Source organism: Curcuma longa, chromosome 5, assembly GCF_044706935.1.
Source record: "Curcuma longa cultivar G26 ecotype Majalengka, Jawa Barat chromosome 5, ITB_CL_G26_1.1, whole genome shotgun sequence".
Lineage (NCBI taxonomy): Eukaryota > Viridiplantae > Streptophyta > Magnoliopsida > Zingiberales > Zingiberaceae > Curcuma > Curcuma longa.
In genome coordinates, this window is record NC_133865.1 from 4,408,349 (window position 1) to 4,530,244 (window position 121,896).

The following is a 121,896-nucleotide window of genomic DNA, read 5'->3' on the forward strand; positions in this document are numbered from 1 at the left end:
CATTTATTAAGTTGAGAAGACACAAAAGTGATCGACGAGCTTATCACCCTCTTCTATTCTAACCCACTTCACATTACATCTCCTAACAGAAAGAAGAAAGCAACAAAACAGAAGTCATTACCGAAGCAGCCATCACCCATCCATCTTTCTCTGGAATGGTCCATCAGCAAGCAACCATGGCAAGAGAACAGACACCGTATTCGTAGCACCCTACTAGGCCAGACTTCAACTAAAAACAAAACAAAAAACAAACTGCTTGAGAGAATAATAAAGCTACTTGGTGAGTAGAAGTCAGCAATCCTAATCGATTTCCGCATTGTCATCATCTTCAAGGTGGTTGTCACAATTGGCATCCATGTCAGTGCCATGCGAGGAACCAGGCTTTGTGACTGCAAACATTGGGAGTTTCCTCTTGGGAGAGAGTCGCTTGGCCTCCTCGCTCGTGTAGATATATATCTTCTTCACCATCCTGCGGAACTCACTGCAAATAGATGTTGTTGATCCAAATTACAATGGCACAAGATGTTGAAATTTGCATAATGACTTGTTAAGATATTGTCAGGGAGGGATAGTTGCAGAGCCTTACAGCCAAGGGTCATCGCCGGCCATCATCATGTCATCCTCATCGTCTGTGTAGACAACCACCCACTTCTTGGTTGCATTAGTAAGCTCTCCTTTGATATTAAACAAATCTTCCAGCTTCTGCAGAAGTTCATCATACCCACATAATCTGGTCAAGTCCACTGCCCTCCCAACTGCCATTCCGTGCATGTGAACCTGCACAAAGAAAAAGGGAACGATTTAGAGTCAGTTAATATTTTTAAGCCCTCAACTTCCACCACTGTATGAGTTAAAGTTTTGTTAATAAATGAGCATGCCAACACCAGAAAAATATTAAATCAAACGTAAAAATGTGATTGATCTAAAGAAATTGATTAGAAAGGCGCAGCATTCCATAACCTTAGTGCAGCTCCTCAGTTGCCGGTTTTGTGTCTCCCCAGATGACCTTATACAGGACTTTTCTGCCTCACTGGTGACTGCAGCTGTATCTGATCTGTCGACATTTGATGGCTGTGATTGTTGCTCTGAATCCACTTCCAAAGATTTCACTGGTTGGTCCACCTCAATTCCTCTAATTGTAGGAATGGATGGTGTTTCCTCTATTCGGCGACAACCTTCAATTAGCTGAATACCAAATAGCCTGCAGCCTTTGCTAGTTTCATGTTTTTTATCGCATGATTCTTTGTTAACGCTTGCTGATAAGGCTTCTTTTGGGGTTTCTGATGTGACTGGCCAGCCCATTTGGTTGTCAGCAACAGGCAAAGGAGAATATTTTGTTGCAAATCCAATAGAACAGGTATTGGATGCTGATGAGAGCACAGAAAGTGGTTTAGATGGTGTGTAGAGCTCAGGAACTCTTTGCGATGCAGAGAAAGAGAACATTTGAGTAGTATGCGATGGGGATTTCCAAGCACCTGCATGTAACCATGGGTGTAAGAGAAAAGTAAAAGATCTGAAAGGAAAACAACTACCTCATTAATTTAACAGGGAATCAAACAAATATGACATTGTCCAGATTATGTGATACCTACTGAATGCAGGAATTTGTTTCGTCCAGTAGAGTGTTGGTAAGTGCAAAAGAGGATAATCCCATTTTTACTGTCACATTATCAACTATAAAACTTAAAAAATACTCTAATCACTAGCAGTCCTTAATCCAAAAAGACTCCAACCCTTTAGTCAAAACAAATACATATCAAGTGTCATCACCAAAGCAACACACCATCTAGCATAAATAATATGATATCGTTTTCAAGATGACGGAACATTGTTATAGCCTAGTTGAATTTCAAAGCACTCATAACAAATAGATGACTCAATTAGGTAGAGGTAAAAATGGATAATATAAAATCTTTCTCAACACGGCAGAATGGGTACCTCTAAGAATAAATAATAAACTTTTTCTCAAGTAACAAAATTGTACTCCAAAGCATTGAGAGATATCACAAATCTATTACTGATAATTGATATAAAATAAAGCAACAAAGGATATATTTGACTCAGTTAAACAAAGGGACTAGGATATAGATAATCATACCAGATGCTGAAGAAAGGTCTGGGGAGATAACAGGTGAAGATGGTGGTCGTGCTCGTTTTGTTCTTTGGATTGGTTGGGAGGATGGGGGAGTAGGCGCTACAAGTGGCTCCAATTCCCAAGGAGAAACTTTGTCAGGAAGTACAGCAGATGAAGGTTCATCCCATTGGACCTAGTCAGAGAAATCAAACATCATATTAGGTTCCTGAATTTTTAACTGTTAAAGAGGATAAGATGTTTTGCACAGAAAAAGTCAAAAAAAAAAAAAAATTCAATTAGCATCGTGCTTCTACCATTCAGACTCAGCAGGAAAGTTTACCTTTAATGATCTCCACTCTGAATCTTCCCATTGAGAAGCTTTCTCAGTTACACCGACAATTGTTCCGCTAACTCTGCATCAACATCTAGCCGCAATTAGTTTTAAGGGAAAACCCCTGATATTTCAGTTACAAATCCTCCTAAAATACCTTCTTTCCGGAGCATCATCACCTTCAAATCTCATCTTGAATCTCATCCCGACAGCTAACTTGTGCTTCTTAGCCTCAAGATACTTGTCCAGGCTTATAATAAATTCAGAACGGCTCGCTCTGAAGTATTATACTCATCTTTATTAGTCATTTTGAGTAAGAAAATAACAATGGACATCTATGATAAATTGGCCAACTCAGAGACATTGGAAATTAGAGAAAAAAACATAGCAAGCTAGAAACTGATGAATATTACAGAAAAAGACTTCACATTATAAGTTCAAAATTAACAAGAATGATCGATTGTCAATTGCAGACATTTATTACACTAGCATATTGCAGTTGAGTGTTCACTCCAAGGTAGTGAGATATGGCATGACAACAGCATCAAACTAGCAAAACCATTTCAAAAAAAAAAAAAAAAAAAACAAGTAGTTTACCTTGGCTTGTAAAAAACAGAAAAAAGAGTTCCAGTAGTAATAGCATGAGAGGCAGTAGCAAGAACTCCAAGATGCATGCTATGACTAGATATGACAGATGATGGCATGTTGTTTAGATGTCTCATGAGCCTTCTGACGCCTACACGCAGTTCCTTATTTTCCCCTCTGCCATGAATGTGTAAAAATGATAATTCATCTATAAATATCAAATACTAAATGTTATCAAAAAGATATGAATATAACTAATTGAACTCATAATTATCAACCTTAAAAATATAAAAGCATCACCAGCTACCAAACGCTTTGAGCTGACAAATACACTCCAACCTGTTGTAAGCAAGTGCCGCCTAGGCTGACCTGGAAAAGAAGGAAATACATGCTAGTAGCTTCAGGGCACAAATTAGTAAATCAGAACCTCATTGCAAAATGTTTATGCATGACTTTGATTTCACATAACTGTAATATTAGTATAAGTGACAAATGGCTTACGAACAATTAATCATATTCTGAAATTTCATTAAGTAAACTTAGTTCAATCATCTGATTTTTCTTCATAGGGAAAGTGGTCTGATTTATTAAAAATTAACCAATAAACATGAAAATCATAATACATGAGTGTTTTTATAAGAAAAGAAAGATTAGCAATGAACAGAAAGAAAAAGCAAAACAGTCTTACAAGAGTAGAATTAAAAGCAAAAAAAGTAGACCTCGAAAGATGTGACGAAATCGCCACTCATTTCCATGAAGATCTTTGGCAACTAGCTCTTGCCATGGTGGATCCTGAGACATATCCTATGAAATGGTAGAATGATTTAGCAAGAAAGTTAAAATTATATGACGATAAGCTTGCTAGTCAAATGATCTGCATGAAAGTTAAATTTCTATCCTATTTGACTTGATGAATGGCATATGAGCTAGGTGTGACAGTGACCAACCAGTGGAGGAAGGCATTCATCTGCATGCCTTCTGAGAACTGAGAAACCTCCATGGGTGCTTGTGTCGGAGGCAGTTAATGTCTTACAGAAGGAGTGAACTTTGCAGTTTTCAGGCTCAGGTAAAGGAGGATCTGGGGTAGTGACCTCACCAGGCTGAAAAATAAACAGGAGTTGGGCAATTAGCAAAATAAATACCATAAGGAATATTGATATTCTAACAATGAAGAGGCAACTTGCAAGAAGAAAAGCTTTCAGGACATATATTATGTTGTTGCTCAAGATAGAAACATGAGAATAAGGGGGAAAAGTTAGTTAAGAACTATCAAAATCTTGCACTGGATTGCGCAATGCTCATGGATTCACCACAAAGCAACTAAACCTTTAGTTATAGCTTCAAAACCTCTTACTCTGTATACAAAAGAGCAGTGTTTCATGCTAATTGAATGGATGATCCATAGAAATTAAATTCAATTGAGAAAGACTCACATTTGACTCAGGTAACAGGGTAATCTGTGCAAAGACTTCATCTGTATCTTGTTCAGCCTATGTTGTGAAATTGTACAATGAAATTAGAATCACTAACTTTTATTAAAAGCATCAACATGATCATGGACAAGTAGATAGTACACAAGCGAAAACTTACTTGAAGAACAACATTGACCACCTTACACAGGATCTTTGAGGGTAGATTGAACACAGGCACATGCTGGTCTAGCCCTTGATTTGTTGATGCCTCCAGCTATAACAAAGGAAACAATCACTTGAGGCTGAAATGGTGATCAACAACCATTTTACTTAGTGTCATATCACTAGCAGCAAGAAATTTGAAATTCAAAAGCCAACTACAACAGAAGAATTAATGAACCTGTTCCATATGACCTTGAGGAAAGTAATAAACACGCTCCCCTTGACGAGGTAAGGTAACCAAGGGGCCAGCACATGCATGCCATAATTCCTTGTATAACATATCACCAGAAATCCCTGAAGAACCAAAAGAAATAATGAACATCATCACGGCAGCCCATAAATCATTAGATTTGTAAAACTACTGCATGACTCAAATACAACTAATTATAGGTTTATTTATAAAGAACGCAACATATACAAGGAAAAAAAATACATACCAAGGCTAAAGTACATGAAAAAGGCAAGTTTGATCAATGTCTATAGAGAACTGCATGAATTGTGGAACCTTGGTAATATGTTATCAAAGAAATGAAACTGGGAACAAGCAAACACCCTACCCTAAGAAGGGAAAATAAGCTAGAACAAAATGTAAATTTAAAAGACTATCAGATCCAGCTCAAGTATCAACATCAAATCATACCCAAGAAACCAGTAATATTTTCTACAAAAACAAAATCAATCGTAACAGGTGGTTTCTTCAACCAAAAATTGGAGGAAAAGAAGGGGAAAATGTAACAGGTTAGCAGAAGTATAAGAACTAAAAAACTAGCTCAGTAAACTATAGTTTTAGTTTTTGGAGAATAATTGTTGCACTTTAATAGCGTATTTATGTTTACAACAGACAAAATTTTCAACTACACTGTTTTTCCATTTCCTTTAATGAAAAAAATGGTGGAAAATTTTCCCAATTTTTTGACTTTAAACAGAAAACTCAATTTCAGATAGAATTGAGCTTAAATCCGATTTCTTCAAGAAAAAAATTATTGCGACAAATGAAATTTTTAGATTTTTTTTTCCTCTATCTTTTCCAAAAGTTCCATCCAAAAGACCATCGAGAAAAATATTTCACAATTTTCTAAAATCTCTTGGCCATGTTTCTTAGAAAGAAGGAAGCCGCCAAAGAGAAAAGAGGGGGAAAATTATAGAGAAAAAAAATCACAGTAGAAAGATAAACTGACCGAAGACTGATGATCTATTTGCATCCACCACCGCCATGAGAACACGCCGAACCCTCTCCCCAACAGCACTACCAGAAAAGAGTTGAACTTTAAATAAATGCGCAAAAAAAGACTGCTCCCGGTTTTACTACCCCATCAGTTTTCCCCATCAAGGAAAGGATTTTAATCGAAGAGAAACCAAGGAAACTAGGATCTATTTTTCTGTCAAGTCTTCACCCTTCAAGACCGCATAAATACCCATAAAAGCTCATTCATCAGCATATTAATTCCAGCTCCACGTATAGCCTATCTAAAAATCCCAAGCAAAGCAGCCTCAACCAGGATCACTTCGGGAGAGGTGCAACACCTACTTCGAGATTTGAAGCTTATCTCGGGCACTGGCTTTGAATCTTTTACTCCAGTAAAAGGGAACGGTAAAAAGTTCCTTTGTGAATCTGCTTCCCTCTTTCGCCTTCAGAAAGTAATAGGAAACGTTTTTTTTTCTTCGGACGGATTTCAAAGTGCGTGTTATCCTCTTCCGGGCATCCCGAACGCTCTGGACCAGAAAAGCAACGCCTTTTGGTGCGAGTACCTCCTGAATATTATAGATCTGAAGCGTCTTTGACCAACAAGTCTGTAATTCTTCCAACCACCAAATCCACGATTCTCAACCGAGATTCAGGCTTCAAGTTTCACCCAAAATCCTTTAAAAAAGATAAAAAGACGAAACGATTGAAACAGAAGCAAATTCAACAGCCAAAAAAGGGAAAATTCTGAAGATCAGCAGACAAAACAAGTCGATGAATTCTACCTCAACAATCCGTCGTAATCACCAAACAAGATAATTCCGTCTCCACACGCGCGAAATACTGGAACAAGTACGAGCTCCACGACACGCGAGGAAGATGCCTAAGCTCTTCTAACACGGCCCTCAGAAACAAATCCTTGATCTCCAGCCAAATCGGCCCCCGATCCGCTCTTCCCCCTGCAGCAGCAGCAGCAGCAGAAGTCCGATCTTGGAGCCCGCAAACACGAGAGCGAAATCGATTTGATCCCTAAACCGAAACCAGAGAAGGAAAACGAAGAATAAGTGGTTGAAAAGGGCGGCTTTAAGGAAGAAAGATAATAGGGTTTTTTTTTTAATTACTTCCTCATGTGTATGGCTTCTGCCTCTGCGAGACCCTACACGGACCCTCCGGCGACGCTGTCTCCTACTGCATTAAACTTCCGTGCTCGAGGCAGCACATAGTCCACCATAACATTCGCTTCAGCGCTCGCCACGAGTCCACGCATACAAACTCCAACAAGTCAATCCCCCTACGCTTCCGAGGTGGCAGTAACCTGATCCCATTGTAAGATACAACGCCGCACTCTACCAGTGGAGCTGAGCACGAGCCGCTGTCCATTCCTCCTGTCTCAAGTATCTTGATCAGCCGGCACAAATCCGCTAACCGGAGCCGACACGATGCAGGTTTCGTTATGATACGCCGACGGCACATCACACCGAGGAAGCGGATCCGGGCCAAGGAATCAGACGAAAGCACGTAAACGCCTCCGACACGTGTGTGACGCATAGTCCGCCGGGTGGCAAACGGTAACGTGTGGAAGTGTGCTTGGACCGCGTGGAACACGTGACCATGGTCCCCGATCCACACCCGCTTCCTGCACTACGACGGACAGGAAGCACCTAGTAATTTCCAGATAAAAAAAGATCAATGCTCAACTCGCTGCCTTCAGATTATATAGTATTTTCCGCCTTTTTCAGGAAAGAAGATTCGCCAAGCATATTCGTTTTCGTCATTCTAATCCACTCTCCTATTTGACTTTGACTTTTATTTGTCCCCAAGTATTGCATCAATTCTTGATTAAAAAAAAATCTTTAAAACTTTAAAATTGAAAAAATATATATAATTAATCGAATCCGATAAGATTTGATTGTGTCTGTTATTATATAAATAAATTTATAATTCTAGGGGTTCAAACGGACTAACTCATGACGGGACATATTAATCTATTAAAAATCCATCATATTAGAGGGCAAGGTAGGTCAACCCATCAATTTGATGGTTTAGAAATCTCCAATCCAATCCAATTTAAAACGGATTACGAGTTAAGCGGGTCAATCAATGGATCTATTAAAAAATTAAAAAATATTTAAAATATTAAAAATTTTAAGTTTGATTATAGTTTAAATTGATTAAGTTGACATTCGTAAATTTGAATTATGATTTAGACGGATTAAACCTACTAATCTATTGAGTTTTCTATTTTAATTTTAAAATTTAAAATAAATAAATAAACTTTCTCAACCTGGGGCCAAAGCAACTAATTGAAAAGTATCAGGGGCAAAAGCAAGATCTGCATATGATATTTGTTAATTTAGAAAAAACTTATGATAGAGTCCCAAGGGAAATTATATGGAGGATTCTAGAAAAGAGGGGTGTTAGCGTAGTATATATTGACCTAATTAAGGATATGTATGAGGAAGTAACGATTAGAGTGAAGACTTCAGGCGGATTAACTGAAGCATTTCCAATAAAGATAGGGTTACATCAAGGGTCAGCTCTAAGTCCTTATCTTTTTACACTAATCATGGATGAACTTACTGGACACATTCAAGATACCGTACCATGGTGCATGTTGTTTGCAGATGATATTGTATTGGTAGATGAGACACGTGAGTGAGTAAATGCTAAATTAGAATCTTGGCGAGAAACACTAGAAGAGAAAGGTTTTAGGCTTAGTAGAGTAAAGACATAATATATGGAATTTAAGTTTAGCAATATTGAACGTAATGAAACAAGTATTAAAATAGGAGATGATAAGTTGTCTGGAACTGAGAGTTTTAAATATTTAGGATCATTTTTGCAAGCCGATGGAGGGATTGAGAGAGATGTCTTACATAGAATACAAACAGGATGGTTGAAGTGGAGGAGAGCCTCAGGTGTTTTATGTGATCATAAAGTGTCTCTAAAACTTAAAGGAAAGTTCTATAAAACGGCAGTTAGATCTGCCATGTTATATGACGCTGAATGTTGGGCTATGACTCGAGCACATGAGCAAAAGATGAGAGTTGCGGAGATGAGGATGTTAAGATGGATGTGTGGACAAACGAAGATGGACAGAATAAGAAATGAGAGCATTAGAGAGAAAGTTGGAGTTGCATCTATTGAGAAAAAACTCCGTGAGACACGTTTAAGGTGGTACGGACATGTACTTAGACGACCGATAAATGCTCCAGTTAGGCGGTGTGAAACTATGACAAATACGCATATCAAACGAGGGCGAGGTAGACCAAAAAAGACTTGGTTAGCAACAATAAAACAAGATAAAATTTATTTAAATATAAATGATGATATAATAGGAGATAGAGCTCAATGGCGTAAAAGGATCCATATAGCCGACCCCACTTAGTGGGATAAGGCTTGGTTGTTGTTGTTGTTGTTGTCTCAACCTGGGGCCAACCCAAGTGAATCGTGGGGCAATCCATGCTGATCGCGGGCCTAAGCGGGTCAACCCATTTGAATCCATCTTGATTGATAAAATTTTAACTCAATCTACTTAAATTACTTGATGGGACATGGTGGATCAATCCAATGGATTCAATCCAAATGGACGGCTATATCTAAGAGAAAGGTACGGATCATAATCAGTAAGATTCTAAAATTAATGAACAATTTTTAAAATCTGATGACACTTTTTAAATTTTTTAAAATTATATTTATTTTTAAAATCCTCATTTCATGTTTAATTTAATTAAAGGGACGTAGTGAATTGTATATCGACACTTCATCAATCGTACACGTATCCACAATCAAAATTTATTATTATTTTAAATATTTAATTTTGACCATCTGATTAGACCGATTGTATTTTATAAAAAAAAATTATTAACCATAAATCTGAAAATAAATATTATTTCATGTCCGACAGTCAACATTCTAAATTTAAATTTCTCATTTCATTAAAAAAACCATTGTGCGTCTCGTTTATTATTGATTATAGATGCATTGCACCCGACCGAAATAATGGAGACTTTTGTCAAAGTTTATATATTTTTATGTTATAAAATTCATGTTCATATAATGAATATTATTTTAAAATTTTATTCGCAATTAAAACACGTTTCAGAATCTATTTTTATTTAACAATTTTTAAAAACATTTTAATCATTTTTAAAAAATCAACAATACTGAGGTACACCTACCAAAAATTTTAAAACTCAAGTAAATTAATTATAATAAAAGCTCCACCTGAATTTAACAAAGATCAATTACAACTATGTATACATTTCAAATTATTCAAACAATATTTATTCATTAATCATTCGACTAAACAAATATACTTCCCAATAAAATAATTATGAATAAAGCAATCAATTATTGGAAATAAAAATGTTTAAATATTTAATAAATTATTCTTATAAAAACAAAGAATGATCTCAACGTTGAGACTTGGATCGAATTAAGTAATGCAAACTTATGGATTACAAGTTGATTTAAATTATTATTTTTTCCAAAGTTATCTGATACGCACCTTAATTAATTCCAACATACACAAATAAACAAATTCAATAATTATCCAATATTAAGGAAAATAAAATATATAATTTGAATACAATTTCAATCAATAAAGACAACTCTATAATTCTTATTTCATAACAAAAGTTTGAATTATATGACTAATAAAAATGCAGATAAAAAATCAAATATTTTTGAAGAAAATAAATTGAGAATCAGACCTAACTAACCATTAGTTCAATTTTTTTTCTCCATAATAAAATATTATAAATCTCGATTTGATAAATTACTAACATATTTTCAGTAAAAAAAAGTATGATCAAAGATACAATAAATTCAATCGATATAATGCATCAAAATAAATTAAATTAGAGAGAATGACAACTTGATTAATTATTCTCCTCTCTTTAATTCCTTCCATTTTCTCCTTCAGAATTTACTACACTTGCCTTAATTTCTGGTCCTAAACTTTATTTAATGGATTAATTAATTATTTCATTCAAGAATAAAGATAGTAAAGCACGTAACTAATGATTTTTTAATCTCGATTTACTTATTTTATTTTAATTCACACTCTTTCCATGACTACCATCATACTAATTACTAAACGTATGAAGTATTAATTGATTAGATTGTGCAATTCTATATTTTATTCTCGTTCCATTTCTACTTTTTTTTTCTGCGGCAAGAAATCAATTTTCATTACGATCTCCATAAACTAAATTTATCATTCATGCTCTGTATATATAGTCACAATTTTTATCGATCGATCGAAGAACCAATTAAACGAAATGGCCGGATACTGTGTGCTCTCCTCATATCGTTGCTATCTGCTTGTGTTCTTGGCCATAGCCGGCGCCGGATTGACGACTCCGGCGACTGCGTTCGTGGAGAGAAAGGGAAACCAGCTGGTGGCGGACGGCTCGGTGTTCCTTTTCAACGGCTTCAACGCTTACTGGCTGATGATCGAAGCGGCGACGCCGCCGTCTCCGGAGGCCAGCAGGGTCGCTACGGCGTTCCGGGAGGCGGCCGCCGCGGGGCTCTCCGTCTGCCGGACCATGGCCTTCAAAGACGGCGGCGAAGGAGCGCTTCAGGTGTCGCCGGGTGTTTACGACGAACACGTCTTCAAAGTATATACGATCGATCATTAATTCTAAAATATTAAAAGAATAATAATTACCACATAATTAAGATCGATCGATCGAATGCATGCAGGCTCTCGACTTCGTTGTATCGGAGGCTCAAAAACAAGGGTTTCGTCTGATCATGACGCTGGTGAACAACTACAAGGAACTCGGCGGCAGAGCACAGTACGTGGAATGGGCTCGCACTGCAGGTGCAAATGTATCGACTGACGATGATTTCTACACCAATCCCACCATCAAGGAATACTTCAAGAATCATGTACAGGTATTGATTAATTACTTAATTTGCAGAAAACAATAAAGTTAATTAGTTTTAATCAATTTGCAGAAAATGCTAACGAGGGTGAATACTTACACCAACATAGCCTACAAAGATGATCCTACGATCATGGCTTGGGAGCTCATGAACGAGCCCCGTTGCGAAGTCGACGTCTCCGGTCGAACAGTTACCGTGCGTACCTCCTCCTCGATTAATCCAAACACTGTATTAATGATAATGGATGTATATGATCTTCGATGGTAGGCTTGGATCCAAGAGATGGCGACATACACCAAGTCCATAGACAACAAGCACCTCCTCGGGACAGGGATGGAGGGCTTCTATGGAAGTTCCACCCCGGACAAGATCCAACGATACAACCCTAATGCAAATCAGTTGGGCACTGACTTCATCACTGCTCACCAAGTCGACGAGATAGACTTTTCCAGCATCCATGTCTACCCAGATTCATGGTATATATGAAATGCTTCATGCTTGGTTAACTATATAATTAATGCTCGGAGTGCAGGCTGCCAGGACTGAGCGAGGAAAACCAAACAGAGTTCCTGAGGCAGTATCTGTGGAGCCATTCCGACGACTCGATGAAAGTGTTGCAGAAGCCGCTGGTGCTGGGGGAGTTCGGGAAGTCGAGAAAGGACGCGGACTTCTCCGAGCAGATGCGGAACGCCTTCTACTCTGCGGTGTACGACACCGTTTACAGGATCGCCAATGTTAGCTACTCTTTGGGGGGTGGACTGTTTTGGCAACTCTTCCCGGAGGGCATGGAGAACTACGATGACGGTTTTGGGATTGTGCTGCCGCAGGATCCCTCGGTGGGCGCGGTCGTCAAGAAGCATTCGGACGATATGAGAGCGCTCGCCGGCCGCCGAGTGTGACCACGAACAGCTAGCGATCGGCATCGGAGGAGAGTCTGCTGCATGTGCTGACTTTTGGTGATGAAGAACCATCGATCAGAGGAGAGTTTGGAATATTAGTGTACCTTTGATCGTTAACAGTTGCTAATTAATTTCTTTATGATCGCAAATTGAATCATAAAAGGTCTATTCCGTTGCTTCATTTCTTTCTGATTGCAATAATAAAACCATGAACAAATATAATCGATCGTATTGTCAGAAGTATTATGAATTTGTAAGACCATTATTTGGGATGGAAATTATAATCTACCTGACCTAATTAATAGATGATAAAAGTTATATATATTATTTCTGTCTAAGAGATTGCTAAGGAGACAATATTGTTGACTTTGACTACAAATAGAATGAGTGGTTGAGAACAAAGAAGGTACTAGAAGATCTGTAACACTTAAATAGAGATTAGAATCGATATTAAGAAAGTTCAATAGAGTCATTCCAATGCTTAAGTTAGCACACAAGGTCAGGGGAAGATGAAAGTAGCGAAAATAGGAAAGAAAAAGGAGATCAATAATCCTCTTGATACGTGTCTTTTTAGGAATATTTATATAGTCGTCGAAAGAGCATCTCCATATCAACATTAATGAAAGATTAGATATCCGACAGTAATTATAGGTTTCTCCGCTCGTTGAATGTTACGCGTACATAGGAAAACATCTAGGGGATCAAGTTTGATACTCATATAATTATTGCTCCATTCACATGTGGTGTTGTGTTTATGAATATTCATAATAACCATCAATGGACTCCTAACGCTCTGTTTGGATGGGGTGAGGGAAGGTTCATTAACGGAAGGGGAAGGAAGGGGAAGGAAGGGAAAGGAATGGGAAGAGAAGTATTTATATTTTTCTTGTTTGAGAGGAAGAGAAGGTTCATTAACGTAACATGTGTTACCTTGTTTGGGAGGAAGAGAAAGGGAATGAAGGTTAAATATATAAAATTATAAAAATATCCTTACTCTACAATAATTTGGAAACAACTATTCGTTAGACATTTTATTTTGTCTAATGCCTTGATAACTATTCGTTCAATGAGTTCGTCAATCAAAATTACAAACTAAATCCACCCTTTATCTTTCAATAATTTGGAAATTGATAAATGATTTTTTTTCTTTCTATAGGATGAACAAATCATGTACTAACCCGCATGAGCTACCTCCCAATGGAACAACTCATTCATGTCATTTACTTCCTAAATGCATTAAGTTTTTGCACCACAAATTTTAAATAATTGGAGAAGTATTCACTTCCCCATCAGATTTAGATGCTAGCCAAGCGATCGTCATGGTGTAGGAGCTACACGATGTGTGATCCATTCCTCATTCTTAGCCAACAGTCATTAGTAAACAATATAAGCTAATCTTTAGAAGAGTATCTTTGTTTTAACAATCGAGGAATTCATTCCAAAATCTATGTTCTGTCTTGTAGGAGGTTGGCAACGTCCCTTACATCGTTGAAAATGGAATCGGGGTATTCTCCAAAAGCTCAAAGCAAACAGCAACTCTCGTAGCTCGCTGGTTTAGCTTCGACTCTGAGAAGCTCAAGAAAATGTCAGAAAATGCCCTGAAACTGGCCAACCTGATGCAGTTTTTGACATTGTAAGGGACATCCACGAGCTCGCCCAACAGCAAGGGCCATTATCCCAAATCTCCGAATCCCTGACGTCTTCCTCCTTGCAACCGGTGTGATACGGATACATGCCGATCGACTTGTGTTCAAATTGCTGCTGTTGCTGCTTGTATAGTTGTTGTCAAATATTTTGGCCTTCAAAGCAGGTTTGCTTGCCATATGCTAAATCTGCTTTAAGTTTCTAGATTGTTTATCCTTTAGTTGTTTAGGACAGACTCTCTCTTCTTTTATCTGAATTGCTTGCTGTTTTTTTTTCTTAAATGTATCGACAAATATGTTCATGTAAATGTATCATTGGGTTTCATGTTGTTAATTTGATTATTTCATTCATGGTTACTTGAAACATTAGGTTTCATGTTGTTCATCTAATCATTTCATTATATTATTTCATTCAAGGCTAGTTGTTAAACTTTTTTAGGCAAAATTATAATTGAGGTACTAACCAGCATGAGCTACCTCTTAATGGAACATCTCATTCATTCTGGAATAAAAAAATCACAATGAGATTTTTGCCCTCAACATCATCAACCACATACTAATCTATTACAACATCCCTCCAAGAACTGGATAGTGGAAATAATAAGGTAACGTTAAGGAATTATTATATACACATTTATAAATCAATATTTTTACATATATTTTTATAAAAATTTACGATGTAAAATCTAAAACTAATAAACATTCAAAATCNTATTAAAAATCCATCATATTAGAGGGCAAGGTAGGTCAACCCATCAATTTGATGGTTTAGAAATCTCCAATCCAATCCAATTTAAAACGGATTACGAGTTAAGCGGGTCAATCAATGGATCTATTAAAAAATTAAAAAATATTTAAAATATTAAAAATTTTAAGTTTGATTATAGTTTAAATTGATTAAGTTGACATTCGTAAATTTGAATTATGATTTAGACGGATTAAACCTACTAATCTATTGAGTTTTCTATTTTAATTTTAAAATTTAAAATAAATAAATAAACTTTCTCAACCTGGGGCCAAAGCAACTAATTGAAAAGTATCAGGGGCAAAAGCAAGATCTGCATATGATATTTGTTAATTTAGAAAAAACTTATGATAGAGTCCCAAGGGAAATTATATGGAGGATTCTAGAAAAGAGGGGTGTTAGCGTAGTATATATTGACCTAATTAAGGATATGTATGAGGAAGTAACGATTAGAGTGAAGACTTCAGGCGGATTAACTGAAGCATTTCCAATAAAGATAAGGTTACATCAAATGCTTAGCTCTAAGTCCTTATCTTTTTACACTAATCATGGATGAACTTACTGGACACATTCAAGATACCGTACCATGGTGCATGTTGTTTGCAGATGATATTGTATTGGTAGATGAGACACGTGAGTGAGTAAATGCTAAATTAGAATCTTGGGCGAGAAACACTAGAAGAGAAAGGTTTTAGGCTTAGTAGAGTAAAGACATAATATATGGAATTTAAGTTTAGCAATATTGAACGTAATGAAACAAGTATTAAAATAGGAGATGATAAGTTGTCTGGGAATCTGAAAATTTTAAATATTTAGGATCATTTTTGCAAGCCGATGGAGGGATTGAGAGAGATGTCTTACATAGAATGCAAACAGGATGGTTGAAGTGAGGAGAACATCAGGTGTTTTATGTGATCGTAAAGTGCCTCTAAAACTTAAAGGAAAGTTCTATAAAACGGCAATTAGACCTGCCATGTTATATGACGCTGAATGTTGGGCTATGACTCGAGCACATGAGCAAAAGATGAGAGTGTGGGAGATGAGGATGTTAAGATGGATGTGTGGACATACGAAGATGGACAGAATAAGAAATGAGAGCATTAAGAATAAAGTTGGAGTTGCATCTATTGAGGGAAAACTCCGTGAGACACGTTTAAGGTGGTACGGACATGTACTTAGACGACCGATAAATGCTCCAGTTAGGCGGTGTGAAACTATGACAAATACGCATATCAACGCAGTGCTTAGGGAGACCAAAAAAGACTTGCTTAGTAACAATAAAACAAGATAAAATTTATTTAAATATAAATGATGATATAATAGGAGATAGAGCTCAATGGCGTAAAAGGATCCATATAGCCGACCCCACTTAGTGGGATAAGGCTTGGTTGTTGTTGTTGTTGTTGTCTCAACCTGGGGCCAACCCAAGTGAATCGTGGGGCAATCCATGCTGATCGCGGGCCTAAGCGGGTCAACCCATTTGAATCCATCTTGATTGATAAAATTTTAACTCAATCTACTTAAATTACTTGATGGGACATGGTGGATCAATCCAATGGATTCAATCCAAATGGACGGCTATATTTAGGAGAAAGATTTGATCATAATTAGTAAGATTCTAAAATTAATGAACAATTTTTAAAATCTGATGACACTTTTTAAATTTTTTTAAATTATATTTTATTTTTAAAATCTTCATTTCATGTTTAATTTAATTAAAGGGACGTAGTGAATTGTATATCGACACTTCATCAATCGTACACGTATCCACAATCAAAATTTATTATTATTTTAAATATTTAATTTTGACCATCTGATTAGACCGATTGTATTTTATAAAAAAAAATTATTAACCATAAATCTGAAAATAAATATTATTTCATGTCCGACAGTCAACATTCTAATATTTTTTAAATTTCTCATTTCATTAAAAAAACCATTGTGCGTCTCGTTTATTATTGATTATAGATGCATTGCACCCGACCGAAAATGGAGACTTTTGTCAAAGTTTATATATTTTTATGTTATAAAATTCATGTTCATATAATGAATATTATTTTAAAATTTTATTCGCAATTAAAACACGTTTCAGAATCTATTTTTATTTAACAATTTTTAAAAACATTTTAATCATTTTTAAAAAATCAACAATACTGAGGTACACCTACCAAAAATTTTAAAACTCAAGTAAATTAATTATAATAAAAGCTCCACCTGAATTTAACAAAGATCAATTACAACTATGTATACATTTCAAATTATTCAAACAATATTTATTCATTAATCATTCGACTAAACAAATATACTTCCCAATAAAATAATTATGAATAAAGCAATCAATTATTGCAAATAAAAATGTTTAAATATTTAATAAATTGTTCTTATAAAAACAAAGAATGATCTCAACGTTGAGACTTGGATCGAATTAAGTAATGCAAACTTATGGATTACAAGTTGATTTAAATTATTATTTTTTCCAAAGTTATCTGATACGCACCTTAATTAATTCCAACATACACAAATAAACAAATTCAATAATTATCCAATATTAAGGAAAATAAAATATATAATTTGAATACAATTTCAATCAATACAAAACTCTTGAATTCTTATTTCATAACAAAAGTTTGAATTATATGACTAATAATTAAATAGATAAAAAAAAATAATTTTGAAGAAAATAAATTGAGAATCAGACCTAACTAACCAATAGTTCAACTTTTTTTTCTCCATAATAAAATATTATAAATTTCTATTTGATAAATTACTAACATATTTTCAGTAAAAAAAAGTATGATCAAAGATACAATAAATTCAATCGATATAATGCATCAAAATAAATGAAATTAGAGAGAATGACAACTTGATTAATTATTCTCCTCTCTTTAATTCCTTCCATTTTCTCCTTCAGAATTTACTACACTTGCCTTAATTTCTGGTCCTAAACTTTATTTAATGGATTGATTAATTATTCCATTCAAGAATAAAGATAGTAAAGCACGTAATTAATGATTTTTTAATCTCGATTTACTTATTTCATTTTAATTCACACTTTTCTTTCCATGACTACCATCATACTAATTACTAAACGTATGATGTATTAATTGATTGATTAGATTGTGCAATTCTATATTTTATTCTCGTTCCATTTCTACTTTTTTTTTTCTGCGGCAAGAAATCAATTTTCATTACGATCTCCTTAAACTAAATTTATCATTCTCTGTATATATAGTCACAATTTTTATCGATCGATCGAACCCATTAAACGAAATGGCCTCATATCGTTACTATCTGCTTGTGTTCTTGGCCATAGCCGGCGCCGGATTTACGACTCCGGCGACTGCGTTCGTGGAGAGAAAGGGCAACCAGTTGGTGGCGGACGGGTCGGTGTTCCTCTTCAACGGCTTCAACGCTTACTGGCTGATGATCGAAGCGGCGACGCCGCCGTCTCCGGAGGCCAGCAGGGTCGCTACGGCGTTCCGGGAGGCGGCCGCCGCGGGGCTCTCCGTCTGCCGGACCATGGCCTTCAAAGACGGCGGCGAGGGGGCGCTTCAGGTGTCGCCGGGTGTTTACGACGAACACGTCTTCAAAGTATATACGATCGATCATTAATTCTAAAATATTAAAAGAATAATAATTACCACATAATTAAGATCGATCGATCGAATGCATGGAATTTCATGCAGGCTCTCGACTTCGTCGTATCGGAGGCTCAAAAACAAGGGTTTCGTCTGATCATGACCCTGGTGAACAACTACAAGGAACTCGGAGGCAGAGCACAGTACCTGGAATGGGCTCGCAATGCAGGTGCAAATGTATCGACTGACGATGATTTCTACACCAATCCCACCATCAAGGAATACTTCAAGAATCATGTACAGGTATTGATTAATTACTTAATTTGCAGAAAATTATAAAGTTAATTAGTTTTAATCAATTTGCAGAAAATGCTAACGAGAGTGAATACTTACACCAGCATAGCCTACAAAGATGATCCTACGATCATGGCTTGGGAGCTCATGAACGAGCCCCGTTGCGAAGTCGACGTCTCCGGTCGAACAGTCACTGTGCGTACCTCCTCCTCCATTGATCCAAACACTGTATTAATGATAATGGATGTATATGATCTTCGATCGTAGGCTTGGATCGAAGAGATGGCGACGTACACCAAGTCCATAGACGACAAGCACCTCCTTGGGACAGGGATGGAGGGCTTCTATGGAAGTTCCACCCCCGACAAGATCCAACGATACAACCCTAATGCAAATCAGTTGGGCACTGACTTCATCACTGCTCACCAAGTCAACGAGATAGACTTTTCCAGCATCCATGTCTACCCAGATTCATGGTATATATATATGAAATGCTTCATGCTTGGTTAACTATATAATTAATGCTCGATCGGAGTGCAGGCTGCCAGGACTGAGCGAGGAAAACCAAACAGAGTTCCTGAGGCAGTATCTGTGGAGCCATTCCGACGACTCGATGAAAGTGTTGCAGAAGCCGCTGGTGCTGGGGGAGTTCGGGAAGTCGAGAAAGGACGCGGACTTCTCCGAGCAGATGCGGAACGCCTTCTACTCTGCGGTGTACGACACCGTTTACAGGATCGCCAATGTTAGCTACTCTTTGGGGGGTGGACTGTTTTGGCAACTCTTCCCGGAGGGCATGGAGAATTACGATGACGGTTTTGGGATTGTGCTGCCGCAGGATCCCTCGGTGGGTGCGGTCGTCAAGAAGCATTCGGACGATATGAGAGCGCTCGCCGGCCGCCGAGTGTGACCACGAACAGCTAGCGATCGGCATCGGAGGAGAGTCTGCTGCATGTGCTGACTTTTGGTGATGAAGAACCATCGATCAGAGGAGAGTTTGGAATATTAGTGTACCTTTGATCGTTAACAGTTGCTAATTAATTTCTTTATGATCGCAAATTGAATCATAAAAGGTCTATTATATTCCGTTGCTTCATTTCTTTCTGATTGCAATAATAAAACCATGAACAAATCGATCGTATTGTGAAGTATTATGAATTTGTAAGACCATTATTTGGGATGGAAATTATAACCTACCTGACCTAATTAATAGATGATAAAAGTTATATATATTATTTCTATCTAAAAGATTGCTAAGGAGGCAATATTGTTGACTTTGACTACAAATAGAATGAGTGGTTGAGAACAAAGAAGGTACTAGAAGATCTGCAATACTTAAATAGAGATTAGAATGGGTATTAAGGAAGTTCAATGGAGTCATTCCAATGCATAAGTTAGCACAAAAGGTCAGGGGAAGATGAAAGTAGCGAAGATAGGAAAGAAAAAGGAGATCAATAATCCTCTTGATACGTGTCTTTTTAGGAATATTTATATAGTCGTCGAAAGAGCATCTCCATATCAACATTAATGAAATATTAGATATTCGACAGTAATTATAGGTTTCTTCGCTCGTTGAATGTTACGCGTATATAGAAGAACATCTAGGGGATCAAGTTTGATACTCATATAATTGTTGCTCCATTCACATGTGGTGTTGTGTTTATGAATATTCATAATAACTATCAATGGACTCCTAACGCTCTGTTTGGATGAGGTGAGGGAAAGTTCATTAACGGAAGGGGAAGGGAGGGAAAGGAATGGAAAGAGAAGTATTTATATTTTTCTTGTTTGAGAGGAAGGGAAGGTTCAACGTAACATGTGTTACATTGTTTGGGAGGAAGAGAAAGGGAATGAAGGTTAAATATATAAAATTATAAAAATATCCTTACTCTACAATAATTTGGAAATAACTATTCGTTAGGCATTTTATTTTGTCTAATGCCTTGATAACTATTCGTTCAATGAGTTCGTCAATCAAAATTACAAACTAAATCCACCCTTTATCTTTCAATAATTTGGAAATTGATAAATATTTTTTTTTTCTTTCTATAGGATGAACAAATCATGTACTAACTAGCATGAGCTACCTCCCAATGAAACAACTCATTCATGCCATTTACTTCCTAAATGCATTAAGTTTTTGCACCACAAATTTTAAATAATTGGAGAAGTATTCACTTCCCCATCAGATTTAGATGCTAGCCAAGCGATCGTCACGGTGTAGGAGCTACACGATGTGTGATCTATTCCTTATTCTTAGCCAACAGTCATTAGTAAACAATATAAGCTAATCTTTAGAAAAGTATCTTTGTTTTAACAATCGAGGAATTCATTCCAAAATCTATGTTCTGTCTTGTAGGAGGTTGGCAACGTCCCTTACGTCGTCGTTGAAAATGGAGTCGGGGTATTCTCCAAAAGCTCAAAGCAAACAGCTACTCTCGTAGCTCGTTGGTTTAGCTCCGACTCTGAGGAGCTCAAGAAAATGTTAGAAAATGCCCTGAAACTGACTCAACCTGATGCAGTTTTTGACATTGTAAGGGACATCCACGAGCTTGCCCAACAGCAAGGGCCATTATCCCAAATCTCCGAATCCCTGACGTCTTCCTCCTTACAACCGGTGTGATACGGATACATGCCGATCGACTTGTGTTCAAATTGCTGCTGCTGCTGCTGCTGCTTGTACAGTTGTTGTCAAATATTTTGGCCTTCAAAGCAGGTTTGCTTGCCATGTGCTAAATCTACTTTAAGTTTCCAGATTGTTTATCCTTTAGTTGTTTAGGATAGACTCTCTCTTCTTTTATCTGAATTGCTTGCTGTTTTTTTCTTAAATGTATCGACAAATATGTTCATGTAAATGTATCATTGGGTTTCATGTTGTTAATTTGATTATTTCATTCATGGTTACTTGAAACATTAGGTTTCATGTTGTTCATCTAATCATTTCATTATATTATTTCATTCAAGGCTAGTTGTTAAACTTTTTTAGGCAAAATTCTAGTTGAGGTACTAACCAGCATGAGCTACCTCTTAATGGAACAGCTCATTCATTCTGGAATAAAAAAATCACAATGAGATTTTTGCCCTCAACATCATCAACCACATACCAATCTATTACAACATCCCTCCAAGAACTTGATAGTGGAAATAATAAGGTAACGTTAAGGAATTATTATATACACATTTATAAATCAATATTTTTACATATATTTTTATAAAAATTTACTCATGTAAAAATCTAAAACTAATAAACATTCAAAATCATCAAGTAACAAGTCTTACATTAAATAATAATACTTTACCAAACATCCAAAATCATCCAAGTATATAGCATCCAAATGCATATTACATAATATCTAAATATATATCATCTAACAAGTAACAAACTAATCATGCAGTAGATTCTCTCCATCCATCATTTGAAATAATAAATTTTTGCTATATTCCAAAGGGCATCCAAGTAAAGCTCTCAACATCTTCGAACGTTGAATAAGATACAAATAGCATTTAGAAATTCTATATTGCTCAACACCTAATTGAGTCAACAAACTCCACACTTCATTCTCAAGAATGGGAAGTTCATTTGACTTAACCATTTCATGTGTTGAACTCATAATGGCTTGAGCTACATGGTCAATTGCTTTGCTTATACTGTCATCATCAACTTTACCTTTCTTTGCACTCTTGTTCTTTAATGATACTTCAGCAAAAGAGTTAGCTTGAGATTTAGTTGGTTCAAAACTAGGAGTTGGAATTTGAACATCCTCATTAATTGCATTTGAATTATCCAAATGGATTTTTTATTGAGATATCATAAATTCAACTTCATCAATGGTTTCGAATTGATTTTCACCAATATTATTCTCCACTTTCATACTAGTTCTTCTCTTTCACATTTCTGACGCAGTGTTGGCATGTTGTCCTGTATCCCTATCTTTCCCATATAATTAAACTAACTTTTCATAATTTCGAATAGGCTTGCTCTTCCATTCGGCAGCTGCTGGTTTGATCTACAAATTACAATATAATTGTATCAAACATTCATTCATAGATAGTATCACAAAAGAAAATCAAATATATTTTTTAAATGCATACATACCTCAATTAGTTGTTGCCAAACTTCAGGTTCAACACTGAAGAATTCTATGATGGATCCCATGCAAAACCACTCATAACATTTTTGAATATATCATAACATGGAAACCAGCCTCTTTTAATATGTTCATGCGATTTTGAACCTTATCCTTATCGATAAATTTGTCAGAAAATTTTTCTTTCAATTCATTCACAATATTTTCAAATGCATGTGTAGTAAAGGTTCCGCCAACCCTGTTGCCTATATTATGTTGGTTCAAATATACATCAATAAGAGCATCATCCATTACTTTATTCCAAACACACTGATTATTCACCTTGCTTGCATTTGCATTTTCACTTTGCCGGTCCTTCTTTTTTGGCATCCTTAAAAATTAAAATAGAGTAACAATCAAACATAGAATCACATAAATAGTCATATGACATAACATTCAAGTAACATAATAAATTAAAATGTCAACATTCACAATCATCCAATTACAAGAAAATTTGTCCAAAACCACAAGATAAACAAATTAACATAAATATCACATATTATAATCTAACCACATAGTCGCAACTATGGAATCCCTAATCAATTCTTCCCTTCTTGCATCTTTATTGTCATCTCTATTACTATGATTTTCTTCTTGATGATCACTATTATTATTAAGTTCAGCATCAACCTCGGCAAGCAATCCCTCATCTGGATCAACATTAATCAAATAATTGTGCAAAATACAACAACAGAGAATAATTTCTTTTTGAGTTTTAATTCCATAATTTGACTCTGTTGAACTTCCTATAATAGCAAATCTCTTCTTAAGAACTCCAAAAGCTCTTTCAATTGCATTGCGCAAGGAAGAATGTCAAAGATTAAATAACTCCCGAGCATTTCGTGGTGGATTGCGGCTATATTCTTTCAAATGATAATGTTCTTCTCGATATGGTGTAATAAGACCACTTTTCAACATGAATCCAGCGTCAACAAGATAGTATTTTCCTAAAAAAATATGTTATTAAATTGTAAAAGCAAGGAAAGTCTAATCACAATATATTTCATTTGATTTACCTTCTAGGATTTTAAGACACTCTTGTCTGGTTAATGTATTTTTTATTATTCTTGAGTCGAATGTTGTCCCTTCCCACCCGGCTGAAACATAAGTGAATTTCAGATCAAATGTGCATGCTGCTAAAACATTTTGTGTTGGAAAATCCTTTCTACCATGAAACTTTGGGGCATCAAAGGGAGAAACTTTAACATGAATATGTGTTCCATCTATTGCTCCAACACAATCCTGATATACCATATTTAAATTATTGATAATTATGAATATATAGACATTAATCTGTACTAGTCAAAATATAAGAATAATACTTTTACCTTAAAAAATGAGTAGAAACGATTGCTAGTAAAGATTTTTGAATGAACTTGTGACCTATCTAGCTGTTTGAGAAATTTATCCTCCAACTCCATTATAGCTCTTAAAATATTATGGAAATGACGACTCACTGTTTCTCCCGATCGATAGAAAAAGAAAAGTTCATGATTTGTAACATTGTGACCTAGCAAATAGAGTGATTTTGCTACTTGTTCTTCTACAGTAATTCTTGTGGTAGGTCATAAACCACCTTTTTTTACTAAAAGATTACACAATCCCACAAATGCAGAAGGACTCATTCTAATTATACTATGACATTGATCATTAGTTAGCAATTTTGTCATTAATTCATTTCGTACATGTTCCCCTTCTAATAGTACAAGACGAGGAATTTGATTATTTTGTTTGTCCCTATTTCGCGCATACCAAGCCACAACTAAACAAACAACTTGTGTCGATGCGAGTTGATGCATACGATGCAACTTAATGAAATCATTATGTTTATCATTTTGATCACTTATCTATAATCAAATAAATGAAAAAAATAAATTAATATCATACAAGATATTCATATTGTTAAATAAAAAGTAAAAAAATTCAAGAAAATATTTTGTGAGACAGTTCATACCCATTTATTTTTAGAAAGACAAAACCAATGGAGACCTACTTTCATAATCTAAAACCAAGTCATTGCAGAAGCATCAAACAATATATGTTGAGTATGATCATAAAAGTTATTGAGCATTCACGCCCGCATGGTAATCGCTGTGTTGGATGACCACTGTAGGTATGGAATCACACAGAAATATTTTAGAGCAAAATGGTGACTCCATATCTAAAAGAGAACCTTTTTTTTTACAAATCCAACCTAGAGGAAATTTGGAAACAGTAGGTTCAGTTGTTACACAGTCATGATGCTCCATGAACAATTACAAGATATAATCACAAATGAGCTACTTTAGAAGAAACAAGAGAAAGAACAATACTTAAGTCCTTCACATCAATTTAAAGACTTCTTGTATGCTGAAGATGAGGAAAATAGTCATAGAAAGCAAATCATTAATCCATGTTTAAGAAAGTGAGTGGAGAAAATAGATAAATTTGATTATTTGTATCTTTATGCCAAGGACTAACCAACGTAAAATGTACAAATTATTACTTGATTCAATCTCCACATTTGTAGACAACATAAAACTACCAAACATGAATAATCTTCAATATTCAAGAGCAATAACCATGAAGAAGAAGACGCAAATATTATTGGTTAAACATTTTCTCCCTAAGGGTGCGTTTGGTTGGGGGTTATCCGTGATTACCTTGGTTATGTGATAAATAAGTATAATCACATAAACAAGGTTATAGAGAATAAAACATAACCTAATGTTGTTTGGTTTAATCCTAGGTAATGAGACAAAACCTTGTTTGTTTGAAGGTTTTAATGCATTACTTGAACATTTACTATATTACCCATAGTTCAATTATGATTAAAATATTAAGATTAAAATTACTCAAATATTAATTAAAATTATTAAAATTTAATCAAAATGAGTCGAATTTAATTACATTGATCAAAAATTTTGATGAGAGTCATTAACTGTTTTGATTAAATTATTATAATACTAAAGCTATTTTTTGATTTCTTTTTTTTTTAAATAAAATATAATAAAAATAAAGACACTAGCCCTATTTCGTCTCCTTCATCTCCCGTCGCCTCCTCCAAATACGCCGCCGCTCCCGGGCCTCATTCATCTCTCGTCACCGCCTCTAAATACGCCATCGCCGCCTCCAAATACGCCGCCATCCCGCCGCCTCCAAATACGCCGTCGCTCCCGGGCCTCTGCTTCTCCTCCCTCTCCCCCTACGCTGCCTCCGTCCGCAGCAGCCCCCTCCCTCTCCCCCTACGCTGCCTCCGTCCACCGCAGCCCCCTCCTCCTCGCCCTCACCGCCTCCAACGTTACCATCGCCCGCCTCCGCCACCTTCACGACCGCTTCGCGGAGAACAGAAACGAAGAAGGATGAGACCGGTTCGGGAGTTAGGTTAAAATGGTTTTAGGGCAGTAATTTGATACATGTATAAAGGATATTTTAGGGATAAATTTATTATTAACCCCGGAATTGAGAAAAACCTTACCCTACTAAGGTTATCAGATTCCGGGTTTATAACCCATTTTGCTGATGTGGCATGACGTGGCAGTAATACTATATTACTTAGGAATCCTTGATACTCTGAACCAAACAAGGTTATCATTGATAACCTTGGACAGATAACCAAGGTTATCAAAGATAACCCTCAACCAAACACCCCCTAAGAGTTATTTCTCAATAAGAATGGCTAACATGGAAGTTATGTTTTGCATAAATCAATAAGGATACTTCTGTTAGAATTTTGGTACCTTAGACAAAAATTCATCAAATGCAAGTTTATAGTTGCTATCTTCGTGATCCTTTGGGACCACTCTCTCATCCACCCAGAAAGTGTGGCATTTTGCCCACTCTACTGTTTCCAAATTTCCTACAGTGGTCATCCATATCTAAAAAAAAGGTTCTCTTTCGTAAGAAATTCACGTCTCGGCCTGCACATCTACATATCTAAATTTTAGACATTACTTATCTAAATTTTACACTAATAAGAAGTTTTCAGGAAGACTACTAGCCTCAACATCTACGCAACTTTGCATACTGAAATAAACAGTAACCAGGCAAAAAGGAAAAAATGCAGATGAAGGCTTGAGGAAGAAAAAGACCTAAAGCATAAAGAGCGATAATGCAAAAGGAAGAGGAGGAGAAGGAGATTATGATTACCTATCTCTATTCTCTTGAGTTTTATCTTCCAATAAATTTGCGACGAAGGTTAGGGCACGAAGCTTCTATGTGACGGCTGCATTGTGACGGAGGAGCGATGATGCAAAACCTAATAGATGAATTATTTTAATAATTAATATTTTAATATAAAGATAAAATTGAAATAAATGATTTTTAAATTTTCCTTCCACTTCCTTACACCCCAAATCGGGGTGTAAGGAATTATGTCGATTCATGGGCATGCAAGGGGAAAGCTTACCCTTCTCTCCCCTTCCCCTCCTTAACTCACTCCATCTCAAACAAGGGCCAATATTCTTTTTCCCCTTCCTTACCCTTCTCTCCCTTTCCCTCACCTCCTCCCAAACAGAGCGTAAGTGGGGACGGATATGATGAGGTCGAGGATGGTCATATGCATACCTATAAAGGATGATTGGTAGCTAAAGGATTCAAGCATGTTTATGGTATAGACTATGTTAAAATCTTTTCACTAGTTGCGATACTTAAGTCTATTTGGATCATACTTGTTATTGCAGTTTACCATGATTATGAGATCTAGCAGATGAATGTCAAAATTGTATTTGTAAATAGAAATCTACTTGAGAATGTGTACATGATACAACTTGAGAGTTTTGTAGATCCAAAGAATGTTGAAAAGATATATAAATTGCAAATGTCCATTTGTGAATTAAAGCAAACTTCTAAAAGTTGGAATCTTCAATTCGATGATGCAATCAAAGCTTTTGATTTTATCAAGAATGAAAATAAACTTTTGTGTCTACAAAAGGGTTAGTAGGAGCATAATCATCTTTCTCATCTTGTATATAGATGATATACTTCTCATTAGAAATGATATCCCTATATTGCAGTCTGTAAAGACATGATTTGGAAATTATTTCTCAATGAAAAACTTAGGTAAAGCAGCCTACATTTTAGGCATCAAGATCTATAGAGATAGATATAACATATTGCTTGACCTAAGTCAAAGTACATATATTGATAAGGTATTTAATTGTTTTACCATGCAAAATTTTAAAAAGATATTACTGCCGATGTCACATAGTGTGAGCCTTTCGAAAGCTCAATGCCCCTCTTCTAAGGAAGAAAGTGTCACGACCCGGGAGACCGTCCGAAAAATTTTGACAACATCTCCCCAGTAACCATGATAATTTTCCTGAATACAAACAAAAATACACGGCCACATGCGGCCGAAATAAAGACAACACGTCCAATGAACACACATACATATACACGACATAGAAGGTATAAGGCCTACACGGCCACAACAGCTAACCACTAACACATGCATACTCTATTAACTTACCACGAGAAAACCAAAATCGTATAAGCGAAATTCCATATGAATTGTAAAATCCGTGCAGCGGAACAATACGATAAGAACCACATCTACGCAAGTACCAACGTCAGTGTATAAAAATCTATATATACAACACATATCGAATTACGAGTAAAAATGAATAAGCCAACACATACTAAATCTTCGGATGTGAGATGTAAGCAGCCGACCAATCTCCAAGCTCCAAGTAAACCTATCTGCCACCTGGGGAGACAGAAAACCCCAGGGTCTGGGTGGTGAGTATAAAAATACTCAGTGGGTATTAGAATGAAAGTGCACAATATGTCAAGGTATTAAAGGAGTATAAGCATAGATATCAACAGGTATACAGTTCAACATAACACTACAAGAGCAAATCAGTATACAATATGTTAATCATGTATGCCATGTCACACGAATGCAGCAATCATATAACAACAATTTCATAATCATATAGCAACAAATGCAACAATCATGGTAGATAAGTGCAACAATCATAAACATATGAATAAAGTAAACTTTATAATAACCTACCAACAAATGCATGTAAAAACGCAGTAAACATCACAAACAAAAACAACAAGTCACTGTCTGCACTTTACATCCTCAGTCACCCCCGTAGGGCAGTAACGTGGGGCGCACAACAGGACATAAATGCAAGTCACTGTACGCACTCTACATTCTCCAGTCACTCTCCCAGAGCACAGTGAACTGAGGAGTCAAACAAGACATACTCAAAAACAGGTCACTATCTGCACTCTACATCCCCAGTCACCCCCCTCGGAGCAGTGAACTGGGGCGCACAATAGGACATTATTGAATACAAGTCCCTGTCCGCACTCTACACTCCCCAGTTACCCCCTCGAAGCAGTGAACTGAGGGGCCAAACAGGACATTGGCATCCGATTAAGTTTCAAGTCTAAGTATCAACAACTAATAATCAAGCAACGATATGAGATCAAGGTATCAACTGTAAGTATCAAAAACTAGGTATCAAGTATCAGACATCCAACTAACTAAGGTCAAAGTATCAGATTAAGGTCAACGATAAGCATCAAGTAATGAATCAAGGCTAACCTAGTATACTAAAATTTTTTGGACATATGATATACAGGTCAACGGTACCAAAATTAGTAGACTAATTTTTCGAAAGAACCATATGAATCAAGGATAACCTTGATTCACATATGATAGGTCGTCCGGGTGATAATAAAATTGTCACGACCCCGGAGGCCGTCCGAAAAATTTCGGCAGCATCTCCCCTGTAACAATGACCTTTCCTGCATACAAACAGAAATACACGACCACATGCGGCCAGAATAAGGACTACACGTCCTGTAAACACAAGCATACACACCGCAGATACAATGGCCTAAAACTAACCAACCAACATATGTCTACTATATTAATTTTTACCACGAGAAAACCAAAATTAGATATACAAAATTTCATACGAAATGCAAAATCCACGCAGTGGAAAACACGATAAGCGTATAAAAAGATATGTGCAACCATATTGAATAGGACCAAATTTATTACAACCATATCGAACTACGACTAAGAAACCAATACATACTAGATCTTCTGGTGTGAGATGGGGGCAGTCCGGCAGAACTCCAAGCTCTGATGTCCTTATCTACTATCGTCTAAATAAGAACAAGGTGCACTAACCTATGCCTGTAACTAGAAGCCATAGAATGTAGATAGTTAGCCAAAGGTTAAGTGGGTAATCAGAAAGATGTGCATGAATTTAATCTTATTTAAGAAGCTAATTAAGGAAATAGAGTAGATCATAATTCTCAATGTCATTTTAAGCTCTTTTTAAAGTTCTCCATTTATACATGATAGGTGTATATATCTATATATATATCAATGATTGAAATCAAGTAACAGTTCATATGTTAATTTTATATCTCAACTTAATTATCATCGTTTATCATCCGTTATGATAGCTTCTCAATCATGGTTATTTAATCATGCTATATCAAATTATCATCAATATAATCTCATCATGAATAATTAATATCATCGGTGTTAACAGGTGCATAAGCAATATAACGGGAGCCAATATCATCAGAGTAGAAAATAAAAATCTCATAATCTAGGCTAACAGCGCCTCTTCAGAATATATTATCGCATACGTTATCTAACGTACGAGCTCTCTCTCTAGCCCTCACCGGTGGAAGACAAATAAACACTGACCGCGGCCTCTGCCCTACCACAACGATATGTGGCTGGTCAAGTGCTCTGGACCGAGGACTACGTCTCGCACCATTACTCAGGTGTACGGTTCAGTACTCTGGTATATAACTCTGGTATAAAAACTAGGCTCATAGTTAACACCTTTCAATATTTATCAATTTCATTTCACGTTATATCTTTTTCATTAATTCTCATTATTGTTACATTCTCAATATGTATCTTCACGATTTGATTTAAACGACCAACTCAACCAAATTAAATGTTATTCATTCATTTAGGTATCACAATCAAGTTTGCAGGTAAGGATAAGTATCAACCAGATGTAATATCAACAACATAAGAAATAAAAGATCAAGCAGTATAAAAAGACAAGTATCAACAACAGAGTACATGAGAATATCTATTTGAATTTTGGAAAACACTCTTTCCCATTTTAAATCCCCCAGATGAACCCATGTGTGAACATGAAATAAATCAATTATTTACCCTTTAATAATTTAATTATTTTAACCATGTTCCAATATTTTAAAGATCATTTTAATCCCCTTTTAAAATAATTATACACATATAAATATACATATATCAATTTAATATTTATTTATTCATACACAAGGAAGATTAAGAGTCCAAGGATAGAAGGTACCCACCTGGTGTAACGTAACGCACGTCAAAATCGGAACCTCTCCGTATAACAGGATCCGCAATTCAAAGTCCTACAGATTACAATATATAACACTCACTAAGTAACTAGTATACTAAATTCTAAAATAGATCAAACCCTAGCCGAACCCCAGGCTAACCTAATCGCTCAATCGGACCAAGAGTTAACCCTAACCCAAATCAACTCATCATTTATTACTCTAACGGCTAATCAATTTAACCTATGTAATTAATCCCTCTTTAATCTTAATCACCTACTAATTAGTTAATCAAATTAACTAATAATTAAATCTGTAGATTAATTACCTAACTACATTAATTAAATCGATTAATAAACTACATTAAACAATTAATAAATCTATACTTATCCATTACCTAATCCTAATTGATAATCACCTCTAATCAGGTTATTAATTTAAGCAATTAATTATTAATTATTAACTAATTAACTAATAATCTTAATTAATCAATAATTCATATACTTTTTCTCTTTTTAAACTTTCCTGTAGCCTCAGATAAAATCCACAATGCTACTTTGAAATTGCGTAAAATCCTTAATAAGTAAAATAACTAATAATCAACCACAGCACCCATGAATATCAGATCCGACTTCCGATGCAGGGAATCTGAACGACGAAGGTTGTCTAGACCATGGTCAATAGCGAAGCATCTGAAAAGAACACATACCTAGCAGTAGCAGTGGATGAGGAAGGGCCGCGATAGGATTCGTCAGAGATGCAGAGTTGCGGATAGGGTATCACGTAGGGTTTCGGTTGAGGAAATTGGGTTCCGATCGGGGGTTAGTGTTGCAGGCGGTGTGCCCTGACTGCAATGGAAATTAAGTGGCGACAGGGTGGCGGCAAAGCAGCGTCTCCACGCGGCATCGACGGCTAACTCAGGCAGCGTTGACTTCTTGAGGGCGCCGGTGAGACGGAGAGGAGAGGAAGAAGGGTTAGCTGCTCGGCTCCCCTCCTCGCACGCCCTTTTAAAGCCTGCCTACCCGACTTTGTTCCTGCGGACGCGGCGTGAGCGGTTCCGCCAGACCCGGCCGCTGCGAGGGACGCGGGCTGCGCGCGACGAAGTCACGGCGTGGCGGTTGTGAGGCGCGCGGAGTGGGGAAGGAAAAGTCGCGATGATTTTTCTTACCGGGCGGGGCGGGTTTAACGGGTTTAAACCATACCCACTAACCTCTATCAAATTGGGCTTATGGGTTTCTTTAATTGGGTTAGTAAGATAGGGCTGATTGTTTGGGCTTTCATTAGCTAATGGGATGCTATTAAGTAGGGTTGGTTTTAATGGGTTTAGATGCAAGTGAAATTCAATTCCACAATTACCTAGCCTTAAATTAAAATAATTAGCCTTCTTAATCTTTAATAATTGGGATAAATTTATTTATAAATAACCCTATAATTTTTCATATATACTACTTGTTGGGTCCCTAAGGATGACCACATCTCCACAATGGCATGATATTGTCCACTTTGGGCTTAAGCCCTCATGACTTTGTTCTTGGGCTCTCCCCAAAAGACCTCATGCCAATGGAGATACTTTCCATCCTTTTAAACCCATGATCTTTTCCATGTGCTTTAGATGTGGGACTATGCTTGCACCCTTGCAACCCAACAATCTTTCCTCAAATAAAGGACCACAGGCCCCCCTCAAACGTCGTTTTTGATGTCTGAATCCTCGACCCACTAGGACTTTTTGCCCCTCGGTCCACCCGACCTACTAGGACTTCCACCTAGCCACAACTAGGACTTTTTTGTCCCTCGGTCCACCCGACCTACTAGGACTTCCCACCTAGCCGCAACTAGGACTTTTTGCCCCTCGGTCCACCCGACCTACTAGGACTTCTCACCTAGCCGCAACTAGGACTTTTTGCCCCTCGGTCCACCCGACCTACTAGGACTTCTCACCTAGTGTCTGGTCCTCTTGATTTAGACATGGGAGCACCCACTTCCTTTGTTTAAGGTTCAATCCACATGGTTAGATCTGGATCATGACTCTTCCGGCGGTTAGTCCGGTGAAGAGCGGTCTCGCTCTGATAGAAAGGGACCACATTGATTAGATTCCTTATACATTTGTTATATGATCTATCATATATGTCATGTTTATACTCGTCATAATGTCTTGTATGCGTTTCAGATACAGGTGAAGGTCACTAGACAACAGTCAAAGAATATTCTTAAATACTTGAGAATATGTAGAGTATCGACTGATGCTAACATTACAAATCTTTTGATCAAGGCTTTGGCACAAATGAAGCATGATAACCACACTAAGTCATTGAATATTAGATATTTCAGTGATTGACACTAGTGCTAGTAGGATATATTATTAGTGTTAGCCCTTAGAGTCAATTATGAGATGATTGATAAGGGAATATTTATATCATATTTCATTAATAAAAGGTAAAATTTATGATTATTATATTTACTTCAGATCTGTGTCAGATAAATAAGTATAATAATGTCTTAGGATAGTAGGTTCTCGACTACAACATATTAATTGATTGAATTGATAGTGGGAGACTGTAGATATATATAAAATATTACTCTTAACTATTCCTAGTCAAGTTTTAATATACAAGAGTAATATTAATACGTTGAGACTAGTATGTAAGTCAACTGATGACTTAATCTCACAGGTCATAGATATAAAATATCAAATCAACACATTGGTATATATTAGAGAATATGTACTGAATTAATCCATCATGAGAATATTTCATGGATCGTTATATGAGTGTCATAGACATTCTCATAGTGACTATTAGTATAAATAATCCTTAAACCTGAAGTCACTATGATTTCCTACATAAAGAATTGTGTATTTAAGTATTGACAAACATCACTTGTAACAAAGTAGACTATAAAGTCAATCACTAGGTATGCAATAAATTATACGGAGGAATGTGAGTGATGTAGATAGGATCTATCCCTTTTATATGACAAAAATAATATCTATGAATTCTTTGATTAAGTAGGACTACTAAAATACATGGTCATGCTCAAATAAGTCAATATGAGATATTGAGCTTATATGGTTAAGTGAGTCTACTCAGAGATCAAGAAATATAAAGATTGATAAAGGAATGACACAGTCTATGCCTCATGGATTAATCTGGATATCGAGGATAGAAGGACCAAGTTATACAAAATAATAGACACAGAAAAGTTAGGTTGGATCTCGACATTCTCATTACTTGGATAACAATGATGCATTGCTAGATGTCACTCATTGTTTATGTATCTAAAATATTATTTTAGAGAAATTGTCAACGTTATGAGAGTCTATTAGGTCACACACAAAGAACATGTTGATTTAGAGATGGATTTATTTTAGTTTAACTAAAATATGATGGACCATAATATAGGATTAAGTCTAATTCAAATTAGACTCAGTGAGTTAGACTCAAATGAATCTAACTATTGGATTATTGGATTGACTCTAATTCAAATTAGACTCAACCACTAAAGAGGATTAATAGAGCAATAATGAAAAGGAGAGCAAAAGATAAAAAAAAACCTTTTGTATTAATTAGATGAGTACAACCATCATTTTGTAATGCATTTTCGTGAAGATCACTTCTAGTCTCCTCCTCTTCTTCTCTTGGCTAAACCATCTAAATTGCTAGCACAACGAAGGTGGTTCTTCTTCGAAGGTTGTAATTCGTGCGATGAACGAAGGATGTCTTCATGTGGATATCGAAGAGGCGTGACCATTCTAATTGTGCTAGGATCTGCCAAATCAAAGTTGCTGCCGAGATTATTCCGTTCATGTAACAAAAGTGATAACTCGATCAAACATGTATACTATATTCGCATGAATCTCTAGAGGGAATAATTTTTTTCTACTGCATTTATTCACTATTTTTCGCATAAGATCCCATCAGACCACCCCTCCTGACCTCCCTTTGGAATTGGAGAAAGTCTTCAACGAGATCTCTCTAGAAAACTTGGATGATGTTAAGTAGCCTTAGTTTTTATTTTTGGATCTTTTTCTGTTCCTATTTGTAATCAGGGATCACTACTAATGTAAGATATCCTTTATTTTGGAATGAGAAAAGAAAAGAAGCTTCTGAATTTCAACTCTGTATTCTCTATTAGTTTGAGTAGGTTATGAAAATGCACATGAGTGATCAGTCTTTGATGTGTAATTTAAATGTTGAGGATTCGAGAGGAAGGGGCTTGAGCATTCTTCTTGAGAACATAAATTTGAGCAACTAGGATCGAAGGGTGAGGGTACGAGTGTTGTAGGCTCGAGTATGAGAACTCGAGTGTGTTAGTAAGTCCTTAGAGCTAATTATGAGATAATTGCTAAGGAAATTTTTATATCATATTTCATTAATAAAAGATAAAATTTATGATTATTATATTTATTTCAGATCTATGCTAGATAAAAAAAGTATAATAATATCCTAGAGTAGTAGGTTCTAGTCTACAACATATTAATTGATTGAATTGATAGTGGGATGTTGTAAATATATATAGAATACTACTCTTAACTATTCCTAGTCAAATTTTAATATACAAGAACAATATTAATGCGTTGAAACTAGCATGTAGGTTAACTGATGATTAATCTCACAAGTCATAGATATAAGATATCAAGTTGACCGATGGATACATATTAGAGAATATGTAATGAATTGACTCGCCATGAGAATATTTCATGGATCGTTATATAAGTGTCATAACCATTCTTATAGTGACTATTAGTATAAATAATTCTTAGACCTGAAGTCACTATAGTTTTCTACATAAGAAGTTGTGTACTTTAGTATCGATAAATGTCACATGTAACACAGTGGACTATAAAGTCGATCATTGGATATGCAATAAGTTATGAAAAGAGATGTGAATGATGTGATGGGATCTATCCCTTCCATATGATGAAGTGATATCTGTCGGCCCCTTAATTAAGTAGGACTATTAAAATGTATGACCACACTCAAATAAGTCAATATGAGATATTCAACTCATTTTGTTAAGTGAGTCTACATGGAGATCAAGAAATACAAAGGTTGATAAGGGCATGACGCATTCTATACCTCATGAATCAATCTAAATATCAAGGATAGAAGGACCAGATTATACAAGATAATAGGCACAGAAAGGTAATTTAGTCGGATCTCGACATTCTCATCACTTGGGTAGCAATGATGTATTGCTAGATGTCACTCATTGCTTATGTATCTAAAATATTATTTTAGAAATATTGCTAATATTACGAGAATATATTGGATCACATACAAAGGACATGTTGATTTGAAGATGAGTTTATTTTAATTTGACTAAAATATAATGGACCCTAAAATTCTAGGGTTAAGTCTAATCCGAATTAGACTCATTGAGTTAAACTCAAATAAATTCAACTATTGGATTATTAGATTGAGTCTAATCTGAATTAGACTCATTAGATTAGACTCAACCACTAAAGAGGATTAATGTCCATTAATAGAGCATTGAAAAAAGGGAGAGCAGAAGGTAAAAACCTTTTGTATTCATTGAATGAGTACAAAAATCAATTTTTTCAATGCATTTGATGATGATTACTTCTAGTCTCCTCTTGGTTGAACCATCCAAGTTATTAGCACAACGAAGGTGGTTCTTCTGCGAAGGTTGAGTTCATGCAACGAATGAAGGACGTGTTCATGTGGATACCGAAGAGGCGTGACCATTTTGATTATGGAGATCTGCCGAATCAAAGTTGCTACCAGGATTGCTCCGTCCACACAACAAAGGTGACAACTCGATCAAACATATATACTATATTCGCATGAATCTCTAGAGTGATCAATTTTTCCATTGTATTTATTTGCTATTTTTTGCATAAGATCCCTATAAGGTGTTATAAGCTTGAGTGTGAGAAGTCGAGTATTGTAGACTCGAGTGTGAGGATTCAAGTGTTGTGTAGGCTTGAGATGCTTATACTCAAGTATCTAGAACTTGAGGTTTTCAATCACATGGGAGCATGCGTACTTTTGGATTCAATGTAGGAATCTGAAGTCTTTGTATACTTGGAAGCATGTGTATCTTTTGAAGGATTCGGTGTAGGGACCCAAAGTCTTCGAATGCGTGCAAGCACATGTGTCTTTTGAAAGACTCGATGTAGGAACTCGAGGTCTTCGAATGCGTGAGAGCACGCTTGTCTTTTGAACGACTTGATGTAGGGACCCAAGGTCTTCAAATGTGTGAGAACATGCATATCTTTTGAATGACTTGATGTAGGGACCCAAAGTCTTCAAATGCGTGGGAGCATGCGTGTCTTTTAAACGACTCAGTGTAGGAACCCGAGGTCTTCGAATGCGTGGGAGCATGATGGACTTGGAAGAAATGATATATTGATGCTGAAAGAGAAGACAAGTATAATAGATAAGTGTTTACAAAATAAATATGGGTACCCAGGATTTTTAAATGTGAAAGGGTCGCAGATATATAACTTGCTAGGGTCGGTCAAACTCTTTGCCCTCTAAGTCTTCTAGGTAGTATATTCTAGAACTCAACTTCCATATATATGATTCGATAGGACTCATCCCAGTGAGGTTGCAACTTCCCTACATCATTGACAGACTTAATTTTCCTTCATACAATGTTGCTTACTTCGAAGGAACGAAGAATGACTCTTTTATTGTAGTTCTGGAACATCTGCTATCGCCTATCGATAAGCTGCAAGTCGTACCGCATCCTTCTCTTGAGTTTCAGTGATCAAGTCAAGCTCAAGAGATCGCTTGACGAAATTTCACAGTCATGTCTGTACTTGGGCAAATTTCACACCAATTTCAATAAAGATGAGTGTCTCTCCTCCATAAACTAAATGAAAAAAAGTCATCTTCATATTTTCTTGGAGAGTAGTTTGGTAAGCCCTTAGAATACTCAATAACTCCTCTAACCAACTGCCGCCAACATGGTCGAGCTTAACTTAAGGCCTTGAATGATTTCTCGATTAGTTAATTCAGCTTGTCCATTATTTTGTGGATAAGCAACTAAAGTGAATGCTTATTGAATATCAAAACCTTTACACCACTCCCTAAGCTTGGGTCCTTGGAATTTGTAGGCATTGTCCAACGCCAATCGACGAGGAAGGTCATACTGACAAACTATGTTGCGCCACAAGAATTTGAGTATAATTTCTTCAATTATCCATGATAGGGGTTCAATTTTTATCCATTTGGAGAAATAGTCAACTGTTACAAAAAAAATTCTTCTGGTTGGGACTAGTTAGAAAGGGACCGACGATGTCTAATCCCATTGATCAAAGGTGCAAGAGATAGTGGAAGTATTCAATAGCTCCGTAGGGGCTCTAGAGAGAAATGTTGATATTTCTAATAGTTGATGTAGAAGTATCTAGCCAATAATACCTTTATGGCCAGAGGCTGACCACCCACATGGTTATCGCAACTACCTTGATAAATTTCATGTATGACGTAGTCAGCATCCTCCAGACTTAAGCACTTGAGCAGGGATTAAGAGAAGACATTTTTATATAAGCAATCTCTGAATAGTGTGAAATGAATGACCCACCTCTTGAGTGGTTGAGCTTACTCCGGGTGCTCAGGTAGAGTTCTATCTTTTAAGAAGGAAATAAAAAAAGTCACTAATCAACTGCTTCTTCTTGCATTAACACTTGATATATTTGTGAAACCATCTGAACTCGAGTAAAGGAATCTTCTGATATCCATGTAGCCAAGGTACTTGCCATTTTAGCTAACTTATCTACCTTCTGATTTCATCTCGGGGTATCTTCTAAAAGATGACCTCATGAAATTAAGTCTTTAGTTTTCAATGGTTTTATTGTAGCTCAGGAGTTTATCATTCTTGGTTTCAAATTTTCTTTCAAGTTATTGGATAGCCAGTCGAGAATTAGAGTGGATGATGTGCCAAGAAACATTGACTTGTTTGGCGACTCGCAGCCCCGCCAATAATGCCTCATATTCTGCCTCATTGTTCGAGGTTCAAAATTTTAATTGGATGATGAATTGTAATACCTCTTCTTGGGATGAAATTAATAGTACTCCGACTCCGCTACCTTGTTTCTGTTGGGTTGTAAAGGTGCAAACATAGTCCCACATCTAAAACACATGGGAAAGATCATGGGTTTAAAAGGATGGAAAGTATCTCCATTGGCATGAGGCCTTTTGGGGAGAGCCCAAGAATAAAACCATGAGGGCTTAGGCTCAAAGTGGACAATATCATGCTATTGTAGAGATACAGACATCCTTGGGGACCCTACAATTGGTATCAGAGCGAGACCGCTCTTCACCGGACTAACCGCCGGATGAGCCATGATCCGGATCTAACCATGTGAGTTGAACCTTAAAAACAAAGGAAGTAGGGGCTCTCGTATTTGAATCAAGAGGACCAGACATCGGGCAGGAAGTCCTAGTAGGTCGGGTAGACCGAGGGGCATGAAGTCCTGGTTGCGGCTGGGCAGGAAGTCCTAGTAGGTCGGGTAGACCGAGGGACATGAAGTCCTGGTTGCGGCTGGACAGGAAGTCCTAGTAGGTCGGGTAGACCGAGGGGCATGAAGTCCTGGTTGCGGCTGGGCAGGAAGTCCTAGTAGGTCAGAGTAGACCGAGGGGTAGGAAGTCCTGGTGGGTCGAAGATTCAGACATCAAACGAAGGCTTTCCGTTTGAGGGGGGGTCTGTGGTCCTTTGTTTGAGGGGGGAATTGTTGGGTTGCAAAGGTGCAAACAGAGTCCCACATCTAAAACACATGGGAAAGATCATGGGTTTAAAAGGATGGAAAGTATCTCCATTGGCATGAGGCCTTTTGGGGAGAGCCCAAGAACAAAACCATGAGGGCTTAGGCCCAAAGTGGACAATATCATGCTAGTATGGAGATACAGACATCCTTGGGGACCCTACAGTTTCATGGAGGAACCATCCATAAAGACTTTTTAAGCTTCTTATATTTCTTAGCCAGGAGTTTCGGTCAAAAAATCAACTAGTGCTTATGTTAGTGCAGTTTGCACTAACGGTCAAACTCAAGTTTTGATGAATGACAAATAGGTTAAAGTTAGGTTTGTTATGGGTTTAACCTTCTTAGTAAGTGTGCAGCGTTGAAAAACTTAGAACCAGACACCAGGTTGAAGTCCAGGATGGTTGAGTCCTAGCAGGAAGTCTAGTTGGGTCTGCGGGGCCTGACAACTGGCTGAAGACCAAGTTGGTGGAGACTTGGCAAGAAGACCATGGAGGTTGAGCCTTGGCAAAAGACCTTGTGGGTTAGAGAAGTCTAATAAAGTTGTGCTAAGGTAAGTCACTGGAGGAGCGAACCAATGAGGACGAGTTTCGTTTTGGAACTTTAGGCGTGGTCCAACTTAGACCCATTTGGGCGATCTAAGTTGAGGCTTGGTTAGATCCTGATTTGGATTGACAGGATCTAATTAATTTCAAATATTTTATATTTTATTATTATACTAACTCTATTTTATAGGGTTTATTTGGTATATGAAAAAAGTTAATTTTGCAGGTGAATTCTGTAAAATTAATCTTCATTATTATTTATTTTACTAATTTGAAATTTTATTAAATGATAAAATTATTCCTATAATAAATATTTAAGGAGGATAAAATTTTTTATAAAAATAATATATATATATATATATATATATATTATTTAAATTAATCTTTGATCCTGAATAAGATAAACTGCAAGGCATGGATCAAGTTTTGTATTTTTTTAAATATTTGCATATCTAGATAAACTCAATAGTGCCTATATAAAGCTTTGGTCAGTGCATGAATAATACAGCTTCGACCAACGTCCTCCTTCTACGGCGGCCCGAGCTTCGACACGACCACGCCTAACTTCTGCTAGAAGATCATCCCCAACATCCAAGCTCGTCTAGAATTTTCTACTGTTGGATAATGAAAATTTTTTTAATATTTATTTTCTACACTTATTTTTTGAAAGTGTGGGGTTGTCATACTTTTAATTTGCTCATTGTATTCACCTACTCTACCAGAGTTTTTTTTTGGTAGAGAGATTTAGTGGATTGCCCACAGGAAAGGTCCAAGGGACCTAGGCTTTCGAGTAGGAGTCTTCGAAGGCTCCGAACGAAGTAAAATTTTCGTGTTGATTTATGATTTGTCGTATTTTTATTTTTTCACTGTGCATAATTTTTGACGTTAAAAAAAAATTAAAAGTCACGTGATTCACCCCCCTCTCACTTGCACTCGATCCAACAGCTTATGCCTTGATAGCTATCCGGGGTTGATACTGAATGTTACATTCACTAAGTTTCATCGTCCATTCGATGAATCGTCCCAAGGTCTCGGACTTAATCAAAGCTCAGCGAAGAGCAATATTGGTAAGTATTATGATAGGATGTGACAAGAAATAGGGACATAATTTACGAGCTATTATAACAAATGACAGAGTTAATTTCTCCAAGGTAGAGTATCTGGTCTCAACAGAGATGACTAGCGAAGTAAATAGAGTGTTAAGTGCTACCTTCTTGTCGAAGTAGAATTGAACTGACAACTCCTTTGGCTCTAACTAAGTAGAGCTAGAGAGTTTCTCCAGTAATCGGTTTAGAGAGAAGAGGCAGTTGCATCAGATAAAACTTGAGCTCTATAAAGGTTTGCTCACATTTCTTGTTTGACTCAAAACAAGTCAACTTTTTGAGGACTTTAAAGAAGGGTAAGCTAAGTGGGAGATAAACTGAGAGAGCGTCGTGATTCGATCTAACAATCTCTGTGTTTCTTTGTAGTTCTGAGGAGAAGGCATGTCAGGTAATGCTTGTATTTTCTCAGAATTAGCCTCAATTCCCCATCCAGTCACAATATAGGCGAGGAAACACCCACTCTTTACTCCAAACAGATATTTGTTCAGGTTTAACTTGAAGTCTTATAAGCGCAGTGTTTTGCAAGTTTCCTCTATATCCTTGATTGGGTTCATGACATGAGTGCTCTTGCTCAGAATATCATCTACATATACTTCAGCATTTCTGCCTGCCTGATATTTGAAGACTCGGTCCACTAGATGTTGATATGTTGCCCTTGCATTCTTTAGTCTAAAGGGTATGACAGTATAAAATTAGAGGTGATGAAATTGATATTTTTTTGATCTTCTACCACCAAGGGAATTTGGTAATAACCCTGATAGGCATCCAACATACAGATGAACTCGCATCCCAAGGTTGAGTCTACCAATTGGTCGATGCGGGGTAAAGGATAGCAGTCCTTCGGACATGCTTTGTTGAGGTCTCGAAATTCCACGTAGACTCTCTATTTAATTTGCCTCCGAGCTTCAGGACAACAACCATGCTAGCTTGCCAACCAGGTCAGGAAATGAACTTCCTGAATTTAGCCAGCTTCTAATAGCTTGGTGACTTCAACTTTGATAATTTTATCTTTCTTAGGCCTAAAGTGTCACTTTTTCTATTGGATAGGTTTGGCCTCTGAATCGATGTTGAGGCGATGCTCCATAATGGTGGATGAGAATTCCTATGACTTTCTTGGTTGATCATGCAAAGATATCCTAATTGCGAGAGAGATAGGTGATTATACCTTCTGCTTCAACTCAGGGAACCTTTTGCTTTGACTCAAGGAAGAGGTCGGTCCCATTCCAAGTAGTTTGGTTTAGTTGCTCAAGAACTATCAACACATCCTCATGCCCTTCAGTCGGTCGAGTTAGAGGGACATCATGGATGAGGTGTACTCCATCTCTATAGGATCTACGACTCTTCCGCGAGTTAATCCGCACCACTTCAAGATAGTACTTCCTAGAGATCATCTAGTCGCCTTGACTTCACCCACTTGGTTGTCCATGGGTAACTTCATCTTTTGATGATAAATAAAGACCACTACTCGGAAGGAGCTCAATGTAGGTTGCCCTAGGATGACGTCGTATCCGAATGGAGCGTCTGTTGGTGCAAGGAGTACCAAATGATCGAACCTGAGTTTTGATAATGGCAAAGGGCTCAAGTTAAGTTTAAGAAGTAATCTAATGAGCTGAATTCAGTATGTAGGTAGCACAGAGAAGTTCTAATTGCGACTAGGCTTAGGGAGTCTTAGTTGTAACTAGGCAAAGGAAGTCCTGATTTAGGATTGGGCAGAAGACCTAATTTGAAGGACTGGACAAGGAAGTCATAGTCAGGAGGACTGGGTAGGAAGTCTTGGCAGATCAGAGCACCAGGCAGAAAGTCTAAGCGGGTTTGGAGGATCGGACGTCTAGCAGTGGAAGACCTAGGGGTTAAGGATCAAGGTTGAGCAAAAATCCAATAAGTTTGGAGGACCTGATTGGCAAAAGATATGTTCTCCCGAGTGGAGTGAGTAAGAACACATTCTCGGTAAGGGAAACAGTAGATGTCGGTCTGACCTAGGATTTTACTGAAAATCTGAAGTCAAAACCAAACAATTTGCAAAAACTGTTATCCTTCCTGTTATATTTTGATTTTAGACTAACTTGTAATGTAGGAAAAGAGAGGTTGAAACTTTGTATTCTGGATGCCCTTATTTGGATTCAAGCAACCGGATGGTCCAGGCGCTTGGATGATATCCAGGCAACCAGACGTCAGCCAAATAGACCAACGAGGCAGATCAGGTGGTAAAGTCCCAATGGTCAGGACACCTCAGCCTCTAGGCGCCTGGAGAGGTTCCAGGTGCCCAAATCTGAATAAGACGTTACAGAATCAAAGTTGATCCGCCAACCTTCATGTCAGCATCTAGGTGCCTGGAAGATGCCGAGTCAGCTTTGAAAGTGGATCGACGGAATGATGTAGAGGCACTTAGAAGGACTTCCAAACACCCGAATTAGGCTTTATAAGCAGCTACGAAGGAGACCCTAATAACAATTCAAGATGCTTCTACGACAACCTCCTACGGATAAATCTTCAATCCAGAATGTCATCGTAACGCCGAGGAGTTTGATAACATGCATTTGATTAATTTATTTTGGTCCTAATATTTAATATTTTGGTCCTCTCATTATGTAATTATTGAATATTAACACCTATTATGAGTAGGAACTTATTTTGGATCAGATTGCTTATTCCTACAAATTTTGAGTTGAATCTAATATTTTTCATGTGTTTTTGTAGGAGACCTAAAGGGTCATGAAATTGAATCAAGTTCAAGTCAAGATCAAATGAAGTGAAGCTAGCCCAACCCAAATTTGGATTCATGCTATTTTCTATCCTATTATGAATTCAAGTTTGGGCTCACAAAAGGATCCACTATGACCACAACCCACAAAGAAAATTAGAGGGAGAACAAACCCTAGCTGCCACCCTCTTCAACCTTCACCGCCCCTTCCCCTCATTCCACCGCCCATTTTCATCTCCATCCCAACTCCACCTCACGCACGCCGACCAACACCACCACACACAACTCCAAGCCGCCCCTCATCCCATCTCACTCCCCACCGCCTCCCACCATCCCATCACACACCTCCCCTCCACTCACGTTCTCCCTCACAACACCTCCACCAATCAACACCTCTCCACTCACAACCCAACTCCATCTCACGTTCACACTAGCCCCCATCTCCAATCCCTCACGTACAGCCACCTCATTCACGCCCACCATTTCACAGCCAACGCCATCTCCACAGCAGCATCTCACGCCAGCTCTCATTCCAGCATCTCACGCCATCTTTCACAGCAAGCTTCAACGCCTCAGCCACCTCACGTCACAGTCATCTGCGGAAGCTCTAGCCGGTCGGATAGAGCCCAACAGTCCCCCCATTTTCTCCTGCACAAGTGGATAGCATACGCAACAAATCCCAGCAATTTATAGTTTTATTTTGCTTGATTATTGTTTCTTTTGATGATAATTTAGCTTCCTTACAATTGCTACTTTGTTACTTGTTAGTTTGTTACTCCTTAACAGCTTACTTATTACAATTGTTGAATTATCCTTTTGTGAATGCAAGTAGTTTGTTAAATTGTCTAGTAGAGAATTTTGTCATGTCTTGTTTCAAATTTGTTTTATTTTATTTATGCTGCCCATTTTTGTTCGTTTCTATTCGTTCTCGTTTCGTGGTCATGTTTAGAGTGTAATTAATTGAATTTTCGATTTCGGATTGTTAGGAGAAAGTAGGTAGTTGAGCTTTTATTGTTCCGAGCATCTAAACACCCCCAAAACATGTGTTAGTTTAGTTTTTTTTTATTCTTTTCCCAACATAAAAAATTTCATTAGATTTGAAGATTACAAACATTGTATTGGATCCTTGAGAGATGGTTCAGGTTAACTCTCTACTACATTATTGGTTGAAACTTGATAATTAATTAAAACCGTAGTACGACGAAAAATGGTTATCAGAGCTACACCGACTACTACAAGTCTATTATTACTCTCAGTCAATAATCTTTGTATCGCTTTTTATACTTAAGATTTTTAGGGCGGTATAAGTTTACTGATCCTAACATATTTGTAAAAACGACAAACTTCTTCTCGTAAGAGGGAAGTTATTTTAGTGAATTATCCGTCGAAAATGATCATTAATCATGGAACTTGGAGTAGCAGTCTGTGGCTATGAACCAAGTAAAATAAAGTTATTTATATTTATTCTTTCTACTGCACTTTCTGACATTGTATAGTTGTATTTTATGCAAGAATTCTTAAAAGAATGAAAATGCGAAACAACGTTATTCACCCCCTCTAACGCTCTTACTCAATTCTACAGCGTCAACCATAGTGAAGACAGTAGTTTGAGTCCTTTATAAGGGCTCTTCTCCTAAGGATAGCAAAAGACTGATTTGGCCTAGTGGCTCCACCTCGTGTCCTGTGAATTCAAATAGTACCATAGAAATTGATCGTAATTTGTGTTGATCTATCTGTATTTGGTCGAAAGTTACTTTGAAGAGTACATTCACCAAGCTCCCTGTATCGACAAAGATCCTAGCCACATTGTAATTTGTTATGATGGCCCGTATTACTAGTGCATCCTCATGGAATGCAATGACCTCCTCTAAATCTCGAGGACCAAAATTGATAGACCCTAACCACATTATAATTTCCATGTTAATGTATTTCTGAACGCGACCTAGAAGGAGATCGAAAGTCATCGGAGATCCATCACTAAGGATCGAAAGAAATCTCCATCTTACAAACCTTGAGAGAAAGCATTGATGCGTACATTTGAGGTGACCGAAGATACATCCATGGATATTTTATTAAATCGGTAGATGTAATCCCTCAAACTTTCCTTTGTCGTCTGTTTTAGGGCAAACAGGTTGAGGGGCATCTTATGGTACCATTTATTGTTGACAAAATATTACAAGAAAACTGTTTTGAAATCAATAAAAATGTGGATTAATTAAGATAACAATCGGTTGAACCACCGATGAGCAGAGTTGGACAGAGTCATTAAAAAGACTGTACATATGACATCACTTGTGTAGCGATGCAATATTCCATTCTTCTCAAACCGGCCCAAATGATCTTCAGGATTAGTTGATTCATTATACTCCCCAACCTATGGTATCCAAAAATTACCAAGTAGTTTATCGTTTAAGATTTGGGTGGAGAAATGTGTTGCCTCATCGGGTATAGGTTTTATGCTTTTGCTTTTGCCTTTGTATGGTGGTGGAGTCTCTCCGACCATAGATTTCTCAGAATACTTCTCATGCGAGGCTATAACTTTTACTTCAATGTTTAGCGAAGGTAGCGGGGAGAGGTCCTATCGAACTAATGGGCGCTCGATTAGGGAGAACTAGGCGTTGAATACTTTCATAGGAGGTAGTTTGTGCAAAAGTTATTGTACTGCTTGGTCCACCAATGCTTAAAAATCTTCTTGGAACATGGTGATAATCTCGCCACAAGTGATATCTCCAATGAAACTTGGGCCTCCAGCACCATTTTAGAGTCTCAGTTCAAGCGAGTTTCCACAGACGATGTTAATTTGTTCCTTTCTAAGACCTTGGTTTGGTAAATCAGCTGGAGATGATTGCTAAGGAGGGAATATTGTTTACTTTGACAATGAATAGAGAGCAACTAGTTGAGAACAAAGAAGTCATTAGAAGGTCTGCAATACTCAAACAGATATTAGAATGAGTGCCGAGGAAGGATTTGACAGGGTTTAATGCTCAAGTTAACATAGGGACTCAAGAAAGATGAAAGTAACAAAAATATAGAAGAAGAAGGAGATCAATCCCCCTAATATGTGTCTTTTTAGAGTTTATATAGTTGTCGAAAGAGCATTTTCACGTCAACAATAATGGGAGACCAGATTCAACAGTTGTTATATGCTTCTCTGCTCGTTGAATGCCACGTGTATATAAGAGAGCATTTATGGGACTAAGTCTGACACTCATATGATTCCTCTATTCACCTGTGGTGTCATATTAAGGAATATTTGTAGTAAACATCAATGGACCCTTGCAGGGGTGGGAGATGATGGGGTCGAGGATCTTAAGTCCTCTAAAGTCGGGTGGGCGAGCTGATGGAGTTGAGGAGCCTGAGTCATTTGAGTCGGGTGGTCAAGCTAATGGAGTTGAGTGATCGAGCTGATGGAGTCGGATGGTTGAGCTGATAGAGTTAAGGAATCTGAGTCCTTAAAGTTGAGTAGCCGAGCTGATGGAGGCGGGTGGCTAAGCTGATAGAGTCGAAGAATTTGAGTCCTCTGGAGTCGAGGAGCCTAAGTCTTCTGGCATCGGGTGGCCAAGCTGATGGAGTCAAGAAGTCTGAGTTCCCTGAAATCGAGGAGTCTGAGTCTTCTAGAGTCGGATAGCTGAGCTGATCATAGAATCGAGGAGCCTAAGTCCCTTGGAGTCAAGTACCGAACTGATAGAGTCGAGAAGCTTGAGTCACCTGGAGTTAGGGAGTCTGAGTCCTCTAGAATCGAGGAAATACTTTAACCTCCATTTAGGTTTGACTTTTGAATTGACTCCACCACGTATAGGTCCATTTTCCCACCATATATATATATGGTAATGAGGGCACACCTTGTGTGTACAACTAAGAGCAAGTGCTACGTGGACATATTTTTTTGATGCTTGTCACGTGTGCAGCGCCCCTTAGTCACGCACGCCTATCGCACACACGGGGTGCGCAAGGTAACGAGTTTGTGTGTGTGTGTATAAAGACCCCGAACTAATCGTTGAATTTGATTTAATTAGGGATTTATGGCTAATTGGGTGAACAATAGATTAAAATAGTTAAATGTATGAAAATTTTCACAAATATATGGGTTTCTTTCCTAAATCCTAAAATGGATCCTTGGGCTAAACCGTGTAAGCTAACACATGCCTCCTTGACAACTTGGTTCATACTGTTGATTACTGTGCGACTCCTCGTTTGCCATGATATCCTGGTCCATGTTAAAGACAACTACTCCTTCACCCTAAATATAAGATTGTAAATGAGTTAAATATTTATATTCAATATATATAGATTCAATTAAATGAATAATTTTTATGAACAAATTTAAATATATATATTTAACTATTTGTAAGTAATATCGATAAAAAAAAATTACAAATTAAGTTCATCTTAAATTTATAAATAAAAAAATTAAAATAAACAAACAAATTTATAATATCAAATCCACTAATCAAATTTAAATATATATATATATATTAAAAAAATATTAAGTAGGATCAAATTAAGAGTTGATCATATCTAAGAGAATTAAACGCAACCCATAAGCTACGTAAGTTGGAGTTGCTTAAGTTGAGTAAGTTGGAGTTGGACATAAGCAACTCCAACTTATTCTTCTTCTTGCAGAAGAAGAAGAGTAAGTTGGAGTTGCTTAAGTTGATCACAAGGAGCTAAAAGTTGCACAGAGCCATCTGCGAACTCAAAGCTTCTGAAAATTTTGACATGCTTTAACTACTTGAACCAAAGCAAATATAATGAATTTAGTTAGGTTAGGGTTGATTAATTTTAAATTTTAAATTTAATAAATAAAATAAAATAGAAGAATCAAATTAATCTATCATATATTCCCTTTTAAATAAATTATTTTTAAAATGTTCTATTTTAACTTTTTATATTTATTATTTTTTATATTATCAAATAAAAGAATTTTATCACATTTTATGTAGGTATTTGATTATATATTCTGCTTAATTAAAAAAAAGGAGACATAATAACTTGGCAAATATATATAATCTATATGGACTCATAAATTAAATAGTCGTTTATATTAATTAGCCCAAATAAGTAATTTCAGCCTCCTATTTTTATAGATTCTAAAATCTAAATATACCCTTATAATATCAAGCCTATATTAAACCTTTTAATAAAATTAATTCTTAATTTTTTTATTTCATGAAAAAAAACTCTACAAGTTTAATCAAATTCCATGTCTCGATCGACTTTTAATCTCTTATTTTATTATTTTCCACAAGCTTAACCTCCAAGTTTGGAATCAACCAAGTTGTTTTTTCACATTAAGAAAAAATTTTATTCAAATACTTCTTACTAAATATTTCTGATATATTAATTTTTTTATTTTATGGCACAAACTTTCTAACTCTATCTTATCAAATAAATTATGTATTAATTAAATTTATTTTAAATTATGAAAATGTGTTAAATATAAAAAACATGCATAAAGTTTTGATTTATTATTTTCTAAATAAAAATTTGGAAAATGGATTTCCACCAAGTAATTCATAATGCATAATTCAAACGCTGCTATTTATTATTATTATTTTTTCTTTTATTAATATCATTGAATAAAACTTGCACGGCATTCCATTGCAGACAACATTAAAATTCCTTGTAAAAGTAAAAAGTATGGTATAAATTGTACTTTAAATAATAAGACCGTCTATAACTATTTATATGATTGCAATAATTATTAGTCCAGATAAATAATTATTTCAGCGAATTTATTTTCCAATTAACAGTTTCCTAAAATTAAAATATCAAACTTTTCCATTCTCTCTCTCTCTCTCTCTCTCTCCATCTCTCTCTCTCTCTCTATAAAAGGTCACTCCATTCAATTAGCTCATCGATCGCAATGGCCAAGTTTGGAGGAGCGCAGCTGTTCTTGTGTGCGGTAGCGCTGGTGGCGGCGACGGCAGCAGCGCAGCCCCCGGCCTACGTCGAGAGGATCGGGAAGACGTTCTGGTCGGAGGGGTACACGTTCCTCTTCAACGGGTTCAACGCTTACTGGCTGCTGGACGACGCGGCGGCTCCCTACTCGAACGGGAGCAAGGTCACGGCGCTGTTCGAAGAGGCGGCCGCGGCCGGGCTCACCGTCTGCCGCACCTGGGCGTTCCACGACGGCGGCAACAACTCGCTTCAGGTGACGCCCGGCGTCTACAATGAGCATGTATTCAAGGTATAACAAGCATATACATGTGCAGTCAGTCTCTCTCTCTCTCTCTTCTCATATATATATGTTCTTATGATCTGGTTAGGGTCTTGACTTCGTGATAGCAGAAGCTGCAAGGAAAGGGATCCATTTGATCTTGAGCTTGGTGAACAATTACAAAGACTACGGAGGAAGAGCACAGTACGTGGACTGGGCTCGCAGAGCAGGTTTGGCCGTGCCAAGCGACGATGATTTCTACACACACTTGATCATCAAGGGCTACTTCAAGGAACACATCGAGGTAATTAATTTATTTATTTATTATAATAATACTAATCAATATATAGAGCTTTAATTAATTTTCCTTCCTTTCTTCAGCATCTTCTAACGAGAGTGAACACCATCACCAACGTCGCCTACAGAGATGATTCCACGATCATGGCTTGGGAGCTCATCAACGAGCCCCACTGCGAGTCCGATCCCTCGGGCAAAATTGTCACGGTATTTTAATTGATAATTTGATATTAATTATCAATTTATTTTAATTTATTGGATTTATATATCTATATACGTACATATATAAATATATAGGCTTGGGTGCAAGAGATGGCAAGCTTCACCAAGTCCATAGACAGCAACCACATGCTTGGGATCGGACTGGAGGGCTTTTATGGCAGTTCCACCCCGGACAAAGTCAAACTCGTCAACCCTGATGGCATTCAAATCGGCGTGGACTTTATGGAGGTCCACAAAGTCAACGAGATCGATTTTACAACCATCCATGCCTACCCGGATTTATGGTATAAAATATATTATTTATTGATTTATTTATTTAAAAATAAAAGTAATAATAATAATAATGATGATGCAGGTTATCGGGGCAAAGTGAGAAGGAGAAAACAGAGTTCGTAAAACAGTGGCTTTGGAACCACTGGAAGGACTCGGTGGAGGTGCTGGGGAAGCCATTGATGCTGGGAGAGTTCGGGAAGACGAGAAAGGATCCAGGCTACTCGGAGCAAGTCCGCGACGACTTCTACTGGACGGTGTACGATAGCATCTATAGCATCTCGAAGAGTGGGCACAAGACGTTCACGGGTGGGTTGATGTGGCAGCTCTTCGCCACGGGCATGGAATCGTACGACGATGGCTTTGGGATTGTTCTGTCGCAGGACGCCGACGCCAAGGCAGTCATGGAGAAACACTCGAGCAACATGAGAGCGCTTGCCACTGCCACCGCCTAGCTAGCTAGCACCATGCATGCATATATACTGCATGCATATGTCTCATCGTCGTCACTATTCACTAATATAATTAATTAATACTACTTAAATAAATATGTGATTGTTCTTTAATTTTCAGTATCAACGTTAATTATCTGTATTCTGTATCGGATCAAAATAATGTTTATGTTATATTTGATTACAAAATTCTATTCATTTTTGTTCTCATTATTATAATAAAATATCAAAGATAATGATCCTCTTGGCGAATTGCATTTTCATTCCTTGGCCGGACATGACTAATTTTTGCCAAAGATAATGATCCTCTTGGCGGATCAAAGATAAAGATCATAATGATCCTCTTTTGGCCGGACATGACTAATTTTTGCCAAGAGGATCATTATCTTTGATATTTTATTATAATAATGAGAAAAAAATGCAATTCGCCAAGAGAATGAAAATGCAATTCGCCAAGAGGATCATTATATTTGATATTTTATTATAATAATGAGAAAAAATGAATAGAATTTTATAATCAAATATAACATAAACATTTTGATCGTTGTGCTTCTATTACTGAAAAACCAAGACGATTTACCACATAGCTTAAGAAGCACGAACGAAGTAGATGCTTCCAAAAACACCATTGAGATTGCCATCCAGAAGTGCTGAAACACAAATTCACAAGAAGTGCTAGAAAGTGGATATCCCACAGAACTCATCATAATCGATTGCTTGATCGATTATGAATAAGTGTAATCGATCACTTGATCGATTACAAGATTTTCTCAGAAACCAAATTATGACAATTAATCGATCACATATTCGATTATATGGATCCTTAATCGATCGGCTGATCGATTAAGAACAAATGTAATTGATCACTGATCGATTACAGGATTTTCTGAGATACCAAATTACGACAGTTAATCGATCACATAGTCGATTATGGAGCCTTAATCGATCGTCTGATCAATTAAGCCACGTTAGAATTTCTATTCTCTCTCTCAAGTCCCAACCACGTCGCCATGTCGCCACGTCAGCTGTTGCCCACGCGACGCCCAGCGTATATAAATATATATATTTGATATATTGTAAATTCTATAATGCATGATTCATCCACGATAGAATATTTGGGCACCCCAAAAGGTTTCAAGCACTTGCAACATAAATAGTGATATTTATTATTTTTACTTACGGTTAAGTCATTTAAGATTTTTCTTTTTGGGTTAATTTAGGGATTGAGTTATATAGTATTAACCATAAAAAAATTTTCAAAACAAAAAAATTTAGTTGCTCACAGAGATGTCAGGTTGTTATCCTGCACTTCTTATCGCATGACACACCCCGTGAGCAACTAATTTTCTTATCGAATGACACACCCCGTGAGCAACTAATTTTTTTTTATTTTGAAAATTTATATGTACTTAATACTATAACCAAATCTTTAAACCCTAAAAGGAAAATCTTAAATGGCTTAACCGTAAATCAAAATAAATAAATAAATAACATCACTATTTATGTTCTAGGGGCTCAGAACTGTTAATACAGATGGAATCAGAATATCTCCATAATGGTATGATATTGTCTATTTTGGACCTAAGCCCTCATGGTTTTGTTCTTGGGTTCTACCCAAAAAGCCTCATACCAATGGAGATATCTTCCATCCTATAAACTCATGATTTTTTCTATGTATTTCCAATGTGGGACTTTGATTATATCCCAACAATCCTCCCCTCAAACAAAGGACCACTGGAAGCCCCCCTACCATTTTCTTCATGGTCCGGCTGCCATGTTTCTCATTGTCCGAGTCTCCCCTACTTCCTTCATTTTTCCGAGGGTCCCCACATGGTTTTATATAGACTATGACTCTGATACCAATTGTTAGTACAGATGGAATCAGAATATCTCCACAATAGTATGATATTGTCCACTTTGGACCTAAGTCCTTATGGTTTTGTTTTTGGACTCTATCCAAAAGGTCTCATACCAATGGAGATATCTTCCATCCTATAATAATCTTTTTCATATATTTTCAATGTGAAACTTTGATTGTATCAAATAGAAACCCTTTCGGGTGCCCAGATATTTTATCACGGACGATCGCACATTGTAAAGCACACAGCAGGATCTATTAGTGGTAAATTAACTTATTCCCCACGGTATCCAGAGATATTGATGTTGGCTTACCAGTACTCCGATGGAGCCGAATGCTAAAGGAGTAATTAAGGTGACTTAGTCTATGTATGTTATAGCCAAATTGAATTGGTCTATGAATTTCAAACTCGATTGCAAATTGTGATATATGGATGAAACAATTGTCACTATAATTTAACCTATATCATTATAGGAAACTTGTATTTAATTACATAGTATAATCTCAATCGATCAATCAAATGACTAATTGGTTCGACCACTCTAAATCAACAATTGGTGGAATTAACCAATTCACTTGAATCAACTAACCAAGTATGGTTAGGCCACTTGGCAACATTATCATGCGACAGCAATGAAGATTAGTTTCATATATATCCAATGTGGTATGATCACACCTTATGGTCAACACAATAATAATAAATCAATATCTTTAGACAATTTTCAACTATCAGATAAATTTAAAATACAACTTATAGATCTTCTTAATTATTCCTCCGAGTGTTTTATCGACACACCACACCCGTGGAGCTCCTTTTGTATTTCGGTACAATGGAAAGTTATTATCATTTATTTTACTTACAACACAAGATTTTAATAATTCAACTGATTTTTGAAGTGTTATTTAAGAAAAATACTCTAGTTCCGTATGGGAATTATATTGAACGTAAGAAAAATACGTACCTATAATTAACGTGTACAAATATAATGACATATATAAAATAAAATAAGATAAAATTTTACGTGACGGCACAATATATATTAATTATTGTTGATCGAGCTTTAATTAAGGGAGAAATTTAGCCGCTAGCTGCTGCATGCGTTCCCATTTGATATACCTAATTAATTTATATTTTCTATAATTTTTGAAGAAAATTAAAACAAAAAATAGTAAAAAAAATTCAAGGAGAGAGCTAAATTCACGGAACTCTTATAATTAAATTTGATCAGTCAAAATCAAATTTTGACAGAATCCATTAATTACCTAGGTTTGAATTAATAAAAAATATATGTAAATTTTTAAACAGCCATGACTGTGTTGAAATACAATCAAAATTTTACATTAAAAATAGATCATGTGTTTATAAAATAGATGAGACCTTTTGGATTAAGTATAAAAATAAAATCACGAGGACTTAGGCTAAAGTGAATAATATCATACTATTGTGAAGATATTTTGATTCCATCGGTATTAATAAGTGGTATCAGAGTCATGGTCTATATAGAGTCATACGGAAACCCTTAGAAAAAATGAAGGAGGTAAATGAGACCCGAACCATGGGGATAATAGTAGACCATGAGGATAATGGGAGGGGGCTCCCAATGGTCTAGAAGAGGATTGTTAGAATACAATCAAAGTCTCATATATATTGAAAATATATAGAAAAGATCAAGGGTTTATAAAATCGAAGATATCTTCATTAGTATAAGATATTTTAGGTTAAGTTCAAAAATAAAATTATAAGAGCTTTAAGTCTAAAATAAATTATATATATATATATATATATATATTCAACTCTAATTTAAAAGTAATCATTTGATTCCACAATTATAAAAAGATGATGGAGAGCCCATAGAATATATATATATATATATTCTTTTAAAGATCCATCCTTTAGTTGGACTACTCTGCCCATATCCATTGTTCTATGGGCTCTCTATCCATAGAACTTATAATTAAAAAGGAGAATGAATATTGGATCATCTAAAGATCCATCCTTTAGTTGGACTATACTCTGCCCATATCCATTGTTCTATGGGCTCTCCATCCATAGAACTAATTAAAAAGGAGAATGAATATTGGATCATCTCTTTATAATTGTGGAATCAAATGATTACTTTTCAAATTTAAATAGTTGAATATTTGAATTATCAAAATAAAAATCATCAAAAGGTCTTGATATTTTCACCCCCTATATATATTCACCCCCTTCTCCAATAGGGTTAATAATTTCATTATCGCAACCTCATGAACTAGAGATCACTATATATTCTCATTCCAATGACTAAATATAATTTAAACAAACATAAATAGATTAGCTAGTGTCATTTAATTAATTTTTAAATTTTATTAATTTATATATATACATCCTTGAGTTGGACTACTCTTCTGCAAAAGGTGGATCCGCCACCTTAGCCATCACACAGTCGGCCTCACGACCACTAAGGTTAAAAAGGAGAATTGCTTGAATACTTGCCCATATCCATTGTTGTATGGGCTCTTCCATAGAACTAATTAAAAAGGAGAACGAATATTGGATATTATAATTTCCGTGGAATCCAATCGATGACTTTAACAATTAAAAGAGTTGAATACTTAAATTATTAAAATAAAAATCATTAAAAATCTTGATATTTTCACCCCTTTATATATATTCACCTGCTTCTCCAATAGGGTTAATAATTTCATTATCGCAACCTCATGAACTAGAGATCACTATATATTCTCATTCCAATGACTAAATATAATTTAAACAAACATAAATAATAGATTAGCTAGTGTCATTTAATTAATTTTTAAATTTTATTAATTGTATATATGAATTGAACATTAATTATGTGTTTACAAATAATTAATTTATTAAGAGTGAATCAAGGAAAAATCCTCATATTTCAAAGAGCTAGCCAGCTAGGCGATCAAGCAGCTAGCTTACACTCGAGTTTGGTATCATATTCTTCATCTACAATTTGATCACATACTCGATCGAGAAATCGACTTTAGTTAATTATATTACAACATGCCTTTACTTCTCTTAATTAACCCTAGCTAATTAACTTACAATATTATTTCTCATTTGTACAAATTGTTGAAGGTTCACCACCATGACGGTAATGTCATCCTTGCTACCCCTACTGCAAGATAATTTAATAAGATCTTTGCATGCCTTCACGGAGCCAAAATGCTTTGAAACAACATCTACTGCTTCTTGATTACCGACCTATATATATATCCAACAAATTCAATTCAATTCAATTTTAAATTAATTAATTAATACAAATAATTAATATTTTGAGATGTGGATAATCTTCAAAATTACTTCACAAAGAACAAATATACCTTATCCCATAAGCCATCGGAGGCCATTATTAGAAACTCACACTCCGGTGTCGATCTAACTTTGTTCACTTCGGGTTCGGAGATTATCCACTCCTTCATGTTCGCATCACCGATTGCTCGAGACACAGCTAATGAATCTTGGACCCTCCACACTCCATTTCGGCAAGTAACATATCCACCCTAATGCCAATTATACATACAATAACATGAATGACCTCGATTGAATTGAGCAATTAAGTTAACTAATTTACTTACTAACTAATTTGTTTCCCTTACCGAATTTTCAATCCTTTCTCTTTCGTCTTCTCTCCTGGCATGGTGATCGATCGTTAGGGCTTTCGCGGTTCCCTTGTGGCTTAGAACAACCCTACAATCCCCCACATTTGCAACATGTAGCTCACCATTCCTCAATAAAACAGTAGCCACACAGACTCCACTCTTGACACCCTGAGATACATTAATTAATTATATTAATTAATTCTTCAATTACCTTTTCTCAACCAAATTAATTAATGATTCAAATATAATCAAGTTTGACTTCTTATTTTTGATAAATAAGTCTAATTAATATAGTCAAATATATATACATACCTGTGTAATAAAATCCTTGTCGGTAGACAAATATGCTGCTTTAATTGCCAAATCAGGTCGGTTATCTTCTTCCTCAAGAGCTGATACAATGTTCTTCCCTAGATTTTGGGATACAAAGTCAACGGCTGCACGCCCACCATGTCCATCAAAGACACCAAAAAGTGCCTGCAATTATTAATTGCACTTGTAATTAATTCTATATATAATGATAAATCTCAATTAGTCTATCATCAGGGTAAATCGGAAAGAATTGAAAGAAAATTCTTGCAAATATATAGTTGCGGATCACAAGTACCTAGGTGACAACCTAAATATCCTACCGCAGCACCATGCTCAGGAACATTAATTCTATATATAATGAATGAATGATATAATGGATCACCTGCGTTGGATCATCATTAATGTCGGCAATCACTCCGTATCCATCCTCCATCACACGTTTATTCTGCCCTTTCCTCCATGCCAAACTGTACCCCTTCCCTTCAGCTTCAAACTCATTATTCCCCATCATCTCAGCTTCGTGATCATCATCATCACAAGCAAAGCCTGAGCCTGCAGCAGCAGTAGCACTGCAGCGAAGCTCCGGAATCAGCAGCCTCAATGGCCTCCAGCTCCTCGTGATCTTCCTCGGGCCCTTCTCCTCATCACGGCACTCCTTCGCCCTCTTGCCCACGTCGAACACCGCGGCGGCGGCGGCGGCCGGCCTCTTCGAAGAGGAGTAGTTGCAGCAGTCACTCCGGAGATGCAGAAGCTGGACGATGTTGCTGCAGAGTTGCACCTCGACTAGTGGCTCGCCCATTTCTGATTGCATGGAATTAATCACTCGATGAACAATTAATGAATGAAGGGTTTGGTAATCGTAGATAATACTTATACGAGGAGAGGATGAGGAAGTGGAAATGATCTATATATCTATCTTCGTTGAGATTGGTGAGACTCGGTCACTCTTGGACTTGGCAGTCGATGCAACGTTACGTTAAAAATGATGATACGGTGCAGCTTTGGTGTATCGGTTGGAAAAGGTCTATTAATTGTATAATATATGTATATATATATATATATTTGATTTTTGATTTGAATAAAGAAAATGTGTTTTGTTGATTGGTTCAATTATTACTGTGTGGAATAAATGGACAGGTATTAATTAAGCTGTAGTACAGTCAGGGCCGCCCAAGGGGAGAGAAGGAGGACTTGGTCAGCGACTGACTGTGGTTAGTTTGATTTGACACCGTCGCATTTTGTGTTGATTTGTTTATTAAGTTGGAAGAGGTGTCTAGAAGAATTAAGGTTAAGTTTGTTATTTCATTTCTGATTAATAATGCTTGCCTTTGCTTTTCATTTACGAAAGAGAAAGTGTATTGATTATGATATATATCGAGAAGGATTGATCGGTTACGTACGTCGTTTGAGATATGAAATGATCAATTCAAATCAATTTCATATTTTAAAATTGAAAAATATTATTTATATATTATTTTACCGTATGATGTATCAAACATAATGTTTACCGTTAATTAAATTAGTATTTTAAAATTTAAAATTTAGATAAAATAAAATAAGTTGGTCAATTAGGGATCAACCAAGACTTAATCAGATAAGTTGAGTGGACTAAATGTGTCAAGCGAGTCAATCAAATCGATGGAGCTAGTTACACCTATTAGGTTGATAATGTATGATCAAGTAAATTGGGTTGATTGGACAAGTAGATCGAGTTGTTTAAGCTAGTTTTAATCAAGTTGTTGCATCGATTAAGTTGTGCAAATTGATTGACTTGGACAGATTGATTAGGCTAGATTGACCTTGCAAAACAATCATGCCAAGTAGATCAATTCGGTCTTTCAAACTAGTTGACGAATTGGGCGAGATAAGTGGGGGTTTTGACCTTGGTGGGTCAAGCAAATTAGTTGGGTTTGGTGAATCATACGAATTAGTTGTGATAGATGAATCGGTCAAGCCAAGCAAATCTAATGGGGCCAAGCAAGCTAGCTAGACAAGGGAACTAGACGACTATCTGAATTAGTTGCGGTGGTCGTCTCGATCAAGCAAGTAAACAAATTTATAAGTAGATTATGTGGATTAAGTGAACTAATTAGGTTGGGAAGACTAAGTAGATTAAGCAAAATCACTGAAAAAGTCAAATTGAAAAGTAGCTACTCATGATTGCTTGAGCTAATCATGTTAGATAATCAAATGAATAGGATGGTTGAATTTGTCGAGTAATTAACCAACTAAACTATGTTATCTTGAGTCATCTTTTTATTTTATATTTGGATCAAAATCTATATTTTTTGTTCCTCCTTGACTATGCTTAATAGGTGGAACATAATGGAATAAAAATGAATTAAACAATATAAGATGAACTGATCCTTTTAAAAAGGATTCATTCTATGCGAATGTAATTTTTGTTGACATCTCCTTACCTTTTGTAAGACTAAGTCAATTAGTTAAACTGGGCCAACTAGGGAAGAAGAGACACACACAATTAGGTGAAAAGGATTACTACGTACGACATAAGGTCTAAGACAAGCATGCTTAATAGATCAGATTAGATAGACTAATATATAAATCAACCTCTAATTTCAGCTAAAAGGTGGAATCCGCCATCTCAACGGTCCCACATAGTCGACTGCATGATCATCTGTGAGGAGAGTAAATTGAGAAACTGTAATTGGTCACGATGAAGGAGGGCATTGTCTCAGCTTCGCCGAGATTCGACCCTTTCCTATTTCAGCAACTCTACTCATAACCAACCCAACTATGTCTCAGGAACAAATCAATCTCTAATACTACAAGAAAGATAACAATTAGCGATGGAATTAATATTCCGTCGCTAATATAGCAATGAAATTAATATTTCGTCGCTAATTTAGCGATGAACATATAGTCCATCGCTAATGGTTATTTTACGGATATAAAATTCTGTCGCTAATATAGCGACAGAATATTAATTTGCATAGCTAAATTAGTGACGGAATATTAATTCTGGTCACTAATTAATAAATTAGCGACAAAATATAATATTTCATAGCTAATGTCGTGTTGTTTTAGGATTTTCTGATTAATTTTTTTCTCCTCGTGCAAAATCTCCCGATCTCTTGACTCTCCCCCACCCGATCTTGTGATCACCGACGCCAACGTTCCCCTCGCGAGTCTCCAGCCTTCCACTTTGCAATTCTCGATCAGAAGTTTCTCCCTCTCCTCTCCTCTCCTCTCCTCTCCTCTTCGCGATTCTAGGGTAGCTAGTTATTGATGTTGGGGCCAGCCTGGCCGAACTCACCAACGTCTAGCCCGTGTTGGCTGAGCTCAGCGGCCATGATCTCAACATGGCCAGGGGATCAACACGGCCACCAATGCTGTTGTCAACCGCTGTCACTGCCATGGCGACGAGCTCAGCCCAATCGCTACTGCTTCCGCGGCCACGGATTCAGCTCAGTCACTACCGCAACCATGATCACGTGCTCTGCCGCTGTTGCGGCCAGCAGCTCGCACAGGCACTGGTTGGTCAAGCTCTGGCTCACCGGCTACTACCTCAGCCCGGCTGAGCTTGCGGTGCACGGCCACGGCCCAATTCAGAAGTCAGCTAGCAAAGTTTACTTTTCATATTTGCTTGGTAAAGAGTTGCAGGCGCTGGAATTTTAGGTCACTGCATGCATTGGATGAAATATTGGAAAGGTTCAAAGTTATATGCGGACAATTCTCACTAGATTGACTTTGGATCATTGTTGCTCAGCTTCTGGCCTGCTGTTCTAGTTCAAACATAATATGAATTAATTATACAATCAATAATACATATAATCTGACAAATGCTCATTCAATTATGACAGAAAAAAATGAAGCCAACCTTAAATAATTGGGATAAAGTTGACCACGACACATGTTAAAACTTACCATTTCAAGGGAAAATGGAGATGTTTTCATTGTTCTAATATTTTATCGGCCGTAGACATCATTTGATTAAATAACAGATTATGAGCCAAAATCTAGTTCTCTTTCATTAATGTGTCTTTCGTTACAATGAGCATTTCTGCAAGATCTAAATCAGAAACAACAGTTCAATAAATGGATATTGCATCTTTATACCTGCCATGTGAGGTATGAATGTATTCTTGCAGTCCAAGAACGTGTTTGTAATCACTAGAAAAACAAAGTGAAGAATCCAAATTTTGAGAGAAAACTGTGAAAACTACCTAAAGAAATATTCAGACGTATGAATCTCACTTCAAGATTTGATCAACTGTATGGGTTCTATTTATTTGTGCAAAACTTAACTGCCAACTTGGGAATGGAACTGATACTCATTTCTCCAGGACCAACTTTTTGAATAGAGCTATGCATTCTAATGCTCGTGCAAAATCAGCACTGTCGAGGGCAAAAGTGAGACGGCAGTAGTTTGGGATTCCAGTCCATGATCCACTGTTAATGCACAGACCTGTGGCTTTTAGCATAGCTTCTCTGAAGTTGGTATCATCAAGCTTGGCGTCGAAACAATCTAACTTAAGCATCTTGCCAAGGTAAGCAGTTGGTTTTGCTACCATGGAAACACCACTGTGGCAGCTAAGAACATCCCAGCCGCAGCTTCTGAGTGTCTGTCAAAGAAAGAAGAATGATCAAAGTTATGTCAAGGATCACAAATCATGGATAAAAAATCAAGCAAGTGTCAGATAATTAATCAACAATATGTGAGGGTGTTAGCAAGTATAACAAATATAGACATTAATCGAGAAAGAGGAAGACTAAACAAGCTTTGATTTGTAACGATAAAATATGATAAAATTCATTTAAATATAGATGAGGATATAGTAGCTGATTAAGCCCAATTATGTAGAAGGATCCATTTAGCCGGCCCCATTTAATGGGATAAAGACTTGGTTGTTGTTGTGAAGGTGTCAGCTAGCTAGTTCAATTGGCAAGAACCTTGAGAGTTGTTGACAATACTTTAGGTATAAAAAGAAGGCTCGAGGCTTCCACTATATATTATCTTAAAATAATTTAATTGAAATTTTGTTTCTCAAATATTCTTTTTTTTAGGTGTAACCAATGATTTTAAAACTAGACTGGAGATTAAACTGATAAGGTCACAGATTGATGGCTAGACCAGGGAACTGGTTAAATCATGTTATAAATGCGACTTATACTTTTATATTGATAACATATTTTAAGAGTTTAATAAATATACTAAAAACTAATAAATCAATCAGTAATACCATCAATCCAGAAAATGATGTAAAAAAATGTTATATACATTTATATTCATAATATATTATACATCATTTAATAAACATGCTAAATATCAAATTATTTTAAAATTTATAAAAATTATGCATAGTAAGAAACTCCACTATGGGATTTTAATGGGTACCAACCAAAAGAAATGGAGAAACTCCACCACTATAGTAAGAACCAAGTTGTACACAGTTTCATTGGTTGCCAATTTTTTAACCTTTTTTTTTATTTTCACTGGCAGTTTAGTCAACCCAGACCAGATTATCTGCCGGGTATCACATAAACCAGTTGAACAGTCTAGTCCTGTCAAGTTGTAAAAATAGTAGCATAAACTGTAAATTATTATGCTTTTAATTATCTAAAGAATGTAGAGTTAATGATCCTTGTATATATAAGAGCAAACAGGAACTCTTAAAAGTTACATGTATTTTAAGTTTAAACGCACAAGGCACTGCTTTTAGAAACACTATATTCTACCAGCCAATAAAGAACTAAATGCCACTTGGTTTCCTTAAGCATCGAATCAACTACGGGTCCATTAGCAGATTGGCTATAACACCAGTAGGAAAGTGTTGATTGAGGCCTAAAACTATGGTAATAGTGGCTCTAGTCATTGTAAGAGAAATACACATAATTACCATCATCTGATCCTTGTGAATTTTATCAAGCTTAAATATTAGATATTTCAGCTCATCTAAAGTGACAACCAAGGTATTCTAATCCTATGGCACAGTTTAAGAACTTGAATTAATTTGAAATTCTAAAACCAACCTGCATCAAGCAATCAGACTGCCTCTTAAGAATATCTTTCTGCTCGTCCATGACTTGGAAGAATGATTGAGACTTCTGCTGTTGAAGACCCAACAACTTTTTTATAGCATACTCAATGGTTCGATGTGGCCGACTCAAACTTGGCAGTGCAGAAAAAGCATCGACCAAAGTTGGATCATTCAAAACCAAGTAACCAAACTCAAGACCGCCAGTAAGCAACTCAAATGACAGCCCACCAAGCAGAGAGACACAAAAAGATGAATTGATGCAAGTAAGTGATGAAAGACAAGCTTGCAAATCCCATCTACTCCAACCATCAGTGCAGAAGTCAAGACCTGAGAATGAAGTATCAATCACCACCTTGGCTCCATACTTAGCGCACACAGAAAGAATTTCTTTGATCTCATTGTTGCTATATAACAATCCTGTAGGATTAACAGTGGGCCCACATAAGTACAACCATGGCTTCCTTACAGTTCCAAGCAAGCTTGAAAGTGTATCTGGCGTGAGCTTAAAACCTACTTCTAATTTTGTGGGGACAATAACAACATCTGCGCTCATGAACTTTGCTGCAGAGACATAACTACCATTTGTGCCTGAGGGGAAAAGGAAGGTTCCCTGTTCCTCAATACAACAAAGAACAAGCTTGTTGAAAAGGGATAGATGAGAGTTTGCAAATATGAACTCTGAAGAACCATCACATTGGAAACCATAGATACTCTGTACCAGCTGCTCAATTGCAGGACGAACATTAGTCTCGGAGTCAACCATATTTTGTCTAGAAAAGCTCTCAAAGATGAATGCCTTTACAACTGAAGGTAATGGCAAGAAGTTTTGATCTACATCCATGTGAATCAACGGAGAGTTCTTTTCATCATTAACAGAAAGTTCTGCTGTATTTAGGGCCGAAATAGCAGAACTTGCAAATCCTATCAACTTGACTAAGTTGCTGTTATCAGACTCCCTCTGCAAAATAAACAAGACACATCGAGATAAGACTAAATCCAGCATAGTAAGTAATATTCTTGCACAATAATTCAAAACAATTCAAGTTACTATAAGCATTTCTGTGTTGTGTTTGTCTTGCATATTCATGAACAAGCAAAGAAAGAGAGATAGAGAAAGAGAGAGGGAGGAAGAGAACCTCTGCAAGTGGATGACGATCAGGTAGCTGAAACGCAAGCAACTCATGGAAAATACAGCCATAGTAGTACTGACTAAACAATGCTGTATGTCCTTCCATTAACTCCACAGTCTTTGATAATGTCTTGTAGACGGTGGAATCTTCAGATATAGTAAATGCCACTTCCAAATCAGAATAAACCTGAGGTGTTCAATTACACAATCCAGAAGTGAGATCTTTAATGATTGATCTCAAAAATGTAATGATATATATTCATGCATGCTTACAAACAACAAAAACTACTTAGCACGACACAATTTTAACTGTTGAAGAACAAAATGCTACTAAACATGAACATTTACCTGATTTTTCACTAGGCCACACAGGATAGCTGCATGTGATGGAAGACATTTTCCAGCTAAATATTTCAAAACCCCATTTGTTCCAGGAAGACTAGAAAGCTCAAAGTAGTCTGATATATCCAGAAATAGGCGAGTTCCAATATCTCTTGTTGTATTCAACAAATTTTCAAATGCAGAACTTGTAATGGCCTCAAATTGAGCCATGCCAGTGATAACAACCTGAGGTTTCAGTTTTTTTATCAATTCAATCATCAGATCAGATTGGCGTGGTGCCTCAATTACTGTAATGGCCTTTTGATCATCTCCAGTTCCCTGAAAAAAGTTGAATAAATAAGTATAGTCAAAAGGCCTGTATAAACTCCGTTAGCTTCCAGTAATACAAATAGCACTGGCATTGTCAAGCAGTAAAAATGATAGTGAAGCGCAGTTAAAGTGATAATGAAGCACTAGCCACCCTGCTGCTCTCTCTGCTGTAAAACTGATTCCAAACTGTCGCCCACCCAAAGTTTCCACTAAGCAGACAATTCCAAATTTAGAATTTAATGGATCAAATTGGAAAAAAAAAACAATTCTTTCAGAATTGCATGCTGGTGATGTAATTTGTGAGAACAGAGAAAAGTGTCACTAGTGTGGCACAATCCACCAACAAGAATTTTGTATGCACATGCAGATGATAGTAATGATTGGATAGGGTTATAGAATAAACTACAATTTCTAGTTCACAAATACGTAGGCAAGAGGGATTCTTATCTCACCAGCTAGGGATATAGAAAAATAGGTATGAATATCAAGAGGAAATAGGCAAACTAAGGAAGATACAATTTCATTTGTCTTATAGAAAATGTCTTTTTTGTGACTGGTCATATTTGATTTGATCCACTAATAGATCCAATACCAACTTCAGAAGTATGTTCATGTTACTTGGATTTGGGTATGAGTACTTGATACATGTATGAATCTAGATGTTTATATGGTCAATGATGGCGTCAAAGTGTGGCTTGGGCGAGAGAATCAGGCAGTCAACATATGTTTGATAGAAGATTCTGCATATTAGAGAGTATTGCATAACCATACATTCTTTAATCCAAGAGTTGTCAAATTTTGGTTCAATTCCATGAGGCTTTTTGGATTAAGTATGTCTAACAAAAATGTATCTTTTAAGTTTTCAAAGATTTGGAGCAGTTCAAGCTTTTATCTGTAACAGTCTCTGCCTTTTCTGATAATTAATAACCAGTAACCTAGAGATGACTTTCAGTAACTATGAAGTAAGACTGACTTCTTTGGTATGAATAAGATGACTTATCTGTATATTGTTGGATAGTTTAGACTCTAATGCCATACATGCAGGGTGTAGCCTTGTAGTATGAATATAATTTCTTTACAATCGTCATTCAAAAATACAACTAATAACGACCTAGATCTTTGTTCTATTGGTTTATGTTTTTTGATCTAGTAATTACAAATCTTCTAAGCTCTTTAACTTTTTCTATGAAATTCAGATTAATTATAGCTTATTTTCATAAACTTTGTGTATGCCTAACACCTAGTAACTATATAATGGTGGGAGCCTCGTCAAATGTGCAACTATTATCCTCCAGAAGCAGCCACTTGTTGCCAAAAATATACTTCATTAAACCTCTGAGGTTAGTTATGAATGATTCTTCATTAATCTCCATTGGCCGCTTCAATTATTTTGGACCCTCATATGATCAATTCTGATCTTGTTTGATATATCCATAGCAATTGAGCTGACAGTACACTATTGTTCAAACCTGTAGAATAGTAAATGTAGTATGCACTGTCATTTCTCACTATATATACCTTAATCTTGTGGTTTGTTGAACTTTTTAACACCAAAAATCACCATGACCAGAAGACAGACTATCAATACCAATGTGGCTTTCATGCAGAAAACCTAACTCAATCATGCTGATTTTAGCCCAAATAGATTTATTTTCACTTGCTTTAAACAAATAAGAATTACAATAACGTGAAATGGCAAATCTATTTTCTCCACAATCCCATAGCACTGTGTCTAAGTATTTTCTTCTTATAAATATTTGTTTTGATATGGTACAAAGACTCGTACATGTTGCCAGATATTTAGTAAATGGTTTGAAATTCCACAAATGTGAAAACACATAATTCATGTTAGTTTAAATAATATCCTGGAGTATGGAACAAATGATACATTTGATCACAAACTTAAAATACCACTGATCCTAAACAACAAATTATGATACGTGGAATTTTAAGCCTAAGGTTGAAAAAATGAATTCTTAATGTTCAGATTTTTTAATGCATTTTAGCATATTTGAGGCTACAAGAGAATTTGTACATGCACAAGCAAGTGAAGCAAGAGCTAAAGACGATGCAAGATCAAACCTCAATTTTTAAAGATGTCAGCCATTGCTTGGGCAAGTTCCTGGTCAAATGTTCATCGACAATAGCAAGTTGTGGAGAGAATAGTCGAAGAGCATTCTCAATTGCCACAGATCTTGAGGGGAAAACTGTAACATTCTTGTAAACAAAAAAGAACATATGAAATTAGTATGACACACTACATGCATTTGGAGAAAAACAAAGAACAGGAGAACAAAGGCATAAAAAGTCAACAATAGAAAAAGGGAACTCAAGTACAGAACAATTGGAATTGCATACATCATTACTATCTAAATGATTAATCTGTACCTACCATTCAAGTCTCCAAGAATAATGTCACATCAAAAAATTGAGTTCGACAAGTTAGATCTCCCTACATCATGGAGCTAAGAGAGAATACATTAAAGCATTCAGGGAAATTGGAAACTTTTCCTTGCATCCTATAACTTTTATCTTGCATTCTGGTATATCAACTATTATGAACAACATACATGGAAAATGCTTCTCACAACAATGGACTGCTGCAGAGAGACCACTTTCTCCCTTTATATTGATTCTGGAAATTGATGTATTCATTATAGCTATGCAAAAGACAAATGAAAATGATTTAATCATAGGTATTTCAATAGGCCATCTGGCAAAGGTGCTTAGCAGAACTGAATTTGCAAATGATGTTGGCAATCAATGAATTCATGATAGCTATGGAGGCAAATGGAAGTGGTTTAATCATAGCTATTTCAATAGGTCATCTGGAAAAGGTGGTTAGAAGGAATGAATTTACAAATGATTGAATGTGTTCTTCCAGGCATGGAATGCACGGTTTTAAAAAGCCTTCACCATGTCCACTTATGTGGCCTCCTAGGTAGATTTGAACAATTTTGATTGTACCAAAGAGGACTGCATATGGCATTATATATATATATATATATATATATATATATATATTCTACATTGTTGATCAATATTGACTGGTATATTTTAAGGGGTTTGGATTGTATGATTGACTTATAAATTTTTCTATGGAAATATGAATTTGATGTGCCAAGCATACACTTTATTGTATATATGTTAGTCATTTACATGTGTTTGTGTGCTGGGTCTACATATGCATTTTGAAGGCTTGGATAAAATACACCATAAAAGAAGCTATAAATACCCTGTGTCTTGGGTGAAACATGGTCAAATTGCCAACTAGCCTCCTAATGGCCCAGGAAAAAGTGAGATGGACCAGGGGCTTTATACAAGCATTCCCATGATTGGTAAGGCACTATACTGGCCTCTAATCTCTTTCCCACTGGCCTTACCTATAGAGTCGAAATGGAGATAATCAATTTTTTGGAAGAGACTTGGGCTAACTCATCCTACTTAGGTTTCATCTTTCCAGAATTCATCCAGTTAGCCACTATTTTCCATTTGCAAGGATATCGAAAAAGGATGCAACTGCAAACAGGAATGTCGTCTCTATAGTGTCAATACCATCATTCAGTCTGCAATTTCTAGTTACATTAATTGATGATGGAGCTCACAAACAATAAGGATGAGATTATATGGTGTTTCTCTAAATCAAGTACCTATACTGCTATGTCTGCTAACAATACTATAGGGGTACTAAATGTATCGGCCTATACCACCAAGGAAATGTAAACTATCAATGAAATCCATTTTTTTTCTGGTTGGCTTCTGTCTTTTAACATGAAATCCAACTTATAGAGGAAGGATTCTAATTCAAGATAAAGGTGACCATCATGGAGAAGAAGAGAAGGAAATTGATCACATGATCCTCAATTGTAACTTGGCAATGCCAGTCTGGTAAAACTGGATTCTCCACTGAAAGCTACTCAGGAAAAGGTACACCTACCATATTTAACAAATTGGAAAGAGGCAATGCTTGGGACGTGTCAAGAATAAAATTGCTTTGTTGGATGATGATCTTGACATGTGTTTGTGGTGAAGCCATAATCAATGAATCTTGGAGAGCACTAACATAACATATGAAGACATAATCCTCATCCACAATGTTTGATGTTGTTCAAGACATAAAACTTTTCCCACGAAATTTATGAGAAATGATATGTAACTCCCAAAGAATGTTTTTTTCTCTGTTTCACATGGGTTGCAATCATTGTGGCCATAGTTTGAGTCCTTTCAAAATTCGTGAGAAGATATTTGGCCTTGGATACTTGTCCTTGACAAAAGGTTTCACAATTCATAACATAAAAAAAAATGAGAAAGACCTCCGAAACATATAGATCAATTATTAATGTCGTAGAGCAAACTACATTTCCTCTATAACTCAAAAGAGGGGAAATCAACATATTGTTGTCCAATAGTGGGATAAGATTGATATAGTTGATCCTGAGTATTTGAGACTCATGGCTCTTGTTGCTGTCATATTCTATGGTATGATTCCACAGTACCCAAGTGTAGTATTCCATTGATATTGTTGAATTGCAAAATTACACATTAATACGAACATAATAAGAATAATCTGCAGTGAAACTTGAGTAGAAAATTAGTTCTTACATCTGCAGTTATTGGAATACGATGGTAGACTTTCATGAATCCAGCTATAAGGTTCCTAAAATCTGTACTTCCTGCTGGAGGTTGATATGGTAGAAATGTATTTTCTTTTAGTACACTAGCAAGATAAGCAAGAAATGGTATCTTTTCATCAGCAACAGAATCATTGTCAAATGACAAATCCAAGGAGCTGCTGAGTTCCTGGAATCCATTTTTTATAAAATCGAAAATGATTTTCACCTGCCAACAGATTTCAGGTTGCAGTTACATGTGCAGTACAAATTTCTCTCATAAAATAAGAACAAAATTGTGCACCTGATTTGGTTGACGAAGTTGGCAACTATAGACTGACAAAGCATGTGAAATACGACCACCAGACTTTGCATACGCAAAGGCCGTGCGTGCGCAAATTGGCTGATCACCAACAAGGCCCATAAAAAACTCGAAGCGATGATGGCTGTTCTTCTCAATTTCAACTAAAGCTGAAATATCTGTATCAGCAGCCTAGAAAAAAGTTGTTTTCAGAAAGAATACTTACTACCAAAAGTAAACCATGGAAAAAAAAAGTGGATATAAACTGTAGAAAGCATGTCTCAAAGGATGCCTCTAGGTGTCTGTATTTCATAACTAAAATCAACAAGGCATTTAGCATGATAGGAACTTTCAATTGCTTATACCTGCATAATTTTTGTCTGCCAGAGCTTTGTTATGGAGAAACCACGACGTTCAAACAAGCGTTTACAAACAACTTGCCCTGGACGCCCTCCGATATTGAATATCATGATGCCATTAGGTTTTATGACCTCGATTCCTTCCTCAACAGCTCGTGCAATTAACCCCAGGCCAAATTGGTCTTCAAGGACTCCCTAATGAATTATGTTGTGTAAGAGTTAATATACAAGAAAAATAAATACAAAAAAAGTTCAACCAGCACAAGAACTTAAAGCAAGAAGAAACGAGATCTATTTTGAGTTATAATGCTTTTATCAGTTTTATGCATGATGTATGTAGTTAAAAATGCTGAATTAAACATCTGCATATAATGCACAATTATACAGACAACCCCTATCTCTTTTCAAGCCTCTCAAAATACATAGGAGTGGAGGCTACATATCAATAGTTCCAGAACTTTCTGAAGATCACATCGTACTGATATAACTAGTGCTAAGAAGTCAAGGATTCTAGAAGACTGATGTCTTACCATTTATGGAAATTTTCTATCAGGTATATCATTCCTCATGAATCGAATAAATGAAATTTTGTGAGTAAATACATAAATGTATATCATGTTAGCTTCACCAAATAATATGCATACTCAAATATGAATCATAGAAAGGAAAAAAAAACTGAGTTGTCTGACACATGGACACATCTATTCCAATTTCTACACAATTACTTGAGAGTTTAATTGTAAGGTTGTAAAATCAAAATATCTGCAATAAGAAGGAACTTTTTGGCATTGAGTACGTACAAGATAAGAGGACTTGAGGAAAAATTTCTCAATATTAGAAAAAGTAAAGGAAGATATATTGTTCTTATTTTATGTCCAATCTTATTTACACATCTGAGAACATTAAGCTCAACATTTGTTTGCATGACATATGAAGCATATTTAAGACGAGAACAACAACAACAACTAAGCCTCTGTCCCCTAAGTGAATAAAGGCTACAATAGGCATAATCCTTATGTAAGCTACAATAGGCAAATTGGTTCAAAATTCAACCAACTTAATATAATTCATTATCAGAGATCCATTCTCCTAATTAACACAAATGGCTTCATGCATACACAGTCATAGCTTGTGTAATTTTTTAAATAATGAATATCCACAATAACATAGCTATATGCACAACATAGAATATTGAAATGCTCCAATTATATATATTTTTTCTTCCTGTCTTATTTTAGTTCCCAATAATGCCTCCAACTTCCATTAGTGTACTTCTAATAATAATAAAAAAATCCTTTCAATGAATGACTTACGAGACTGCTAGAGCAATACAGAAATAACAGGATTTCTTATGCATGATAATCCCTCTACCTATGTTTATTAATCAATATAAAATTATCTTTTAAACTTTGTAATAAAGGCGACTAGTGTTTACAATTATATGCCTAGCACTCTTCCTCAAGTTGTCTCAAAGATATCATCAAAATCCATTTTATTATGGACATACTTGATCCTAGTATGTCTCAAGAACATAGTTAGCAATGTCATTAGAGCTAACAAAAAGTGTGATAATTTCATTATATTACACCTTCTGTCCAATGAATTTGCAATTAATCTCTATGTACTTTGACATCTCATGGAACATTCAATTAGAGGCTATATGCATGATAGCTTGGTTTTCATAGTACAACTTGATCAACTCGTTAAGAGCATATCCCAATGCAATGATTAGTTGTTTAACCCAAATTAGCTCATATGTAGCTAGGGTCGTAGCCCTCAACCTCTGCATTTGATCTATTATAAAAAAATTTCTTATTGGCCTTTCAAGTATTAATTGTTGGTACAACGGAAACTTTTCATGGATCGGTAGAGGGGAGGAGTGAAAATCGACCTGCAAAAAAATTATCTCTTTCTCTTACTAATGTTTTAGCAAGGACACACTAATTTAAATATAATATGAAATATGAAATAAAGTACGAGGCAAGGGATTTACTTGGTTACAACTCTCGAGTTGTTAGTTCAAGATTATGAAAGTGCTTATCAAAAATTTTCTCGTCGGAAACACTCCGGAGGTGGAGAAACCTCGTACAATGGTTGAGTATAGACTAATAATAAACTGAATGAAACAGATAATTCAAGTGTGTATTTTCTACATCGAGTTTCAATCTATTTATAGCCTTCACCTTGATCTGACCGTTGTGCCGACGTGGTACTTCCGGGCGCCTGGATTCGTCGATCCCAATCCGATCTGTCAATGGTCTACTAATGGGTCTGGATGACTCCTCGCGATCCAAGCGCTTGGAACCTCTCCGGGCACCTGAACTCCGCTGACGTGAATTTCATCCTCATCCGCTTCGGCAACGGCTCGCGTTGACGTAGATTGGGTCTCGAAATGGGTCCGAGCACCTGGACTCTGGGGCGCCCGGAATGGATATAGGCGCCTGGTCTTTAGGGCGCCCGGAATGGATCCGGGCACCTAGACGCCGAGAATGGTCAACTTCTTGTTGGTCATTTTCCTCCTTCGTTCTCCATTCTGCCTTGGTCGTCTTACATAGTCTTCCTCCTAACTTCTCGTCCCTCAGATGCATCGAGCTCTTCTGGCTCGTTCCCATACGTCATTCTCACTTTGCCAGAATACTCTTCCGCAGCTCCTCGTACCTCGGATGCACTGAGCCCGTCGGCTCCTTTCCCGTGCCATCCTTCTCACTCGCTTGAGTCTTTTGCTAAGGTTCTTCATCTGGATATTACGTGTGATCTCCTAAGTCTCTGCACACTTAGACACACGTGTCAAATACCACATGACCTAATTTCAGACTTATTTGATCACTCATCAAAATTCCACTGGGGTACTAACATTAATTGCCTCTAAGATAGTTTAGTTTCCAATATCTTTTAGATAAGTTAATGACTACCTACTATCAATTTGACATTTGGAGTCATTGAAGTATTTAATGGATTAGTTTCTAATATACGAGTCTCCTTAAATGTATATCTTTGTTAGGAGATATAAATGTCTCCCCTTAGTGGGTCACCTATATGTTAATAAAATATCACAAATGACCCGGATTATTGGTTTGAAAGTGATAATATAAATAGGCTTCTGACCTAGTGATAATAGAGCCACAACAGGAAAAGGCAATAGATTCAATCAAGAGTAAGCCCACGAGATTCGACTTCAAGGAGGAACTTTACTAGATCTGGCAGTGATGAGGGATACATCAAACATCATACTCATCGAGACAACACTTGCTAAATTTGGTAGTGAGGAAACTTGTGGAGAGGATCACATGGAAAGGGGAACATCTACAATCTTCAAGGGGGTGCGATGTGGGTGTCATTAATAAGCATAATGCTCACAGAGGTCTATCCATGGACATCCTTATGAGGCATAATTTGGGCATCACGAGCAAGGTGTGCATGTTGGGGTCTGAAGGTTGTTAGAGGTGCTAAGGAAGAAAAGCTCTTGAAAAGGCTCTAGGCCGGTGGTTTACACAAATGAGAAACTATGTTGGATCTAATTGCATGTTAGAATAATGAGGGAAATTAGGGTTTTTCACCCATAATTGTTCCCTCTACCTATGCTTACTATTTATTAATGTATTTACTTCAAACCATATAATTAATATGATATTTACAATAAGACCTCTAGGATTTATAATTAGGACAATAACATAGACAAAGAGTAGTCTAAACTTTTATCTAACATGAAATCGTTTATATCATCAAATAGAATTACATAAAGTTCCCTCTCAATGTTGAATAACACAAGCATGGCGACATTTATGCATCTTAAATCTCTAGTGAATGAGATGTTGGAAAGGGTTAATGACACCATTTTCATCACTTCAAGGTTAAAATGAATATCACATTCAAAAATAGTGAGACTGCAAAGAAGCGTAGCAATGCCATCTAGTTACTTAATGAGAAGGGGAAAAATGATGGATTCTGACCTGCAGAGCACAGTAGTTACTTAATGAGAACAGGAATTCCTCGCTTGCATTTTCAGTGATCATCTTTGACATGGCCTCTGGATTTGGATTTAGAATCTGTTAAGAAATATAAACAAGATTACAGATAATAAGAGCCTCAAAACATCTATATAGAATAAAAATAAAAAAAATCAGATAAATGCAGTATGTAGTAATTCCAGACTAAAGTGAGTTATGTGATGTTACGGTTTGGAGTGAAAATGTTGGCGATAATTTTAAAGTTAGAATCATAAAGAATTATGCACCACTAATCTAAGAAACTTTTGTCTTGGAAGTTCTTGTTCAAACTAGTTTATAGTGTCTTAAATGACCACATGAAAATTAGTACAATTAACTATAAAAATATAAATGTGGACATAATTCATGTTCTATGTAAGTGTAGTTGTGCGTCATTACATTGGTTGCAACTAGAAACATTCAAAATATATGTTTTATATCATAGAAACTTTTCTCAGTACCTGAGGAATGCACCCGATAATACGCTCTAGTTGTAGCTTATTTTGCCTGCAGTAACCTAGAAGATCTGATTCATGAAATTCCACTCTGTCAAGTAGAGTCTTTCCTTCAGCATCATAGAGAGGAACTCCATTGTCATCTAGTGCATTTAAGAACAAATTTATCCATGATATTTTGACAGCTCTTGGATTAATATCAAGACCATAAACCTGTAGGAGGATATATTACTTATGTAGGTGGTTTTCATGAAGAAAATTAATCAGAATATAAGGAAAATACAATAGTTGAAGCACACACAAGGAGAACAGTAAAAAAATGGCAAACTTCTCATTTACTAGCTATTACTTCTTATTGATGCACACCGAGGCAAAATTCATGTGCTTACAACTACCAATATCTAAGCAATCTTTTTAGATTGGAAACATTTTCCATACTAGCTTATTTCATAGCAAGGATAATATTCCAGATTAGATGTTTCCAAACTTGAAACAATAATCTAGATGCACAAAAAACGCAAGTTTGAAGTTAAAACTAAAAGATCCCAAATTACATGATTGCAATTTAGTCCATGTAGGCTTCCCATTCAACAAGGTATGCTTGATGTTAAACATTAAATTATATCAATGAATTTAGAAAACATCTCGGATAACAAGAGTGTGGAAGGAACTTTAAATCTATCAAAAAGAAGCAGAGCTGAACACTCAGTGATGTATGGGGAAAAAAAGATCAAACCTTTAAAGGAGACCATCTCTGAGCAAGTGCAATGGATATCCATCCATTCCCACAACCAAGCTCAGTAACAGTCTTGTCCTTGAACATGGAATCCGGATGACGGTTTATGCCTTCATAGAATGTAAAAGACCAATCTTCTGGAACAAAAATGCTAGGGATCTCCACCATAGTCAATTTCTTTCTCTTCTGGTTGCCTGAAGGGTAGAAAATACATTAAATCATGTGGCGAAGCTAGCTACGAGGGAAAGAACTCAATTGTAAGTATAAATGACAGAAGAGAGAGGTTTTTGCAAAAACAGAAGATTGTGCACATATATTAGATTATGTTTACTGACTTTTTTATAAAAGCAGCATTAAACTATTTTTTATGAAAACAGGAGAAAGGTTAGTGAGTATTTACGCACATATATTTATAATGCATAAGTGTACATAGATTGTGCAAATGATTGTAACATACTAGAAACATATATGATTGCAAGTAGCAAACTGGAAGAATGAAAAGTAAATATAATTATAAAACAGAAAGTAAGAAACAGAACAATAAAATACTTGGAAAGGAATAGCTCATTTGCACAATAAGCAGTGACACCTTTGTTACCTTGACACCTCTGTTACCTAGCTTAACAATATATTTGACTTGATTTCATGTCAAGATTATGAAGCTTCCTACTCTCTTTATTCCTTCCATGGTTTTATCTAGTTGTTGAAAATCCAACAGGAAATGATGGAAAGTCCTTCATACTAAATCATTCAAAAATTGACAATCTGAATCTTTAGGCTGACTTATCAGAAATATCTTACACCTTATTGGCTTTAAACAAAAAGATTAAGGATCCTGAACAATACTTAGCTCTCCGCAAATTTCTCAAGAAAGGTAAACTTGAATAAGAATGTTACTTCCTATGTGAGACATTTGATCATCTAATGGGAGTATTATCAATTTGTTCTGTTACATTCCTTTTCCTTCAAAACAAAGGTCAATTCAACTTTTGAATCAAAGAACAGTAGACAGTGACTGGAAACCTTGCAACCTTAAAGCTGTAAAATATATGGTACTCAAAACATCCATTTTTTTTGTGAACAACACTTGAAAGAGTTAAGACAGATTGTTGAGATAAAAGAAAATGAATATATCATGTTAGGCATCCATCATGGTAGAAAAAACCAATCTTTAAATGAAATTGTATGTGCAGTGCTCAATTTATGAATCAACCAAATAAAGAATGAATGAGGAGAGATCAGTTCATTGGGGTCAAAACTAATGTAACATCTCAATACTTCCATATATTTGGGAAGACCTTTGATACGAGCCTGACCAAGCAAGGAGTGCAAATAGATCAAGTGGAGGAATACGTCCAGAGGAAGGATGAGACAATCAACAATGTGGTAAGATCAGAAGACCATGGCAACAAGAAGAGCAAGATTTGCAAATGAATTTGACAAGGTTGTGATTGAATCTACAAAAATAGGTAAACATGTCTTGCAAAGCACTGATTTAGCAACAACTTGATCTTCTTGTACCCCTTCTTCTGTGTCCCTTATTTCTCTTTGTCGCTCACTGTCTCTACTGTGTTATCATTCGCATTGGGTCCCATTCTCATGTTGGATCACAAGTAAATATGCAAGAAACTTGACAACAATCAAAGATGAAAATCCCAAAAAGAGGAACACAAATTGGCACACCAAATAAGGACGTCCATGACAAAATATGGTCACCTATACCAAGAACCCAAAGGATCACCATTAATAAAGCACATACAAAAGCTAAAACTAGTGACTGACACTAGTACCTGAATTTAGTAATGGAGGACAAGCACAATTTTGGAGGGGAACCAATGACATGAGCTTGGACCAAACAAGAAGGAAGAATAGACAAACCAAAGGAATAGGTTTGGTAGAAGAATAAAACAATAAAGAAAAAGGTAACTCTAGATAACCACACAACCGAAAGAATAAAAAAATTACAATCAAATTTTATAGGATTATAATTGAATTTATAAAAGGAGGAAAGCATGTCATGCGAAGAATCACTGAGAAATTAATTTACCACCTTCTACCGTTTCTTCTTTGTCTAATATTTTTCTCTATGTTACCCATCCTCTATACTATGCCATTATTGTTGATGCTTCTCTGGTTGCATCATCGTCGTTACTTCCAGGTCATGATCTCCTCTCTATAGACATGGGCCCGCAGCAATTGTCATTGTCTTGCTCACAGTCTACACATCACTATTGTTGCTCCCTCAAGCCCCAATTTCTAAACAAAGGAAACCTTGTTGTTCTTACCGTTGAGTTTGCACCCTTGAATCAAACTTCTACCCAAACCACGACCCAAGGAGGGTCATGATTCTCGTCGTAGTGCCTATCAAAAGCTATAGATGGAAATTGAGTCGAGGTGCAGACTAGGCATGACCTAAACATAGATGGGGTCCTGAGCATTTGGTTCATGCTTGAGCAACAACTAGGATTCTGTCAAGCGCTATCTTTGTAGGTGCAGACCTAGCTAAGCCTAGCCTAGCATGGCATGCCTACTAGCACGTTGGTCAAACTAAGCAGGACCTAGTACCCAACCCACTAATATTTTTCCTCATCTACCCCTATCAAATAGGTACCAAATGGCCAAATTGTCTTTATAATAGTCCAAAACAACTTAAATTAGGAAGTGCATTTTGGGGTTTTGACCCTAAAATTATTAAAATACCCTAAAACCCTATAAAAAAATTTCTATAACCCTATATTTTTTTCCAATCTTATTTTTTATATATTCCTCTTAAATTTTAACAAAATTAATTTTACTTTAGATTTTTAAAATATGCTTTGATATTTTGAAGTTCAATTTTGCAGAAATGAGATTGTTTTATTTTTAGGATTTTTCACATTTTTAGATTTTAAAATTTTAAACATTTTGATTAAAAAAACAAACAAACAGAGCCCGTCTACCACAAGCTAGGTTGAGGTCCCGGCCTACCCCATGTCAGCCTGATAAGCCAGTCCTGGCACATCTTCTGATGCGTCCAATTGACACCTCTAGTGACGGCTACTGCAAGGGACTCCAAGCCCCACCACATCTAGGGTGTGGTACCACCAAATCGGCAGTATCAGCCATTCTCCTTTTTCAGTTTTTTCCCCTCCCATCCCCTCGGTTAGATGGCTTCCGAAAGAGGGAAAAAAAGGCTTATCCACCACCCGCTATAGAGCTAGTTCAGAAGTTGTACTTCCTGTTCACTCCATCCTAATTCCTAGACATGCGACCATAAAATCCTGACCCTCATGTTGATTCGAAGAAACGATCGAAATCATCGTAAAAGACCATAAAACCCACAAATCGAAAACAAACAAAACTTGTTACGGCAAACAAAACAACAAAACAAAAGGATTTCTCTAGCTTCGAGCTTCGATCGCGCAAATGAGGCAAAAAGATCAGAAATCAAAGCTAAATTGAGAGAGTGCCGAATGCGCCACCTTGGAAATCGTGGAGGAGGACGTCGTGGATGCGGAAGTGGTAGGTGCGGAAGCATTGTTCGCCAGCGTCCTCAGAGTCGAAGCGCTGCTGGAGTCGGGCGAAGAAGACGCGGGCGTCGGATCGCGTAGCGGGGTTCTCCAGCTTCTCCAAGAGCGACTTCAAGGCGGCGTAGGCGGCATCGCCCGACCTCTCGCATTCCTTCAGAAAACCCTCGATCTCCATCGCGATCGCCATTCGCCGAGGCGTGAGAGATAGGAGAGAATAAGAAGCCTCGAATTGAGAACGTGAGACGTGCTGGGTGTTTTTGAAAGCCTGGCTGAACAAGAACTTGTCAACGCCGACACTTCGGGCGTCACGAATTCCCGTATATAAATTTATTTTTAACTTAATAAATAAAATATATATATATATATAGAATAATAGAAAGCTAAGGAATTTGAACAGGGAAACTGCTGTTGTTGGAAAATTCCACGTCAAACGGCACGCGCTGAATGCCAACCCAAAAGAAGAAAAGTTAAGCTTGCGGATTAATGACGCAGAAAGAATAAAAAATATCTAAATGACGATAAAAAATCTCCAAATTCAATCAGATTTTTTTCTTGTCATAAAAATACATCTATTTAATAAAATTGAAATCCACCACCGTAGTCCATAGTAATTCACACACGATCAATCAAATGATTATCTATAAGAAATTAAATCAAGAAACTATATTTGACTACTATGAAGAAGGACATTATCTCAATTTTATTAAGATTTGATCCTCGTCCACTTCAATAAATTTATTCTATAACAAACAATTCAATTATATCCCGAAGATATAAAAATACATGTTAGTTACAAACTACTACATTTTACAAATTCCTTTATTTAGATATATAGATTTTAATCGAACAAAAATTGAAAAAATAGATTAATTAAATTTATTGAAAAAATATATTTTGAAAATGGCATATAAATGAAGTTTAAAGAAAAAAAGAACTCAACTCAAACTCAGTTAATTTTAGATTTAGATTTGATATTGCACGTGATAATATTTTTAAGGAAAAATATTGATGCTTTAAAAAAATTAAATTATATTTTATAATTTTGCAAACTATAACCAAAAAGAAATATTTTATTTGTTAAAAAATGCAAATATTGTTAAAATTATTCAATTCAATAGAAAAGATGAATTTAAAATCTGATTTTTTTTTGTCATAAATGCTATTTAATAGAAATTTTTATTTTTAATTTGATTTTTGTTACAAATTGACAATTTATAAGATTTATCATAAAAATCTTTTTAGAAAATTTGATGTCAATTACTTCCCCAAACATATTCTTAAATTAGAAATCCCCGGGGCAATGGTGCAACGATAGGATTTGAGAAAATCCAAATGGTGAATGCAATCAAATGATGCTGGACATCTGGATTGGCCGTCGTATGCGCTTCCCGATTTACCCTGGTGGTCAAACATGGGATTATCATTTTTTAAATTAGAATTAGCGGAAATAAAGAGAAAATTCATATGAAATTTCAATTTAACCACATGTCTTAAATTGAGCCAGAGTCGAAAGCGCGTGACATTTTTTTATTTATTTATCATTAGAAAAAAAGATGCTTTGATTTTTTTATTTATTTATAATTAGAAAAGAGGATGCTCTGATGTTTTTATTTATTTATCATTAGAAAAGTGGATGCTTTGATTTTCTTTTATTTATTTATCATTAGAAAAGAAGATGCTCTGAATTTTTTAATCTGTCAACTTACATTTTTAAACTCATTCAACTACCACACTCACCTAACTGCTTAAAATAATTGGATCGAATTTGCTTTAGGATTTCCATGAGATTAAGCAACAAAGAACACCAAATTCTTCTAATGTTAGTGGTAAGGTTGATGTATTTTATGTTTTAGGATTTTATATCATCGTGAAAAATTTTAGATTTATGTTTGTCTTATGCACCGGTCAATTTTAGGATTTATGTTATTTGAAGTTTATTGGTCAATTTTAAGATTTATGTTATTTGAATTTGTGCAATCATCCTTAAATATGGGCCTCTTGTGTATAATGTTTTTGTTTTAAGTTTTTAAGGCAAAAATCAAAAGGGTATTTTATTTTTAAAATCATTAAAAAAAAGTGCCCTATTATGTTTTTTTAATCAAAAAGTCATCTCATCCCATAATTACTCAACTATCCTCTAATAATATTCAATATTATTTTTATTATTATCTTTCATCAAAATCTCCCATCCAAATCTCGAGTTGGTCGGATACTTTGTAATAGCTACGAAATCGTAGATGTTACATATGTTGTAATAGTTATGATTTCGTAAATGTTACAACTTGAATGTTAAGTGAGCACGTCAAATCTGCATTATAGTAGCTATAGTTTCATAGTTACTATAACGTGAGTGATATATGAATAGGATTAAATTCACATTGTAGTGAAATTGTAGCTATCACAATGTGAATATTTTTAATAGGTTAAATACGCATTATAGTACTTATAAAATCAAAACTGTTACAACATGTATAACACCTATAAAATTGTAACTGTGAATAGTACTAAATAATATTGGAGAGTAGTTGAGTAATTATATATTATTGAATAAGCAGATGGTGTCTTTTTGGTAAAAAAAAATCAAAGTGAGATTTGGAAAAACAAGGGTGTCCTTTTGACTTTTGCCCATGTTTATATAATAATTTTGTCAAAATTGTTAGCTGGTCCCAAGTTAATCAAATATGAATTCTATGTTGTGTTCCTTATATTCATTGCATATTACAAGCTTTACTTTTGCAATTTTGACATTTTAGAGTTCATATAACAATTTTAGTAAAATTATTTCATGGACTTTTTAAAATACCAAACATGGACAATTTTAATAAATCTATTACGGGACTTAAATTTCCAAATCTCAAATGTCACCCTACTATTCTCACTAAACTCTCTTTCCTTATTTTAATTTTGTAAATTTAAATTAATGTAAAAAATTTTAATCAAAACTATCACATAAACATATATTATTGAAATTTCACAACACACTCGTGTGTACTCTTTAGAGCTTATAAAGTTGTCCCAAAATTATGGTACCATGGTAAGAGAGAGGATGGATTTTTTTAAGGAATGAGGATTTAAATCTCACCCAAACATGTTACATTTGAAGAATTTAAAAAATTTATGACGTTGAGCCGTCTATTATGACTCATCTACGCTTTTCGATTTATATTGATGGTCGATAGGAAATTTTCATGAGACTGAATTAATCAAATCAGATCATAAAAGTTAGATACCTGTATTATCAAAAAAAAATTAGAGCTTATAAAGTCATTCTATATATATATATTTTTTAATTTACATTAGTTTACATTTATATAACAATTTTTTGATAAAAAATATTTATATGGATTTAAATTTCACAAATAAACTCTATTATGTTCCTCAACGTTTGGAGAAATTCAATTCTTTTTCAATTTAAACTAATTTATGTTCATGTAACAAAATTACTCAAAACTTCACAAATAAATACTACTTTAGAGTCACTCTGCACCTTTTTTTTCTTCAGCAAAAGATAGAATCCGTCACTCCAACGATCCTACACGATCGGTCCTACGACCATATGTAAGAAAGTAAATCAATGCACCTTTCCTTTTCAATTTAGATTGAGTTAGATTAATATAATAATTCCTAACTCCGTCCTTATTCCATGGGATTTATTGGTTGATTATGAAACATGAATTCATCTAATACTATAGAATAAACATACTTGTTATTATATCAAACTTAATCATTCAAAAATGAAAAAAAAACTATAGTACAAGCTTAGAGGTATAGAAATACTCCTTTAAAGTATTTTAATTCATATATCAATTATATCAAACCTACTCCATGAATCTACATTGGTTTAAAATCAGAAATTAATTTTGAAATAATAAAGCTTGCACACAACATTAATTAAATATTATTTCAAAGAGATTGGTATTATTAAGAATTTTATTTATTTAATAAAAAGTCTAAATAACATTTAACAAAGTACCTATGGATTGCATGAATTATCTAGTTAAATTTAATGTTAACAAACTTATATGAACCTTGACTTTAGTTCAACTCAGCAAAAGCTTGAGTTTGCTTCTAACTTGCTCTCCATTAAACAAGTTCGAACACAAGACTTTGAGCGACTAAGAAACACATCCAGGATTTGTTTTAATGATCTTACGAGGCAGTTTTGTTTGGTATCAAATTCAGCTGCGCACACTGTCCAAACAATGAAAGGCAACCACTGATCTTTTTCGATCCAACTCGAACTCCTTGTTTTACCTGTGACAAACAAGAAGTTGGTCGAGATCGGTGTTTGATTAAATTGACAATGAAGTATGAAATATTTGCAGCTAACAATTCTAACTTGTACCCTTTTGCTGTTGTTTTTTCTGGTTTTCCAACATAGGAGTCCATTGCATCCAGGTCCTGATTTGTAATCCCTGCAATATAATCATGTAGTTTTAGAACCCCCAAACCAAGGGACAATGAAGAATTATGAACTACAGAGAATTTCGAAATCTAGAGATACATTTGATGAGGAGTGCAGTATTAACCTAAGTTTCACAATGGGTATGTTAAACAAAAAGGGGTGGAATGAAAAGTTTTGGATCGAATTGTTATATTCAAGAGTTAAATGTTTGAACTACCTTTTGAAAATTAGGAACAACTGATAAGTAAACGTTAATAAGATTACAACAAATACCTTGATTTAACATAATAGATTAACTTACTGGTTCCCTTGGTGCAATAGGCTTGGAGAAAAGGGATACTGATTGGCACCCCTTGTTTGTTCATTGGCCAGTCCTCAGTTTGACATATTTTCAAAGCGTGGATTTCATGATCTAGTTCATCAATCCTATTTTTTGATGTGGCATCAAGTGCAATAAGCGTCTGGATATTATTCTGATAAGTGACACTATTTTGCGGCCGAACTTGGTTATTCTCTGGTTTCGAGTAACTTATATATTTAGGGGTGTACTTTTCGTCAGCTTGAAGCCAGGCACTTTCTAATCTTTGCTCATCCATGATTGCTTTCTGAGATCTTTGTGCCGATCCATATTTTCCTTCAGCTGGAACTAGGAAGCCCTCTGCGGTCTCCAGTTTTTCTGCTGCTTGCTGCATTACATCAGAGTGATTCATAGTATTTGCTGACAAGCAAGATGTTCCTACAAGCCTACCTTTATTGGAAGGACCCCTTAAAGTACCAAACTCTACCTTATTGCTGCAAGCCTTTTGTGTTGAATTGCCTGTGGGAGATTCTGAAAAAGCATTGATAACATTTTTTGGTAGAAGACCCATCCTGACTTTGACATTTTCAGACAAGACTATCTCGAATGAGTTTGTGATACTGCTCAAAAATCTCTCTGCTCTGCTCTTTATCTTTTCATTATCAAACAATATGAGGACAACCAAGGTTCCTGAAGAAACATCAAAGTTAGAACAGTCAAAAATACCAATTTCAATTAGGAACAAAATCGACAATTTATCTGTCACAAAGTAAATAGCTATCTATGGACCTGTTAAAGAAAGATGATAATGAATGCACCATTATACAAAGCATATTATTCTTGTCATTTGCACTAAATTGATTTGAATAAAATCTCTAGAAGAATAAGAAACGGCAAGCAAACTGGCAAATCCACCTGAACATGACATCTAAGTTTTGTTTGTTCCAAATATTTGAGATCCTCTGCATGAGTTTTATCTCTCCATTGAACTCAATACAAAAGTTATATGGTTAATAATGGTCAAATTAATTAAATCATTTTTATTTTATTAATTTTAAGTAAAAAGAAACTAAAATTACATCAATTATATGAAAATGAAATAGCAAATTCAAAGAGGTTCAAACAAATGTAGGATGGGAATCTAAAAGACCCGACCGTAAGGGAGAGAGAATCCCAAGAAGACAAGGAGCGACAGCGAGAGAGACTTTGATTGAATATTGGAGTGTAGCTGAGAAATTGCTACACAATTTATGACTATCCGACTAACTATCCAACCAACTATCCGATCGACTAATCCGACGTCATTCACGGCTGTTGCTGATGGACAAATAATTTATAAGATGCAAAGTGTAAAGATATCATAACAAACATAAATCTAGATAGTGAGTATTGCCTAGTGATAACAAGGAAGAAACTCTAACTTCTACATGACATTAAAGCTATTGCGACTGGGATACCATCTAACCCACAATTCTTACATTGCTTGCTTTCCAATATGCTCGACTCTCGTGTGAGCTCCTCCTTACAGGATTCTTGAGAATGACTGTCAAGAGCATTGCCACAGTCTATGGAGACATTATGAGCCTCAACCCATATGGATCCCTCCTTTGTGTGAGATCCTACTGCACACAAGGGTGCACGATCCTACTTCTACACTGAAGTTTATCCTGTGTTGTGATCTCTGCGCATAAGTTCATTATGCGCTCAACATCCCCACACCTCATGTAGGACCCAACACATGGTAGTGTCAGTTGTACAATTTTGTGTAACATCCTCATTGGCCATCACTTGTGTCCAGTATACCAACATCAAAAAATTCCCTCTTTCCGGACTTGAAGCATAAGTCCTCCCGATTTACAATGACAACTCCTCAAATTTGGTGAATCCTTAGACTTGAAGCATTCAATGAGATGCACCTTCAATTCAAAATGTCAAATTCTTCGATTATCGCCTCAATGCCTCGCACTACTTCATTAATATTTGGAACAAACCAAGAACATCAAGGCTTACTCATTTGGGCTTTACAAGCAAAATAAAGAAATAAAATGCAGGGTCAGTGGGGATCATGTCAACCCCTTTTACTTACCATAAATAAGACAAAGTAAAATAATAGTTTTAGAAAAAAAATACAGCAATATTAAACAAATAGATACTTACTGGCTCGCTAATTGTTATATTGTAAAGAATTCAGAATTGGATGCATCATGCACTTATTATCTGCTGGGAAATCAATTTTCCTTGGTAGTCAGTGTTAATCATGATATTTTAATATTTGACAGCACATTTAAGCTAGAAGACCATATGTTCTAACAATTTATTCCTAGAATTTCAGATGTTTCTCTTATATCATCAACTCCATAGGATTCTTGAAAAAGCTTCAGTGATAGAAAGAGTGGAATAAGTGTGGAGTCATGTGAAACTTCAATCTTGAAGAAAGACGTCAAGCTTGGAGAAGAATCCTTGAGTTGATCAAAAATTTTAACTTGGGGTCAACCTAAGATATTTATTGGTTGATCAAGATTTGAACATTCATGTTCAATGGTTAGAATTCCTTGAGTTGATTCGACCTAAACAATCTAAAATGAACACCGAGGCCATGCCTTAAAGTTGTTTTTGGTGGTTTTAGCATCAAAGGTCACATAAACATGCTCTCAATTCTCCTACATTACACTATAGCACCAAAGACTGTAAAGGATTTGAAAAGCTGAATCCAAGATTTTATCCTTACTACAAAAGGTCTCCCAAGTAATATCTCTTCTCATCAGGGTTAGATGTTTATGCATAGGGTGAATTAGAATGTTTTTATTTCTTGTATATCTTTGGGAGAGTGATTATTTTTAGAGGGTATATAAAAACGATTTTAGCATTTTGTATCATTTGCTAGAAGATATCTAACAACAACAAGGATTTGACCAGATAGATCTAGGTGGTATCTAGGATCAAGGGTGAAGATCAGCCTAGGAGGTGTTATGGTCAAGGGAGGTAGCAGCTTAGTGTCTGGATTGTTACAAAGGGAATTATAGTGACATATTTTTAATTCGTAGAGACTTACTCTATTATCTCATTTAATAGAGTGAATTAGTTGATATTGTTTGGAGGTGTCACATCGGATGGATATACTGGAGTAGGAAAGGGTAGTTCCAAAAACACATTAAATATCTTTTGTTTGTGTTTCTTACTCTTGTTTACTTGCTTCCATTTTCACACTTTTGATGGATTATCATGATTTCTACAAGTTTTACATTTGCAAGAATTTAGCTCAGTTCCCTCTAGCAGACCCCATCTAGCAGGTTGTCATTTTGATCTTCTATATTATCTGATACTAGCACAAGCTTAATAGTACTAACCATTGTGAGACCTGTTTGACATATATATCATACATTATTAGAACATAACACCGAGTCTCAAGATTGCTAAATATAATAATATAGTGCAATATGGGAATCCTTACAACACAATGATCATTAAAAAGTGTACAAGAAAATGAACTAGATGAATTTCTTAATTTTTGTTATGCATGATCTGACCTCGCCTCACCATTATGACATCAGTATTTTTGCCTTACCTCGGATTTTGGCATTGATGTTTGCCCTGACCTAGCCTTGCCCTACTTCTTCGGCTCATGCGCTGTTAATTACCTTCTAATTTTAAACTTCACTGTAAAGTGAATTTTTTATTTAGCAGAGTAGGAAAGGGTAGTTCCAAAAGCACATTGAATCTCTTGTGTTTGTGTTTCTTACTCTTGTTTACTTGCTTCCATTTTCACACTTTTGATAGATTATAATACTTAGCATTTCAATACTCTATATTATCTAATACTAGCACATGATAACAGTACTAACCATAGGTAACACGTTAGCCAATCTCATACATTATTAGAACATTAACACCAAATCTCAAGATTGCTAAATGTCATATCACAGTGCAAAATGGGAATCCCTGCAACACAATGATCATTAGAAAGTGTATAAGAAAATGAACAAGATGAGTTTTGCCAGATCTGCTAATTTATTTTCTGATCACTGTAATTTGTCAAAATGGTTTACCTTCATTTTCGGTAATTGATACTAGCCTTCCATGGTCATGTAGCAATTGTCTCAATGTCCTGGAATGACAATGATCAATACATCTCCTCCATATCAGACCTAGCTCATCTAGGGTTGCACATGTGTATACCTTCGCACTTATTGGGTTATTTGCTTGAAGGCTATCAATTAAGGAATTATCAATGGATCTCCTGTTCCAAGATAAGGAAATTACTTTTCATTCTCATTCTATATTTATAGAGCTTGCAGAATCTAATAAAAAAAAGTAAATTGATTCCATCATGATGAATAGAACAAGACCTGTCCTTGCAGAATCTGGAGTTATAGACAGTGCCAGACACCATACTATCAGAAAATCTCGTACTCTGTTTGCTGTTGTCGCACAATTGAGTGCTTTCTAAAGACTGACTAGCTCCAAGCTGAAGCAGAGCTGCGGTGAACCAAGTTGAACGCTCACAAGAATGTCGTAGTTGCCTTTCTGCGTCTGAAAGAATTTTCAAAGCCTGTTTTAATCTGTCTAACTCAACTTCGGTCACTGCAGATTTGAAAGTCAAGTAATAAAAATCAAGTCCCAATGCCATAAATTCCATGTAAACATGTAAAACATAGAAATAAAGAAACATTAATGACAGAAATTATTGCACATGAATGTGTGGGGTGGGGCTTATCCTCTCCTTTTCCAGTTGTCCTCAAAATTTAAGAACTTTGGCACAAATTATCTTCTACTTTATTCAGGAATGCAGTTTATTCTCTTATACAGATTTCTTAGACATAAAGAGACAAAATAGATTATAAAACAGAAATAAAACTTTCTTGGGGGGAAAAGAAAACCCAATTTGCACAATCACAATAACGACGAAACATAAAACCAATTGATGCAGCCATTAGGAACAGTCCTTCCTTGCAAATCTGATACACTGAACATTTTAAACGTGACGAGTTTCAAGGAAGAAAACTAGCCAATTCTCAGTTTTATGAAATGTGTATAGACCAATTTCACTGTTGTGTGATCAAAACAAAACCATTGCTAGTGAACAACATATTTTCCAATTTGAGCATTCTCTTGATTTTGAATTCTAGGTTATTATAGTTGTTGTGCTGGTTATTATTTCAACAATTTTGCATTATTTCATTTAATCAGTTTCATGACCTTCCCTAGATTTCAGCCATTGAAGTTAGTTAAGAAAATATGATTGCAAATCTTAAAACTTAGACATTCATGCCCAGGTTTTCAAAAAGGGTAAATCAAATGAACCAAAATTCAGAAAATAATTGATCAAGATTATTTCAAAAAAGCATCCACAAAAGTCCAGAATTGAGCTAAAGACTAGTAAATAGAACAAGAGAGGTCAAAGAATTGCAAAATGCAAAGAGAAAGACTAGTTTCAATTAGCCAACATCGAGAAATCAAATCATGGAATCAAGATTTTCTTTTCTATTTTCTTATGGCATAAGATCGTTACTTGATGGATAAAACATAGAGGTAGAAGAAAATTTTGATCCACTGAATATCAGATTTAATTCAAAAATTTGGATTACTTTGATTTCAGATCAGTTCACAGGTCAAAAAGTATCGTGTTTAGATCATGGGTTGGACATACATATCTAGATCAAAATACTAGTTAAGACAACCCAACCCATGTTTAATTAAATATAAAATTTATTCAAAATTCAATAAAAATACATGATTAACCAATTTGCCATCCCTATCCCTAATTAACAGAACTAATTTACACCACAAAATTTGTATGCATCATGATGAAAGACTACCATTAAAAAATTAAAAAAAAATCCTACAGTTTTAGTATCGAAGACAATCACATTGTAAGAATATTGTTTTTTTTATTCATAATTATATTGCATTAAGTAGGTTTTTTCATATCTCTAGTTATGCATGGTTAACTTATAATATTAGAATTTCATTTTTGTTGCATTAAGCAAGTCTTTTGTATTGATAGTAGTAATTGCTTTGATGGTGACCTAAAATCCCATAACTAGCCTGGCTTGACCCAACTCACGTGGGATCGAATATACCATACTAGGTTTGGGAAAATTTTCAGGATATTTTTATTGATCTGAAACACTTGGGTCAGAACAAATTTCAGTTGAGAACCAACTCGATTTGACTAAACCCCTTAACCCACATTCACCCTTAATAAAAATTCAACTATATTTCAAGATAAGTAAATAACTTAGTGTGCACTGCATGATTTAAAATTTTAATTATATAATTGGCTTACGGTAGAGGATTCCATACATAGAATAATCAAAATAGAACTTTCCACTATTGGATTCACAATCAAATATTGGAAGAATAATATATTTACCTTTTACATGCCTGTTATATTAGTAGTTGGAGAAGGGTGATCTTTTCTCCTCCTATTTATACATGTTTCTGTTACTTCTAGCATGCATTTTGATGCGATTTAAAATTAGGGATAAGATTTTTAGATTTAAGTTTTTACAAGTTTGTTTAGTCTGTTTCATTTTGTAAAAGGTAATATCCCCCTCTTATATAAATGATTTTCAATTTTAATAAACTTTTCCTTTTTATGTGAGATTGGTCTCTATGTGAGATATTTATCCCCACGCAGCGTCAATTTCGATACCAACAGTTCTTTGTGAGTTTTGTTTAATTTCAGTGTTGCATCACCTTCAATAGCCCAAAATCTTAGCCTTAGTATGTCATGACAATTAAAAAAAAAGATGACGCTTTTGACAAATTGCAATTTAATGGATAATTTGTGACGTGTCTACACTTCAATGATAACAGAAGCAATAATTGGAAATAGTATAAAAAAATCATCAGCTTGAGCTTTGATAATATCAAGATGAATTGATTTACTCACAACTGCGCTTCCCAAGTGCTGTATCATGAATTTGCAAGTTGGTTAACTCATAAGTACCAGCAATGATGTCTACTATAAGACCCGCTAATTGGGACATCAAAGCAATTGGATCAACACCAGAATCCAACAACTCTCTCGATCTTTTAACAGTTTCAGCATTGTCTGATGACATAGCTATCTCCAGGAGATCGACTAACTTATCATCAGAAACAACTCCAACCTGCAAGTTTTCAAATAAGAAAGAGTTAGAATGTAAAAGGAGCATACCATTTGTACAGGCTAATCCTGCTCTATACTAATGTCAAGCACAAGAGCAACTGAATTCATAAGAAATATAGATAAAAGAGTTAAGAAAGGACCTAGAGAAATGCTATTAAAATAATACACTGATTAAATTATATATTTATCTCATTTCCTTAATTTTTCACATAAATGTAACCAAACTGTAGAGTTCCACATGCTTAGTACTCTGTTTGAGATTTGTGTTGCATGCATGATAGTTTCCCTAAAATATTTCTGCTAAAGGAAATCAGCTAAGGAAGAAAAAAATAACGTGTTGTCATAGAATACAAGCTAGAAATTCTGACAATGATGTAGAATCCAGAGAGCTGAACTTATCATCCAAACTCATAAGCCATAAACTTTATGGAAGGAACAAAATAATCATGATGAATTTAGATCAGCGAAAAGTTAATTAATAAATTGTCACTCTTCGCTAGGTTTTATTTGAAGATATCTATAATGTGCCAAGTGGCAAAGAGCAAGGAAAATTTTCAACTGTCAAAATAAGTGCAAGATATGATCACTTTGCTTATGGAGATTGCAGAATCAAGATAGGCTAAAAGCAAACTTACAAGATCATTTACAAGTGTAGTTGTTATTCTTTTTCCCAGTAAACTCAGTTGCTCAAGCATTGATTCTGCATCTCTTGGCGAACCATCTGAATTTAAAGCAATTAAATCTATAGCATCTGATTCAACATCAAGATGCTCTTGTTCAGAGATGCTTCTCAATCTTCTGATTATGTCAACCTCTTTGACCTTTGAAAAATTGTACTTTTGACATCTGGATATAGCTGAGTGAGGCAAATTAGCTGGGTCACTTGTGATAAATACAAAGACTACACGAGGCATTGGTTCATCAAGATACTTCATAAGCAAAGACCAAATCTTTTGAGAAATCATATGGCAATCATCAATAATGAAGACCTTATATCGAGAAGTTGGTATACATAATGTGAGCTTTTTCAATGAATGTCTAAGTTTATCTAGGCCCTTCTTACTTGTCGCATTCACTTCAAGCATAGTTGTTCTGTTTCTGCTGGAAAAGGCAATGCACTCCCAACATAACCAACATGGTTTCTTTTCTTCATTAGACAAACAATTCAAAGCTGCTGTAAATACTCTTGCGACTGAAGTTTTTCCTGTTCCACGAGGACCCTGAAACAGATAAGCAGGAGCTATTCTTCTCCCCCTTAAAATGGCATTGCTAAGCGACTGAACAACAATGTTTTGGCCTATAATTTCATCGAAGGATCTTGGCTCGTACTTATGACTTAAGCTTCTCTTCTCTTCAATCACCAAGTCAGGTTCTGCAAGTCGGGTGACTCTGGTCAGTGCCAGCATATCTTGGCTTTTACAGTTAGACCATCGTCTTCCATCTAATCGGCTTACAGCCTCTAAATCAAGCTCGCCAATGTTAGTTGACAACTTATCATTGGATGTATCTAAGGAAGAACTACCACCATCACAGCTATTAGTTAATAAAGGTAAACCTTGAGAACATTTTGATGTACACTTCGGCCTTCTATAACTGGAGGATCTCTTATTATACAATGAATGGCTTCTGTATAGAATGCTACTGCCTTTTCTTTTTAAAGTGTCTGACAGTGAAGGAGAATTGAGGCTTCCAGTCCCTCTGTATTTAGTTCTTTTTGACCAGTAGTAATTCATGCCACACCCTTGACCATTTGGCAAATCTGGATGATCCAGTTCATCCCCATCAAAAGAAGCAACTGTGCCATCACAAGGATCAACCATGCTAGAGTTTTGAGCACCAAATTTGTAGTAGGAGTTGGTTGACGCTGGAGTACATGATGAGGATCCTTGCCTTTGCATCATTCTAAAGATTTTGGAGGAACAAGACAAAGTGCCATAACCAGAATCACTGAATAATGGTGAAGCAGAGTGAGATGGGCAATCACTCCTTTGGGATAGCTCATGATTCAATTGTAAATCTTTGGACTTGTAGTTGTCAGTATCATCAGATTTCTCACCTGAGTTCCCTGTATCTAGTAAAGTTGAGATTGCTGCATGATTAACCCTACCTTTTTTTGCTTTGGAACTTCTTGAGGTTGTATCAATTCTACTGTTTAGAGTTTCTGAATCTGTGCCTGGGAGTTTATACATGCTTGCAGGAAATTCAGGGTATGAATCACCAAAAGAATCCAAAAGATGATGCTTACTTAAGTTGTCTTCTGAAGACTCCACAACTAATAGTTGATTTTCTTCAACTTTTACTCCACCATCAATGCATTTAGTAGACGGATGCTTCCAATTATAAAGATATACCTTGTTACTCTTTTCTTCAAAATCGTTACTGTTTTTTCTATCTATACCACTAGCTATTTGAATTCTGGAGTTTAAATTGGAAGTAGCAATATATGATCTAGAGCTAACAGGAGACTTCCAAGAAGAACATGTTTCAGGGTCACGTAAGAACCGAGCCTTTTGGAGAGCAGTAAGCCCCTTCTTCAAATGAAGTTTACTTGGACCAACACAAGTTTCCGCCATTCGTGCACCAAAATTAGTTGACTAAGCAAGAGCAACTCATAGACCCAATCAAAGATGAATTCAGCTCAAAGCATATATCAGCACTTACCTACAAATAAATGACTGATAATCTAGAAAATAAAATTAATGCAAGGGTACTTTACTGATGTTAAAAACAAATTTCCCCATCATGTAATCGGCTAAAGTTTTGTGGAGAAAATGGAAATCATATACAATCAATCAAAAATGGTACATTAAAATTGAGATAGATATTGACTATAGTTAGATGAACCATAGGTTAGGATAGTCATCAGATCCATGACATTCAGTGGCACAAATTGCCTAACCAACTCACAATTCAGAAGGGTAATAAAACTGATCAACTTAATGCACGACATTAGCAGGAATTAAAAAAGGCAATCCCAAATCAAAGATCATTAACATTATAGAAGGCGAAAAACAATTATATCCATGAGAATTGCATTAAATTGTTCTTGAATTGAGGTGGAGCCTATTCCATCCCAAATAACTTGTTATTTTAGAAAACGGACACCCTCTTATCATAGAGACTTAATGAAACCGCATACTTGTCTACATGGGACTAATGTATGCAGAATATCTTCATAGTTTCAACAATTCTCATTTGCATAGTATTGCTTTGCTGAACTCATCAATGAACTTCTAGAGGTCTATGGATGTTACGATCAGAATGAAGATAAATTATTTTGGAATCAGATGTTAGTCCTAAGGAACATTTCCATGACAATTAAGCAAAAACTAAGGACTCGGTCATTTGCTGAACAAAAAAAGAGATAAAATAAATAAATAAGTTATCATTAATTTTATAGGTCAAATAAAATGCACATGCACCAATTCTTAAACGCAACTGAAAACTATGATCATACAGAAAAACAAAGTCAAGACATGTAAGCCAGTAACAGGAACCACAAAGGCAAAAAGAACAAGTCAAATAATTAGTTACAGATGAAAACGACTGCAGAAATAATTTTCGGTTAAAATATCCACACAAAAATTCAGCATATAATTTCAACTAGAAACTAATACAAATCCCTCCCTAAACACCAACGATAAAGATTTCTTAATCCTACACCGAAAGGAAAAAAAAATGGTTTTTCACTAGTGAATGGTCAAATCCTGGAAAATATAGTCAAATAATTTTGCACTATGCTGTTTCACTGAACAAATCTGCAACAACTTCACAAAGAGTTCCAAAAGAGTTTACAAGTAAGGATACCTCCAACACTCAAGTCAATGGAACAATAGATCGGTAGGTAGTGGATCTCAGCAATGTGCAGAAGAGTCAGAAAGAATCGAAGTATCCTTCTTCTAATGAAGCCGATTCCAAATTTGCCACGCCATTTGCTCGATTCTTTTAGGGTTTTTGAGCTCAAGGCGACCCAGAATTATAAAAGATTTGCCCCTCCGACCCGCTGAGACTCCAAGATTTGGCGATCATGCTGCCATTTCCATTCGCCATGTGATGTGTTGGCCGAAGTCCTCTCTCTCTCTCTCTCTCTCTCTCTCTTTCCTTTTCCATTTATTTTTAGCGCTTCTGTATTATTATTATTATTATTTAAACTTTCCTTTTTTTCTCTCCTTTTTCAAAATTAAGCGCGAAAAAGTACAACAATTTAGGCATTTTTCTTAAAAAGACAAATTAGTCATTAGAATCGTCTTTCTTTCCTAAAACATTTCCAAATACAGACATCTTATATTTTTAGTTCAGCCCTGAAATTTCTGTATTTTGCAGAAAATCTTGTATTTTCCAAACATTTCTTCAATCAGTTTTCTATTAAAAATAGGCCAAAAATAGTGGTTTTCCAAGCTTGACGAATTTGGACCATACTCACATTAATGATGTTTAATTAAAATTATATTTCCAATATTCTTATTATAACTTGATAATTACTTAACTTTATTTCTATCCCTTTCCTTTCTTTATATTTCATTTTAATTATTTTCCGTTGCCTTCAAATATGATTCTAAAACACATATATAATTCCAAAAGTATTAAATTAAATATAATATATATCAAAAGGAAATCATTAGGAATCTATAACTCCTCCTTGGCTTCATCCGTCTTGTAAGCTCGTGTTTCACTAGTAAATTAAGTTGCATTAATATGTTCTAACATTCACATAGTGAATCATGGATCTACGAGATGGAAGATAGACGAAAGAAAAGGAAAGAATGACGGATGAGTTTACATACCATGGCCAAAACATGAGCACATGGTTGCAATTTCACATTGTTGGCTACTAGAGTTCATTAGAATTGTTGTTGCGAAGGAAGGCCAAGTAGATAAGGAATTCTATATATCTTAATTTTCATGCAATCAATTCCTTAAGGAAGGTGAGATATCTCATTATAGATAAAACGCTTGAATATACAAGAGCTTTAATTTAATCTAGTCCATGACTATTACAGAGGAAAACTTCATTTTCCATGCTGCAAAGCCGTCAATAATTGATATTAATATTGCATGTGGTAGAGATGATAAACAACTTCCTCCGGTTTTAAAACCAATAATTGATGGTATTAATTGTGGTGGAGGTGGGAAAACGAAATGAATGTAATCTTGATCACATAAATTAAAGAGACTAATTTTAATCAATTTTTATTTTGATATACGATGATCGTCTGCAATTCTTACTATAGTCATAAGTGTAAAAGTTTCATCGTTGATTACAACAAAACAGAGTTGTTGAAATGTGAAAATTTCATCATATATCAATAGTAAGACAATTCAAAATCCATATAGTATATACATACACATCTTACTTTTTAAAATTTATTTAATATATGAAATATGAAGTAGAATTGCCCATCTCAGAATTATATATATATATAAAATAATTATCATATCACATCAGTCAATTTGATGTTTTCAAAGAAAGCTAACGGGTATGGAAGCCGCCAAGAAGGGAAGGGACGGGACAGAAGAGGACAGATCTGCGAAAAGAATGGTGATGGAGATGGATTTTAATATTCTGATGATTTTTTAAAAATATATTACAACAAGGGATGTAATTCCAATAGTTTATTTTGAGAAGAAAACAATTTCTCTTAGTCTATATAATGTATATAGACACAATAATAAGACTAATGATATTAAACATCATAATCCAAAGATACGAGTGGAACTACCATACTAGATGGATCTTCACACAATATGATAAATTATATTAATTAATTTCTAATATACTCTGCACAACTTGTGGGTAAATAAATAGAGTGATTGGAGACGATGAATTCAAACACCTATTTATTTAGAGAAATTCTACTACTGGTTTCTTAAAATGTCAGCATGATTCCAAGGGCTTCAATACTATCAATCTCAAAACAAGAACAAACCTAGGTAAAACATACCTGCTGATGTGGTTCGTCCCAAGTATAACATCCAGGTTCCATCAATATTGTATGGTGAATGAAAAACTGGCCATTAGCACAAGAAATGAAACTGTTATCTACAATATGCATGCTGACGAGTTTATCGATAAATTGGATTACAGCAGCTGTGGTCAAATTGATCACTATACCTTATCAGAATACAATATTGCTATGTACATATTTCACACGCAGAATAGGTGTTGGAGAATTATACAGAAGTAACAGAATATGGAAAATGTACACTCAAGAAAGTTCGAATCCGGTGTTTGAACTGATGGCATAAAGTAGCTTGTTCCTTAAAGTACTTGATCGTTTATATGTCGGAAGCTGCCACAATCACATTAATACTCCAATTATCATTTAGCCAGGAGTTATCATTAAATAGGAATTTATCGAAGATAAGTCTTACCTTCAATGTATTGTAGCAGGTGGAAGCGGAGGGAAGTCGTTCTACATCTTGTCCGCCTAGTGTAGCCCATAGAGGTATATCACAGGCAACCTCCACAAATAAATTCAAAACAAGCTAGAATAAAGTAATGAACACATTTGGGGAAATGATATTAATTACTATGACTTCAAAAATTGTCCAGTGGAACTATTATATTTAACTTCCATGTAGTAACCATCAATCACATCATTGGCATAGTTGTTAGAATATATATATTTTTGCACATATATTAATCTGCTTAGATTATTGCTGAAAGGATCAAGCACAAACTTTTCCCATTTTATTGGCTCCCTTAACCACAAATTTAAGCTATAACTGCAAGTTTATCATTTCAGCCAAAGAAGAGACCCAAGAAGTAAAGGCTCAAATCATTACCATCATCAATCTACAGCTGTCCTCTTATTTGGCATCAACTACATGAACTTTCCCGCTCCATCTAATTTTAAGTCTGTTGAGGATTAAATTGTATATACCGCTTGATTGTAAATTTACCAACCTAAGGGGACTAAATGTAAAATGAACAATAGTAATTTACATCATGATAGAAGGGACAACCTAGGAAAAAACCTAATAATTTCCCCAGTTCAATTTCATCATGGTATTAGAGCTCCAGATTCCCTTCCATTCTCTCTAACCTTCTCTTACGCCTTTTAACCTCATGAGCTTCCACAATATCTCTGACTTTCACCCTATTGGCACTGGAAGATTGGGCCACTTCTTCATCATTATTTCCCCACGCCAGCAGATCATGCCAGTGATTTCTCCTAGGGCTTGAGGTGTTCATTCTGGAGTTGTCGGCATGGTGGCCTACAGGGTCCTGAGTTTATTTGAGCAATCAATTCTTCTCATCTCAGTGTTTCCCTAGTTTTTTTCATCTCAATGCTTCTAGCGCCTGATTCTTCAGCACACAATTCATCTCCTGGTGTTTCCAGTGCAGAATTCAGATTATCTGGTGTTTCCCATTTTCCATAAAAAGAAAGAAAAGAGAATATGGTGTTTCCAGTAGATCTCCAGGCACCAGCAACTGCTCGACCCAGCTTTCTTTCAGATTCAGTGTTTGCTGGCAATTCCAGATATTTCTACTTGATTCCCAGCAGTTGTCCAGCATTTTTTTTTTTTTTGGTTCCTTGGGCTGCTGCTGCTAGTGATCTTCATGGTTCTTCTTGTCTCCTAGTTTCTTAAGCAGATTTCTTCATCATATTTCTGATTAAAATTCCCATCAGGATTCTATGTCAGAAGACATCTTCCATCAGTCCACTAGTGTTGATTGTCAATTTGTGGAGATTATCACTTGCACTGGTATGGGTTCATCTAAGGTAATTCTTCATGATGGTATTCTCAATAGCAAGCCCTTCACTGCTAGATCATTAAGTATCAACAGCAGTGCATCAACATTTTTTCAAATGGCAAGTCTCTCAAAATATATTCAGTCTGTGTCATTATTGGTTTCATATAGGTAATTCTACTGCTTGCACAAAGTGAATACTAGATGAACACAGATTCCAAATTTCAGAGACTAAGCATATCTAGTATTCTCCCTGTGCAAACCCACAGCTCATCCTATTCATGTCACTCTAACAGATAGGTCACTTTGATGTGTAAGGGTGTTGGTCGGAAAACTCCTACATCTTTATCACTTTTTTTGTTCTCTATAGTCTACAGACAATTTTTCAATTTACTATATGTGATTACTATCTGAGTGTAAAACTAAATCACTAAACTGCTCAATGATCTTTACTGCCAATTCTATTTCCATTCAGGATTCAGGAACTGAAGGTGATTGCTATGGAACATGTCCCAATGATTATATCAGTTAACTAACGTTGTCATTCATTTGCACTCATGTTCCTCTGAGCAACACTATTACTTGAGAAAAAATAGTGCTGCTCGGAGAAAAAAATAAATGGTTGTGATAGCCTGCACTATAACTTCATATGGGAATTCCTCTTAAATTTTAGGATAATATGGTATTCACTGCATGCTACCTTATAAATCACATAATTTCTTCAATTCTTCAGCCAAAATTCCTTGCAATTCTTTTCCCTTGTGATATTCTGTACTTACTTCCACCTTATGTGTTTAGGTGTACTTGTTTTGATTCTCTTGTCTCCAGAAAAAGATAAATTCTCCCTCAAAATTGTCAAGTCTGTCTTTCTTGGTTGCTCTCACATGCAGAAGAGGTACAATGTCATTCTCCAGAGGTTCCACTTGCCTTTTTTTATACAATTATGTTTACTCCCTTATTCTCAACCACACCATCTACGCTTGAGTCTGTCGTAGAGGATCTTCCTGTTCGTACTGGAATTTCTGCACCACCATCTTCCTCTTTAATTATTTAAACACCAACCCCAGCAACATTAAGGGCGGGCTGAGCTTGTTACTGCTACTTTTCTGGCAACATCACTAGTTCTGAATCTAGCTTCTTTTGATTTTGACCTCAACATTGCTTTTTGAAGGTACCCCACAAGTGCACTACTTCACATCCTCTTAATAGATATATCTCATATCCTTATCCCTCACTTGTCTATTTTTTCTTCATTTCTTCTTTAGCTTCATATTCTATCCCTAAGGTAGTTTTTAGACACTCTATTTGATCCAAGATAACATTAGGCTATGACTGATAAGATGACATCTTTTCAATCTAATGGTACTTGAGCGCCAGTTCCTCTTTGGCGAATCCACAGTTGGTTGTAAGTGGGTATTCAATTTCAAACCTCCCAATACATTGTCTATGATGACTAAGATTACTTCGGTTTGCCTTTTTCTTACATTGACAACTATATCCTAGTGGTCATTACATTAACTAGACATTAAAAATGTTTTCCTTCACACTGATCTATATGAGGATTATATATCCAACACACATCTCAGTTTGTTACTCAGGAGAGATGGCTTTGGTGTGTAATCTGAAGAAATGACTCTATGGGTTGAAACAATATCTTAGGGCAAGTAAACTCAGCTTTGTTCTTCAGTTTGGGATGTTTAAAAGTATCAATCTCAATATTTTATTATACCTATCACACTAGGGCACATGTCCTTTTTATTATCGATTTGGATGATATCATCATTGCTAGTGATGATTCTCCAAGAATCACAGCACCAAAAGCATACCTTCACCGTCAACTTCAACGATCTTGGCAACCTGCCACACTTTCATAACAAAAAGATTGTTCAATTAGGGGGAAAGATCTATGTTTCTCAATGTCTTAAAGGAAGTATATACTTGATTTGCTCAAGGAGGATGGTATGTGAAGAGTAAAGCTAGTTGATATTCCCATAGATTCAAATGTTATATACTGATATCAGGATAAAAAGAGTTATTATCAGGTCCAAAGAAATATAAGAGAACAGTTAGATGCTAAACAGCCTCACCTTCACTAGGCTTAATATTTTATTTATTGTATGTCTGATTGGTGAATTCTTGAAGCTTCATATCATGATCATAGAGAAGCATCCTCAAGAATTCTATGACATTTCAAAAATGCTCTAAGAAGGACCTTTTAGACCATGATGATGGCCATTTACAAACTATAGGTATATCAATGCAGATTGGGCAAACTCTTCACAGTTTACATCGATATTGTGCACTTCTTGAAGATAACTTAATATTTGAAGAGCGAGAATAAAATTGTTTTGGCTAGGTCAAGTATAAAAGCACAGTACAAAGCTATTACTTTTGTTACATCTAAGCTTATCTTGTTCAATAATAAATTCAATATGTAAAGCTCTTACTATTTCTTTGCTTTTGCAAATTGTCTGCTAAACTTTGGAATTTCATCTTCGCTTATCCCCTATACCTAATTCCATTAACAACTAAGGATCAATGACATGTACCCTATTGTAACAACCACATTAATGGAATGACAAACTCTAGGCTTGAGGGAATCGGTCAAAACATTGCACATGACTAATGTAATATGTGAATAGTTACCTCCTCTTCCTTTCTCCTACTTATTGATCCAAGAAAACCGACCCTTAATGGTTTAAAATAAACATTTAAAAACTATTATGATATAAAACTAACATTGTATTTTAAGTAAAATTTTAATTAACTTAGTGACTATTTGTAAAAAAAAAAAACTATTTTTAAGTTATGACATGGTTTAACTAAAATTATAATTTAAGGGAATTTTTATCTATCTATTTTTAGTAGTTCTAATAATTTGATAATTCAGTAATAATCAATTATTTTTATATTTTCTTATATGTGCTTATTTTAAGAAAAAATCACTTTGCTAAAAAAGAACGATAGCATCATTTGACCATCACTTTAATGCCCCATCGGCAACCACATTAAGGTTGAGGCACAAACTAAAAGGATATTGGAAATTTGGCAAGACAAAATAAGATATCTTTTTACCTAGAGATGCCCAGTAAAAGTATGAGAGGCAAAAGTGGCATTTCATGATAGAGATGGCAAATAGACAGTTGTAAGAGATTAAATGCAGAGGCCCAATTCATAATACCTTGTGAATTGTAAAGGCAGGCTGTAGGTGTTTGAATCCAAGTAATGGAGCACGAGAACAGCTTGTCACAAACTTCAGTAACATACATCTCTCAGCTGATTTGAATCCTTTCACAACCTGTAAATTTGGAGATTTGATTAGCAAGCATGTTAAATAAGGTAATCCAATGGAAGAGATTCTACCTGTTGAAACAAAACTAATCATTGAACTGGCTAACAGAATATGCCATATCAAGTTAGATATGTGAAGCAGTAAAGGTGTGAGCGATTATTAGCATTGGAAATTAGGACTTCACAGCCCTCAGCACTTCTGTCCCAGTGGTAAGGGTAATGGTTGAAGATGAATTTGGATTCCCTTTGCAAGTCAAAACAAAATATATATAAAAAATAGCCTAGTATTATGTTCTCTAGTCCAAATTTTATTCTCACTTGAACCAAGTTTTCCTTCCTTCTCAGGAACAATTTTCTTTTTAACTACTTGAGATCAGCTTCCTTGACCGGGACTAGGAGGCAATCATTTTACACTAAACAAAGATATAAGGACCCATGATGGCTGTAAAGAGAAAGCACATGTAGAAGCACCAGTCATCACCCAGCTCTCAAACTTAGCCCAGTTTAACATACCAAAAACTTGATCTAAACACCATTCCATCATAGAGCTGCTGAAAATTCATTGGGAGTCAGATAAAATGTTGATCCATGTTGTTGCATTTTCTACTATCAGAACCAAACAAATCAATAAGAAAACTTAGGTAAACATTGCAAAAGGAAACAAATTATAATGAGATGTTAGATCAACATCACAACAGAATTTGCTTGGGACAAATTAATTCTTGGAATCCAATATCTTTCACTAGTTCAACAGCATTATCATCCCCTTACTAGTTTTTCTCATCCGACCATGATGATGTTGAAGTATATGATTTATGATATCATGTAAGTTACAAGCATTGATGGCAATATAATTGTTAAAGGAAGGAGAAATTTGTTTAATCTCCTATCCAACTTGTTCTGATCCTCCTATCAAACTCCTACATGAGTAGATCTAGTTCCCTCCTAATTTATCTCACAACCTACCTCATATTTTTCGGCATTATATCATATCATCCGTTTATATTAATTATTAACTACCATAATTAATAAATTACCATGTTTATATAAGAGAACTTATATATTATGGGCAACCCAGTGCACGAAGCTCATGCCCATGCGAAATCCTGGGGGTCCATTATACACAATCTTACCCTACATTGTAAGAGGTTGTTTTCACGACTTGAACCCGTGACCACAAAATCACACAGCGACAACTTTACCGATCGCATCAAGGTTCCCCTTATATATTATATCACAACATATTGAATGAACAATTATTCCTCAATCATCTTACTTAACATAATCTTAGAGACACTACCGATCCTCATTTAATCTTCATCTAGTGTCAAGGGAAGGTTGCCGACATGACCTCCCCTCTCTTTCGGCACCATTCCAACCTCCCTCTCAATCTTCTTCCAAATCCCTCACTAACCTTTTCTTTTGCATAACCACTTTTACTTGCACCGAGTTTGAGGTCACTCTCACCATAAATTGTCCCATCACTTCCTCCATTCCACTAGCGTTGCAACCCTAGAGACTCCTCTCCTCGACAATGACAACAACAGTTTGCTCCTATCATCATTACTCCCTCTGTAATTAAAGTATTGGTCAATATCAACCACGTGCATCATCTGATGATCTCTTTATTAGTTATCTTGTCATTCCGTAAGATGCACAATTCATCTGTAAACCATATATTTGTCTAATCCAGAGTTCGATGATAATTGAAAATTCATGAGCATGTTACAGATATCTATCATCCTGAAATTTGTGCAGATTATACGTCAGGCTTTCTGTTCCAGGATTGCCAATTTGGAAATGTATGGTGCCTAGAAATCTGCATCTATATTTAATGCAATTAAAGCATATTCCCACCATCTCTAATTTGAGAGGGATGTTAAAGGAAGGAGATTATTTCTTAATCTGTTAGTCGATGTCGACTAGTTTTGATAATGTTTGTCCAACTTCCAGTCCACCTCAAACATTTTCTCAATTCGCCATTGATATGATACCATCTATTTATAAAAGAGGGCCTATGGACAAAGAACTATTCCCTAATCATCTTATTTTATAACAATGTTACTAAATCTCTCAAAATAACACTGAAAATAAGGGTATCCACCATAAATTTCAAATCAAACAAATCCAAAATTTTAATTCTATTTATTCTCTTTTCTTCCCAAAAACAAAATTAAAAGTTAAATTTAGTTAATAAACAAGAACGAAACCCAACCGAATAGAATAGATAAGTGATCTCTAATCCTATTTATCAAACAAGAACCAAAACCAACCAAATAGATAAATTTCTGTTTGGTTTAGAAAAGTTTCAATATGATTGGAGATCAGTTTGCAGAAAAGTATATAAATAGAAAAGTAAAAAATAAAAAGGATGTCTGTTTAGATTGATTAGGTCCAGCACAAAACAAATGCACACCTCTATTAGATTGTTAAAAAAAACTATATATGTTATAGAAGGAGAAAAAATGTGAGGCGTGGTTCATGAATTCAAATAGGCGAGTACCTCCCAGAAGAGCTTAACAGTTCTGCTTGTTTCTGAATAACCACCAGAGTACTTTGTATTGCTTCGAAGATCATCGACATCAAAGTCATTTTTACCACCTGAAAGCAGCTGCACAAGGTAATTATATATCAAATGACCAGACTACATGCAGATTCGTTAAACAAGTGAAAATTTCTTGTGCAAATGCAATTTGATTTCTTTCAACAACTTATATTAGTGTAGCAACAGATAAAGTGAAATGAATAATGAATCATTTTTTACCACTTCTGTATGATTTTTAGGACATTAATAACAAATAAGTATCAAAACAATACAACAAGAGAATAAGTTAAGCATGTAAAATCTGTGAGAATTAATTATAGCTCGAGTGTAAAATGCAAAACTCTATTATGAGGGGTCAGCATCAGATACTTAAGGTGTAATAAAGACTGATACAACATTATGAAAACAGAATGCTCTTGTAAGTTATATGGATGGGCTTACACCTTGCAGTAGGTTCACACTACAAGAAGAGACCATTTTAGATAATGTGGTTTCCAATTAGAAAAGGAAATATTTCACACCGTGAAAACCATTATATTCCCCAGGTTCAAGATGAGAATTCAACTTTAATATGATCTCTGAAACTAGATTGGATCAGTATCTGATGTGATTCATAAGCCAAATGTTTGTTAAATAATATAATAAAGTACAATGTGATATTCTTCTAGGCAATCATATATTAATTTTTTGTTTTGTCACAGGTACAAGTAATCGAACTTTTCAAAATACAAATATAAACACTAAAATCTCTAGCTCCCGAACTCCCAAGGTAAAGAAGGTCAATTTGTAAGATAGGAAAGATCTCCAAGTAAGCAGAATACCTGGTTAAATTCGTTCGCATTAAATAACTGTAACCAAGATGGGGAGATCAGATCAATCAAGCCTCTATAAAATGCATTAGAAAATGGAAGTATCTGCACCACACATTTAGTGAAGATAAGCATACGCACAAACGAACCCAGAATAGCAATTTTTATAGTGTAGCCCATGAACATACTTGGCGATTCAGTTTGTAGTCAGCCATTGCATGGACATACTGTAACTTGTTCTCATTTCTTACCGAGATATTCCTACCACCAGGTTTAAGCTCTGTAACAATCCTTTTCCCACATATCTCTTCAGTAACAGTGAAATCTAAAGATAGATCGGTGACATCACCCTCATAATGCTGTTGGATATGTGAGTTAAACTTCAATAAAATGGTGATAAGAAGTCAAGTATGAAAGGAATATTATGTCAGCAATTCATAATGCAGAAATAATTAGCTGGATCCTAGTGCCTAAAGCAAAAAAATTTCAATTTTAGGCTAACAAAAACAAATGTACTATTCCACTCAGAAAATCATGGTTCCAGATAATGGTTAAGCATTAATATTTACCAAGTAGTGGTTACTGATCTGGCCAACCACTGGCAAAGGAGAATTCTGTTATCACTCAATAAGGTACTCTATTTCCATTGTTATTTTCTGGTGGTTGGTAGTTGGTAATATTCCAATACATACTAAGGACTGCATAGAAATGGAAGACACTGGTCAAGCTAGTATCAGGTTCTGACTAAGAGAGGAAGTAGCCACCTTTTGGAACTCAACTTCATGAAAACTTTGGATGCCAAACTGTCCTAGTTAGACTATCACACCAGTCCGTTTCCTCAAAAGGATGAAAAAGTGGAGGTTGGAAAAGTGAGAAAATGAGTGGATGTAAATAAAGGAATAATCTTACTTTTATTTTCATCCATTTATTTTCTCAGTTTCCCATCCTTTGAAGGAAACTGACCCTTAACCTTCAGAATTGACCTGGCAAAGCAAGACCCAGCAGACCATAGTTCTGTTTGCTGAAGCGACCATAAGAGATACGCCAGCAGTTGGAGGATAGCACTCTATCTGCAAGGGTATATCATGGTCAAAGAAAAGTGACACTTGTATCTAGTTGAGATAGTATAATAGTTTTCTGCCAATAAATATCAGCAAGACAACTTTTATGGCCTCACAGGAGACATTTTATGTTCCTTTACTGAAAAATTAGAGATGGAAAGAGGAAGGAGATGAAGAAAAACAAGAAGCCAAAACAACTATATTCTTAAGTTCAAACTTTGTTTTCCATCAAAAATGGTACCATTTTCACATTATCTTATATGGATATAAGCTACAAAAAAATAACAAAATTATTTCAATTCATCTAGACATGTGTTTTAGGATGCCAATGAGTGCCAAACATTGGCATGAAACGATACTCATCAATATTATTGTCATGACATAGGAGACATTATTAGTGTTGAATAGTATCAAGTTTCGGTAATTTATCGAAATAATACATTTCAACTATTTCACCTGATATGGTACAAAATTTCAAATCATACTTAGCAGTATGATTAAATAGCATTATCACACTTAGGATTTTTTGCAATGACATGAAAACATTTATTACAAAAATGGCCATAGTTGATCATCAAAAAATGTGTTGAAGCAAGTTCAAAACGATGTATTAGCAATGAAATCATTAAAGTGGAAGCAACATTGTAAAAATACTCAAATATTAATCCCCAAGAAAAAGGTTTACCTTCACATACATGAGATTCCTATATAACTCAGAATCTAGTGTTGAGAGTTCATCAAGAAAACTATAACGTCCTAAGAGCTTCTGCACAAATACTAGTGAAAAAGTATATTCTAATAAAATGCCTTCATAAAGAGCTTTCCCAACAACCCTTCCAAGGAATTCAATCATCTCCATGCCATTCTCTAACAATCTTGCAGCCATACTAGGAATTAAAGTGCTATCTGCAGTTGATGTCTGTGAAAATAGATTGAACCTGCTCCAAACCCAAAAAAGGGTATTCAGATTTCAAGAATCTAACCTATCTAGGGGGATATATAAAAGAGAAATCAAATTCAAGTTACTCTGGATCAAAAGCAGCCTTGGATAAATCAGTCAAAAACTCTTTTGATAAACCACCATAGTCAAGACCAGCCTCAGGAAGACCACTTTCACTAATAAACGACACATTAATGCATGACTTCAACTTTGGCCCAAGAAAATTCAATTGCTTGTATCCATCTTCAATTATATGATCTCGACGCACAATTATACCAATTGAACTAGACCCTGGCTCAGATACTTCACCGGTCACTCTTCTGGAAACCTTGTCAAGCTTAATAAGTTCCCTAAACATTTGAACTCTGCAAAGAGGCATTAATATTAACTTTAAAATAGTCTATGGCATAGGTAATAGGATAGCCAGCAATCCAATAAATGACTAGTTTACTGTTCTTATATGGTCGCCAGTAAAGCATTCTTGTAAGACAATAAAACAAACAAGAAATATTCTTGAGGAAAGACAAGGTAGGAAACTAGATGTTCACACCAATCTATATCAATCATCAAGAGAGAGAATTAAGCTTATATGTATTGATTGAGGCTAAATCTACAATCTAAAAGATACCAGACTATCTATCATTAATCCAATTGTTAAAGCATTAAGTGCACTCAAAGGTCCACTCTGATTAACCACAACAGAGGTCAAACAAATGAAGTGCTATTGATTAAATCAAGCTCTTTCAACAAATGTGGAAGAGGGACAAATCAGATTCTGCCAATTAAACATTAATTTATTATTGCTGCTGAATCTGGAGAAGAGATATCAGTGGCTTCCTCATTTGGACTATCGGCTCAATAGCATCTCTTCTTGCCTATGGTGATACGAACAAGGAAAAAAAAAGGAGTTTTTGCATAAGAGGTGGTAGTCCCATAGCCTATGTATCCTGCAACTAAACCACCCACATGACAACTCTTTATCCTTTACTTCTTTGCTTCAGCATGTTTCTTCTCTTCTTCAACTTTTGTCTTCTCTCTTATTTGTTTCTATTGTCCATGAGAATAGCATCAATATATTTACAACGGCATTCTTGTAAGACCCTCCCTCGGAGTAAAATGACCAGAACGCCATTTCTCCTCACAGCATTTCTCCCCTCTTAATAGTATATTTCAAAGCCTTAAGACTTAGACCACCAAAGTGGGTTTTGGGGTATTCATCGAAAGGAACAAATGAAATTGGGTTGAATTTGCCCAATTGAGATATCTGAAATATATTACAAATAAAAAGTAAAGGGATAGATCCATAGGTTGCTACTTTGTTATATCCTTTTTTCAAACCCAAAGATATACAACGAGCCCCCCACCACCCTCCTCTGCCCTCGTCAAAGGAGGGGAATATATTTTACCCCTCCATTCGCCAAATACAGAAATTATTCCTCTCCATAAAGACTTTTCCAATCAAATCAACCCTCGAAATATATTTTAGACAAAAACAAATTACGTAAAACAGAATGACTCATATTATGTCAATTTTTTGCATTTAAAATGTTGCTTCTTTAATATTATTTCTTTATTATTCTTTATAGTGGTTGTGCGGACATACAAAGATGGACAAGATAAGAAATGAGAATATTAGAAACAAAGTTAAAATTGCACCCATTGAAGGAAAACTCTGGGAGATACGTTTAAGATGGTACGAACATATACTTAGACGACCAATAAATGTTTCAGTCAAACAATCTGAAACTATGACAAATACGCATATTAAACGAAGATGAGAAGACTAAAGAAGATTTAGTTAGCAACGATAAATCAAGATAAAATTAATTTAAATATAGATGATGATATAGTAGGGAATAGAGCACAATGACATAGAAGGATCCATATAGTCGATCTCACCTAGTGGGACAAGGTAGGGATGACAATTTCCTCCGAACCCAATAGTGGATTTGATACCCGACCCAAATGGAGGAGAGTATGGAGGGATTTTTTGGACCCAATTAAATAATTGGGTAATTGAGTATGAGAATTTTTGAATTCGGGTATGAAGGTGGGTTGGACAAAATCCGACCCATACCCGATCCGAATACCCGATTAAATAATATATATATATATATATATATATAAATAAGCGGTGTTGTTTTTTGAAATCCAACACCATTGTAATGTTGATTTTTGAAAATTATGTGATGTTGGTTGACACTCAAAGTGGTGCTGATTTTTGAAAATTTTGTGATGTTGGTTGGCACTCAAAGTTGATTATCAAATGAGAAACCAGTTGGCAGTTGGATGGAATAAAGAAAATTATTAGTATAGTGGATATCCGATCCTCTGATATGTATGGAGATGAATATCCGATCCTCCGATGGGTATGAGAATGAAGATGAAAGTTGAATACCCGATGGGGATGGGGATGGGGATGGGGATGGATATAATAAATGAGGATGGAGACGGAGGATATGAAATCCAATCCAAACCCAACCCATTGTCATCCCTAGGACAAGGCTTGGTTGTTGTTGTATTATTCTTTATAGTGGCTATTAGTGTTAAGTTGTGTCATTGACTCTGCCACATGAACCAATTATTGGCACAATGTTGAGCAATAGAATTGTTGCATTGCTAGATGAATACAATCCCATCTATAGGAAAGGGTCCATCTAGGTTGTTACGAATGAGATTGGATCAAAACTAGGTCGGCATAATTTGAACTGTGCTGACCTGTATTGTAATGATAGAAGTCAGCACTGATACCCTATCATTCCAGCTAAATACCGAAACAGATAATGATCATGACACCAAAACTTTGAATCATGTTATACAGTCAAATAACTTAGAGAGAAATTGATCTCTTAAACTCTAAAGACTACAAAACTACAACTGCAGAAAAGAACAGACTGTGATTCAACAACTATTGAATAAGAAGCTAGATTATCAGGATTGAGGGTCCTTTACAAAGGAAGATATAACATGGTGGCTTTAGTTGAGATGCTCAATGAAAGTAGATCATACACAATAAGGATTTGACAACATGAAAACTTGAATCAAATAACATTTGGTGAATGAAATTAAATATATTACTGTAGACATCTGGCATCAATGGAAATCTAAAGAGGACAACACCTTTCCTCAAAAGGATACAGATGTGGTACAGTTGTTAGAATAGAGCTCACTGCTGGAATGGTGGAAACATCCACAGCTTGCAGATTTGAAAATGCAGCTTCATGAGCTCTAGCAGCTGCTGCAACTGGAATCCAACCTTTTCTAGCAGGAGCTAACCATAGACAAGATGGACAAAACTTGTGCCTGCAGTCCCTTTCATACAACAAATTAAGGCATCTGACTGCTATGTCTATTACGGATCTGTAATTATTTCCACAATGAACCAAAGAATTGTATACAAATGTATTAAGTGAAGCCGCAATTTTTCGTTGCTGCTGAAGTGTGAAAGGAACCTACAATAGGGAATAGAAAAATGACAAATAGCAGGTGAAAGAGAGGTAGAAAATCAGAGAATTGCCAAGGGAAAACAGCCTAGTCACTAATTTAGTATCAATTACCTGCTTTTCATAGAACTCTATATCATCTAAAACCAACAAGTAGTGTGCATAAGTAGAACAGAAGAGAAACAAAGCACATGACAAATACTTGGAAATGCCTTGGGCACCATGTTTCATAGCTTCAATATCCCACAAGTCATAACTATCCTCAGCACTTTCGACAGGAATTTGAGGGGCGTCCCTAGGACTGGCAGTTGACTCATCATTTGACCTTTTAGAAATCTTTTGTATCACAGTAGCCCATCTATGTCCACTCTCCTTCATGCTTCGGCTTTGCCTTGTAACAGAGTTTGTCTGACCCTCCAAAATGGTCTCTTTGTTTGGTTTGACTTCATGAGACATGTGAACAATTCCACCAAAAATGGCACATTCAAATGCTTCCCAAAATTCCACAATGAATCCCGGAGTAAAAGAAAGTACATTAAGAATAGGTAATGAGCCATTAGCCAGATTTAAAATGGAAAATATCCGAAGAAAATAATAATAGAAATATATGACATCTTGTAGCTTGAAACTTCCTTGATTATCTGAGGTCTGCTTTATGAGATGACCATTTGGTGCTCCATATGAAACTTTTGCCAAGGAGAGAAGCTTCCTCAGATGCCACTGCTGATACACAGGTTTAAGAAGATCAAAGTAGAACATAATGTCAGTGCATTCATCCGAATTAGCAGATATGGGAACACAATCACTGGTCAGGAGCATCTCATCAGCATCCCATTTCAATGAGTGTTGGTTACTCTCCAGCCAGGGAACAAACTTCTCCAAAATTCTATTAACAGCATGAGTATAGAGTTTACAATCTAAGCCTTGGATAAAGAAGCCAGAAGAACCAGAATTGTTGTCCTCAATTGTCAAATTTATGATGTTTGCAAGAGCCCAGCCCAAAGGAGGAATTTCCTTGGTAGCAAAATCGGACTGGTCCAACATCAGCATTTCATCAAAGATTTTATCTTCGGAAGTCTGCAAGAACCTATCCATACTTTGATCACTTTAATGAAATAAATAAAAACAGTGTAAATGTTCCAGATATGCTAGATGTTAAGTTAAACAGAGTAAAAGAAACATATTGTAGGAATTATCTAATTCTCCTTCCTAGATTGAGAATGCACAAATATACCGTCTAAAATAAACTTGGCCAGTTAGCACAGGGAAGAATGAAGCTAGCATGTACTCAGAAGTACGAAAATAGCACACCTACTTGAAAAATGTTTGACTTGTTGAGTTCCTATAAATGATCAACTTTCTCAGGAGCAGAATTTTCCACAAAATCTGGTAGGATAAAGTGTCCTATTTTACTCATAGTACCAAATTATACATAATTTAATACAATCTTTTTTAAAATCAAGCGATAGGAAAGTCCAAACAATAAAAACATAAATAACAGAGTTATTATGTATAAAGCTATGCATGAAAAAGATTTGCAAGTAGTGGTCTTACCAATAAGATAGAGAAACATGGTAGTAGTACATGCTCATGCTTAAGAGCAGGTAACAGAATACTTGGTAGGTATTTAGTCAGATATGGCACTGTCATTACATAAATACAGTACTTTTTAGATGCTTCATACACATCAATCCCACCATTATCCTGGTCTTTTAACATTATCGAATGAAATGGGCGCAGACATAATGTTATGGCACTAACGGTAATCAGAAGATTATTTTCCGATGATGAGACTGTGTTCCTCCAGGATGAAGATTGTGGAGCATTTCTTAAAATGTACTTCCTAAAACAGCTATATATGCCATTAGTATTTGTTGTCATATATCTTATTAATCTCTTCACAGCAAGATCTGCATCGTTGATATCTCTGGTTCTAAAATTTTTCCACCCTTTTACATCAGTCAAAGAAACAAGTAACCGCATTGACAGAGCAGTAACTGTAACCATCTCATCCTGATGACTAGAGTTAGAACAGTCGGCAAGAATAAATAAGCACAAGGAAACTAGTCGCTGTGTTTGGTGTAGCCATGCAGATTTCTCCTGAGGTGTACCCACTGTTAATAAACAAAAGTTTTTTTGTGTATCTACAAGCCAAAGGAAAATACGTCAGCAAAATAACTGAAATACATAGACTATAATAAAATCCCAGGAAAGAATTGATGATTCTGATACCACTATGAATTTAGCATTCAATGTCAAAAACAATGGTGCAACCAATTCAAAATACAAAACTAAGAAAACAATGCATACCAGTTGAGCTAATACTTTGTAAGAGAATTCCAAAACATTTTGTGATACATTTCACATTTCTAATTTGCCACCTCCACAAAATTGGTGTGTGAGTAACAAAGAAAAGAAATGGCCTTAATAAATTATTTGAAATCCATGCACTACTCATGTGATCCTCATAACAATCAGCTAATGCTTCCCATTCTTCTCGAAGCTGTTCTGAGACCTCTTTGATGGCAATATACCTCCTCCATACTCTCTGCACAATAAGCAACAAGGGGAAAAACATATTAAAATACTTTGTTAAGGCTCACTTAGTTTGAAATTATAATTATTGTTACCTAGTTAAAAGATACTTGTAAGACCAATAAATAAAAAGGAAAATCACATAGACTCAACTATCACTGGTATAAGTCAGTGAATATTGAAGCACACTATGTAATATATTCTCTGGAGAAGAAGAACATCTACACTATGGGACTGCTTGTGTGGTTACATGGATGTTGAGTTCACAAGTACTAAGAATTACTCTAAATAAATCAAATGAACTTTGACCTATTGGTTCAGGCTACTAAACTTGAAAGAATGTGGTGAGCAGATAATGTCAGCCCAAGCAGCTCACATTCACAATGACTGCCGCACAAGGTTTCATTTGTATTCTAAGTCAAGTACAACAAAAATTATGTAGGTACAGGCTCATATCTAAATTATTTCATATCTTTGTTAAACTGGGGGAAAAAAAAGTAAAAACCATGTCAGTTTTTTCTGATTTGGTTTAGGAAATGGTAATGATAGTTGCAAAAAGATTACTAGTTTAGTTAACAAAGAATGTTTTACTCCCTCCAAGAAGCCAGCAAAGTCATTCATATCACAGCCATGCCATACATAGTTCAGATTATATACATAAATCATCACAAAACTATCAATCATACGATACCTCATAGGTTCTTAAAGACTTAAAATTTTCAATTTGGTTACAAGATTTTCCAAACTTTATAGTCCACCTGTTAGATTACTTTATGTCAAGTAGTAAATGGATAGTGGCAGTCAACTAAAAATTTATACCAATTGCATGAAAGCATATTCATTAAGAATGTTGAAACAACTCATAGTGAGGCATGTCCATGTCAACATAATCAGCAATGATGATGTAGTTGGTCACATAGTTACTTAGAAAGAATAGTTCTATAAAATGTAAGTTACTCAACATAAGCAAACTAAAAATCATCCACAGTAGAGAATCAGAGTGAATATTAAACTATATGCAAAACAAAATGCCATAATATTTTTTGAAGTTTATCCTAAGTAACAAATGTTTGGTACTTCAGAAAGCTTTATGTTAGCCTCTATTAGTAAAGGAATCTTTTCAAATTAGATGCTGGCTTGCAATATAAAATGTTTCTTTCCTTTTTTTCCAATCATAAATCTGGATTTCCTGGAGGAAATTTGAATATTATGATGCATGGTTTAAATATACACCATTTAGCTTGTAGCCCAGTTCATGCACATTCTAACTAGTCATCAAGCATGTAGACTTGAAATGCAGTCCATGAAGAATACAAATATTAAGTGCCCATCGAAATTTTAGCTCATAGACTAGTTCAAGCTGTTATATATCTTTCTCTCTTTTTCTCTTGTATTTGACTTTAAATTATGTAACCACCAAAAAACTAACTAATGACTATTGCCTTCCTTCAATTCGAGTACATATTGAAGTAAGGATTTCCTCATTCAGAAGCATCTCAACTTTCCTGCCAGAAAGAAATATACCTCAGTCACCTAACTACCAAACGTGGATAAATTCTCGCAATCAATCAAGGATCTTAAGACCTGATGGAACGTCTACTACACAGTTATTTTAACATTTTGAGGGATCGATAAAATCCTAATCATGTTTATAATGGCATAGCAAATTCGAACATCAATTCTTCCACTCAGTTGTGAAAAGATAACCCCGGCCCAAAGAAGCTCTTTCAATCTGTATCTGGTCGGATTGGAGGATTTGGAGAGAAAGGGGGAAAAAAATACAGTAGCCCTTGTTTGGGAACTTAGTTTACAAGGGAAACATTTATCATCCCTGCCCCACCTCCCCACCTTTTCCATTCCTTCTCCTCACTCAAGTATTAAGGTCAATTTTCCACAGAAATTCACATCGACCAAATTAATGTAATAAAATGATGGAAAAGGGAACAAATTAAGGTACAAACCTGGATGAAGAGGGCGGCGGCCGAGGCACGGCGCTGGTAGCTGCGGAGCTCTCTTTCATGGGCAAGCTTCTCGAGAAGGGCATCCCGTGAGATCTCCTTAGCGCTAGCACCCCTCAGCGAGACCTGCGATGGCCACAGATGTCGAGTTTTTCTGCGATTTGAGCTCTTTGGGTTTCCTTTTGAGAACTTCGAGCCGGAAGAACGATTCAAAATTGTGGCACAAGGATGGATCGTCGAGGAGGAGTTACCTGTCGTTGTTTCGCAGGCGCCGACATGCCGGTCGGGTTCCGCCCTCCGGCTAAGCCTACGACTTCCTCTGAGTCTTGTCTCTCTCTCTCTCTGGCGGAAGGAAGCGTCGCACCGGTTCGTTTACGATCGCAAGGCCATCGAACCGGTCGCTCCCACGCATAGCAAGGACGCATCGAACCGGTTCGAGGCCTCCACGAATACTACATATTCGTATTCATGAACATTAATATATATTATTTTTAAAAAAAATATAAGATTCATGTAATATATATTACACGGGTTTGATATGTTGCGGGATAAACTCGTACGATAATCCGTGTGTAACTCATCGCTGCTGCTGGCACCCTCGTAGCACCATCCGGCCACCACCGACCGTCGCCTCGACCGCGATCGACGCTCCACTCGCCGGCGCTCCGACCGGTGTCGGATTCCAATCGGATAATGACAAGAATCCGACGTAATTTGCTCGGAAAATACGATCGAAATCTGACCCGATCGTCGTCGACAGTGGCGCGCATCGTTTCCGACGAAATCGCGGTCGAATTTCGGCCAAATCACGGCCAAAGACCGACCGCGATTTGGCAGAAAACGACGCATGCGCATTACCGACCTTGTTTTATCAAATTTCGTCAGATTCCGATCACTATCCGATCGGAATCCGACATCGGACGGAGCGCCGATGAGTGGCGCGTCGATCGTGCCCGAGGCAACGGTCGGCGGTGGCTGGACGGCACGGTGATGGCAGCGACAGCAGCGGTGGGTCGTGAGTATCGCGCACGGATCATGAATTCCTCATTACGCAGCATAGCATTTCTCTATATTACATGTCTAGTATATTAATATTTTTTTTATAAATACACATTCATATTTATTTTAACATTAATCCTCGTTATCTATAAATCTATTCATTATTTATGGATCCTACGTTTTTTATTAACCTCTTCGTAAATGATCGTGGATTAATCGTATTGAACCGTTGAGATGACGAATTTCATTTATTTGAAGCGTATATGCATGTGTTCGAATAAATTTTATTTTATTTTTAATTTATTTATTAACTGGATTTAAAAAATTGAATATTATAAATCTTATAATACCTATAACATCTATCCATATGGATTATAATATCATTTAGATGTTATAATACCTACATATTAATATTAATATGAGTGCTCTAGGAATAAACCTAAGTAATAAAGCAACAAAGCTGATTTTGACAGACCAAACGATCCAAACTAATAAGCCAATCGTGCATATTACACTAATTAAAAATTTCTATTTTCAATTTATTTTTTAAAAAATAAAATTATTAAAATTTAAAACTAAATCTTTATTACATTATTAATCTCAAATAACTTTATATACGCAAAAAAAAATAGTATTAAATATTTATTTTATTTAACTTTTATTTTTTAAAATAATAGAAACCAAAAAATAATTGAATCGATTAAGATGTTAGTAGTGCAAGTGGGCAAAAGTAAATATGTTAGTTGCATGAGCTAAATGAATAGCGAGAGGTCGGGGTTTAAATTAAATGAGTCAACTGTTCCTATCTAGACTAATTAATATTATTAGATTATTGTTAAGAAAAAATTCCATATTGCTAAGATTATCTTTTCTATATTTACAAACATAAGATTCTTACATAAATATTGAAATATAAACCAAATGTAGCATGATTACTAGACAACCGAAAGACAATTACACCGAGAGAATAAACATGATACGATAATTTACTAAACCACATAAATAAAATTTTAGAATACTTAAATCATGCTCTCGAGACATAATTGAGTTGGTTACGATCAGAAAGTAAAGAAATCCAAGAACATACCCAAGCCTCATGTAACTTCATATTTACCCGGTCCTTCGACCAGAAGGTACTTTTGGTACATTGTCATCCTGCAAATTGCAGATTAAAGTAAATAAAAGCTTTATAGATTAGTTCATAAAAAAAAGATCTTCCATTTCACTTATCCACCAACAATATCTTGGCTACTACATCCATTCCCATGTCAATTATACATGCAGGACAGTTCATTGGGACTAAATACTTGTAGCAAATGTGCCTAGGAAAAAAATAAAGTGGAGCATTTCAGTGACATGACTTCAATTAAATTTACAGTTTAGCAAAGCAAAAGCATCATGAAAATTTTTGGCTTCCTTAATCCTTGATAACAATATTAGATTAGCTATTCTCTTTTAAATCTCTAAGAGACTCAACAAATATGCACACGTTGATTATTAAGCAGTGCAGTGTTTAATGATAACTAATCTTTGTAAGCGTTCCACAAAGGTACCAATGGATACATGATTATGAAAATAGCTAAAGGTAACATGACTTGCATGTTTTTATATATTATCTCATCCAGAAAACAAGTCTATCCAAATACTGTTGAATAATTCCCCAGTGTAATGAGCAACAGACACGATAATTCCTAATTTTATAGGTATAATAATTGTGGAACAGAAATGTATTTGTAGTATTTGTTGATAAATCCACTGCATCCTTGACTGATTTCCTATTGTTTGATGGTCGTATTGACCCTGCAATTCATAAAACAAGAATAAAACACTCAAATCAATTAGGGAATAACCATAAAAAAAAAGTGGTACAGCTAGAAAAGTCAAAAGATTAGATAAGAAAGACAAAAATCATGAGGCCAAGGGATGTAAAAGCGTGGAATAATAAGATTACTACAGTCCATCAAATCAATTCGCTGTGTATTAAGGTAAGTAGCAGTTGCACTAGATTGAAGCATATTGCTTTCACTACCAATCAATGATGATCTCAGAAAATCCTGGTCTATAATACGTAGCCATTTAGAATGCACATCGAAGCAGTTAAGGTCACAACTGTTTGATGCAGATAAAATTACCTGTTCCTTGTTGGGTTGAGCTAAAGTTTCCATATCAGCTCTTTTGCCTTTCTCGGACGGCCTCGTCGTTTGACATGCAAAGAACTGAGATTCTTATTAACGCCAGAGGTTCCAATCTGAGCTAATAACATATATTGGACATTGCCATTGGCTTGAGTTTCAAAAGATAGAAGTCTGGGCTGCCTCTCTCAACAAATAATATCATCTAAAAGAGACTTCTCAACCTCTTTTAGTAACTTCAAAGCAACTTGGTACCTATCATCTGATATGAATCCTAACTCGGCAAGGCAGCGTATAGTCAAATAATCATAGCGGGCTACAGGATGATCATCAACTTGCATGTCATTCAGGCGTTCAAAAGCACATAGTCGCTTGTAATCTTTTTTCCAGCGACTAAGAATATAATGAGATGGAATTTCAAAGATTTGATGAAACTTAAATACAGACAAAGCATGTCTACACAATTCCACAGAACTCAAAAGAACCACAAATGCATTGAACCTCAAGTTTATCTGCATTAAAAAGAACCTCATGATCCTTATTTTCTGTGGGTTTGCCATCCTCAATGAATGAGCACTCCTTGACTTGAAAATTCATGACTGGCCCATCCATCTGAATTGGCAAAACATCACAATACATTGTAGCTTTTAGCTCCTCCTGGAATTTCCTGAACATATTAAAAGTGTACACTTTTGATATCTGCTCTTCCATGTAAAATTTTGATATCAATAGTGGAGTCTTGTGAGACTCTGAATCTGCTTCTGCCTCCTTTTTGTATTTGCTCTGCAATATCATCTCATACTTACTAAAGAATTGCTTAAGAGAAGTCTTTGGATAGACATATCCATTTAGATAACTGTCTATAGTTTCACCAAGTTGGTATATGGACATTCCAGCCCAAAATGTGTGTTTTAGGAAAGCTGGCACCCAAACATGTCTGTTTTCATATAATGAGGCCATTCATTACTTTGAAGACCATAATCCACAATCATCCTCATCCAAGATTTTTCAAAATCATCAATCTTCAAGGAATCATATGTTGATTTCTTTAGTGCTTTCTTAATTGCCTTGAATTCAGGAAAACCTTCCAATTGCTTTGGAACTTCACTTAGGATACTGGACAAGCACAGATGATGTCTAGTACCTGGAAACACATCCAGGATAGCACCCTGAATAGCCTTAGAATAGTCAGTAACAATAGCATTTGGGCAACAATCTAGCATACAAGTTAAGAATGCTTTGCATAACCAAGTATAACTCTTGGATAGTTTCAGAAGAGATCAAACCACATCCCAGCAGCACTAACTGACCATGATGGTTCATACCCACGAATAAAACAAGAGGCAAATCATACTTTTCAGACAAGAAGGTTGTATCAATGGAAACAACATCCCCAAAATACTGATATGACATCTTACTCCTACCACCAGCCCAGAACAAGTTTCTCAAGCAACCATGATCATCTAAATCAACCAAGTAAAAGAAGTTTGGATCTTTATTCGGCATATTTGCAAAGAATTGATAAACAACCTCGTCATCCCCCTTAGTGAGCTTCAATCTCCCTATTTTAGTAGGATCTCCAGATTCTATCCCATCAGATTGAGTGCTCCCTTGCACATTTGCCTGTCCTGCAACTTCTTGTTTCCTTGAGCCAGCCATTTTCTGGTAATAATTTAAAAACCGTGCTGTCGAAGGATTGACCGGATGATTGTGTTCATTATTAACCTCCACCAAATGAAGCATCCCGTCCCCTGAAGCTTTTGCAACAATCTTAGCTTGGCAATCTGTTTTGGCAGATTGTCTGGCTTTATAGCAAGGATCAGTTTTTCCCTTACCCACCTTAGAGCAAGCAATTATTACCCGTCTTCATTGTCCTGATGTTGCAAATGATGACTTCTGTACAGCCACTCCAAAGCCAACAGTCGTAGCATATGCTTTATTAAAATTGCAAACTTCCTCCCTAGTTCTAAAGGTCATCCCTATCCTAGGTGTTAGATCTTCCTCTTGGACTACTGTATTCTCCATGTCAAGTGCATTATGTTCCATTTTCTCATTTTCAGTAGCATTATTGTTAGCACTGAATACCAGCTTGTTCTCAAATGAATTGTTCATAGAGTCACTTCCAATTCCCTGCCAAATGAAAAAGGAAGAACTGAAGTCTATTGTACCCATTGAAAAAAAAAAACATCTTTATGGAAGAGCTCAAGTTTGCACTGACCTTGAATGGCTCTCCATCTTCATGTTGTTTTCCATTCATCTCAGAAGAACCGTCATCCACAAGCACTTCCACAAAAACGTCATTTGGCAGGGCCTGCAAAACGATATATGATTACCCTAATAGATATAAAATCCTACTGTGCTTGATACAAAACATAGTCTTAACTACAACAATCCACTATATGCATCAAGATTCGCACAGAGAAAACAAAACTGACATCAATTTGAAAAGGCATCACATACATGAAGACAAACAGTGGCAACATGATAAAGCCACACCATAATTGTAAAAAAGGAGCTCAAGAAATTAACTGTGACCTCCACCAATTTTTCCATATCATTCCCTAAAGCTGCTCATTAAACCTAATTGATTATATTCTTATTATAAATCATTGAAACCCTCCCATAAACCATGCATATTCAATCAATCAGTCTCCATTGAATTACAAATCTCTGATAAATAGATCAATTCGTCGATAATTGCATCAAGCATACACAGAAAACACATCAACTATGAAAAAAAAACCTATTTTTCAGACAATAGTCGAACTAAGTAGTAGTTTAACGTGGCCCTAAATATGTTAACGAACTCGCTTCGATTGGCAATTCATAAACAAAGTAAAAAAATATTGTGTAATCATTATACAATAACTTAATAACACGAAGATGATACTTCTGGGTTCGTATCCTCCATGAAGCTAATCGCCGCGCTCGCTAGATCTCGATTAGTGATTGGGATGCGTCCAGCTCGACGAGGATCCGACGAAAACCGAAGGTGAGCCATGACGAAATGCGAGCAATCGGAGACAGAACTCCGGCGGGCCGAGGGCGGAAAGGGAGATCGGAAAAAGGGAAGGGAAGAGGAGGGAGGAGTTTCAGAGAGAGAGAGAACGGAACTGTGTGATTCGCTGCCATCGAAACGGCCCAACTACAATTTTTCAATTTACCTTCTCATAAATAGACGGGAGGTGGGCCCACTACGGGCCAGGCTGGAGTGGACGGCGGGCAGATTTCACCTTTTTTAAAAAAAAAAAGTAATGGGGCAACAAAACTGATTTTGACAGACCAAACGATCCAAACTAATAAGCCAATCGTGCATATTACTCCAGAACCGCATCGAGACAAATCTTGTAAATTTCGGCAGGTGTTTATTTTTCGAATACAATTGG

At 35.8% G+C, this 121,896-nt stretch overlaps 7 protein-coding genes and 2 pseudogenes across 7 annotated transcripts in view; 3 read left to right on the forward strand and 6 right to left on the reverse strand.

The window, feature by feature from the left end:
- Positions 1-6,872, reverse strand: part of LOC141829609 (auxin response factor 7-like) — a 6,898-nt gene extending 26 nt beyond the window's left edge. Inside the window, exons 1-15 of the mRNA XM_074717121.1 lie at positions 6,593-6,872; positions 5,803-6,485; positions 4,803-4,918; positions 4,581-4,676; positions 4,424-4,480; positions 3,938-4,090; positions 3,710-3,794; positions 3,269-3,359; positions 3,003-3,167; positions 2,563-2,682; positions 2,415-2,487; positions 2,099-2,267; positions 961-1,475; positions 587-777; positions 1-481 (exon numbers count right to left, since the gene is read on the reverse strand). The exon at positions 1-481 is cut by the window's left edge and continues 26 nt beyond it. Coding sequence (XP_074573222.1) covers positions 301-481; positions 587-777; positions 961-1,475; positions 2,099-2,267; positions 2,415-2,487; positions 2,563-2,682; positions 3,003-3,167; positions 3,269-3,359; positions 3,710-3,794; positions 3,938-4,090; positions 4,424-4,480; positions 4,581-4,676; positions 4,803-4,918; positions 5,803-5,839 — 2,049 coding nt within the window. The 5' untranslated portion in view covers positions 5,840-6,485; positions 6,593-6,872 and the 3' untranslated portion in view covers positions 1-300. The remainder of the gene's footprint in view (positions 482-586; positions 778-960; positions 1,476-2,098; positions 2,268-2,414; positions 2,488-2,562; positions 2,683-3,002; positions 3,168-3,268; positions 3,360-3,709; positions 3,795-3,937; positions 4,091-4,423; positions 4,481-4,580; positions 4,677-4,802; positions 4,919-5,802; positions 6,486-6,592) is intronic.
- Positions 6,873-11,092: 4,220 nt separating this feature from the next.
- Positions 11,093-14,238, forward strand: LOC141829738 (mannan endo-1,4-beta-mannosidase 1-like). Its single transcript, XM_074717260.1, has 6 exons — positions 11,093-11,431; positions 11,517-11,711; positions 11,775-11,897; positions 11,970-12,178; positions 12,235-12,595; positions 14,065-14,238. Exons 1-6 carry the CDS (start codon positions 11,093-11,095, stop codon positions 14,236-14,238), a joined length of 1,401 nt encoding a protein of 466 aa, XP_074573361.1.
- Positions 14,239-18,259: 4,021 nt separating this feature from the next.
- LOC141829740 (mannan endo-1,4-beta-mannosidase 1-like) lies at positions 18,260-21,481 on the forward strand. The gene is made up of 6 exons (XM_074717261.1): positions 18,260-18,580; positions 18,676-18,870; positions 18,934-19,056; positions 19,129-19,337; positions 19,402-19,762; positions 21,218-21,481. Exons 1-6 carry the CDS (start codon positions 18,260-18,262, stop codon positions 21,479-21,481), a joined length of 1,473 nt encoding a protein of 490 aa, XP_074573362.1.
- Positions 21,482-50,226: 28,745 nt separating this feature from the next.
- Positions 50,227-51,875, forward strand: LOC141830181 (mannan endo-1,4-beta-mannosidase 5-like). The gene is made up of 5 exons (XM_074717669.1): positions 50,227-50,550; positions 50,630-50,824; positions 50,902-51,024; positions 51,115-51,323; positions 51,395-51,875. Exons 1-5 carry the CDS (start codon positions 50,227-50,229, stop codon positions 51,762-51,764), a joined length of 1,221 nt encoding a protein of 406 aa, XP_074573770.1. The 3' UTR covers positions 51,765-51,875.
- A 4,793-nt stretch (positions 51,876-56,668) lies between these two features.
- On the reverse strand, positions 56,669-58,357 carry LOC141830194 (putative protein phosphatase 2C 74). The gene is made up of 6 exons (XM_074717679.1): positions 58,220-58,357; positions 57,929-58,183; positions 57,547-57,711; positions 57,232-57,402; positions 56,956-57,135; positions 56,669-56,836 (listed from the first exon to the last, which is right to left on the reverse strand). Exons 1-6 carry the CDS (start codon positions 58,355-58,357, stop codon positions 56,669-56,671), a joined length of 1,077 nt encoding a protein of 358 aa, XP_074573780.1.
- Positions 58,358-61,538: 3,181 nt separating this feature from the next.
- On the reverse strand, positions 61,539-79,471 carry LOC141829513 (methionine S-methyltransferase). The gene is made up of 12 exons (XM_074717002.1): positions 79,237-79,471; positions 75,776-75,969; positions 75,046-75,252; positions 74,549-74,644; positions 70,605-70,793; positions 70,243-70,431; positions 69,931-70,167; positions 67,411-67,545; positions 65,026-65,337; positions 64,685-64,864; positions 63,541-64,506; positions 61,539-62,132 (listed from the first exon to the last, which is right to left on the reverse strand). Exons 1-12 carry the CDS (start codon positions 79,469-79,471, stop codon positions 61,842-61,844), a joined length of 3,231 nt encoding a protein of 1,076 aa, XP_074573103.1. The 3' UTR covers positions 61,539-61,841.
- Positions 79,472-83,268: 3,797 nt separating this feature from the next.
- LOC141829971 (protein STICHEL-like) lies at positions 83,269-93,674 on the reverse strand (annotated as a pseudogene).
- Positions 93,675-97,162: 3,488 nt separating this feature from the next.
- Positions 97,163-115,829, reverse strand: LOC141830040 (E3 ubiquitin-protein ligase UPL7). Its single transcript, XM_074717523.1, has 14 exons — positions 115,631-115,829; positions 115,383-115,505; positions 113,197-113,434; positions 112,441-113,030; positions 111,001-111,963; positions 110,564-110,895; positions 107,530-107,808; positions 107,189-107,441; positions 105,631-105,801; positions 105,455-105,547; positions 104,592-104,699; positions 101,979-102,095; positions 97,474-97,563; positions 97,163-97,391 (listed from the first exon to the last, which is right to left on the reverse strand). Exons 1-14 carry the CDS (start codon positions 115,802-115,804, stop codon positions 97,308-97,310), a joined length of 3,615 nt encoding a protein of 1,204 aa, XP_074573624.1. The 5' UTR covers positions 115,805-115,829; the 3' UTR covers positions 97,163-97,307.
- A 1,659-nt stretch (positions 115,830-117,488) lies between these two features.
- LOC141829741 (protein FAR1-RELATED SEQUENCE 6-like) lies at positions 117,489-121,511 on the reverse strand (annotated as a pseudogene).
- Positions 121,512-121,896: the final 385 nt, after the last annotated feature.

What these genes read in the sequence shown, in the direction of transcription:
- LOC141829513 (XM_074717002.1), bottom strand. Translation starts at nt 79,471, where the DNA reads ATGGCGATCGCGATGGAGATCGAGGGTTTTCTGAAGGAATGCGAGAGG. An exon ending in GTATTCCAATAACTGCAGAT is followed by an intron (nt 67,546 to 69,930) that starts GTAAGAACTAAT and finishes TTTGTTTACAAG; the next exon opens with AATGTTACAGTTTTCCCCTC. An exon ending in ATCGTCATCCACTTGCAGAG is followed by an intron (nt 64,507 to 64,684) that starts GTTCTCTTCCTC and finishes TTTATTTTGCAG; the next exon opens with AGGGAGTCTGATAACAGCAA.
- LOC141830194 (XM_074717679.1), bottom strand. Translation starts at nt 58,357, where the DNA reads ATGCAATCAGAAATGGGCGAGCCACTAGTCGAGGTGCAACTCTGCAGC. An exon ending in CCGCCGCCGCGGTGTTCGAC is followed by an intron (nt 58,184 to 58,219) that starts GTGGGCAAGAGG and finishes CGTGATGAGGAG; the next exon opens with AAGGGCCCGAGGAAGATCAC. An exon ending in CCGATGGCTTATGGGATAAG is followed by an intron (nt 56,837 to 56,955) that starts GTATATTTGTTC and finishes ATATATATATAG; the next exon opens with GTCGGTAATCAAGAAGCAGT.
- LOC141830181 (XM_074717669.1), top strand. Translation starts at nt 50,227, where the DNA reads ATGGCCAAGTTTGGAGGAGCGCAGCTGTTCTTGTGTGCGGTAGCGCTG. An exon ending in ACAATGAGCATGTATTCAAG is followed by an intron (nt 50,551 to 50,629) that starts GTATAACAAGCA and finishes TGATCTGGTTAG; the next exon opens with GGTCTTGACTTCGTGATAGC. An exon ending in CATGCCTACCCGGATTTATG is followed by an intron (nt 51,324 to 51,394) that starts GTATAAAATATA and finishes ATGATGATGCAG; the next exon opens with GTTATCGGGGCAAAGTGAGA.
- LOC141829740 (XM_074717261.1), top strand. Translation starts at nt 18,260, where the DNA reads ATGGCCTCATATCGTTACTATCTGCTTGTGTTCTTGGCCATAGCCGGC. An exon ending in ACGACGAACACGTCTTCAAA is followed by an intron (nt 18,581 to 18,675) that starts GTATATACGATC and finishes AATTTCATGCAG; the next exon opens with GCTCTCGACTTCGTCGTATC. An exon ending in CATGTCTACCCAGATTCATG is followed by an intron (nt 19,338 to 19,401) that starts GTATATATATAT and finishes ATCGGAGTGCAG; the next exon opens with GCTGCCAGGACTGAGCGAGG.
- LOC141829738 (XM_074717260.1), top strand. Translation starts at nt 11,093, where the DNA reads ATGGCCGGATACTGTGTGCTCTCCTCATATCGTTGCTATCTGCTTGTG. An exon ending in ACGACGAACACGTCTTCAAA is followed by an intron (nt 11,432 to 11,516) that starts GTATATACGATC and finishes GAATGCATGCAG; the next exon opens with GCTCTCGACTTCGTTGTATC. An exon ending in TCTCCGGTCGAACAGTTACC is followed by an intron (nt 11,898 to 11,969) that starts GTGCGTACCTCC and finishes CTTCGATGGTAG; the next exon opens with GCTTGGATCCAAGAGATGGC.
- LOC141830040 (XM_074717523.1), bottom strand. Translation starts at nt 115,804, where the DNA reads ATGCGTCCTTGCTATGCGTGGGAGCGACCGGTTCGATGGCCTTGCGAT. An exon ending in TAGAGTTCTATGAAAAGCAG is followed by an intron (nt 110,896 to 111,000) that starts GTAATTGATACT and finishes TCCCTATTGTAG; the next exon opens with GTTCCTTTCACACTTCAGCA. An exon ending in ATGCGAACGAATTTAACCAG is followed by an intron (nt 104,700 to 105,454) that starts GTATTCTGCTTA and finishes TACCTTGTGCAG; the next exon opens with CTGCTTTCAGGTGGTAAAAA.